Source organism: Bufo gargarizans, chromosome 6 (assembly GCF_014858855.1).
Source record: "Bufo gargarizans isolate SCDJY-AF-19 chromosome 6, ASM1485885v1, whole genome shotgun sequence".
NCBI lineage: Eukaryota > Metazoa > Chordata > Amphibia > Anura > Bufonidae > Bufo > Bufo gargarizans.
In genome coordinates, this window is record NC_058085.1 from 16,097,610 (window position 1) to 16,214,471 (window position 116,862).

General features: G+C 45.2%; 1 protein-coding gene and 1 long non-coding RNA gene across 4 annotated transcripts; both read right to left on the reverse strand.

The window, feature by feature from the left end:
* Nucleotides 1-35,408: 35,408 nt before the first annotated feature.
* On the reverse strand, nt 35,409-60,126 carry LOC122940415 (gastrula zinc finger protein XlCGF26.1-like). 2 transcript variants are annotated; one of them, XM_044297086.1, is made up of 5 exons: nt 60,070-60,126; nt 57,040-57,189; nt 56,862-56,956; nt 46,817-46,919; nt 35,409-38,415 (listed from the first exon to the last, which is right to left on the reverse strand). In XM_044297086.1, exons 1-5 carry the CDS (start codon nt 60,101-60,103, stop codon nt 36,803-36,805), a joined length of 1,995 nt encoding a protein of 664 aa, XP_044153021.1. In that variant the 5' UTR covers nt 60,104-60,126; the 3' UTR covers nt 35,409-36,802. The 2 variants fall into 2 exon arrangements, with proteins under 2 accessions (XP_044153021.1, XP_044153022.1); XM_044297087.1 differs by lacking the exon at nt 57,040-57,189 and having other exon boundaries at nt 60,070-60,121.
* Nucleotides 60,127-60,401: 275 nt separating this feature from the next.
* LOC122940506 lies at nt 60,402-98,256 on the reverse strand. 2 transcript variants are annotated; one of them, XR_006390331.1, is made up of 4 exons: nt 98,156-98,256; nt 68,528-68,707; nt 66,548-66,691; nt 60,402-60,455 (listed from the first exon to the last, which is right to left on the reverse strand). It is a non-coding gene; the product is annotated as an uncharacterized LOC122940506 (long non-coding RNA). The 2 variants fall into 2 exon arrangements; XR_006390330.1 differs by lacking the exon at nt 98,156-98,256 and adding an exon at nt 69,155-69,208.
* Nucleotides 98,257-116,862: the final 18,606 nt, after the last annotated feature.

Here is a 116,862-nt window from a genome sequence, read left to right on the forward strand (position 1 = left end):
GTATATTGTGGGGCACAGTGTAGAGGTATGCTGTAAATTGTGGGGCACAGTGTAGAGGTATACTGTACATTGTGGGGCACAGTGTAGTGGTATACTGTATATTGTGTGGCACAGTATAGAGGTATACTGTATATTGTGGGGCACAGTGTAGAGGTATACTGTATATTGTGGGGCACAGTGTAGAGGTATACTGTATATTGTGGGGCACAGTGTAGAGGTATACTGTACATTGTGGGGCACAGTATAGAGGTATACTGTATATTGTGTGGCACAGTGTAGCGGTATACTGTATATTGTGGGGCACAGTGTAGAGGTATACTGTACATTGTGGGGCACAGTGTAGTGGTATACTGTATATTGTGTGGCACAGTATAGAGGTATACTGTACATTGTGGGGCACAGTGTAGAGGTATACAGTACATTGTGGGGCACAGTGTAGAGGTATACTGTATATTGTGTGACACAGTGTAGAGGTATACTGTATATTGTGTGGCACAGTGTAGCGGTATACTGTATATTGTGGGGCACAGTGTAGAGGTATACTGTACATTGTGGGGCACAGTGTAGTGGTATACTGTATATTGTGTGGCACAGTATAGAGGTATACTGTACATTGTGGGGCACAGTGTAGAGGTATACAGTACATTGTGGGGCACAGTGTAGAGGTATACTGTATATTGTGTGACACAGTGTAGAGGTATACTGTATATTGTGGGGCACAGTGTAGAGGTATACTGTACATTGTGGGGCACAGTGTAGGCTATATGTGTATAACATAAACATATTTCACATGAAAACTTACGGTTACTTGGCTTGGCCCTTGGGGATCCCGGACACCACTTCAACACTTTGGCCGGGGGCTCGGCGGAGCTGATGTTGTGCTTTATCCTAATGAGAAAGATTTCATAATAAGGATTTGGAGAAGGGGCAGAGGGATAGCAGAGCAGGGAGAAGCTGGTGCTGCTACTAGGGGGTCATACCATGGGGGAGTAATAAAGCCCACCATAATGCCCCCCCCCCCAGTAGTAATAATTCTCCTTATAATGTGACAGTGCAAAAATACCCCCTTGTAATGCTCCCAGTTGAGCTAATGTCCCCATAGTGCCCCCATAATGTGCCAGTATAAAATACCCCTATATAGTGCCCCCAGTAAATTACCCCATAGTGCTCCTCTCCCCCCTTCCTGATAGTGCCCCCCATAATGTACCAGTATAAAATGCCCCATATATAGTGCCCCAGTAGATGCCCCTCAGTGTCCGGCCTCTGATAGGCTGCCGGCCTAGTGTCCCCCATAATGCCCCCCAATAATGTGCCAGTAAGTGTCCCCATAGATGCCCCCCATCATGTGCCAGTATCAAGTGCCTCTCCCCCCCCCACATGTCCCAGTATCATAGTGCCATCTCCCCCCATGTGCCAGTATCAGGTGCCTACCCCCCTCCCCCACATGTGCCAGTATCAGGTGCCAACCCCCCTCCCCCCATGTGCCAGTATCAAGTGCCTCCCCCCTCCCCATGTGCCAGTATCAGGTGCCTCTCTCCCCCTCCATGTGCCAGTATCAGGTGTCAACCCCCCCCTCCTCCCCCCAGGTGCCAGTATCAGGTGCCTCCCCCCCAGGTGCCAGTATCAGGTGCCAACCCCCCTCCCCCATGTGCCAGTATCAAGTGCCTCCCCCCTCCCTATGTGCCAGTATCAGGTGCCTCTCCCCCCCATGTGCCAGTATCAGGTGCCAACCCCCCTCCCCCCCAGGTGCCAGTATCAGGTGCCTCTCTCCCCCCCCCTCCCATGTGCCAGTATCAGGTGCCTCTCCCCCCCATGTGCCAGTATCAGGTGCCCCCCCCCATGTACCAGTATCAGGGGCCAACCCCCCCTCCCCCCCAGGTGCCAGGCCCCCCTCCCCCATGTGCCAGTATCAAGTGCCTCCCGCTCCCCCCCCCCCCAGGTGCCAGTATCAGGTGCCTCCCGCTCGCCCATGGCAGTAACAGTCGGGTATTAAAAAAATAATAATAAACACTTCTACTTACCTCCATGTCAGCGATGCGATGCAATGCAGCCTCTTCCTGTGCCCCGCCTTGTATTGTGTCCCACCCTTAATGTCCTTATACGGAGTCAGTGCTTGTATTTCAGAAATGAGGATTCGAACCCACAACCTTCTGCTTCAGAGGCAAAGCAGCTAACCACAAGACCATACCAGCTGCCTTGGTGCTGACTGAAAAAATATGAGACTTCTACTGTTATAGCTGGCTAAGTGTACATCTATACACATGACAGCTGCCCCCAACACACCCAGCACTGCTATATCTCTATATGACAGCTGTCCCAGCACACTCAGCTCTGCTATATCTCTATATATGACAGCTGCCCCAGCAAACCCAGCTCTGCTACATCTATACACATGACAGCTGCCCAAACACACCCAGCACTGCTATATCTCTATATGACAGCTGTCCCAGCACACGCAGCTCTGCTATATCTCTATATATGATAGCTGCTCCAGCACACCCAGCTCTGCTACATCTATATATCTCTAAGTATTGCTATACAGTAGATAGATATATAGAGATATAGCCGGGCTGAGTGTGCTGGGGCAGCTGTCATGTGTATAGATGTAGCAGAGCTGGCTGTGTTTGGGCAGCTGTCAGGTGTATAGATGTAGTAGAGCTGGGTTTGCTGGGGCAGCTGTCATATATAGAGATATAATAGAGCTGAGTGTGCTGGTGCAGCTGCCATGTGTATAGATGTAGCAGAGCTGGGTGTGTTTGGGCAGCTGTCATGTGTATAGATGTAGTAGAGCTGGGTTTGCTGGGGCAGCTGTCATATATAGAGATATAGCAGAGCTGAGTGTGCTGGGACAGCTGTCATATAGAGATATAGCAGTGCTGGGTGTGTTGGGGGCAGCTGTCATGTGTATAGATGTACACTTAGCCAGCTATAACAGTAGAAGTCTCATATTTTTTCAATCAGTTGTAATGCAGCCTTTATGGCTGTGTGGGTTAATGCTTTGCCTCTGATACACACATACATTGGAGGTTGTGGGTTCGAATCCCAGACACACCAGGAGACTTTAGCAGACAGTAAAATTAGATCACACTAGCGGCTGCTGTGAAAAGGCCCTGAACACGATATTTAACTAACTTGAAGATAAACTGTCACACACGCTGCCGGGGCGCCGGGCCCCGAAGCAGCTGCTTCCCCGGTAGTTACGCTACTGCTTTTATTGTCACCTGTCCATTGCCACTTGCGTCTGTTATTGCACCAGTGTTGGAATAGGGATTGGTTCAGAGTAGGGAAGCTGCTCTCAACCCCTGAATCATTGAGTGTAGATCCCTATATCCATTGATAGCAAAGAGTTAAACCTGGTGCGACTAGAACTATTTCCATGTACCCCTAATTTCTTTGATTAATTGATGTTTAATAAAGTCTTTTTTGTTTTTTCCCTTTTAAACAACCCCCTTCTTGTTATTTGATGGTGTAATATTAGGGGTTGTTAACCTGCATACTTTCTATTATATATATGAGCCTTGAAAACCATTTTGTGCCTAAACTACACAGCTCTGATCACTATGTAGGGGACGGTTACTGCACCGCTTTCTTCTGTTGAACTGAAGTGGATGCACGGAAAAAAGAAGCCAGTGGAGCACCAAGCGTTGAAAGGGAATGAATAAGACTAATAAAGGCTTGCAGAGCCCTTCTAGAAATAAAGAAGGCCCAATGGTGTATAGCTAATTGGAATGGTGAAAGTAAAATGTTCTTACATTTGCAAATAAAAGCAATACTCAAAGTAAGTACAATCACTATATTCTTTAGTAAAATGTATACACGCAGTCGTGTTTACTCACTTTACCGTGGGAAGGGGGGTGCAAGATAAACTCAAGACACTTGATGCCAACCCCCCCCCCCCTTGCCGAGGTCACCTGTAGAATGTTAGTTCCCCTTGTCATCCTATTGATTGATGCACAAGTTAACTTTTATTGTATTAGCTCGACGGGTTTCAGGGCATTTAAAAAACACTTCCTCAGGAGCATATTAAGATACAATAAACATACAACAAACATTACTATAACCACACATAACCACTCCCAAAGGACCAAGTTCAGCCTTTGCAAGCCTTTCAAAACCATACTGTCACGAGGGTGTCAAGACCCACGCCTGACTCCGTTATACCCGGGGTCAGGAAGTCGCATCGGTTGGCTGCGCGCTCTATGTAAGATAGGGCTGTTTCCTTATAGTAGCTTTCTGGGTTTGCTTTGCAACCCTTTTTGGCTCACTCAGGGATCCATAGCTCCTTCTCCTCAGCTGTTCCTTGTCCAGCACTCCCAACCTCCTTATATTCCCCTCTCACACTTCTCTGGTTGCCAGATATAGAGCTTCCTGCCTGGACATCTATACTGACCCACTGGAGCTGTGTTGCTGTGTTCCCTGGTTGTTGGTCCAGAACGTTTCCCTCCGGATCCCTGTTGGACCTTTGGGGTCTGCTGTGGTCGCCCACCTGGGTTTATGTGTTTGTCTGCATTGTTGTCACAACCAGACAGCTGAGAAGCTCTGACTGAAGCCTTTCAGAAACTCCTCCTTGAGTTTTCTTTGTTGTGGTGTTCAGTTCCTCATCTCGTTAGCCTCTCTCAGCTGTCATGTAGTTGGACTCATTACATCCCTTTAAATTCCTCCCCATAATGCATTACTGGGCGGCTTATACTTCTTCCTGGAGTGTGTGTGCATGCTGATCCTATTTCCCAGTCTGCTACTAAGTTAAGTGCTGTACATTTATCTGTTATTTTCTGTTTGCTGGATCCCAGGTGACCCTGACTCCCTCCGTGTCTGGTGTAGGGAGCCGGTGGTCGTGTCCCCTCACTATTGTAGGGTGTTCACGTGTTATATAGTCGAGGTACGTGGATATTCAACCATCCACCTTTGGGATTTTTGCATAGGCTGAGCAGCCAGGGAAAGTGCCAGGTCTTGTGCAGGGGTCTCCCTTTTGGTTCCTTAGCTTTGGATCCAGTGAGTCATATATGCATGTAGCATTGTCTTGTTTCCTGTACACCGTCCGTGACATTATAAGCTGCCAAAACCGTCTCAAGCATGGATCCGGTTTCACTTTTGGCTGAACGCCTCCAGGGTCTTTCATTGGAGGTAGCTGATCTCCCTAGGACCTTTTCTCAGCTTCAAGTGACCGGTTCAGCTGGCGTTCATGGAGTTTGTTCTGAGCCTAAGATCTCGCTCCCGGATACGTTCTCCGGGGGTAGTGAGAATTTTGTGCGTTTTAGAGAGGCTTGCAAACTCCATTTTCGCCTTCTTCCCCATTCCTCTGGTGATGAGGAACGGAGGGTGGGGATCATTATATCACTGCTCAGGGGTAACGCTCAGTCCTGAGCCTTTTCGCTGCCGGAGGGGGCACGGCCCCTCCGTTCAGTGGATGAATTCTTCTTATCCCTGGGTCAGATATATGATGATCCGGATCGTATTGCTCTGGCTGAGTCTAGACTACGTCTATTATGCCAGGGTAAACAGTCCGCAGAGATATACTGCTCAGAATTTCGGAGATGGGCAGCTGATACTGGTTGGAATGATGCTGCACTCCTAAGTCAATTTTGCCATGGTCTTTCAGAGGGATTGAAAGATGCATTTGCCTTTCATGAGAGGCCTATTTCCTTGAACTCTGCTATGTCTCAGGCCGTTCGTATTGACAGGCGTCTTAGAGAGAGAGGAGACATCTCTCCTTCCTGTCATACTCAGTCCCAGGACAGTGCAGCGGTCTCATTCTGTGCGCAGGGTTCTCAGTCGCTGTCAGCCCCTTCTGAGCAGGAGCCCATGCAGCTGGGGTTGATTGCTTCTGACAATAGAAGATTCAGCTCGCATGGGAGGGTTTGTTTTTGTTGTGGAGGTATAAATCATTTGGCAAATGTTTGTCCCTCTAGGAGATTCAGGCAGTTTTCTGGGAGTAATAAAGAAACAAACAGGAAAAAATATTTTAAAAATGTTCTGTCTGTTACTATTGGCAGGGTTGAGGCAGAAATTGAAGGTTTTCCATTTGCTTGTAGTTCCCGTTTCGTCCTGCCTGCTAGGGTGGCGCTAGAGAGCAAGAGCATTTTTTGTGAGATTTTTGTGGATAGTGGAGCAGCTGTCAATCTCATTGATAAACAATTTGCGATAACTCATGGTTTCCAGGTGTGCACTTTGGGAAAGGATATTCCTGTTTTTTGCTATTGATTCCGCTCCACTTTCTCAGAAATCATTAAAGGGCATAGTTCACAATATCCGTTTAATTGTGAGTGATGCTCATGTTGAGGCTGTGTCATGTTTCGTCCTTAGCGGTTTGCCTACTCCTCTAGTGTTGGGGCTACCCTGACTCACTAAACATAACCCCACCATTGATTGGCAAGCGAGGCAAAATAATGGTTGGAGTGACTTTTGCAGAGAGAATTGCCTCACGACATCTGTTTCTGAGGTTGCTACTAAGACTGTACCATCTTTTCTCTCTGAATTTTCGGATGTCTTCTCTGAGAGTGGAGTTCAGGATTTGCCCCCGCACAGGGAGTATGATTGCCCTATTAATCTCATCCCAGGCGCCAAGCTGCCTAAATCTCGTTTATACAATCTTTCCCAACCTGAGAGGATCGCTGTGCGTGCTTATATCTCTGAGAGTCTGAGAAAAGGACACATACGACCCTCGAAGTCACCTGTTGCCGCAGTTTTTTTCTTTGTTAAGAAAAAAGATGGTTCTTTAAGACCTTGTCTGGATTTCAGGGAGCTGAACATTACACATACACTTTATCCAAAACGAAAATCTAGGGTGAGAGTTTCAGCCCACTACCAGGAAGAGTACTACTAGGCTATGGTACACTAAAAGCAAAACCTCTCTAGAGGAGAGAGGCCCTGCTGGTACCCAGCCTTTCGTACTCGAGAGAACGTACCTTCACCAGGTCCCCCAGAATGTTCCTACACACCTCATCCACTGGGAGGACTTTCTACCTTGTTGAAACTAAACACTGTGCGTTCCACGTGTAGTACCTAACCACTATGCTAACTAAAAAACATTTGCACAGGTCCCTTCTGCCCAGGTCTCTGAGCACTCCATAGGCCCACTCCGCATAGGAGAGGCTGGCTAGCCTAGGCCAGCCAATGGAAGCCCCCACCCGTTTGTACACCTCTGTATTAAAGGGACACTGAAGCAGGAAGTGCTCCATACTTTCCAGTATGGAGCCGCACTCTTCCCGGGGACAACCCCTTTCATCAGAGTTCCTGTACTTCAGATTGTCCCTTACATACAGCCTCCTGTGAAAGCGGCGCCAAGTCCCAAAAATTCAAGGGGATCCTTGCAGAATTTAGCAACTGTAACCCCTTGTCTAGCTCCCGGCTTGGGCAATCCTTGAGGGCCAGGGGCTTCTGGAAGTGGGACAACAAGACCCTCTCGTCAAGGGACCTCCTTGACAGAGTCCTGATTTCCCCTACCTCCAAACCCCACCGGCGGATTACCTTCAGAATCGGGGTGACGCAAGCCGGAAGATATCCGTGAGGCGTACGCAAGTCCTTCACTTGCCCTCCTGTCTCCCATTCCTGGAAGAAAGGCCGAAACCACCCCCGGCAGGAGACTACCCAGGGAGAAGCCCTCTCCATCCAGAGGTTCTCCAGATTTACTTTAACAAATGTGTTTACAAGAAACACCACGGGGTTGACCATAGATAACCCCCCTAGTCTCCTCGTGCGGTAAGTCACCTCCCTCTTGATCAGGTTCAGTCTATTCCCCCATAAGAGCTGGAAGAACAGACTGTAAACCCAAGTCCAGAGAGGCTCTGGCAAGATACACACAGTGCCCAAATAGATAAGCAGAGGGAGCAGGAAAGCCTTGATCAGGTGCACCCTTTCCCTGAGGGTCAAAGACCAGCCCTTCCACTGGTCGACCTTCTGAGCGGCGATCTTAAGCTGGGGCCCTGGGAGGGTGTCCGGGAGATCAAAAGCTGGATCACCCCCTCCCAGCCAGAGACTCTCACACTTATCCCGGTTGATCATGGACCCGGATGCTTCCGAGTAGCGATCCACCTCAGACATCACGTATTCCGCCTCCCCTTTCGAGGACACCAAAATGGCGACATCGTCGGCGTACGCTACTGTCCCCAGAGTGGCTTCCGGCGCCGCCCGATCCATCCCGACTCCTGCCAACGGTCCACGACTGACCCTCTTAAGAAAGTGATCAATCGCGAACACATATAAAAGCGGGCTCAAAGGACAACCCTGGCGAACGCCGGACCCAACCTCAAAAGGGCAGCCAGACCAACCGTTCACAAGCGGGAAACTCTCTGCCCCCGCATACAAGATCTTTAACCAATCGACAAACCCCCCTGACAGGCCATACTTCAAAAGGACTGACCAGAGGTACTCGTGGTTCACCCGATCAAACGCTTTGCTTGACCTAAGGACAGCATGTACACCCTCCAGTGGCCTGCTCTACTCTGCTCCACTGCTTCTCGGACACTGAGTACAGCACTAAAAGTGCTGCGGCCTGGAACCGAGCAATACTTGCTGAGCCACCGAAAGGAGTTGAGGCACAAATTTCACCAGCCTGTTAAACAGTATCTTGGCCAGAATCTTTCTGTCCGTATTGAGAAGTGCTATGGGATGCCAGTTCTCAACACGGCTCAGATCTTTACCCTTTGATAGAAGGATTAGGGCTGACCTCCTCATTGACTGAGGCAGAGTGCCCGAGGATAGACACTCATTGAACACCTCAGTCAAGAGGGGACATAAAGAGTCCTTAAAGGTCTTATAAAACTCCGATGTTAAGCCATCCGGGCCTGGCGACTTCCTCAGAGCTGACCCTTCCACCGCCAGGATAACTTCCTCCTTCCTGATCACTTCCACCAAAACGTCAAAAGAGAGGTGAGCTTCTGACTCAGGGGTGATTTCAGCCAGGAAAGCCGACATCTTGTCCCGATCCAGATCCCTCTTTCCCAAGAGGCATGAGTAAAAGGATCTGACGACTTCCAGGATCCCTGATCTGGACCTGATCCCGTACTATCAACCAGTCCTGTTATTAACTTACTCTTCACTGACATCTTACAGTTTCTGTAGGGGTCGGGCGAGCGGTACCTCCTGAAGTCCCTCTCAAAAACTAAAGATGTGTGCCTATCATACTGGCACCTCTTGAGCAAAGATTTCACTCTGGAGATATCCTCGCGGCTACCTCCAGTCGAGACCAGACCTTCGAGTTTCCTCATCAGACTCTGATACAGGCGGTACCTGTCCAGAGACCTGAGGCTCAAGAGCTGGCAGAAGAACTTTGCGGCCCGGTCTTTGAACACCTCCCACCACTCTGACTTAGTGTCACAGAGATCCAGCAAAGCTACCTGACTCTGAAGAAAGTCCTCAAAGGATTGTCTCACCTCTGCTTCCTCCAGGACTCCCGCATTCAGCTTCCAGTAACCTCTTCCCATTTGGGGAGATTCTGAAATATTAAGAGAAAACATAATCAGACAGTGGTCGGAGAATTCTACCTCTATAACCCTTAAAGGGAGTCTATCACCTAAAATGACCATTATACACCCCAAACATGACGATATCCATTACATTCCCCATTTTATAATCTTACCTTTGATATTGCTGTCCGTCGCCTATTCGCTCTTAAAAACACTTTTATTCCATATGCTAATCGGGTTCTGAAGGTGCCCAGGGGCGGCGTTTATGCGGCCGGTGCCCAGGCTCCACGGCGCTGTTCAAATCAAACCCCTCCCCTTTCACCTCTCTGGCCCGCCCTCGGTTCTTCAGATACCATCCTCCAGTCAATGAGCAATCCGGCGCCTGCGCCTGCGCCCTCCATTACTCACTAGGGCAGAGGCAGCAGAGCGTTTAATGCGCATGCGCCGGCCCGTACATCCCGATATTTTGGCAGTTTACTTCCGCCGGCTAGATCGGGATGTACGGGCCGGCGCATGCGCATTAAACGCTCTGCTGCCTCTGCCCTAGTGAGTAATGGAGGGCGCAGGCGCAGGCGCCGGATTGCTCATTGACTGGAGGATGGTATCTGAAGAACCGAGGGCGGGCCAGAGGGGTGAAAGGGGAGGGGTTTGATTTGAACAGCGCCGTGGAGCCTGGGCACCGGCCGCATAAACGCCGCCCCTGGGCACCTTCAGAACCCGATTAGCATATGGAATAAAAGTGTTTTTAAGAGCGAATAGGCGACGGACAGCAATATCAAAGGTAAGATTATAAAATGGGGAATGTAATGGATATCGTCATGTTTGGGGTGTATAATGGTCATTTTAGGTGATAGACTCCCTTTAAGGGCGAGAAGGTAGCCTCCTCCTTCAAAAAAAACCTATCTATTCTAGACCTAATCTTATTACCTCTGTAGAAAGTGAAACCACCGTGGTGGTCTGGGGTGTGCCTAATGTGGACATCCACCAGACGAGCCTCACTAGCTATACTGTTTGGAGCTATACTATCATAAGTCAGCCGGTCTCTGGTGCCTCCCCTATCCTGGGACCTTATTACAGTGTTAAAGTCCCGACCAAAGACCACTTGCCGGCTCGTAAAAAGGAAAGGCTTGATCCTCATAAAGAGACATTTCCTGCCCCACCTGGACTGGGGCCCGTAGATATTGATCAGGCGCAGTTCCTGTCCCTTCATGAGAATATCCAAGATCAAACACCTCCCCATTTCTAGTTCAACCACCCGTCGGCATTCTACCGGTACGGTGAAAAGAACCGCCACTCCGCTATACGGCTCAGCTGCAAGAGACCAGAAGGAGGGCCCAGATCTCCACTCCCTCTTCGCTTTATGGACTTCTGCCAAATTTGACAGTCTGGTCTCTTGCAAAAATAAAACATCAGCTTCAACTCCGCTGAAAAAATCAAAGGCTGCGTAACGAGCCGCATCAGATTTAATGCTGGCGACATTAATGGTCGCCAGTGTCAGCTGAGTGGGTACCGCCATACTTGGTGTTTAAGCTAGATGTCCTCCTTCCTTCCCAACCTTCTTACCCCTCCCGGGGCTATCCTCTAAAGCGACACGACCTCTTTTGAGGGAGACGGTGGTGTCCATTCCATCTGTCACCACCGCTCCCTCTTGCGTACCGCCCCTGGCTTTCTCAGTTCCAGGAATCGGATTTGCCTCCTCTTCTGGGGACCTTACATCCTCACCAGAGAGGGGCACGGGGCCTCCTGAAAGCCCTCCCTCCTTCGCCCCCGTTACCCCACTTCTTACCTCCTCCTCAGATGAAGAGGAGGCGGCGGTCTCATCCAAAGTGAGATACCGGTTGGAGAGCTCTAGAGGGGAGCTGGTTTTACCTTCCCTGGCTACTTTGGTCGGGCTCTTTTTTTTTGAGTACCGTTTCCTTCTATTGATGTTAGACTCAGTCTCACTACCCTCTGCTGCACTCTCGTAGTGTGAAAACTGGGTCTCATTGACTCGTTCTAGTCTCCTGATCTCCGCCCTTAGATCCCTGTCCCCTAGGGTCTCTGAACTACGGGAGTCAGCCACTTAGGGAGGGGCAGACATCACCCCATTGTGGTGGGGTTCCTTCTGTTCCCTCTCTGCCTGGCGTCTCTCCCTCCGCCTCTGCCGGGACGGACCGCTCTTGGTCTTCACTGACCCCTTAACTTGACTGTCTCCGCCAGCACCCGCCTCAGCCAAAGAGACCTTCCAGCCCACTCCTGCATGAGCTCGGGCCGCATTGACCTCAGAGAAGAGGACAGCGACTAAATGGGTGTCCGAGCACACCACACAAGTTGCACCTAATCTCCCCACAAGTTGCGGCAAGGTGACCTGTCCCTCCACACAACGCGCACTTCTGCACTTGGCAGCTGGCGCTGAAGTGTGAAGGGCTGCCACACTTGTGATAGAGCTTAGGCTGCCCCCTGTAGAAAACCAGGATCCTATCCCGGCCGATGAAGGCAGAGGATGGAATGTGGGAAACCGTGCTTCCTAGACATTTCAACTTCACATTGAAAGTCCAGGCTCCCGAACAAATGCCAAATTCGTCCAGGTTTTTGGATGGTACACCCTGGACGTCCCCATACCTGCTTAGCCACGTCAGAATGTCAACGCAAGGAAGTGATTCGTTACGGGTTAAAACGGTCACCTTCTTTCCCCCCCGCTGGGACAGCTGAGTCTCTGCTATGACATGAAGCCTGATTCTCAGCTATGGGACCTCTTTCCTCTGTCTGGGTGCCGGGGCCTACAAATATCTGACAGTGGCCTGTTCCAGTGTTGGGTGACAAGAAGCATGATTCTCTGCTATGACATGAAGCCTGATTCTCTGCTATGGGACCTCTCTCCTCTGTCTGGGTGCCGGGGCCTAAATATCTGACAATGTCCTGTTCCAGTAGTGGGTGACGTGAAGCCTGATTCTCTGCTATGACATGAAGCCTAATTCTCTGCTATGACATGAAGCCTGATTCTCTGAAATGGGGCCTCTCTCCTCTGTCTGGGTGCCGGGGCCTAAATATCTGACAATTAGAGATGTCTACAAATGTTCGTGAATGGGCGAACCGGGCGAACCGCCATAGACTTCTATAGGCAGGCGAATTTTAAAACCCACAGGGACTCTTTCTGGCCACAATAGTGATGGAAAAGTTGATTCAATGGGACTAACACCTGGACTGTGGCATGCCGGAGGGGGATGCATGGCAAAACTCCCATGGAAAATTACATAGTTGACGCAGAGTTGGATTTTAATCCATAAAGGGCATAAATCACCTAACAATCCCATATATTTTTTTTTAACAACATGGTTTAAAACATCCAGTGTGTGTATACGATCAGGTATGATGTTGTATCGATCAGATAGTGTAAGGGTAGTGTGTGGGCCTGACACACACGGGCTTGCTAATGTGATTATATCACAAAAAAAATTGAAATATAATTTTTTTTATCTGCAAGGTATTTGAGTGAATGGTACCCTGTAACGGTATGAGTGCAGGCCTAGCCACTAGCCAGTGGCCAGTATACAGTATGTGTGGGCCTGACACACACGGGCTTGCAAATGTGATTATGTCACAGAAAAATATTAAATAGAATTTATTTTTATCTGCAAGGTATTTTCTGTCACACCCTGTATGAATGGTGTGCACTGTGCACACAGTGCTGTCTATGACTGAGCCTGCAGCCTCTCACACACGGGCAGCCAGGCAACTGCAATATATATACATATATATATATATATATATATATATAAAAATAAATAAAAAAAGCACACTGATGTTCCAGCCCTGAAAAGGGCTTTTTGGGGTGCTGTCAGGACGCTGTCCTTACAGCAGATGAGTATGTGGACACAGAACAATGCCCTAACTAACGCTTTCCCTATTGAATCAGCAGCAGCAACACTCTCCCTCCTCTCACTGTGAATGCAGCTTCCGAATGAATCTAAAATGGATGCTATCCAGGAGGTGGGAGGGTCTGGGGGGGAGGGTCTGCTGCTGATTGGCTGGAATGTGTCTGCTGACTGTGAGGTACAGGGTCAAAGTTTACTCAATGATGATGTATAGGGGGCGGACCGAACATCGCATATGTTTGCCCGCAGCGGCGAACAAGCTATGTTCGCCGGGAACTATTCACCGGCGAATAGTTCGGGACATCACTACTGACAATGGCCTGTTCCAGTGGTGGGTGACGTGAAGCCTGATTCTCTGCTATGACATGAAGCCTGATTCTCTTCTATGACATGAAGCCTGATTCTCTGCAATGGGACCCTCTCTCCTCTGTCTGGGTGCCGGGGCCTAAATATCTGACAGTGGCCTGTTCCAGTGGTGGGTGACATGAAGCCTAATTCTCTGCAATGGGACCTCTCTCCTTTGTCTGGGTGCCGAGGCCTAAATATCTGAAAATGGCCTGTTCCAGTAGTGGGTGACGTGAAGCCTGATTCTCTGCTATGACATGAAGCCTGATTCTCTGCAATGGGACCTCTCTCCTCTGTCTGGGCGCTGGGCCTAAATATCTGACAATGGCCTGTTCCCGTGGTGAGTGACGTGAAGCCTGATTCTCTGCTATGACATGAAGCCTGATTCTCTGCAATGGGACCTCTCTCCTCTGTCTGGGTGCCAGGGCCTAAATATCTGACAGTGGCCTGTTCCAGTGGTGGGTGACATGAAGCCTGATTCTCTGCTATGGGACCTCTCTCCAATTGATATTGGTTAATTTTTATTTATTTTATTTTTATTTTTATTCATTTCCCTATCCACATTTGTTTGCAGGGGATTTACCTACACTTTTGCAGCCCTCTAGCCCTTTCCTGAGCTGTTTTACAACCTTTTTAGTGCCGAAAGGTTTGGGTCCCCATTGACTTCAATGGGGTTCGGGTTCGGGGCGGAGTTCGGGTCGAATTTGGATCCCGAACCCGAACATTTACGGGAAGTTCGGCCGAACTTCTCGAACCCGAACATCCAGGTGTTCGCTCAACTAATTATGAACCCACAGAGGCAAGGGTGCGCGCAGGCCCCTGAGTCTGAGGATCCTGGTCCTGTTGAGGCTGTTGGGGAGGGGAACGACAGTTTCTCTGAATATGTCTTGGTTTTCCACAATTGTAACATTTAAAATCATTCCTCCTCTGTCTCCCTTGTCCCTGCTGACCAGACCATGGTCTCTGTTGGCCCTGGACCATGTTTATCTTTGAGGGCTTGGAACTAGACATGTCTAGCTCCAGACCTTTAGTAGCAGCAACTAGTTGGGGTAATGGTGTTACCCTCCACTCTGGTTTGCAGGCTTTCAATTTCGCCTGCAAAGCAGGTCTCAGTCCTTCCATGAAGGCAGATGTCAACAGTTTCTGTCCCATTTGTCCCGTCGTGTCCCATCCCATGTCTGTCCACACAGTCCGTAATCTGGATTCAAATGACACCACGTCCTCCTTGGTCTCCTGTACTACATCTTTCAGTCATCTTTTGTCCTTGCCCATCTCCCAAAAATTGTACAGTATTCTGTCCCTGAAACCTCAGCCTTCTCCCAGTTGCCCTATGCTAAATTTGGCTCATTCTTCATTCTATCATTAAGCAACTGGTCCTGAAGGGGGCTGTAAGAAGACTCTCCCATTTTTAAAGCCATTAAATCATTTAAGTCGGCCAATGTCACTCTGTAAGTGACCTGAATCTGCAATAACATACGGTGGTCTGACATTGGTCTTGTTAGTGGGTCAGGGATCCTACCCAGAAGCCCCATTTGGTCCTTAGGACTCCATTGTGCATATGTTACTGTATGTTGCTGGGCGTACTAGGGTTGGGAAGGTGGTCCCTGAGGAACCTGATTGTCCCCATCCCCACCACCAGCCGTACCGTCGGCCAGAGGTGGAAGCTGTGGGACAAAACCTGTTCTCAAGGTCACTGGAAACAGTCCTGCACAATGTTGTCTATGTCTTGGTGCTCCACAGACGCTACACATGTCAGTCCCAGGGTTTTAAGTGTCACATACTTGGCATGTCCAACCGGTCGGTCCCTCGACCATCATCGGATAAGCTGGTGGTGGAGCGGGAGTGTCGTACCGGTGACAGGTTTTAGAAGGTCTGAAATATTATCTGCACATTAGTAATCTGAAAGCCTCTTTTGGTTTTGGTTTCACTTTGTCTGTGTGTTGCTTGTATGTCCACACCTCCTGTTCAGGTGTGGATCATGTGACATTTACCTCACCCTATTTAGTCTGACTTTACCCATCACTCCTTGCTCTGGATAGCTTCATTTGGTTTTTGGAAGACCTGGAGTGTGGTTCTAGTTGAAGTCCTGTTCATCCATCATCCATCAGCCTCAGAGGTTAAGTGTTCTGTTTGTTGTATTTTGTATCCCCCCCCCCCCACCTTTGTTGTTTACTAGGCCTCAGCGAGACGCTGGTTCCTTCACCAGGGAAGGAGCGGGTAGTGTCTGCCCTGTCATTACCATCCGAGGGCCACCAGAGTTTTCTAGGTTACTGTGTATGGGCATCTCTACCATCGAGAGGTGCCCATATGGATAGGAGTTAGGGTATAGGAACAGGGTTTTATAGGTGGTGACCCTTTTCCTTCCCTAGCGATGATGCCTAGTGTATTTTCCCTTCCTTCTTGTTGTCTTTTGGTGTTCTCCCCTACTACATCCGTGACAGAGAGGGGCAGAGGGAAAACCATGCTCCCCCCTACTTTTTCCCTTGAGGATCGTACTTGGTATCGTAATGCAGATTACCTCTCATATGTCTGCACACCCAGTGCTGATTTTCCACATGATTTGCGACTTTACATCAAGCATTCACTATCTCCTCACATTCATGATCCTTTATCCACCCTCCATTTAACTCCTTAAACTTCTGCCATGTTCTAGAGTTTACATTTCCATACTTCATCCCAGCCTTTTCTAACACTTTCTCTGTCTTTTTCTAATCTTGTTTACCTTCCATATCCTCTACCACCTCCTTAGCCAGTTTGTAGCCCTCAGCATGGGAGTGCATGGGAGTTTCCCATTTTACTTTCCAATCCCTTAAAGGGGTTGTCCCACTTTGCTTTTTCAATCTTACTAGCAGTAAATGTCCTGATAACTTCCTGGTTTGGCTCCAGTGGAGTGAAGGCCACGCCTCCTCATGACTCACCCTGAGAGCTCAGTCCTTGCGTGCTCATTCATGTGGATGAGTCATCCACATGGAGCCTGCAGAGTATGTAAAGCCCATCCCCCTGCTGGGGAATCACTCAGTGACCACTGACCAATGCTAGTGAACTAATGGAGTAACTTGTGGCTGTCCTGCATTCTAATACACTTTTACACATCAAACCTGTGTTACAAACCCATTCTGTGCAGCAAAAACAATAAATCACTACAGCCCAAATGCATGTTAGCTAGTAGCCATATGATCTGTGCTAGATATAGATAGATATATTCACTGACTTATTACCCAGCTTTCCCGATGTCTGATATTATCACTGACTTATTACCCAGCTTTCCCGGTATCAGATATTATCACTGACTTATTACCCAGCTTTCCCGGTGTACAATATTATCACTGACTTATTACCCAGCTTTCCTGGTGTACAATATTATCACTGACTTATTACCCAGCTTTCCCGGTGTACAATAATATTACAGACTTATTACCCAGCTTTCCCGGTGTACAATAATATTACAGACTTATTACCCAGCTTTCCAGGTGTACAATATTATTGTACACCGGGAAAGCTGGGTAATAAGTCTGTAATATTATTGTACACCGGGAAAGCTGGGTAATAAGTCAGTGATAATATTGTTCACCGGGAAAGCTGGGTAATAAGTCAGTGTTAATATCTGATACCGGGAAAGCTGGGTAATAAGTCAGTGATAATATCTGATACCTGGAAAGCTGGGTAATAAGTCAGTGATAATATCTGATACCGGGAAAGCTGGGTAATAAGTCAGTGATAATATCTGATACCGGGAAAGCTGGGTAATAAGTCAGTGATAATATTGTACACCGGGAAAGCTGGGTAATAAGTCAGTGATAATATCTGATACCGGGAAAGCTGGGTAATAAGTCAGTGATAATATTGTACACCGGGAAAGCTGGGTAATAAGTCAGTGATAATATCTGATACCGGGAAAGCTGGGTAATAAGTCTTATAGACTTATTACTCAGCTTTCCCGGTGTCTGATATTATCACTGACCTATTACCCAGCTTATATGGGTGGGGGGGCATCTGTGGATGGCACTTATGGGGTGGGGGCATCTGTGGAGGGCACTTATGGGGTGGGGGCATCTGTGGAGGGCACTTATGGGGTGGGGGCATCTGTGGAGGGCACTTATGGGGTGGGGGCATCTGTGGATTGCTGCCTGGACTCCTTCTGGGCGCCGGAGCACACGGCGTCCTCGGTTGCTATGACGCTCCCTCCTGCTGCCGGAAAACAGTAATACACTGCTATGATCTATAAGATGTATCACTGTATTCCGGCGGCAGGAGGGAGCGCACGGCGTCATAGCAACCGAGGACGCCGTGTGCTCCGGCGCCCAGAAGGAGTCAGCCCGGGACTAATAGGAGATCATATCAATCACTAACCTCTGCCCTGTGATCTTCCAGGGCCCTCCTTCCTCCTCTAGCATCTGCAGGACATCAGCGTGGCAGGCAGACCGTCTCTCTCCCCGGCACTATCTCCAGCATGCAGGACACGGCTGTTTTACAAGCTGGGGAGGCATGCGTGCGCATTCTCGAGCGGCCGGCTGGGGCTTCTAGGACATTGTGTGCAGGCGCGGCACATACAAGCCCCGCAAGTATGTGGCCGTATCCAGGGGATACAGGTAGACAACAGAGGCGCAGATGAAGGCATTTTTCAGGAGAACCGTGCAAGTTAGGAAATAGAAGTTATTTAGAAGATTATTCAAGGACACTTGGGGAAACTGATTAACAGCAATTAATGAAATGGGACAACCCCTTTAACTGAATGCACTAATTGTCTCCAGATGTCTGTATTTTAATTACCTGCTTGTCCTTTCCTCATGGTGCTTCCCCAATAGACTTCCTTTCTCTAGTGTACACTATGTAGGACAGCAGAATAACAACCCCTACCTGCTTTCAGCAGTGCCTTAAGGGGTTCCAGGGATCCTGATTGCCCTGTGCTGCATTCACTGTGTTTCTAAACAAAATCCAGAGGACTACTAAGACATATATCACGATACGAAGTGCAAACCCAAAGGTGTTCTAAAAACAATATTATCCATACCCAGCGATTATAGGAATGATGTGGTTGGGGTTCTTACCTCTTAAATATGTCTCGACCTTAAGTAGACCCTTTATACTTCCCCACAGTCCCGATCCCAGGCAGAAAGGCAAAGGAGACACAGATAGATTTGTAAGAATAAGCTTCTTACCTTAGCGCAGTTTTCAGATAATCTGCGTGTCCTGGTCCTTCTCTTTAATCGGTCAGAATTGTTGGGAGGAGTCCATTGGTCGAGCCCCACGTTGATGGCGCCAAGAATTGTTGGGGCAAAACCCCTACTTCTATGACCTGCTGGGGTCCAAATCAGGTAAAGGTGCGAGTACTTGAAAGAGATAAATGACACAGACTCAAGGTTGTATCAGAATAATCTCTTAACTTTATTGAGAGGATACAGAAATACTTATACCCAGTGGCGTTGCTAGGGCTGGTGTCACCTGGTGCGGTAGAAAATGCCATATATGGGGGTTTTGGTGGTGCTACGGGGGGGGGGGGGGCATCTGTTAGTTCAGCAGACCCCCCAAGCAGTTAGAGCCTAGTCTCGCGAGGGGCACTTCCAGATTATTTTCTGTCCACCGCCACAAATCAATGGTGCTTATAGAACAGACTACACAGTGTAGCAGTATACTGTATATTGTGTGGCACAGTGTATGTTATATGTGTATAACATACACATATTTCACATGAAAACTTACATTTACTTGGCTTGGCCCTTGGTGATCTCGGACACCACTTCAACACTTTGGCCGGGGGTCGGTGGAGCTGAAGTTGTGTTTTATCCTAATGAGAAAGAATTCATAATAAGGATTTGGAGAAGGGGTAGAGGGATAGCAGAGCAGGGAGAGGCTGGTGCTGCTACTAGGGGGTCATACCATGGGGGAGTAATAAAGCCCACCATAATGCCCCCCCCAGTACAAATAATTCTCCTTTTAATGCAAAAAAAAAAACTTGTAATGCCCCAAGTTGAGCTAATGTCCCCATAGTGCCCCCATAATGTCCCAGTATAAAATACCCCTATATAGTGCCCCCAGTAAATTCCCCCATAGTGCTACTCTCCCCCCTTCCTGCTAGTGCCCCCCATAATGTACCAGTATAAAATGCCCCATATATAGTGCCCCAGTAGATGCCCTCAGTGTCCAGCCTCTGAAAGGCTGCCGGCTTAGAGGCCCCTGTAATGCCCCCCAATAATGTGCCAGTAAGTGTCCCCATAGATGCCCCCCCATCATGTGCCAGTATCAAGTGCCTCTCTCCTCCCCCCACACGTCCCAGTATCATAGTGCCATCTCTCCCCCAATGTGCCAGTATCAAGTGCCTCTCTCCCTCCCACCCCCATGTGCCAGTATCATAGTGCCAAACCCCCCCATGTGCCAGTATCAAGTGCCTCTCTCCTCCCCCCATGTCCCAGTATCATAGTGCCACCCCCCCAAAAAAGTGCCAGTATCAAGTGTCTCCCCCCATGTGCCAGTATCATAGTGCCATCTCCCCCCCATGTGCCAGTAATAAGTGCCATCTTCCTCCCTCAAAAGTGTCAGTATCAAGTGCTTCTCTCCTTCCCACCCCCCATATGCCAGTATCATAGTGCCATCTCCCCCCCCATGTGCCAGTATTAAGTGCCTCTCTCCTTCCCACCCCCCATGTGCCAGTATCATAGTGCCAACCCCCCCCATGTGCCAGTATCAAGTGCCTCTCTCCTCCCCCATGTCCCAATATAATAGTGCCATCTCCCCCCCCCAAAAAAAAGTGCCAGTATCAAGTGCCTCTCTCCTCCCCCCATGTCCCAGTATCATAGTGCCATCTCCCCCCCCCCAAAAAAAAGTGCCAGTATCAAAGGCCTCTCTCCTCCCCCCCTCCCATGTGCCAGTATCAAGTGCCCATCTCCTTCTCCCCATGTGCCAGTATCAAGTGCCAACCCCCCCATGTGCCAGTATCAAGTTCCTCTCTCCTCCCCCCATGTCCCAATATAATAGTGCCATCTCCCCCCCCAAAAAAAGTGCCAGTATCAAGTGCCTCTCTCCTCCCCCCATGTCCCAGTATCATAGTGCCATCTCCCCCCCCAAAAAAAATGCCAGTATCAAAGGCCTCTCTCCTCCCCCTCCCATGTGCCAGTATCAAGTGCCTTTCTCCTTCTCCCCCATGTGCCAGTATCAAAGTGCCCACCCCCCATGTGCCAGTATAAGGTGCCAACCCCCCTCCCCTCCCCCCCATGTGCCTGTATCAGGTGCCAACCCCCCTCCCCCCATGTGCCAGTATCAAGTGCCTACCACTCCCCCATGGCAGTAACAGTTGGGTATTAAAAAGAAACAAAAACACTTACACTTACCTCCATGTCAGCGATGCGATGCAGCCTCTTCCTGTGTCCTGCGCTGTATGTCCATATATGGAGTCAGTGCTTCTAATTTAGCCTGTATTTCAGAAAAGTTTCTGCTGGGATTTCGAACCCACGACCTTCTGTATCAGAGGCAAAGCACTTACCCACACAGCCATAAGAGCTGCATTGCCACTGACTAAAAAAAATATGTGACTTCTACTGTTATAGCTGGCTAAGTGTATATCTATACACATGACAGCTGTCCCAGCACACTCAGCCTGCTATATCTCTATATATGATAGCTGCCCCAGCACGCCCAGCTCTGCTACATCTAATACACATGACAGATGCACCAGCACATTCAGCTCTACTATATCTCTATATATGACAGCTGCCCCAGCACACCCAGCTCTGCTACATCTATATATCTCTAAGTATTGCTATACAGTAGATAGATATATAGAGATATAGCAATGCTGAGTGTGCTGGGGCAGCTGTCATGTGTATAGATGTAGCAGAGCTGGGTGTGCTTGGGCAACTGTCATGTGTATAGATGTAGCAGAGCTGGGTTTTCTGGGGCAGCTGTCATATATAGAGATATAGTAGAGCTGAATGTGCTGGTGCATCTGTCATGTGTATTAGATGTAGCAGAGCTGGGAATGCTGGGGCAGCTATCATATATAGAAATATAGCAGTGCTGAGTGTGCTGGGACAGCTGTCATATAGAGATATAGCAGTGATGGGTATGTTGGGGCAGCTGTCATGTGTATAGATGTACACTTAGCCAACTATAACAGAAGTCTCATATTTTTTCAGTCAGTGGCAATGCAGCTCTTATGGCTGTGTGGGTAAGTGCTTTGCCTTGATACAGAAGGTCGTGGGTTTGAATTCCAGACATATCTCTCGCTCTCCTGAGGATGGCAATACAGATGACTATGCTTGGGATTCGTAAATGAGAAGTGTGCAAGTTGTGACACAGGCAGGGCGCTGCCGGCCGGACCTGCGGGTGTCACCCGGTGCGGCCCGCAACCGCCTTGCCACGCCGCTGCTTATACCCAGTTTCTAGGACTCAAGCCAACACAGCTCTCGTCATTTACATAAGCATTGCGTGATTAACAATAATAACATAAAATTTTGGGTATTTGTAAATCAAGCACATTTTAATTACAGAAAAAACTTTATCTTTTCCTTGAGTTATTCATCCTTGACAAGTATCTAGAACCAGTTGTACTGCCAGAACATCAGATAAGTAACATACGTTTGTATCATGTACACATAGCTCAGCAATTCTTCATTCTGGCCTTTAATAAACCAGCTTAGTAAATGGAATACAGTATACAAAATTAAGGTGCAATCCCTCACAGCGTCTCCGTCTACCTCAGCTGGCACAGTCAGCATCATCCCTTCTACAGAATCATCCACCACCACCATATCTGTTGCTACCCCTGTACAAAGGTCTCACCAAAGTCAGATGACGAGATATGTGAGAGCACCAATTGGCCCCATCCGACAGAGCAAAGTGGATAGGCAATTAGTTGGAATGATTACTCCGGATTTCCAACCCTTTTCAATTGTAGAGGACAAAGGATTTCAAAGTTTTGTGAAAGCCCTTGATCCTTCATACAATTTGCCAAACAGAAAGACAACTATCAGCAACTTTCTGACCTCAGCTGTACAACAATATTAAAGCTGAAATGATGTTGAGAGTAGGCAACGCCTCTGCCGTGTGTCTGACAACTGACTGCTGGACATCACGCACGACAACCAGTTTTATGGCATTCACTTGTCATTATATTGATGAAAATGTTAAGCTTTTGTCCTGTCTGTTGGACTGCTCATTTACAGAGAGGCACATAGCTGACAATCTGGCAGTGGAACTTAACAAAATTTGTGAAGAGTTGGGCATCACAAAGTTGTTGTGTGTACCTCTGACAATGCCAGCAACATAAAAGCAGCTATGCGGAAAGTTGGATGGAAACATTTGCCATGCTTTGCCCACAAGTTTGAAACACATTCAGGAGACGGTGGCAAAGGTAAAAAATATTGTAGAATGCATTAACGGAAGCACTGTTGCAACTGAAAGACTGAAGGCCACAAAAAGGCAAATGAGCCTTGAGGAGTTGCGGCTCAAGCAAGATGTGGGAACAAGATGGAATTCAACTTACTACATGCTAAAAAGATTTTTGGGGATGAAAAAAGTGATTATTGCTACACTTGCTTTGGTCAACCCCAGTCTTCCAACCCTGATACTTGAGGAGTGGGATTTAATAAAAGATGCATGTGAAGTACTGAAGCCCTTTGAAGAGGTTACTATGGAAATCAGCGCAGAAAGGTGTGTATTATTCTGTTACAGTTCAAACCACGTGGCCCACAACAGGTCTGATTACGTGCATTTAGTACTTTTTGTCCTTTCTTTCTCATTACAACAGATATGTGACTGCATCAAAGGTAATTTTGATGGCAAGGGGACTGCAAAAAGTCATCCAGAGATTACGTGGTGCTATCTCCAATTATGGTCCTGTTATGGAAATGATCACCAGATTGAGGACTTTCGACAGCTGGCTGAGGCAACCCTTCTGGACCCCAGATTTAAGCAAAGGGCATTTCATGACCCAGTAGCAGCTGATAAAGCCTCCAAAACTGTCACTATGGCTGCTGCAAGAATTGGGTCTAGTACACAAGTGGATCAACCTCATACTGGCCTTACAGAGCCCTCAGCTCCTCCTCAGTTGGAGCAACAACCTTCTTTCTAGGCGGACTTCAATGAGAGAGTTGTGGATGCAGTTACCGTCTCTAACCCTACGTCGCATGCAATGGCAGAAATGAGAGGGTTTCTTGCATAGTCCCTCATTCCAAGAACAGAAGACCCTTTGGCCTGGTGGAAAACAAGGCACACAATTTATCATAGGCTAGCAATTATTATGAAGATAAGACTTAGCATAGTCGCTACCTCTGTGCCTGCAGAAAGAATATTTCCAAAAGCCGGCCAGATAATTTCTGAAAGAAGAAGCATGCCGAATCCAAATAAAGTTAGACAGCTAAGGGCTCTTTCACACTTGCATATTTCTTTTCCGGCATAGAGTTCCGTCGTCGGGGCTTATCACGCTCGACAACCAGATTATCCCAATGCATTCTGAATGGAGAGAAATCCGTTCAGGATGCATCAGGATGTCTTCAGTTCAGGACTGGAACGTTTTTGGGTCGGAGAAAATACCGCAGCATGCTGCGCTTTTTGCTCAGGCCAAAAATCCTGAACACTTGCCGCAAGGCCGGATCCGGAATTAATGCCCATTGAAAGGCATTACCGTATCCGACGTTTAGCGTTTTCTGAATGGTTACCATGGCTGTCAGGACGCTAAAGTCCTGGCAGTCATGGTAAAGTGTAGCGGGGAGCAGTATACTTACCGCCCGTGCGGCTCCCGGGGCGCTTCAGAGTGACGTCAGGGCGCCCCACGCGCATCTATAACGTGATCGCATGGATCATGTGATCCATGCGCATGGGGCGCTCTGACGTCATTCTGGAGCGCCCCGGGAGCCGCACGGGCAGTAAGTATACTGCTCCCCCGCTCCCCACTACTACTATGGCAACCAGGACTTTAATAGCGTCCTGGCTGCCATAGTAACACTGAACGCATTTTGAAAACTGATCAGTCATCAAATGCTTTCAGTTCACTTGCGGTGTTGCGGATCCGGCGGGCACTTCCGGCAACGGAAGTGCACGCCGGATCCTAACAACGCAAGTGTGAAAGAGGCCTAATTTATCGTAATACAAACATTACCTGAAGACACAGCTACATAGAGAGGCATATACTATCAAAATTTTTGGGATAGTTTGACTTCTTTTGCTCTTTGTTATATTTATTTGTATTTTATTTATCTCATTTGTTTGCTTAATAGTTTTATTTAAAGAAAGTATTGTCTAAAGACAGTTGAATATTTAAAGGGGTTGTCCCATCTCAGACACTAGTATGATCTATACGAGTGTCCACCGCAGTACAGTAATACACTAGTATGATCTATACGAGTGTCCCTCGCAGTACGGTAATACACTAGTATGATCTATAGGAGTGTCCCTCGCAGTACGATAATACACTAGTATGATCTATACGAGTGTCCACCGCAGTACGGTAATACACTAGTATGATCTATACGAGTGTCCCTCGCAGTACGGTAATACACTAGTATGATCTATAGGAGTGTCCCTCGCAGTACGGTAATACACTAGTATGATCTATACGAGTGTCCCTCGCAGTACGGTAATACACTAGTATGATCTATACGAGTGTCCCTCGCAGTACAGTAATACACTAGTATGATCTATACGAGTGTCCCTCGCAGTACGGTAATACACTAGTATGATCTATACGAGTGTCCCTCGCAGTACGGTAATACACTAGTATGATCTATACGAGTGTCCCTCGCAGTACAGCAATACACTAGTATGATCTATTCGAGTGTCCACCGCAGTACAGTAATACACTAGTATGATCTATACGAGTGTCCACCGCAGTACGGTAATACACTAGTATTATCTATACGAGTGTCCACCGCAGTACGGTAATACACTAGTATGATCTATACGAGTATCCACCGCAGTACAGCAATACACTAGTATGATCTATACGAGTGTCCACCGCAGTACAGCAATACACTAGTATGATCTATACGAGTGTCCACCGCAGTACAGCAATACACTAGTATGATCTATACGAGTGTCCACCGCAGTACAGCAATACACTAGTATGATCTATACGAGTGTCCACCGCAGTACAGTAATACACTAGTATGATCTATATGAGTGTCCCTCGCAGTACGGTAATACACTAGTATGATCTATACGAGTGTCCACCGCAGTACGGTAATACACTAGTATTATCTATACGAGTGTCCACCGCAGTACGGTAATACACTAGTATGATCTATACGAGTATCCACCGCAGTACAGTAATACACTAGTATGATCTATACAAGTGCATTACTGTATTGCGGCGGCAGCAGGAAGCACGCAATGTCATAGCAACCAATGACGCCGTGCGCTCCTGCACTAAGCAGGGTGCCAGTCTGGTATCACACGGACCATGTGTGCATGAGGCTTTCGACTCCGTGTATAATGTCCTGGTGACACAGAGTAACTGATCTGATGACTCACGATTCTTTAGCTCAAAGAATCAAATGAGTCTATAACTAAGGCTACTTTCACACTGGCGTTTTGGCTTTCCGTTTGTGAGATCCGTTCAGGGCTCGCACAAGCGGTCCAAAACGGATCAGTTTTGCCCTAATGCATTCTGAATGGAAAAGGATCAGCTCAGAATGCATCAGTTTACCTCCGTTCAGTGTCCATTCCGCTTTGGAGACGGACACTAAGACGCTGTTTGTGGCATTTTGGTGTCCATCTGATGAAACTAAGCCAAACGGATCCGTCCTGGCACACAATTTAAGTCAATGGGGACGGATCAGTTTTCTGACACAATCTGGCACAATAGAAAATGGTTCCGTCCTCCATTGACTTTTAATGGTTTTCAAGACGGATCCTTCTTGGCTATGTTAAAGATAATACAAACAAATCCGTTCTGAACGGATGCATGCGGTTGTATTATCTGAACGGATCTGTCCATTAGATTCTTAGACTCGGTGCTTGTGCTTCACAGATCTGATTGGTTGCGGGGGGGAAGGGCTGGCAGAAGCCTGGCTTCCACTCTAGAATCATGTTACACAAGACCTGCTGCTACAGTCTCTGCTGTGTAACTGAGTCTGACTGAGCTGTAGATGAATCGACTGGATTCAAAAGAACGATTGGTTCATGAACCGGACATCACTAGTTCCTTCTCCTGCAGCATGGCCTGGTGCCCGACTACTGCATGGTGGTAGAAATTACAGCACAGGACGCTCCATAGTGAAGGATTGTCAGAGGAGGAAACGCCTGTCCCCAGGTAAGTGGACCTCTTATCAGATCCACACATATAAGGCTCCACAGCCACAAATATAGGAAAAATTTGTTACCTGGAATTTTGCTTTCCTTTAGTCCGAAGGCAGCACATCATGGGTTAACTTTGTCTCATTCATTCTCTAGGACCGCCCACCTAGATTAACTTAATTAATGACCTGTGGTCGGACCATAAAAACATGTCTCTCTAACCCCACATTGTGGATAAGAGAATAGATTCAGACAGAAATACAGAAAATGCTATTTATTAAGGAGGGTAACAATGTGCTGCCTTCGGACTCAAGGAAAGCAAAATTCCAGGTAACAAATTTTTCCTTTCCCTTTTCGTCCTTGGCAGCACATCATGGGATTTGAATAGATCGCAAGGGGAGGGTATATACTGTGTAGTACTGAATTTAGTCTTCTATCTTCTAAAGACACATGTGCTTGTTCTGCCCAAGAGGCTACAGTTGCTCTCGTTGAGTGTGCCTTTATTGGAAAAGGTAATGCTTCTCCTTCTAAGGCAGGCATGTCCAAACTGCGGCCCTCCAGCTGTTGCAAAACTACAACTTCCAGCATGCCCTAATAGCTCTAAGCTATCCAGGCATGCTGGGAGTTGTAGTTTTGGAACAGCTGGAGTGCCACAGTTTGGACATGCCTGTTCTAAGGAGTCGGCTTCCATTATTGTAGTTTTGATCCATCTGGAAAGAGTATCTTTAGACGATCTTTTTCTTGGACCAGCAAATAACAGAAACAAATTTTCTACAGTCCTAAAATCCTCTGTTCTTCGGAGATAAATATCTACTGACCTGTTGATATCTAGGTAATATCTATGTAATAAGGTCTGTTCTTCATTGGTCGGTTCTGGAAAAATTACTGAAAGGAAAGTTTCCCTGTTTATGTTTGAAGAAGAAGGAACTTTAGGTAAAACAGATGGCATTGCTTTTGAGAGAATTCCATCTGGCAGGAATCTTAGGTAAGGGTATTTAAAGGACAGTGTTTGTAGTTCTAGTCTTTTTGCAGAGATGATGGCAATAAGAAATAATACTTTGCAGGAAAGCCATTTCAACTCACACTGTTCCAGAGGTTCAAAAGGCGGACCTGTCAGTTTCTTTAAAACCAGAGATAGGTACCAGACAGGAACCGGATCTTGATGCATCGCTTTTAATTTCTTCACAGCTTTGAAGAATCTAAATATTAGTGGATGATGTAGGAACTTATTTTTCGTCATTGCATTGATCGCTTTCATATGTACTTTTAACGTTTTATGTTTGAGGCCTTTCTGAAGACCCTCTTGTAGAAACTGAAGAATAGCAGAGATGTTAATTTCTGAATTGTTTGCTTCTGTCAACCAGTTTGAGATTTTTTTCCAAATTTTCTCATATTTAAAATTGGTAGACTGCTTGCGGGAACACACTAAAGTGTTGATTACAGATTCGGAGAGACCTTTTTCTATTAATCTGGCTTTCTCAGTCTCCAGGCTATAAGATAAAGTCTGTTCAGATTCTGGTGATATAATCCTTCCTGTAGTAGTAGGTCGGGGACTAGAGGAAGTTTCCAATATTCTCCTTTGGATAGCTGAAGTAGAGTGGGGAACCAGGATCTCCACGTCCAAAATGGCACTATTAGTATTGCTTGTGGTTTTTCTGCTAGGATCTTTCGAAGAACTCTTCTGAGGATGAGAGGAACTGGAGGAAAAATGTAAACAAATAGGTGCTTCCAGCTGATTGAGAAGGCGTCCACTACTGTAGGATTGTCGAACTTGTTCAGGGAGTAGAACTTTGGTAATTTCTTGTTCCATCTGGATGACATTAGATCCCAGGTCGGTCTGCCCCATCTGGATATTATCTATTGGAAATACCGTGGATTCAGCTCCCAGTCTGATGGACTGATCTTCTTTTGACTTCTTTTGATGATCTGCCCGAGTATTGCAACAACCTTTGATATGCAACGATTTTAGTTCTAACAGATGCACTTCTGCCCAGGAAAAAATCTGTTTGCATAACCTCAGAAGGGATTTGCTTCTTGTTCCACCTCGTCTGTTTAGGTAAATGACAGTACCTCATGCTCAATATCCACTACGGCGAGTGATTTACCCACCTGGTGCCTCTCACAGGTCCACCAATATGGTCATTACATCTGACCCTTTTAAGCTATTTTATGAGTGAACTGAATTGACTAGTAAATAATCTGGTCAAATTGTGTCATCATAATTGAGGGCCCTGCTGACTGCTTTGCTACCTCTTACCGATGCCAAATAACAGCATTGTACTATAATATGTCCCCTGAGGAACCCGGCAATCAATTAGGGTGAAACGCGTTGGGACTTTGGCAACTGACTGTATGCCACCAATTTAGGAGGCAGTGCTCCTGGTGCCTAGTGTGTGTATATATCTTATTTACACACTGGCATGTACAAATGTGTACGGCAATTCCGAGTGTATTAATATCACACATTTATTTTGGTGTGTGAAGGTTACATATTGATATCGCTTATCTGATGATATATAGACTCATAGATTATCACAATGTGGTTGTCTGTGAACCTTGTATGACGTAAATCCTTGCAAGCAATTGTCCACCTGCGAGACTTAGCATCCACGATTGTGGGGGGTCTATTGCTCATTATACTGTAATTCCCCTTTTTTCAGGACCCACTAGGAGGTTCCAGAACACGGGATCGTCCGAGGGCGGCTAATCCGTTCCTAGGCAGGGGTGCACCGTCCATCATTGACCCTTGCCACTGGACATCACAGCATTATCTCATGTCATCAAGGTTATATCTTTTTTTTTTTTGTTCTTTTTCTATGTGTGTCTGTGGGAGTTTGTTATTTTATGTGTAAATTAGATTAAAGGCTACGTTTTATAACAGGTTGTACCCTGTGATTTCATTAGGTAAATGACAGTGGTTAGATTGTCCGATTGGATCATCACAGATTTTCACACCAACTTTGCTTGAAAGTGACGTAAGGCCTGTAGAAACCGCTTTTAGCTCCTTGAAGTTCAATGACTGTTGCAATTCCTGGGAGGACCACTTACCTTGAATCCAATTGTCTAACAGATGTGCTCCCCATCTGAAGGCTGACGCATCTGTTGTGATTATTTTTGGAGAGGAACATATCTTGTTGTAGGTCTCTCATGTGTATCTTTGCACACGAGACCGCATCTATTACTGATGTAAGATGCACCCTGCGAATTGTGGGCAAACGCAATGAGGTTAGGGTTTTGACTTTTGACTTTCTTCAGTACCTTGATCTTTTCTTTAGGCAGATAAAGAGTCATAGTGCATGTGTCTATAAGGAATCCCAAAAACATCTTTGAAGTTGTAGGATGAATGTCAGATTTTTCCCAATTTATCAGGAATCCCAGGGACTGGAGAAGTCTGCTGGCTTTTGTAGCTGTAGTTTTAGCAGATCTCTTGATGGAGCTACTATGAGCCAGTCATCTAAGTAAGGGAATACTTGTATGTTCTGTAAACGGAGATTCACCGCTGCTATAACTGCAATCTTCGTAAATATCCTGGGCACGGAGCAGAGACTGAAAGGTAGCGTCTTGAACTTAAAATGCATTATTTTCTTGTTTTTCAAAATGGACACTCTCAGGAATCTTCTTGAGAATTGTCTTATTGGAACGTGAAGATATGCATCTTTCAGGTTTAATGAGACCATGAATTGACTCTCTTGAAGAACTGCTATTACCGACCTTATTGTTTCCATTTTGAAATGGGTCTTTTTTAAATAGTGAGTTAGATAAGGAAGATCTATAATTAGGCACCATTTTCCTCCTGGTTTTAGGACAGGAAACAACTTGGAGTATACTCCTGACCCACTTTGGCATCTTGGTACTGGTTCTAATGTGTCTTTTTGCAGGAATTCTTCCACTAACTGAAAGATGTTTGAATCTTCTTTGTTTAAAATAAACCTGTCTTTTGGTCGATGTTTGAATTCTAGAGCATTTCCTTTTTCTATAATTTCCAGAGCCCACTTGTCGGACACAATCTCCCGCCAAAATGAATAGAACTGAGAAAGGCGACCGCCTACTCTTGGAAAAGGATTTAGCAAAACTGGAGGAATGGTCAAGAATCTGGCAACTAAAATTTAATGTTGATAAGTGCAAGATAATGCACCTGGGGCATAAAAACCCAAGAGCAGAATATAAAATCAGTGATACAGTCCTAACCTCAGTATCTGAGGAAAGGTATTTAGGGGTCATTATTTCAGAAGACTTAAAGGTAGGCAGGTACTGTTCCACTATGTTGTTCAAATGCTGCCTCCTGCTAACACGCTCCATATCAGCAGATGGGACCGGTTGTTGCGGCGAGGTGACAAAGCTTTTCCACATGTCGGCCATGCCAACCCTGCCTTCTGAGGTGCTGGTGCTGACACAGCTGCGTTGGCAACCTCTTCCTCCTCCCCTGCCTTCGCCTTGTGCTTCCACTTGTCCCCCGGCGTCAGTCGGGAATGCTCTCAGAAGCGCATCTACCAGTGTGCGCCTGTAGTCGCGCATCTTCCGATCACGCTCCAGTGAGGGAATTAAGGACGGCACATTGTCTTTGTAACGAGGATCCAGCAGGGTGGCCACCCAGTAGTCAGCACACGTTAAAATGTGGGCAACTCTGCAGTCGTTGCGCAGGCACTGCAGCATGTAGTCACTCGTGTGTGCCAGGCTGCCCAGAGGTAAGGACAAGCTGTCCTCTGTGGGAGGCGTATCGTCTGCATCCTCCGTATACCCCCAGCCATGCACCAGTGATGGGCCAGAGCTGCGTTGGATGCCACCCCGCTGTGAATATGCTTCATCCCCATCCTCCTCATCCTCCAGTAGTGGGCCCTGGCTGGCCAAATTTGTACCTGGCCTCTGCTGTTGCAAAAATCCTCTTTCTGAGCCACTTCTAAAAGACTGGCCTGAAAGTGTTAGAGATGACCCCTCTCCCTCCTCCTCGTCCTGGGCCACATCCTCTTCCATCATCACCCTAAGTGTTTTCTCAAGGAAACATAGAAGTGGTATTGTAACGCTGATAATGGCATCATCGCCACTGGCCATTTTGGTGGAGTACTCGAAACAGCGCAACAAGGCACACATGGAGGCCCAGTCATTGGTGGTGAAGTGGTGCTGTTCCGCAGTGCGACTCACCCATGCGTGCTGCAGCTGAAACTCCACTATGGCCTGCTGCTGCTCGCACAGTCTCTCCAGCATGTGCAAGGTGGAGTTCCACCTGGTGGGCATGTCGCATATGAGGCAGTGAGCGGGAAGGCCAAAGTTACGCTGTAGAGCAGACAGCCGAGCGGCGGCAGGATGAGAACGCCGGAAGCGCGCACAGACAGCCTGCACTTTACGCAGCAGCTCTGGCATGTCGGGGTAGTTGTGAATGAATTTATGCACCACCAAATTCAGCAAATGCGCCAGGCAAGGGATGTGCGTAAAACCGGCTAGTCCCAGAGCTGCAACGAGATTTCGCCCATTATCGCACACCACCAGGCCGGGCTTGAGGCCCACTGGCAGCAACCACTCATCGGTCTGTTGTTCTATACCCAGCTACAACTCCTGCGCGGTGTGGGGCCTGTCCCCCAAACACATCAGTTTCAGAACGGCCTGCTGACGTTTACCCCTTGCTGTGCTGAAGTTGGTGGTGAAGGTCTGTCACTGACCGGATGAGGAGGTGGTAGAAGAGGAGGAGGAAGCCGAGTAGGAAGAGGAGGCAAAGAATGATGCCCAGCGATCCTTGGCGGCGGAAGAACGTGCGCCAAACAGCTCTCCGCCTGGGGCCTAGCCACCACTACATTTACCCAGTGTGCAGTTAGGGAGATATAGCGTCCCTGGCCGTGCTTACTGGTCCACCTATCTGTGGTTAGGTGGACCTTGCCACAGATGTCGTTGTGTAGTGCACACTTGATTTTATCCGATACTTGGTTGTGAAGGGAGGGCATGGCTCTCCTGGAGAAGTAGTGGCGGCTGGGAAGGACGTACTGTGGAACAGCAAGCGACATGAGCTGTTTGAAGCTGTCCATCTCCACCAGCCTGAATGACAGCAGTTTAGAAATGCTGGCATTCAGGGCCAGGGTTCAAGGGTGGCTAGGTGGGAATTTACGCTTTGTCTCAAAGGTTTGTGAGATAGAGAGCTGAACGCTTCCGTGTGACATGGTGGAGATGCTTGGTGACGGAGGTGGTGTTGTTGGTGGCACATCCTCTGTTTGCTGGGCAGCAGGTGCTAAAGTTCCGCCAGAGGCGGAGGAAGAGGCCGAGGCAGCATAAGAAGAGGGCGCAGGAGGGTCCTGAGCCCTTTCTTGGTTTTGAAGGTGCTGGATCCACTGTCGGCCACCCAATTGACTAGCACCTGTACTTGCTCAGGCCTTACCATCCTTAGAACGGCATTAGGCCCGACCAAATATCGCTGTAGATTCTGGCGGCTACTGGGACCTGATGTAGTAGGTTCAGAAGGACGTGTAGCTGTGGCAGAATGGCCATGTCCTCTCCCTGCACCAGATTCTCCACCAACACCATCACCATGACCATGACCGCGTCCCTTATTAGATGTTTGCCTCATAGTTAGCTTTCACTAAGCAAAGTAAAAAGTGGTTAAGTCTGTTAAAAATAATTAACCGCCAATAAAAACCCTGATGTAGGGTATTGCACTCAATATTTTTTTTTTAACTCTATATGACAGCGGTATTTGTGGCCTAAATTTCACAGTCACTTATGCAAGTCTAATCCCAAATGTGCAGTATATCAGAGTTTTTTTTAACCCCAGTAAGCAAAAAGCCGTATTTCTGGTGCACTATCATTGCATAAAATGGCTGCCGATCATGTATTGATATTGACTAGCTGAAGAAAAAAAAATCGTTTTCAGTAGTAGTTGGTTCAGGGCAGGCTTAAAAAAATTCTGCACTGCATCCACAAAACACATTTGCTGTAGATCGCTGAGTAAAGAAGCAGTTCTGAATCTTCATAAGATTTCTCCCTACACTAATCCGAGCACAGTGACTCCAGCTTAAATAGAGGCTGGGTCACATGCTGCAGTTGGCTATCACAGCCATGCCAATATTAGGCATGGCTGTGATGGCCTTTTGGGGCAAGTAGTATGATGCTTGTTGATTGGCTGCTTTGCAGCCTTTCAAAAAGCGCCATAAAAATCGGCAAACACCGAACCTGAACCCGAACTTTTACGTAAATGTTCGGGTTCGGGTCAGGGTGCCGAAAACTCTAAAGTTTGGTACCAGCCCAAACTTTACAGTTCGGGTTCGCTCAACTCTAGCCCCTACAGTCGCCGAAAAAATAAAAAAACTATGGCTTTCAGAATATGGAGACACTAAAACATTCATTTTTTTCAAAAATGCTTTATTATGTAAAACTGAAACAAACAACCAAAGAGAGTAGTCATATTTGGTATTGTCGCGTCTGTAACAACCTGCTAACTAACTAACTAACCTGTCAGCTAAACATTTTAAATAACAAAAAATAAAAATGGTGCCAAAACAACAATTTTTTTTACCTTGCCTCACAAAAAGTGTAATATAGAGCAAAAAAATCATATGTATCCTAAAATAGTACCAACAAAACTGCCACCTTATCCCCATAGTTTTCAAAACATTGGGTCTTTTTTGGGAGTTTTTACTCTAGGGGTGCATTAGGGGGTCTTCAAATGTGACATGGCAGCTTAGAGTTATCCTAGTGAAATCTGCCTTCCAAAAACCATATGGTGTTCTTTTCCTTCTGCACTCTGCCGTGTGCCCATACAGCAGTTTACGACCACATATGGGGTGTTTCTGTAAACTACAATCAGGGCAATAAATATTGAGTTTTATTTGGCTGTTAACCCCGGCTTTGTTACTAGAAAATATGGATTAAAATGGAAAATCTGCCAAAAAAGAGAACCTCTGGAATTTCATCTATATTTTACTTTTATTCGTGCGGAACATCTAATGTGTTGACAAAGTTTGTGAAATCAGTTTTTGAATACCTTTAGGGGTGGTTTCTTTTATGTAAGCCTCACAAAGTGACTTCAGAGCTGAACTGGTTCTTAAAAAGAGGGTTTTGGAAATTTTCTGAAAAATGTCAAGATTGGCTTCTAAACTTCTAAGCCTTCTAATGTCCCAAAAAAAGAAAATGTAATTTACAAAATAATCCAAACATGAATTAGACATATGGTAAATGTAAAGTAATAACTATTTTAGGGGGTATCACGATCGACTTTAAAAACAGAGAAATAGAAATTTAGAAAATTGCAAATTTTTCCAAATTTTTGGTAATTTTTTTTTTTTTTTTATAAATAAGAATGAAATATTTGGACTCAAATTCACCACTGTCATGAAGTACAATATTTGACGAGAAAACCGTCTCAGAATGGCTTGGATATGTAAAAGCGTTTTAAATTTATCACCACATAAAATGACATGTTAGATTTGCAAAAAAAAATGGCCTGGTCCTTAAAAGGTTTCTCTGGGAATTTTTTATTTTTTTTAAATAGTTACTTATTGTTTTATTATAAATATATTCCCAAATACCTTGTATTCGTTATAATGGCTTATTTTGTCTAGGGAGCAATCATCAGGAGAAATAAAATGGCAGCCGTCCTATTAGTACACACAAAACCTGTTCTAATCACACAGCAGGACAAGTTACTTCAGAACACTGAGCGAAAGAGCTGCCTCATCCTCCTCTCCTACTTGTCAGGGATTATGATCCTGAATACTACTTATAAGATTTTCAACTGAATCTCTGTAAGAATGGAGCACATGAGGAGACATGAAATACAGAGAGGACGGACAGGACAGACTGTGGTAATGGAGATTTCATACAAATGCTACTGCTTATTACCACACTTCCACCTCCTCTCCTCCACCGGCACAAATGAGCAGGCTTTAGCTCTGCCCTAGACTGTAAAACAACTGAGAAGCCTCTGCCTAGCAGTGTAAAAATGTAAGCAAAAAACAAAACATTAAATGCTCTGATGCTCATCTCAGAGGGGCTGCCTACCTAATTTCTGCAGCTTTTTTTTTACATGACACATGGGGATTTTTAATAGTATTTTTTCAGAGATTTTTTTTCTTTTTAATTCAAACTCCTTATTCTTTAAATATGCAGATTGAAACCAAAATAAGTGGTTAAAATTGGTTCCCTGTTTTGGTCATATTGATAGTTTTGTGTCATGTAAAAAGAGAAACTGTGCAGACGTTTTTTTCTATTTTATTTTTACTTGTATTTTATTATATGTTTTGATACCTTTAAAATATATTTTGGCCTATGGGACAGTTACACATCACTGTAACTGGGGCATCCAAATGTGACGAGTGATGCTTATGCAGCATAATGGCCCTGCCTGGCAAGGTAGAAACCACTATGTACACAAAACAAGCAATCACCGACAGAATATATTAAGGGGCAATGTCCAAAACCATCCATAAGAACAATAAAGGATCACTACCACCCCTCTCGCCATCCGAGGTATCATAATTACTTGTAGAAGTATTGTCAGGTGTAAGACATCAGATTATAAACCCAGACAAAACTGTAACTGTAACTGCGCCTACAGCTCATGGAACAGCCTAAATATTAGAGATCCTCCAAATAAAACATATCATCTCCTTATCAGCATACAATCATAGGAATGAACATAGTCATAGGAAACAAAATTATCAAAAATTCAATATATACAATAAAAATATTTTATAACCAAGTATTTCCCCACTGGTAAGTTCATGTGAGATGAGTGAAACACATGACTTCTACAAATACAAGGGTGGCAGGGACCCCACTTGTTGGATTTATCTACAGGTACATTTTGTATTCATTTAATACAGGAGACAATACGTGTTTGAGATCTCACAGTGGTCCCAATCATCACTCCAAGCCCTCAGCCACCTCTGGCAACCCCAAAGCAAGGTTATGTTTTATCTCCCTGTAACAAGGGGTGTCTGACGGAATAAACCCAGTTAGCGACACTGACTACCATAAAAACACATAAGGTCACTAAAGGGCTAAGTATGGAGATGGCTTCTCTCTGTGAGTTTTTTTATGTGAAACAAGAGCTGATTTTTGCTTAAAACATTTCCCACATTCTGAACATGGATATGGCTTCTCTCCTGTGTGAATTCTCTGATGTATAACAAGAGCTGAATTATTGTTAAAACATTTGCCACATTCTAAACATGAAAATGGCTTCACCCCTGTGTGAATTCTTTGATGTACAACAAGAACTGATTTCTGATTAAAACATTCACCACATTCTGAACATGAAAATGGCTTCTCTCCTGTGTGAATTCTCTGATGTCTAACAATCTGAGATTTAAATCTAAAACATTTTCCACATTCTGAACATGAAAATGACTTCTCCCCTATGTAATTTCTCTGATGTAAAACAAGACTAGATTTTTTGTGAAAACATTTACCACATTCTGAACATGAATATGGCTTCTCTCCTGTGTGAATTTTCTGATGTGTAACAAGAGCTGTTTTCTGGTTAAAACCTTTCCCACATTCTGAACATGAAAATGGCTTCTCTCCTGTGTGAATTCTCTGATGTCTATTAAGAACTGATTTCTGATTAAAACATTTGCCACATTCTGAACATGAAAATGACTTCTCCCCTGTGTGAATTCTCTGATGTCTATCAAGAATTGATTTCTGATTAAAACATTTCCCACATTCCGAACATGAAAATGACTTCTCCCCTGTGTGATTTCTCTGATGTAAAACAAGATTAGATTTTTGGTAAAAACATTTACCACATTCTGAACATGAAAATGGCTTCTCTCCTGTGTGAATTCTCTTATGTACAACAAGAGCTGAATTATTGTTAAAACATTTCCCACATTCTGAACATGAAAATGGCTTCTCTCCTGTGTGAATTCTCTGATGTCTATTAAGAACTGATTTCTGATTAAAACATTTCCCACATTCTGAACATGAAAATGACTTCTCCCCTGTGTGAATTCTCTGATGTCTATCAAGATCTGATTTCTGATTAAAACATTTCCCACATTCCGAACATGAAAATGACTTCTCCCCTGTGTGAATTCTCTGATGTCTATCAAGAATTGATTTCTGATGAAAACATTTCCCACATTCTGAACATGAAAATCGCTTCTCTCCTTTGTGAATACTCTTATGGTAATCAAGAGCTGATTTGTAGTGAAAACATTTCCCACATTCTGAACATGAAAATGGCTTCTCTCCTGTGTGAATTTTCTGATGTATAACAAGAGCTGAATTATTGTTAAAACATTCACTGCATTCTGAACATGAAAATGGCTTCTCTCCTGTGTGAATTCTCTGATGTCTAACAATATCCGATTTAAATCTAAAACATTTTCCACATTCTGAACATGAAAATGGCTTCCCTCTTACGCGAGCTGTTTGATGTTTAGCACCTCTTCTGTGAATTTTATTTTGTGTTACAGTCTGTGATGAATCAGAAGATCGGACCTGTTTAAAAGGATCAAATAATAAATTTTTGCTGTGATTGGATGAGGGTATATCTTGGATATTGGCATGCTCTTCAAATGTATCTCGTGTGATACCACAATCATCTACTTCGAAATCTGAAGATACCAGATTTTTCTCTACGTTCCTGGTACAGTCATCTGCCAAGAAAAAAGACATTTTATTATTTATGAAAAATATACCAAAATATTCTATTAAAATTGTATTATATTTCAGTATAAAAAAAATCCACAGAAAGGTATGGCACAAAATACAAGAATTAACTGACAAACAGTAATGGCCAAAAAAAATCACAAACTAATAGTAGACCAAGGGGCATAACTAGGCCGGGTTGGCCCCCACCTTTAGCAACTTCCCTGCAACCTCCACCCAATCAGTCATTTTAAATACATATAAATAAAACATTTCCTAGCGCTGGACAAGAGGCGTTGACTGCTCCCTTAGTTCCCCACACCATAATTAGCTCCCCTAAGAGTCCCTTTCACAGTAGAATTCCCGTTTTGTGCCCTCAGGAGAATGCCCCCTTGATGTATCCAAACAGTAGTTATGCCCCCTTAGTGCCCCAACACAGTAGTTATGCCCCCTTACAATAATGCTTCCCCTTAGTGGACCCACTCAGTTGTTATGCCCGCTTAGTGCCCCCACACAGTAGTTATGCCCCCTTAGTGGCTCCACACAGTAGTTATGGAATGGAAAGTAGGAAGCACAGTCCTGTCACTCTCAAGTAAACAAACTGGATGGCACGCTCCATAAAATCTTCCTTTTATTTGTGGATTAATATTAAGTGCCTGCGATTCATATATAAACACCATCCGATGATAATGAAAATTCTATCACTACAGATGAACTATTTCTAGAAATCAATTTCAGGTGTAATTCTGATGAATCAATCAGAAGAGTCAATTAGGGAATGTTTAATAATATGTGATCCAGTATTACTTGGTATTTAATGTAAAAGATTTATTATACTGCACACTGACACCATTTATACTGATACAAAAGGGCGATGGACGGTCCCACAAGATACCAACGGCCAATGATTGGTCATAAAATCTGTCAGATAATCTCTTAGTGTAAATGCACATTTAGATATAAACAGCAGATCTTGATGATTTGCTTGCCCAAATGCATTCAGCATGGCAGAACTTTCCTCAGACAATCATTAACCCCTTACTCACCAGCCTGTTTGGGCCTTACTGACCAAGCGTTTTTTTGTCCTTTTTCCATCGCCGCGTTCCAAGAGCTATAACTTTTTTATTTTTCTTTCTATGGAATTGTTTGAGGGCTTAATTTTTGAGGGACGACTTGTATTTTTTATTGGTATTATTCTGGAGTAAATGGCTCTTTATTCATCGCTTGCTATTACTAAGGTTACTAAAATTAATTGTTTTTTCAGTGGCAACTAAGAGAGTAAACTTGCAATTCTGTCTTTTTCTTTTACAGCATTCAGCGTAGGGAATAATGTATGTGATATTTATGTAGTCTGGGTCGTTATGGACACGGCAATTCCAAACATATGGTTGAGATTTTTTTTTTGCAACTTTTTTTTATTGAAAAGCGTTTTTTCAACAGAAAAAATATCTTTATTTCTTTTTGGGGGGGGGGGGGGTTATTTACTTTTTTTTTACCACTTAATAGTCCTACAAGGGGACTATAACAAACAGCTTTTTGATTGATTTTAAAATGCAATGCATTATCCCTATAGTGCATTGCATTTTAAGGTCAGTGCTTTTCTGACATTGACCAGCAGACTGCTGGAAATTTCTCAAGGCTGGTCTGAGGCTTACACGAGACCCCAGCCAGCCTTCACACACATTGGCACCCCACAATCGCATTTATGGGGTGCCAATAGGAAACAGAGGGAGTCCGCTCCCTCTGTCAGCACGTTACATGCGGCAGGCGCCATTGCTCGTGGCATGTAAAGTGTTAAACAGCCCAGATCGGCACTCCTGCCAGTCCGGGCTGTTATAGCAGGGCCACGGCTCTCATGTGAGAGCCAGGCCGCCACTCCCTGCACATGTGCAGCGCTTTTTTACGACAGCTCAGCCTAAGGCCCCTTAGTGAACACTGTAAAAGGCGTATGGGTGGTCATTATGGGGTTAATTACCCTATTGATAGCATGTCAGGTTGGTGAATTTATCTATGCATGTGTGAGAAATACAGATTAATACAGATTTTTAAGAATTTTAAGTAAAATAATGTAAGCCATGTATTGTATTGGTATCCTGTCCTCAGCAACTTCCTGGTAATTAGAGCCTATACTTGTCCTCTCAAAGCCAGTGTGAGCGAGTACTGTCTATCCGGGCAACGGCCCATTAGCATATCAAAGGTACTGTAGTTGTCAATTGTCTAAAGAATGGCTGACAAATAGTTAAGGCTGCGTGCAGCCTGTAATTGTGGGTGGAGCGACCTACCCTATTTAAACCCTCTGGTATAAGCAGGAGGGCGCCCGTTCTTTGCCTCAGCAGCATCAGCGCCGGACGTCACTTCCGGTCGCGTCTTCCGTCGTTTCGTCATCCCGGTTCGTGCAGCCAGCCGCGTCGCCTCCTGTATTACCGCTCTGCGGCCCGGCCGGACGCGCCTGCCACCGGCACCTCGTGTTCCCCGTTTCAAGCCGGCCTGAAGCTCCGTAGGGTCCAGGACAAGCAGCGCAGCAGCTGCCCGTTAACCCCCGCACTGCCCGCCACCGCGACTGCACATTGCGACGCCTCCCCCGCCTCCAGGTACCGGTCCCACAATTTGGGGCGGCGTGCCTCACTGAGAGAGAGGGGGCAGCCGGGGACGACTGGCACAGCTGCATATCGGGCCATGGTTCATTCAAGTCAGGGGGCATTCTCACTTAGTCAATGTTAGCAGCGGCACCATGGCATCCATACCGTCTTCCTGCCATGTGCCCAGTGCGGGGGTCCCGAGCGCCAGGACTAGCAGCGCAGCAGCCCTGCCTCCGGGGGGCACCGTTCTCCTATGAACGAGTTGCCAGCTGACTGCCTGGTTGTTGGCCTGCTGCCCGTTAACCCCCGCACTGCTGGGGAAAAAAAAAAAAGGGGAACCTTTGATTCAATACCGTGCTCATTTCTGGCTGTTGGCCTGCTGCCTGTTAACCCCCGCAATGCTGGTAAAAAAAAAAAAAAAAAGAAGGGGAATCGTGATTTACTGCCAGGCTGGGCGCCTGCCAACCACGCCATTACGTTGACCGATCTTCACCCCCTGGGTGAGTGAGGGCAGTCGTTCCTTGAGGTCGGGGGTCTGGTACCTGGGCCTCGCGTCCGGTGCGGCTGCCCTTAGGTCACCCAGGGGTCCCGTTTTTCCCTGAATCGCTCAGGGTAACGTCATTCGTGGTACCACCCAAGTATCACGTGTTTCCCGATCTGCACAGTTGTCATGTCGTCCCTGCAACCACCAGGTGTCATTTGTCCCCTGAATCGCTCAGGTGTAATGTCGTTCCTGATTCACTCAGGTATAATGTACTCCCTGAATCGCTCAGGTGCAAGTAATCCCTGTTTCGCTCAAATGAAATGAGGTCCCAAAACCGCTCTATTGCAATGTTTCCCTGTACCACCCAGGTGTCATGTCTTCCCTGAATCGCTCAGGCACAATGTCTTACCAAAGTACTCAGGTGTGAGGGTCTCCCCTGAAACGCTCAGGTGGAAATGACTTCCTGATTCTTACTGGTAGATGTCTTCCCTGAATCGCTCAGTTGTAATGTCTCCCTGATTCGCTCAGGTGTAATGTCTCCCTGAATCGCTCAGGTGTAATGTCTCCCTGAATCGCTCAGGTGTAATGTCTCCCTGAATCGCTCAGGGGTAATGTCTCCCTGAATCGCTCAGGTGTAATGTCTCCCTGAATCGCTCAGGTGTAATGTCTCCCTGAATCGCTCAGGTGTAATGTCTCCCTGAATCGCTCAGGTGTAATGTCTCCCTGAATCGCTCAGGTGCAATGTCTCCCTGAATCGCTCAGGTGTAATGTCTCCCTGAATCGCTCAGGTGTAATGTCTCCCTGAATCGCTCAGGTGTAATGTCTCCCTGAATCGCTCAGGTGCAATGTCTCCCTGAATCGCTCAGGTGCAATGTCTCCCTGAATCGCTCAGGTGCAATGTCTCCCTGAATCGCTCAGGTGCAATGTCTCCCTGAATCACTCAGGTGTAATGTCTCCCTGAATCGCTCAGGTGTAATGTCTTCTCTGGTTGGCTCAGGTGTAATGTCTTCTCTGGTTCGCTCTGGTGTAATGTCTTCTCTGGTTCGCTCAGGTGTAATGTCTTCTCTGGTTTACTCAGGTGGTATCTGCCCTGATTCGCTCTGGCGTTAATGTCTTCCCTGAATCGCTCAGATATCATGTTTTCCCTCAAGTCATTCAGGTGCGGTGTCTGCCCGGCTTCGTGTTGGTGTTGCGTGTTCACTGGGTCACTCGGGGGTCATGTGTCCCTTGTTCATTCGGGGGACATGTGTTCCCTGTTCGCTCGGGTATCATGGATCCCCTTGGTTGGCCGGGCGTCTTGTGTTTCCTGTGCGTTCAGGGGTCATGTGTTCCCTGTTCATTCGGGGGGCATGTGTTCCCCGTGTTGGTCAGGTGTCATGTGCAGTATAAACCCGGGTGTCATGTGTTCCCTGAGTCCCTCGGGCACGGTTCCGGTCCAGGTTCGTATGGGTCAGGGTCACGCACCCGTTCGCTGCATGAGGGACTAGCTGTTCGCATCCCTCGCCGGGTATCGGTCCGAACACAGCTTATTTCTTCACATAAACAGGGCCTTGGCCACCAGAGCTGCAAGCAAGCCACTATCGTTGCGCCAAAATTTCCTCCTTGGCCAGGTAAGATCCAGCCACGAGGCTGCTGTTACACCCTGTCACTGCGTTAAGTATTCGTCTTCGTGAGCTCCCGTTCATAGGTCTTCATCTCACTGCAGAAGTCAGTAGCGTGGTTCTCTTCCCTGATTCGCTCAGGCGTCATGTTTTTTCTCCAATACGCAGGTGTCATGTTCCCAAAAATCGCATGTGTCATGTCTTTTCTGAATCGCTCAGGGTTATGTTTTCTCCAAATTGCAGGTGTCATTTACCCAAGAATCGCATGTGTCATGTCTTCCCTGAATCGCTCAGGGTTATGTTTTCTCCAATTCACAGGTGTCATGTTCCCAAATTGCATGTGTCATGTCTTCCCTAAGTGACTCAGGGGCCAGGTTCCCTGGATTGCTCTGGTGTTATGCCTTCCCTTACTCACTTAGGGGTAATGTTCCCTGGATCGCTCGGGTCTTGTGTGTTCCCTGGATTTCTGTTTTCCGCAGGTTTGTTGCATGCGGCGCGACTTCGGGCTCCTATTCTGGCTGTCCAGGGTTACCCAGCAGTTGGCCATGGCGCCCAGGCTGCATCCCGGTTCTCCGTCGCCTCTTTCCAGTGCCACCAGATCGCACCTCTCTCCGGGTCTCGTACTAACGCAAGCTTATTTTCAGGTAAGCAGGGCCTCAGGCCACCGGAATTTCGATCCATCCTCAATTGTGTCGCAGGGCTCCTCCACGCCCGGTCACTCCACGGGGCCGGGTTTCAGGTAAGTTCCAGCCGAGTAGCGGCGTGACGCTTCTCCGCAGCTCAGAGCCTTCCTTCGTTCTTCACGAGCCGCCATTCCTAGGTCTTCAGTATCGCCGGAGTCGGCAGTCGGCAGCGCTGTCCGTTGATTCGGTTAGGTTGCGATCATTTCTATACCATGTTCATTCCTGTTTCCTTCTGATTCTCAGGTTCATGTATTTCCCGGATTAGCTCAAAAATTCACGTATTTACCCATTCACCCAGGTCTAATTCCCCGGAGTCGCGCGGGTTTACGTGTTTCCTGGATCGCTCGGGTTCATGCATTTCCCTGAAACACTCAGGTTCATGTATTTACCTGAATCACTCGGGTTTATGTTTCCAAAATCGCCCGGGTTCATGTTTCTGGATCGCTCAGGTTCATGTAGGTGCCCAAATCACTCAGGGTTCATGATTTCCCTGAATCGCTCAGGTTTTGTATTTTCCTGTCTCTTTCAGGTTGCCGGTATTTCCAGGTTGTGTGTATTTTCTTGATTCACTCAGGTTACGTATTCCCTGAATCGCTCAGGTCTTTCTTCCCACAGGTTGTTCGCATGTGCCTGAATCACTCAGCTCTTTTTCCACAGGTTGTTCGCATTTGCCTGAATCGCTCAGGTCTTTTTTCCGCAGGTTGTTCGCATTTGCCCGATTCGCTCAGGTCTTTTTCCCACAGGTTGTTCGCATTTGCCTGAATCGCTCAGGTCTTTTTCCCACAGGTTGTTCGCATTTGCCTGAATCGCTCAGGTCTTTTCCCACTGGGGGTACACATTTGCCTGAATCACTCTGGATCCGTTATATTTGCCTGAAATGCTCGGGGTTTTTCCAGCAGTATCCAGTGGTTCCTGTTTACCCGGTTCGGGTTCCGCATGTTTGAATCCCTGATTGCATAGGATCCGGGTGCATCACGGGGGTTTGGACATGGTCACCCATTATCTTGACAGTTGTTATTACATCAGGTATTGTACTCTGCTCCCACTCAAGCGGCATTCTCCTGTTCTTTGCTACGTCATGGTTTGCTCAGTCTCACCTGGGCAGTCTGCACCCTGATTCCTGATCATCAAGGGACCTCAGGGCGTCCCCTTGGGCTGGGCTAGTTGCTCCAGCTTTTCACCAGGCTTGAGGCCCCCGTGGCGGCCGCCAAGCTGGCTAAGATCCAGGCCGCCATTTCTTCCGCGACTTCTTCCAGGGTCCTGTCCAAGTGGGAGCTCCAGTCCCTGTTAGGGTTCCTCAACTGTGCATTTACGATCATGCCCAGGGCAGGTCTGTCACTTCCCGGCTCCTCAGTCTCCAAAAAAAAAAAAAAAAAAAAACACCCATCCTCGGGGGGAGGTGGACGAGGCCATCAGGCCTCAAAGCCACCCTCAGGGTTAGCGCGGCGGTCCAGGTGCGTAGGCAACCCGTGTCAGGCGAGCTTTTCCGCAGATTGTCCGTAGCCCTAGACGGTCTCCCTTTTGGGCACTCAGCAAGCATCATCACCAAAGCAGCCATGTACCTAGGGTCCTATGGGTTCTTAGACCCGGGGAGTTCACGTGCGGCACGGTCAACCGTGCAACCCTGCTCAGGCGACATCTTTCCTGGCATTCGGTCCACCTTATACTGTCCATCCCAGCCACCAAGTCCAATCAGGCTGGTCCTCCCACCGAGGTAGAGTTCTTCCCTATGGCCAACTGTTGGTGTCCCGTCAAGGCGCTCCAAGAGCTCCTGGCCTCACTCTAGTCTCCCGCGTTAGACGACCCGTTGCTCCCGATCAACGGTAGGCCCCCCTTCATTGGCCCAGTTTGTCTCCGATATCCGCCCCCTGGCGGCTGGGTTGGGGTTCAACCCTAGCACGGCATCCGAGCACTCCCCCCACGTAGGGGCCGCTTCCGCAGCATCCAGTCATCAGGTATCGGCCACGTCATCCGCAAAGTGGGTCGTTAGCGGTCGTCCTGCTACGCTAGGTACATTCCCAATCCGCGAATTGAGATTGTCAGAGCCTTTCGTTCTTTGGGCTTCATGGGTTCCATGATGCTCCAATAACACATTGCACCCTACTCCGGGCCGGTTCTCTTTGCCCACTTATCTAGGCCTTACCTCGTCACTGGCACCGGGCACACTCCAGCCAGTTGGTTCAGGGCAGTACATAGGCATGCCTACTCTGTTCCTCGATTAGCTCCTACCACAAATAGTTAAGGCTGCGTGCAGCCTGTAATTGTGGGTGGAGCGACCTACCCTTTTTAAACCCTCTGGTATAAGCAGGAGGGCGCCCGTTCTTTGCCCCTCCCTCCCATCCCTTTTTCATTCACTCCTCCTAGGTGGCCCACTTATCTAGGCCTTACCTCGTCACTGGCACCGGGCACACTCCAGCCAGTTGGTTCAGGGCAGTACATAGGCATGCCTACTCTGTTCCTCGATTAGCTCCTACCACAATTGTCCAGTAGGTGGTACATGGCTAGTGGGGCAGAAAAAGGCTGGAAAATCCCAACATTTCAGCTGCTTCTATCAGTCTTCAAGAGTTCACAGAAAATTTATAGAAAACCATAAGGAACAACCAAAAGGATGTGTCCAAGCCATATTCTAGACAATGCTAGGACTGGCTGTTATGCAAGGAAGGAAGGAAGAAGCAAAGAAGCAGAATAGAGAGGGAGAAGAGAAAACTGCCACAGAAGAGGAAACCTGGAGGGGCCAGAGAGAAGAGAGGGACTGGAGAGACATGAGAAGACCTCTGTATAGTAACTACACTGTACTGTAGAGGGATAGGAATTTGTAGTTTAGTTACAAAATGGTCTTGGGAGTAACTTTATTATTAGTAGTAATTATTAGTTATTGTTATTGTGTACAAGTCTCTCCGTATGTGATATTTATTTTTGTTCCTTTATACTTTTATATATACTCATCAATAATAATATTGTAATATCATTATTCCCACATTGCACAATATATCTATTTCTTTTGTATTTGTATCAGTAGACTCTTAGAGACCTCTCTGCTTTACTTAGTGGTCACTGCTCACCTGGGCGGTTATCTGTAGGAATGTCCTCTGTACTCTGCTCATCACCCCTCACATATGTCTCTGTAGGATTAATATTGTTCAGATCTTCACCCGGATTCACAAACTGTGAAATAAATATTTCGTCAGACGGTTGGAAAAGTCGTGTAGAAGGTTTTATATGACCTGAAAAGACGACCAAAAATGACCGGACAGCAGGAGTTATTTGACCCAAATATCTGCAGATCTCCTGTATAAATCCAATCTGATTGCTTCGCTATTCCAACCAGTTTGCAATGCAGGGAGAGTAGCCCTTATATTCCATCCCTAACATTACATTGTGTGTATATAACATTACATTGTTTGTGCACGTGTTGTCCTTGCTGGCCGTCCCAGGGCTGTGAAGACGGTAAGCCAAAGTTCTTTCGGTCCATGGCTTGTTTACTTCCTAGGAATGTGCATAATCATCTGCTCTGCTGCAGCCAATGACTGGATTCAGGGATAACATGTCCACAAGATACACATCACCACTGAAGCCAGTCATTGGCTGCAGTAAAGCAGGTGACCATGCCTGTGCCGGTGAGGGAGCAAACAACATTTACTGGAAGATGGACACACAGGACCAGGCACATATAACCAGAGCTGAGGGTAGCAGGTACATATAATTCTTTCCATAGTAGAGGCTGCGGACACATGTGAAAAGTTACTTATTCCTGAACAAACCCTTTAATGCTGTCTTCCTGTTCTGTCTACCAGTTTTGGGATGACTGCAGGCATGAAGATACTGAACCTAGTATAAGGGGCAGCGGGGAACACAGGAGAAGTGAGAACTGATGATCTATCACCACTAGAACACCCTGCTACCACAGTTTATAGTAAAAGGACAGGAGAGAAGAGAACTGATTATGATTATATTATATGATTATTATTACTATTATTAGTATCTTATAAAAGCCACTGTACTTTTTATTAACAAACGCTGCACGGCTAGATTTATCGCATGCATCATTCAGGGAGCACAAAGCAGCCACAATGTTCCTGCAGTTGTCTCTGACCACCTTGCCCAGTTGGAGTTAGGTGAGGAGACAGCCAGCGCGGTTGTTTGCTGCTTGAAGCTCTTTAGAAAGTATTTGGCTATGTGGCTACTATCACCCAGGGAGATTAGCTCTAAAACGGCATGGCAATGCTTCACATGATAGGAAGAAGGGGGAGTGGGAGCGATGTTCTGCCCTGCTTCTGTTTGGGATAGGAGGATAGCCATGGAGGAAGCCGATAAGTGCCTGGTGTCAGAACAAACGTGGAGGTGTCAATAGGACCTGGCCTTCTTGCTACAGTACTGCCTCGCTGCAAAAAACATTGATCTAATGGGCTGTGAAAGGCATGAACTGTTCCAGTCCATAACCGTTGCTCCAGGTGTCCATTGTGTGCACCTTGCTGCACAGCTAGAATAGCAAGGAGTGGCCTACATTCACCGCCACTTGATAGTACAAAGCATGGATGCCCTTTTTAAAAAAAAAATGCCAGCTACTTTAGATACCTTCTAGTGAGGCTGAGCACATGCCATTATCCCCCTAAAGGCAACAGAATCCACAAAGTGGTACCACAGAGACTGCACCATCAGCAACTTGTGTAAGCAGAGTTGTTTCTTGGCCAGACATTACATTATCGATGGCTGATTGTGGGACAGAATAGGAGGAGGCAGAGTCTGAGCAGGAGAAGCAGTAACTGATGATGACTTGGACACAGTACTGCACGTGGATGTCGCCTGGCTGCCACAAAGGAGACCGGGAGAAGTAGGAATCTCTTGTGGTAGCTGGTAGACACCTCTGTATAATAGGAGTAGCAGCACATAGGGGTATACTGGCCTTATATGTGGTGGTGCACGCGGTGTTAGACGCCAGTCCGTAGCATCCCTCCAAGCAGGCATCCATAAATCAACGAAACCGCAGCACTTTCTCGTCTCTTTAAATATCCTTTATTCCATCAAATTCATGCAACGTTTCGACCTGAACGGTCTTTTTCAAGCAACTGACAATAAATCATTACCAGGCTTAAATACCCTCCTTATAGGAGGAGCTACCACATATGTCATAACAAATCACGGCAATGTAAAAATAGTATAGGGTAAAGCAACCTTTCAAATCAACAAATCAGCACTTACTTTGGAACACCCGGTGGAGGGCTGGTGGGATACTGGGCCATCAAATCCCAAGACGTTAGGCTGATGAGTCAGCGTCCCCTTTACTCCTGTGAGCTTGCGCAGGCGTGCCGGTACTGAATAGGCGCCCAAAAACTTTAGTATGAAGGCGTCCCTTAGTTCCTAGTGCGCCGGCACGTCAGAGCAGAACTTGCGCATGCATATGCGCGTTCAATGTGCGCAGACACACCAGGTCAGAGCTCACGCAGGCACACCTGCTTACTACTAGTCCGTGGTCCTATTGCGCAAGCACTCAAGAAGGGGCTCACGCAGGCGCACAAGTTCACAGCTGGCTAGTGCGATATTAGGCATCTAGGTGGTTCAGCTATATCATAGGACGGGCACTAAATAAGAGGACATATAGTGCTTTATAATGATATATAACTGGGGGCGTTATCAAATCGACAATTATCGGTCTCAACACTCTTAATTAACTTGTCAAATAGCAGAGGTAGAAATCAACAAAGTGAAAATTTTAATGACACCTTAATATATCCCTTGCCGACAGTCCCACTAGTTAATGGAAAAATCTCCGGTGATTGTGTATGCGCAAATCACCAAAGCAGAGAGATAGCCCGTTAAACATGTACACAGACAGTGGCAGAGTCACACTACTAAGTGTGCGACTACCTTATAGTCCAAAACCATTCAACGCTTATGGTCACAATAGGAAGGGGGCCGCCCCGGGGGGGCACCCTCTGGTTCCATGCGACCTCCATTGCGTATGGTAAATGCCAACTCCATCCTGCCTGTAGGAGGAGGCGATTTGCCATGTACATCTAAACAAGAAGGGGAGGGAAGAGACCCATCCCTGGGTCCCTCACTCCCTCAAGGGATTACCATTCACACGAGCCGAAGCCCCTTAGCTATAGTGATATCGCACAATGATAGAAAAAAAATATATTTAATGGCCAATAAAGTAAATAGACTGTCTCGGGGGATTTGGTGTATGTACACTTGTTGATACCTATGTTCTGCATAAACAATGTACAAAATGGTAATTGTTCTAATAGCACTCAATTTATTATCATTGTGGTCCAATGGTTCCAATAACACTCAACTTATTGTAATTATAGTCCAATTATGTGGTCATGTTATAGCTACCAACGCCCAACCAGTCGATTGTAAGAGAGAATTCTGCCACTGTGACCCTGCCCACCAAACGTCCACTCGGGGTCCAATCTGTTAAAAAAAAAACATACATTAGTCTCTATAATCATAACTAAAGCGGTTAGGCACAATACTTCAAATTACATTGTGTAATACTCGGTATGAAGAACACAATATTCCGTCTGGATCAGTAGAGCGTGCCAATCCTGAAGTCCCTATGCAAACCGTTCGGTTCGAGCGTTTGGAGTTCAAAAATCCATTTTAACTCAAGTCTCTTAAGTTTCTTTTCCCTATCTGCTCCCCTTCTCTGGGGGGGGGGGTGGGTATACCATCTATGATATGGAAGCGAAGTTGTGCAACATTATACTTGAACTTCAGAAAGTGTTCCGGTACTGGTGGCTCAAATGTTTGTGGGTCCTCATTCTTTTTCCCAGAGAGCAATTTATGTATCTGGTAGCGGTGCTGGTTTAGTCTATTTCTCATTTCCTGTGTTGTTTCACCCACATAGAGTAGCCCACATGGACACTGCAGAATATATATGAAGTAATCCGACTTACAAGTATAGAGTTGACACTGACCTTAAATTTGCTATAATGAGGAAGTTCAAACTGTTAGTTGACGATGCCTATGCTACCAATTTGATTGACGAAAAACGACATGAATATCTACTGACAGAACACCCAGTAACACCCATAGTATATACTCTACCGAAAATTCATAAGGACCTCATGGATCCCCCTGGGCGTCCTATAGTGTCTGGGATAGGGTCTGTTTTTTCTTCACCAGCGACCTTCCTTGACAAATTTCTGAGGAATTATGCTACATCTGCTAAATCATATGTCCAGGACACGACCGACTTTCTACAGAGATTACAACAGATTGATTACAGTGAAGGGGATTACCTTGTCTCGTTTGATGTGGTAAGCTTATACACAAGCATAGATCACACTAAGGGACTAGAAGCTGTTGAGTGGGCCCTGACCAGGGATGGAATGGAGGAAGAGAAGTCACACTTCATATTATCATTATTGGAGATAGTCCTGGCCTGTAATTATTTTCTATTTGAAGACTCCTATTACATTCAAAGACGCGGGACCGCTATGGGGTCCAATGTGGCCCTAACATATGCAAACGTCTTCATGAGCAGATTTGAAGAACTGACAATATACCCATCCGGCCACTATACACATGTGGTGGGCTGGATGAGGTATATAGATGACATTTTCTTCCTATGGAAGGGCACACTGGAAGAATTGATAGACTTCATGAAGTACATCAACTCTATCCATGAGGAACTACAGTTTACCCTAGTATTTTCACAGACACAGTTACAATTTCTGGACACGACTATCTACAGTGCTGGGGGCCAGTTAAAGACTGGCCTGTTTTCTAAACCCACACATAGGAATAATATGCTTTTATTTCAGAGTGACCATCCTTCATGAAGGAGTCATTACCGTATAGCCAACTCCTGAGGGTGAAACGTATGATCATAGATGATGACAGATTAGAGCATCGCTTAGATAAAATGTGCCAAAGTTTTACGAGAGAGGGTATCCCAGAAGCTTGGTTAATAGACATAAAGAGAGGGTACAAAAATGTCAGAGAAAATATCTATTAGGCCCAAAACGTGTAACAGTTAAGAAAAAAGAGGATACCGTTCGTCTCTACACATACCACTCAGAGTAGACATATTGCACAAGTTCTCAAATCCAACTGGCACATATTAAAAGAAATGTTCCCGGGAATAGCAGAATTTCAAATCAGCGCGACTTTTGTCCTACAGGAGATCACGGACTCTTGGGGACAGACTAATAAGGGCTGACACTAAATGTTACGAGGGTCCTAAGATCAAAAAGAAAGGCTGCTACCCATGCTTGAGCTGCTGTAACTGTAATGATATGCTTAAGGGAGATAGTTTCACACACCCTAGAACTGGGAAAAGGTACCCTATTAAAAGATACTATACTTGTAAGTCGGATTACTTCATATATATTCTGCAGTGCCCATGTGGGCTACTCTATGTGGGTAAAACAACACATGAAATGAGAAATAGACTAAACCGCTACCAGATACGTAAATTGCTCTCCGGGAAAAAGAATGAGGACCCACAAAAAATTAAGCCACCATTACCGAAACACTTTCTGAAGTTCAAGCATAATGTTGCACAACTTTGCTTCCATATCATAGACGGTATACCCCCCCCCCCTCCCCCAGAGAAGGGGAGGAGATAGGGAAAAGAAACTTAAGAGACGAGTTAAAATGGATTTTTAAACTTCAAAAGCTCGCTCGAACCGAACGGTTTGAATAGGGACTTCAGGATTGGCACGCTCTACTGATCCAGACAGAATATTGTGTTCTTCATACCGAGTATTACACAATGTCATTTGAAATATTGTGCCTAACCGCTTTGGTTATGATTATAGAGACTAATATGTCTTTTTTTAACAGATTGGACCCCGAGTGGACGTCTGGTGGGCAGGGTCATAGTGGCAGAATTCTCTCTTACAATCGACTGGTTGGGCGTTGGTAGCTATAACATGACCACATAATTGGACTACTGTCCGTGTACATGTTTAACAGCCTATCTCTCTGCTTTGGTGATTTGCGCATACACAATCACCTGAGTTTTCTCCATTAACTAGTGGGACTGTCGGCAAGGGATATATTAAGGTGTCATTAAAATGTTCACTTTGTTGATGTCTACCTCTGCTATTTGACAAGTTAATTAAGAGTATCGAGACAGATAATTGTCGATTTGATAACGCCCCCAGTTATATATCATTATAAAGCACTATATGTCCTCTTATTTAGTGCCCGTCCTATGATATAGCTGAACCACCTAGATGCCTAATATTGCACTAGCCAGCTGTGAACTTGTGCGCCTGCGTGGGCCCCTTTTTGAGCGCTTGCGCAATAGGACCACAGACTAGCAGTAAGCAGGTGCGCCTGCATGAGCTCTGACCTGGTGCATCTGCGCACATTGAAAGCGCATATGTGAGTTCCGCTCTGATGCGCCGGCGCACTGTGAACTAAGGGACGCCTTTATACAAAAAAGTTTTGGCGCGTATTCAGTACCGGCACGCCTGCGCAAGCTCACAGGAGTTAAGGGGACGCCGACTCATCGGCGTGACGCCTTGGGATTTGATGGCCCAGTATCCCACCAGCCCTCCACCGGGTGTTCCAAAGTAAGTGCTGATTTGTTGATTTGAAAGGTTGCCTTACCCTATACTATGTTTACATTGCCGTGATTTGTTATGACATATGTGGTAGGTCCTCCTATAAGGAGAGTATTTAAGCCTGGTAATGATTTATTGTCAGTTACTTGAAAAACTGTTCAGGTCGAAACGTTGCATGAATTTGATGGAATAAAGGATATTTAAAGAGACGAGAGAGTGCTGCAGTTTCGTTGATTTATGGATGCCTGGTAGACACCTCGGTCACTCCCATGGCTTATTTTAGTCTGGCAGATCTTGCTTTTGTTTTCCAGCACCGTGGAGAAAATCTGCTAGGCAGGAGAAACTTGCACACTCAACGCAGAGCTAGCTGCAACCGAGCTCGTTTTAGGTCTGGCACGTTTTGAGACTGCGACCACAGTATCATCAGCATCAACAGTTCCCAAGCTGATAATACTAGAAGCAGATCTGGCCCTGGTAGGTTTTGGGAGGTTCTAACTGTATGTTGCCTTCACTCTGTATTGCTGCCCCTGCCACCATCCTCTTCCTCTGATGTTACCTTCTTCTCAGCTCCGTGATCTAGCTCCCAGATCCTGTCCAACACACAATCATTGTAATAGTCCTCAACCTTCCACCATGAAAACTGTGATATATCATTACGGGCTTCCTAGCCCCCTCCAGATTACCTGCTTTATACTTGCCTTGAGTTCCACTGCTGCTACCGCTGCCCCTACCACCACCAGTGCAGCTACAGGTGCCACTACTCTTACCACAACAAACACAGCTATACACGGGGTGCCCCTCCTCCCCCGAATCTCCTGTTCATGGTAGTCTAAACGCTGAGCCATCCAGTCCACAATTCCAAACTCTGTGTCCTCAATAATATTAGGAGCCAGGGAGAACTGTGGCCAACTACTACTACTACTCCTGGCAGGTACTGATACTGCTGGTACTACATACATTCTGATTCTGGGAGGACGAGGCATGGGTCTTTCGTTTTGCACTCTTCCATTTCTCAGACATTTTATTATGAGGCCTATGATTAAAAAGTCAGGGGTTTGGAACACACAGATTATTTAACAGTAGAAGCAAAATGGCAAGTGTGTTTTTTGTTATTTAAAGACAGTGGCACAATTACATGTCTCACCACTTCTACAAACACACTCCACACTAGTATTGACAATTTACTTTGAGAAGAATGCAGTGAAATGTCTTAGAGCTATGCGTTTAATATCAGTGGCAAAACAATGAAAACTGTGTACTACAATGAAACACACAGTCTGATGTACTAATATATCCACTAACACAATATAGCAATGCAGCGTTTGTTGTAAAATGTCTATGTGTTTAATAATATGGATATAAAATTGGTGTTGTTGCTGTAACATGATTGGGCTATAATGCAATGTGTTTAACCCTTTGAGGACCTTGTGATTTTTAGTTTTTCTGCTTTCATTTTTCACTCCCTGCCTTCCTGGGCCATAACTTTTTTATTTTTCCGTTCACATAGCTTGGGCTTGTTATTTTGTAGGAAAAGTTGCGCTTTCCAATTCCAACATTTAATATTGCACACAATGTAGTGGGAGCTGAATTTTTTTCCAAATGGGCTAAAAAAACTAAAAAAAAAACAACAACAAAAAAACTCCTGGCTTCACTGTAGAATCTAATAGATAAACCCATGCACTCTACCAACTGAGCCACCACTCCTTCATATCAAAAAGACGAAATAAACTTGGTTCACCGATTCTAAGGCTGGGTGGGCTCAGGCTGTCTGAATGATAGCCCGCCCTGCCCTCCTGTTCAGAAAAGCATCAGAAGTGAGCATACATGGCTGAAGAGCAGATGTGATGTCACGAAAAGCCGAGGTGGGGGCCCAGCCTTGGAGGCAGGAAATCAGAAAATGAAGAGCAGAGCAGGCTGCCAGACAAGCTGAACAAGTGAGGTGGGACAACCACTTTAAGCCCAGTTTGAGAATCCCCTGACTCCTTTCATACTTTCCCTAGAGAAATTCCCTCTCTTTAGTGTTCCTATCACACTGCGTTAGTGACTTGTGTCTATAATCGTTCTTTGTCAGACTCTGCCCCCTCCCCACTTCCTCCCAGTGTCATGTTATCCACAGTCCTCTACCTTCTTCATGGTTTTCTCTGCTAATACCGACATTAAACGCACTGGGCACTGTTTTCAAGTGATTCATCTGAAACAAATCGCATAAGATTTGTTTTTGTATGGCAGACCAATTACGTATTAATTTCAGGGACTCATTGTCTAAAGTTCAGACAATGAGTCCCTAAAATGAATACCTTCAGAGTAAAGATGAGCAAATTGATTCTAAACTAATCGGATTCAGTAAGATCTGAGGCTGAGAAAGGGACATAGACAGGGACATTTGCGAAGAAAGAGGCAGGGACAGTGGCAGGGAGAGCGAAAGCTGGGTGAACACCTCTGTGGACCCCTCTGGGTTTAGCTTGGCGGCCATTAAAGCCAAATAAAGAACTAAATATATAACATTCTCTACTTAAAAATTAGACTGCTGTATGTGGTCAAAATGGCGCCTGTACTATTTGTAATATATAGCACAGGCATCAATTTGTGCTGCAAATATACAGCGCTCTAGATTTTTAAAATTCAAGCTCAATTTCTGTAACTTACCTCTAAGTCACTTATATGTTTGACCAAATATAGCCGTCAAATTTTTAAGTTGAGAATTTTGTATGGCCCCCAAACGATGTTACAAATATCCAAATGGCCCTCGGCAGTAAAAAGGTTCCCCACCCCTGCTGTAAGGGGTGCAGTCGCTACTGGGCCTAGGACCCTGAGGGGGCCCAAAGACCCTTGTGCCACATAAGATGACACCGGTACTATACAAAGTTCATGCAGGTCAAGTTACCTCTCTGGCTGGAGGGAAAGGGTAAGGTCAAGAATTTGGCATGGGGCAGGGATGCAGTTTAAATTTTTCGCCTCAGGCAGCACGATGCCTATATGCTTCCCTGTCCCTGGCCACAAAGCACTGAGGGAAGGGGGCCCAAGCTGAACTCTTGCACCAGGGCACATGAGCCTTTAGCTACACCCCTGTATATAATATATTATACTCTATGCAAGTAAGAAGGATGACTTGTATCTACATCTGCTAGAATAGAATCCGTGGTATGATCTTGGGACTGCCATTCGGGAGACACCAGGAGACTGCACCCTAGACTACAAAACCTTTGAAGATAATGATGCATTTATCTCCTGATGTTCATGTTCAAGCTTACAATTCAGGCACAACTTTGGTTGACCATTTGTAGTATTGCATGGTCCCGGCCTAAGACCTCTCAGAAAACTGTTGTGCCACTCTTGTGCAACCACAAAAGAACTGCAGCAGTTGACAGAGAAGGCCATCTTAAAAGTCTGTCCAGGCAGAAAATAGTGAGAAGATCCAGACAACATGTAATGTCTATGGTCAGCTGTAATCCTGCCATCTCCATTTTTCTTATTATACAAGTATAAAACATAATACTGGTGGATAAAACAGGACTAAAGACAAGATCTTCACAGCCTTCTACAGATCATAGGTGACATTTCATGAGAAACTATATCCATCTACCTGATCATCCTGTGGGACATTGTGACATTCTTCTGACCCATCCTGTAGAAGAAGAGGACTGGGACATCTCTCCGGTGTTCTTATCTCTTCCTTAACTGTAGGAAACACATCCAGTGACTGAATTAATTCCTTACGCACAGATAATGAGGGGACGCGTGTATTTAGTCATGTCTATTACCTGGTGATGTGAGGGGCCGGTGATCCTCCATCATGAGGCCCTTATATTTATCTACCTGATCATCTAGTGGGACATAGTGATGTTCTTCTGAATTATCCCGTGGAAGAAGAGGACTGGGAAATCTCTCAGGGTTTGCTCTCTCTTTCTTAACTGTAGGTGTTGCAGAATCAGGATTAGATCGGATTGTCAGCCATGCTGTCTTAGGTATACATCTTGGGGCACATTTATTAAGACCTGTGTTTTAGGCGCAGGATTTAACAAAGACCGGCGAAGTTAAAATAAGTGAATAAAGCTCAAAATCCTTCTAATAGCTTTTATTTCCATACACACAAATGTACTGGGAACACTACACATTCTATTTCAAATCAAAACATGAAGAAAAATGTATAAAATGTGTGTTGTTCCTCTAAAAGAATTGAAGAAAAGTGAATATTAGAATGTTTAAAAAAAATAGCAGTGTTTGTATTCTTCTTTACAAACTCAAACATTCACTATATAAACTGATGTTTGAAGATTTTGCTTTCCTTTGAATCACTAATATTTAGTTGTATAACCGCTGTTTCTGAGAACTCCTGTACATCTGTGTTGCATAGAGTCAACCAACTTCTTTTACCTGGTATTCCAGCCCAGGATGATTGGACTACATTCCACAGTTCTTCTCCATTTCTTGGTTTTGCCTCAAAAGCTGCATTTTTTTATGTCACCCCACAAGCTTTCTATTGGATTAAGATCCGGAGATTGGGCTGGCCACTCCATAACGTCAATCTTGTTGGTCTGGAACCAAGATGTTGCACTTTTACTGGTGTGTTTGGGGTCATTGTCTTGTTGGAACACCCATTTCAAGGGCATTTTGTTCAAGTATTCAAACTGATCCATGATCCCTGGTATGCGATAAATAGGCCCAATACCATAGTATGAGAAACATCCCCATATCATGATGCTTGCACCACTATGCTTCACTGTCTCCACAGTGTACTGTGGCTTAAATTAAGTGTTTGGGGATCGTCTAAAAAACTGTCTCTGCCACCAGACCCAAAAAGAACAATCTTACTTTTATCAGTCCACAACATGTCTCTTTAAGCCAGTCAATGTGCTCTTTGGCAAATTGTAACCTCTTCAGCACATGTCTTTTTTCCAACAGTGGGACTTTGCGGGGTCTTCTTGCAGATAGCTTGGCTTCACATAGGCGTCTCCTAATTGTAACAGTACTCACAGGTAACTTTACACCTTCTTTGATCTTCCTGGAGCTGATTGTTGGCTTGCCATTTGGGCTATTCTTCTATCCATTCGAATGGTAGTTTTTCGCTTTCTTCTACGTCTTTCAGGTTTTGGTTTCCATTTTAAAGCATTTGCAATCATTTCAGCTGAGCAGCCTATCATTTTCTGCACTTCATTATATGTTTTCCCCTCTCCAATCAACTTTTTAATCAAGGTGCACTGTTCTTCTGAACAATATCTGGAACGACCCATTTTCCTCAGAATTTCAGAGAGAAATGCACTGTAACCAGCATACACTACATTTGCTGCCTTCCTTCCTCAAATAAGGGCAATAATTCCAACCTGTTTTTCAAAGAATGAATGACCTCACTCATTGAACTCCACACTGCTATTATTTTGAACATGACCCTTTCAATTAGTGATTCAATTACAGAGAATCAGCAGCATGCATGTCATGACTGTTGGGTCTGTTGGATTTCTATTACTCTACTACACCTGCTTATTTATTATTGCCATGTAGAAATATAAATTTCTACCAAAAACAGTGATTGATCAGGTTAGTGGTGTCTGACTGCTATTATTTTGAACACAACTGTATATGTAAGACAGCTTCCAAGCTATCTTACATTCTCTACACCTGAAAAATTTGTAGAAAATGGTAAATGAGACAGGCCTGCCGGCCCGTTCCCTTCCCCGCCCACTCCACGTCGACAATTGTAGACCTGCCCCCCCCCCCCCCCCCCATTGCACCGACATCTGCTTAGGCTTTTTTACTGAATAGTAAAGCACCCCCTTGTGTCAAAAAGGAGGTTAGCTAAAGAGTTAATCACCATTTTGAAGTGAATACTGAGTACTTTTAGTACTGACTACTTTTGCTGAGAAAATAGAGGCCTTTAAGTAATCGATTAAAGATGTTCTGATGGAATAGTTACCTTTAGAAGGTAGATAATATTTGCACTAGAAGTGGAAGCCTTGGCCAAGATAAATGTATTTGTCTATTAAAACTAACCATTTGCATTTTTATGATCAGGATCGATCCTCGGTGTTGGACCGGTGATAAATGAAAAGAGCCGATCTTGGCTTTATGGACCATGGGGCTCTTTGGAAAGAAAAATGGAGATTGGTACTTGAATTGGAGAGGTTTAATGGAAGATTAATGGCCCCAGGAACTAATTATTTATGTAAGAAGAGATTGTGATAAGGAACTTTTATCCAATTAGCAGTTGTTGTCGGTGTAACTTGTGTAGATCTATGGTTACATATGATAATGATGGAATGATGGAATCTGTGTGTAAAACACTGAAGTCTACGTAGAGCGACACACTGCAGAAAACTGGAATTAAAATATTAATGATTCCTTTGTTCTCTGAGGTATAAAGGACTGTGTCCAGGACTTATAACAGGGCACTACCTTTTGCTGTAATTTACTTCCATTTACCTCTTGTGCCATAATCTGCCTACATTTTACATTGACTTCAATGATGTCTTGCCACTGTTCAGATTTCCATCAGAGATTTTAAGCCAAAACCAGGTGAGACTCTAAACACAGAACAGGTACAGATTTTCCTCTATACCTTATGTCTGTGGAGGCTCAAATCCTGGTTTTGGTTCCCAATCACTGATGGAAATCACTGACAAAACACTGATCTGTGAATGAGGCCTAAATGAAAGAATATTATGAGAAAGAAGTTGCTTCAAGAAGTTTTGTGTTGTTGTGGCCAATTTCCAACAGTAGGAAACACATCCAGTGACTGAATTTATGCCTTACATACAGATAATGAGAGGACATGTGTATTTAGTCATGTCTATTACCTGGTGCTGTGAGGGGCTGGTTATCCTCCATCATGACGTCCTTGTACAGATCTTTGTGTCCTTCTAAATACTCCCACTCCTCCATGGAGAAATAGACGGTGATATCCTGACACCTTATAGGAACCTGACAACACAATGATACAGTCATCACCCAGATCCCTTCATAGCGTTCCTGTATAATGTCCCAGCATTCCCAGCAGTGTCACCTCTCCAGTCAGCAGCTCAATCATCTTGTTGGTGAGTTCTAGGATCTTCTCTCTATTGATTTCCTCATACATCAGGGGGTGAGGTGGAGGCCCAATGATTGGGCTCAGGGTTCTTCCCCATCCTTCAGACACAGGGTCCTGACAGCTCTCACTAGAGGTCTTCTTCACTACTGTGTAGTCCTGGTTATGGAGAGACATAGTAATAAATATCACTCCATACATCTCCAGAGTCCCTCACCTCTCCAGTCATGTTCATCTGTTAGTAACATAGATAAATTGATTAGTGATGAGCGAGCATGCTCGGCTGAATATATCTGTTTGGCTCGAGCATCGCTATGCTCAGCACATGGTGGTACTCGGCCAAATACCGCATGTGCTCAAGCACAATGCTCGAGTCTCCTCCCTGCACATTTTGTGGGTTTTAAGCAGCCAATAAAAGGTATAGGTAACTACTGCCCTCACTGTAATGCCAGTAGCCATGTTGTCTGCTGGCATTACAGTGATTGGCTGGCCATGTTCAGCTCAGACGTAGACAAGGAGAGCAAAGCGTAAGAAGGGAAAGACAGAGTAGGGAGCGAATTTCACAGTTTTTATTCTGAGAAAGATTTTCCAAGACCCAAAAGTCCTTTTAAGGACTACTGTGTGTGTGTGTGTGTGTGTGTTTTTTTTAGAGCAGCAATCTATTTACCTGCAGTCTCGGGGACAGATAGTGCAGGGAGAGAAATTTGCTGTTTTTACTACCAAAAGCGTTTCAAAGACCCCAAATTCCTTTTAAAGGATTACTGTGTGTGTGTTTGACAGCAGCAAGATATTTTTATTTTATACCTATTAGTGACATATACTGCACATGATCCGCAGACTGTGTCATTAATAATCTGTGCCACATCTAGGGTCCATAGTGTGAGGCTTTGTGTAAAACTGAACTACATCTGCAATCAGTGTCTGTATTGCAAATTCCAATAATCTGGGCCTAATATAGTGTCCATATTCTGTGGGCTTCTGTGACATATACTGTCCTGCATCCCAAAACTGTGTCTGTATTGCAAATTGCAATAATCTGGGCCTAATATAGTGTCTATAATCTGTGGTGTTCTGTAATCAATACTGTACTTCATCAGAAAACTGTCTGTATTGCAAATTACATTAATCTGAGCCTAATATAGTGTCCATATTGTGTAGTGTTCTGTAACCAATACTGTACTACATCAGAAAACAGTGTCTGTATTGCAAATTCCCATAATCCGGGCCTAATATAGTGTCCATACTCTGTGGGTTTCTGTGACTTATACTGTCCTGCATCCAAAAACTGTGTCTTTAGCGGACAGTAAAACAATCTAGTGACAAAACCATTAATATGAAGAAGGCGAGCGTGATGCTGATGGTGCACGCAGCGGCCATGGCCCTGGGCGCAATGAAACTGTGCCTGCTGCCAGTGCACCAAAGAAACAACAACAACAAAAAAACAACATCCACCGTACCCAGCTTCATGTCCAACTTAGCTGGGTGGCGCAGGACAACACTGTCCAAGTCGGACACCAGTGCAAACAGTTGGTAGGTTGGATTGCTGAAGATAATGCTTCCAGTCGGTTAAGCACCACCCTCTCTTCCACCAAGTCCAGTCTCTGTAGCCAAGAGTCTGGTCAACCAAATCCTCACTCTGATCATCCTTCCTCCCACCATGAAGAGGCTTGCCAAACGAGTGATCCCACATTCGGGGGATCACTCATTTGAGCTCTTTTCAGTGCCCCTATTACATTTGGCCCTCACGCCCAGCACACTTGAACAGGGACCTGAGATATTGTGCCCCGATTCCCAACCTTATAGCCTTCACAGTCTCAAGAAGATGACGGTGGTGAACTGCAATTATTCGTTCACGAGGTGGATGATGACGAGACACAGTTGTCAATCACTGAGGTTGTGGTTAGGTCAAGTCAGGAGAAGGAGCAGAGTGAGGAGGTGAAAGAGGAGGTGGTGGACGATGAGGTCTCTGACCCAACATGGGAAGGTGAAAAGCTGAGTTAGGACAGCAGTACAGAGGGGGAGGGATCCGCAGCACTGCAACAGGATGGAAGGGGCAGTGGGGATGCAAAAGGGAGAAGTCGGCCCACACCAAACAGGCCCGCAACCAGTACACCGAGCAACCCCATGCATAAATCTACCTTGCCAAGGGGTAGGGGTTCCGCGGTATGGCGCTTTTTTGAGGAAACTGCAGACGATAAAAGAGTGGTAGTTTACAACCTGTGCTGTACCAAAATGAGCCGGGGCGTGAACACTAGCAACCTCACCACCACTAGCATGATCCGGCACATGGCATCCAAGCACCCTAATAAGTGAGCCAAACACCTGGGTCCACAATCTGGGTCTGCGGGTCACACCTTTGCCTCCTCTTCCCCTGTGTTATGCACTGCTGGCCATTCTCCTGTCAAAGGCACAGGCCTGGATGCCCCTCGCCCTGCACCTGGACCTTTGCATGAACCATCAGCAATAACATCCACTTCCCTGTCCCAGCACAGCGTTCAAACCATAACACAGGCAATTGAACGCAAGCGCAAATACCCACCCACAGGCCATAGCACTGAATGCACAACTTTCAAAATTACTGGCCTTTGAAATGTTGCCATTTAGGCTTGTGGACACGGAGGTCTTGCACAGCCTGAGGTCGGCGGCCGCCCCCCGGTATGCAGTCCTCAGCCGCCACTATTTTTCACAGTCTGCCGTGCCTGCCTTACACAAGCATGTGTCCCAGAACATCACCCGTGCCCCGACCAACACACTTACTGGGAAGGTCCACTTTACCACGGACACATAGAAAAGTGCTGGTGGCCAGGGACGCTACAATTCTCTGACCGCACACTGAGTGAATGTTGTGGAGGCTGGGAGTGAGTCGTAAACTGAAATGGTACAGGTACTACCCACGCCCAGGATTGCGGGCCGTACGTCCATCAGGGTCTATGCCAGCAGCTATGTTACTGGCTCCAATCCCCACTTCTACTCCTCTTCCTACACCTCCTCCTCCACTTCCACCTCCAGTACCAGTCAGCCATCAGTCGGTAGCTGGAAGCAGTGTAGCACTGCTGTGGGGAAGTTTCAACAGGCTGTGCTGAATCTGATCTGCTTAGGGGACAAACAGCACACCACCTCAGGACTGTGGCAGGGTATAAGGGACCAGACTGAGCTGTGGCTACTGCCACTCAACCTACAACCAGGCATTGTTGTGTCTGACAATGGCCATAACTTGGTGGCGGCTTTGGAGCTTGGCAACCTGACACACATCCCATGCCTAGCCCACGTCTTAAACTTAGTGGTTCAGCAGTTTATCAAAACCTACCCTAATTTGCCAGAGCTACTAGTGAAGGCATGTGTGCCTATTTCCGCAAGTTGTCCACAGCTTCAGTTGGTCTGTCAATGCTGCAGCAGCGCTTTCAGCTCACTGACTGTTGTGCGACATGAGCACGAGCTGGAACTCTACGTTCTACATGTTGGCCAGGCTTTGCGAGCAGCAGAGGGCAGTTGGGGAATACCAGCTGCAACATTGTCGTCGCCTTTCGAGTCAACTGCCACTATTCACAAGCGAGGAGTGGGCATTGATGTCAGACCTCTGTGAGGTTTTAAAAGACTTTGATGAATCCACACAGATGATTAGTGGCGATAACGCCATTATCAATGTAACCATCCCATTGCTGTGTCTACTCAAACAATTGCTGCTCACAATTAAGGACGACGCTCTGAATGTGGCAGACAAGGAAATGGGGGAGAACATTACACAGGGTGATAGCCAGACTACCCACAGTTCGTCTTCTGAGGGGAAATTGGACCATGAAGAGGAGGATGAGGAGATGGAGAGTCATCCTGATGTCGACATCGACGTCTTGCCTGTTGGTACTCCGGCACACATGGCTGACTTCATGTTAGGCTGCCTTTCCCGCGAACCTCGCGTTATACGCATTTTAGATAATACGGATTACTGGGTGTTCACCCTTCTCGACCCCCGCTACAAAGAGAACTTCTCATCTCTCATTCCTGTGGTGAAGAGAATGAGTAAAACAGTGCAATGCCAGAAGGTACTTGTTGAGAGATTGCTCCAAAATTTTCCATCTGACAACGCTGCCGGCAGAGTCCGTACTTCCATAGGCAACCGAGGAAGGGAGACAAGGGGAACACACAGCAGTTCCAACAAAGGCAGCGCAACACTCTCCAAAGCATGGGACACTTTCATGACACCCCGCCAGCAACCTCACCCTAAAGCGCGGCCTAGTGGTACAAGGAGGGAAAAGTTTTGGAAGATAGTGAAGGAATACATAGCAGACCGTGTCAGCGTCCTAAATGATCCCTCAGTGCCTTACAACTACTGGGTGTCCAAGCTGGACACGTGGAATGAACTTGCGCTCTATGCCTTGGAGGTGCTGGCCTGCCCTGCCGCCAGCATTTTGTCTGAGCGTGTATTTAGTGCTGCTGGTGGCATTATACCAGATAAGCGTATCTGCTTGTCCACTGGCAATGCTGACAGGTTGACTCAGATAAAAATGAACAAGGCCTGGATTGCCCCTGACTTCTCAACTACACCAGAGGAGAGCTGAGTTGATGATGAATAGTGTTGATCGCGAACATTCTAATCGCAAATTTTTATCGCGAATATTGGCACTTCGAGAATTTTCGAATATCTAGAATATAGTGCTATATCTTCGTAATTGCGAATATTCTAGATTTATTTTCATCAGTACCCATGATCCCTCACTGATTCTTGCTTGTGACCAATGAGAAGGCTGCAATATCTTTGACTTTAGGAGTAGTGTTGATTGCAAATTTTCGTATCACAAATTTTTATTGTGAATTTTCCGATTGGCGATTTTCGCAATCAAGAAAATAATGACTGGAGATCACGAATTCTCGAATTTGCAAATATATGATGAATATTTGCCCAAATATTTGCGAAATATCGCGAAGTCGAATATTGCCCCTGCCGCTCATCACTAATGATGAACATAAATGCAATTTCAATGTATCGTTTATAATGTACTCAATGTACTGTAGTGTATTCCCATGCACCTTTTCCACCACAAAAAAAAGTGTATATGGTTGAATCTTGTTTTCTCCTTCTCCTCTTCCAGATTGTATATATTCCCTCCACTCAAATTTTTTTAGAGGGTCAGCTCAACTGCAGGCCCTCAACTCAAATTTTTTTAGAGCGTCAGCTGTACAGCATGCACTTGCATATAATGTTTTAGAGCGTCAGCTGAACAGCATGCACTCGCATATAATGTTTTAGAGCGTCAGCTGAACAGCATGCACTTGCATATAATGTTTTAGAGCATCAGCTCACCGGCGGGCACTCACATATAATGCTCTAGAGCGTCAGCTCACCGGCAGGCACTCGCATATAATGTTTGAGAGCTGAACAGAATGCACTCGCATATAATGTTTTAGAGCTTTAGCTCACCTGAAGGAACATGCATATAATGTTTTAGAGTGTCAGCTGAACAGCATACACTCGCATATAATGTTTTAGAGGGTCAGCTCAGCAGCAGGCTCTCGCCCCTCATGTTTTGGATGGTCAGATCAGCAAGCCCTTGCTCCATATGTTTTGGAGGGTCACCAGCAGGCCACCAATCATAATTTTCCAAGGGTGTATATGATGTCCACCTTTATGTTTAACAAAGGTTGTTTTTGAGTGCTGGTTCCCTGTAATTTTTGGCAGCCCTTTCACTGCATAGGCTTTATGAGTGTAGGAGTCCCACTACATGAACAATTGTACCACAATGTGAATTTGCCCCTCCATTATGTGATTTACAGGCTGTTTCGGAGTGCCTCTTGCTTATAATTTTTTGCAGAACTTGCACTTTATATACAATTGGATATACAGGAAATAATGTTTCCTAACAACTTTTCCTGTGAAATAAATTTCTTCATTTATTTTTATTTTTTTGGGGGGGGTTTGTGCGTAATTTTGTCAGTCTGTAAAAGTGGCGTACAACTCGGACAACATGGTTCCCAGCAGCAACCTGGGAGTCCAAGATGCATCCAGACATCGTCCCCATAGTGTCCCCGATCCATTATGGTGGCGTTTCTGTCACTTTCTGACCTTTTCCAATGGACCAGGCACCCTACCCTCTTCAGAGCAGGGGGTGCCTGGTTGTCTCCCATTGTCATCCATTATACTCGGGTGCTCGCTCGAGCACACGAACATAGCTATGTGTTTGGCCTGAACACCCGAATACTTTGGTGCTCGATCATCACTAAAGATGATGTAATGTGACATCATCAGAATCTCTCACCTCTCCAATAAGACGGAAGAGGATCTCTAGGGTGATATTTATTATACTCTCCGCCATCTTGTCCCTGTCCATTCTTGTCGGGTCAATCAGGGCAAGGCTCTTATATAGAAGATATCTACTGAGCGGATCCTATATTGTAGGAACCTGAATGGAAAGAAAATGACACAATGTAAAATCCTACCAAATCTCATATAAAATACAATAACTGGAGATAAGAGGAGACATGGGAGGAGATAATAAAGTGTAGATGTTGTGTTCTCTCTTTTTATAGTGATCGAAACATGTGTGAGGTCAAGGCAGTTTCATGATATGTCATAAAATACAATATATAGAAAATACAAAACATAAGTTGATCAACAAGTCATAAAACTGAGAATAAAAAAAAAATATAGAATAAAATTAAGATAGACCTGCAGAGCGAACTAACACCCTGGAATGAAGACCACATTAGCCCTAGTTTTATGACTTGTTGAATAACTCTGATGTTTTGTATTTTCTATATATTGGATTTTATAATCTAGATCATTTGTATGTTTAATTTGTTGGTATATAGAACAACTGTAAAAAACGCAGGGTGTGCATTGTGAATGACTAGAATACTACAAAAACAGCCTGACACGGTCCGGCCCAGGTTCTGATATCAGTGCAGCTCCAGATAAGGAGTGATTGGTCCCTCATTTTTATACTATCGCAACCACTGAGGAACATAATGTATGGTTTCGAAATGAGTCTTTTGTAACTGTGGTATTAATCCATTGAGTGCAATTGCGGCACCAACCCATTGAGAGGAATAAACTTATCCTTCATACCATTCCAGACAAAAACAGCAGAAAATGGCATTCCCATATCCCTACTAATATATTTCAAATAGCCTAGTTTCCTAGACTAATAGACTCCCGTTTCAGGTCAATTTAAAACGTAACATTTATTTTATTTATTAGGAATAATAAAGAAAACGGGAGAACAAGGAAAATGTTTAAAATTCCAAGGTGCGGCAGGACTCTAGTGGCAGAGATAAGGGTTACTTCACCCATATATTCTGCCTCCTAACATTCGTCCATCCTTCCTTTTACTTATCATTTAGCGGTATACAATGTTCACCTAGATGGATCCGTGCTAGAGGATCACCTATTCTGTCGCATTAGATCACATGCTTCCTATAACTCTATTTCTTTGGCGCGACTCTCTGCCACTTATGGTCAGGGTGCAGATGAGTCTGCAGTCACTCTTTGCCTTGACACTTGGTCCTGCCTGCACCTGATCTAAAAACTAAGACGAGAGCTCCCCCAACATGTTTCACCACTGAATGTGGCTTCTTCAGGGGAATGGAGCTACTATCAACAAGAATGCTTTCTAACTGAGCTCTTTTAATCACTATGGGTGGGTCATTAGATGTTTGCAGCCAATCGCCGCTAAGCATTTTGTATGACGATCCAGCAAACCAGGTATTTGGCGTGTTTCCTTTCCTTGATTTCGTTTTGTAATGTATCAATATTTTTCTTTATTTTTGTTCAAGATCAGGAAACTCTGGATGTTGGCCAAATTCCTGTATTTCTCTTATTTCCCTCTCTAGTTGTTGGTCCACCTTAATAAAGAGCTCCATTTCGTACTCTGCTAGATATTTTATTAATCTCAGGGAACACTCTGTTAAGAGATCTTCCCAGCCCTTAGTGAACTGGGTATCTTCTAGGTGTGTATTTGGTCTCAGGTGAATACGTAATCCTCTGTAAACCAAACCTTGTTGTATGTATGTCACCAGACTCGCTATCTCCCACCACCGCTTAAAAATCCTCTGAAAAAAGCGTATAATAGAGCCAATAGAGTTAAGAGAGAAGATCTTCTTAAAGAAACTCCCCCCCAAAAAAGTGATATCATCAGATGTATAGGTACCTATGATGGGTACAACAGGGAAATATATGGAATACTAAGGAAACACTGGCATATAATAAAATCAGACAGAGATTTAAATATGGTACTTACCCCGAATCCATCAGCAACATATAGAAGGGGCACCAACCTCAAAGATCAGCTGGTGCATAGCCATCTAATGGAGAAGGGGGCAAATCCCGGGAAAACGGTTGAAAGATACCGAGGATCATCGCCATGTGGAGAGTGCTCCTTTTGCAGGTATGTCCCCCGTATAAAAAAAGCACATAAATCCTACGGATAAAAAGGAGTACGAAATAAAACAACTTATCACATGTAAAACGCAGGGAGTGGTGTACCTGGGATCTTGCCCATGCCCTAAACTATATGTGGTAAAACTGTGCAGGAATTAAGACGCCGCATCTCAGGGCATATTAGTACAATAGAAACAGGAAAAGACACAGGAAAAGACACGTTTCCACAATAACAAGAGCTCCGTTTTACGTTTCTGGGGCATAGAGAAAATATCCCTAGGACCAAGAGGGGGTAATCTGGACAAAAAATTGTTACAGAGTGAGGCTCGCTGGATTCATAGACTGGACACAATGAGTCCACAAGTCCACAGGGCCTGAATGAAGGCTTTTCCTTCACAGCGTTTATTTAATAACTGGGCGATACCCCCCAAGATATAAATCAGTATTACCATAATGAGAAAAGAGAAAAAAGAAAAATATAACTTACCTGGAAGAAGAAGGACAGTAAACCTCAATCCATCTAACCTCACAAAAACTGACTAAAAATATAAAGGAAAAAATATAAAAATATAAGAAATAAAAAAGAGAATAACAGGGAATCGTCATATATATAACAAACACAAATTATCATATGTGAATTGACTTGTGAGATGACAATGGGTCCTCGAGTATGTACCGATGGACCTATGGAAAAATTCCAAGTATAAGCGTAAGCGCTGTACTGAGGGACTCATGAAATGAAAACTAAATATAGGCGCAAGCATCGTACGGCCAGACCTATGGACAGGAATGGCAAAGTCTAAGCGTATCGATCTACCTAACATGAACAAGGCGATGACCTATAAAAATAAAGTACAAATGCAAGCGCCGTACCGTCACACTTAGAATAAAAACCTTAAAGTACTTACACATGCGCATAAAGTTAACAGCAAATGAACGAGATGACTACATGAGAAAAATCCAAGTCCAGGCGCATGCAGTATTGCTACACCTTTGTCTAGGATTTCAAAGTCCCCTCGCATGCGCAATATTTGTTCACGAGTGTAAGACGTGATAATAAGACGGAAATACGGTGACGAAATAAACTCTAAGTACAAGCGTAAGCATAGCATCGCTATATTCTTGAATAAAAACCTCTAAGTCTTTAAGCATGCGCATAGACCTATTTGCAAATGAACGCGATGACATGAGAAAATCTATGTCTAAGCGCATGCGCGGTACTAGTATATATTCGCGATTAAAAACTTAAAGTCCCCACGCATGCGCAATATGTATCTGTGAACGCAAGACGCGATGATATGACGAAAATGCACGATTTTAATGTGGATTGGTTTGCTGGATCGTCATACAAAATGCTTAGCGGCGATTGGCTGCAAACATCTAATGACCCACCAACAGTTAGAAAGCATTCTTGTTAATAGTAGCTCCATTCCCCTGAAGAAGTCACATTCAGTGGTGAAACATGTTGGGGGAGCTCTCGTCTTAGTTTTTAGATCAGGTTCAGGCAGGACCAAGTGTCATGGCAAAGAGTGACTGCAGACTCATCTGCGCCCTGACCATAAGGTGCAGAGAGTCGCGCCAAAGAAATAGAGTTATAGGAAGCATGTGATCTAATGCGACAGAATAGGTGATCCTCTAGCACGGATCCATCTAGGTGAACAATGTATACCGCTAAATGATAAGTAAAAGGAAGGATGGACGAATGTTAGGAGGCAGAATATATGGGTGAAGTAACCCTTATCTCTGCCACTAGAGTCCTGCCACACCTTGGAATTTTAAACATTTTCCTTGTTCTCCCGCTTTCTTTATTATTCCTAATAAATAAAATAAATGTTACGTTTTAAATTGTCCTAGTCTATTAGTCTAGGAAACTAGGCTATTTGAAATATATTATTATTTGAATATCCCGGGTCCAAAGGGTCTCTGAAATATCATATCCCTACTACACACGTGCAAGTAAGTGTACCGGCACATGAGAGAACTATAGGATCCAGCAGCGCATAGAGATCATAGGTGAGCGGAGGTGAGTTCATCAATATCAAAATCGGGAAGGCGGGGACACCTGGCAAATTTGCATCATTTAATTTACAGAACATGCCCACAACTTTAAGATCTTTTTATTGTGAAGCAAACAACAAATTGGACAAAATAACTGAAAAAGTCAATGTGCATAACTATTCACCCCCCTAAAGCCAGTACTTTGTAGAGCCACCTTTGGCGGCAATCACAGATCCAAGTCGCTTTGGATAAGTCTCTATGAGCTTGCCACATCTGACCACTGGGATTTTTGCCCATTCCTCCTTGCAAAACTTCTCCATCTCCTTCACGTTGGATGTTTGCGCTTGTGAACAGCAATCTTTAAGTCTGACCACAGATTTTCTATTGGATTGAGATCTGGACTTTGACTAGGCCATTCCAACATATTTACATGTTTCCCCTTAAACCACTCGAGTGTTGCTTTAGCAGTGTGTTTGGGGCCATTGTCCATCTCTACTGGTAGGGGTGTCCCTCGTCACATAATGGAGATAGTTCAGTCCTCAGATTTGCAGGATTAGAGATTGTTCAGAATTTACCGAGAGGGGGCGATAGAGGACGGGAATTACTGAGAAAAGAAAGTAGATGGATTTTGCGCTCTAATGCCATGGGTCCGCTGGGATTAAATTCAAAACTTGACATGAGTGTCTTTTTGTAAAATCTTAATATTTCATATATGTTGTTTTTAATATTTCACATATGTCTTACTTTGTAACAGTTATGTCTAATCCCTGTTGTTGACGCAGCCTATATTCGCAATACTATGCGATAGTCTACGCCTACATCATTCGCCTTAGTTTGCGTGCTTAACGCAAAAAGATGACGTCTTTTGCGTCAAAGGGTTGACAGTATTCGCCAGATGAAGCGGTGATACGCGAAACAGCCGTCGCCATGTTTCTGTGATTGCACTGTTTGCTTGTCATCTCCCTCTCTGCACCCAGTAAAATAAATTTTGTATCGAATAGTGAGTGCCGCTTATTCATTTCATTTGGAATCATTTTGTGTCTTACAAGCTGTGCACCACCAGATTGCAAGTCATTGTACCCAATGCCTCCTTTATGCGATTAAAGTGGTGAAGCGAAAATTTTAAGCCGCAGTGCCACCTCAACCTATGTCTCATTTCAATATATGTATATCACGCACAGAGCGGTACAGGTTCTGCTCAAAAATATCCCTGTATTTAGCACCATCCATTTCTTCCTCAACTCTGACCAGTTTCCCAGTCCCCCAGCATGATGCTGCCACCACCAGGTCTCACTGTGGGGATGGTGTTCTTTGGGTGATGTGATGTGTTGGTTTTGCGCCAGACATAGCGTTTTCTTTGATGGCCGAAAAGTTCAGTTTTAGTCTCATCAGACCAGAGCACCTTCCTCCATACATTGTGACAGATGTTAGGAGATCAGGGAAACTAGCTGCTTCTTTGATTACTCCCGATTCAGTGTTGCTGATCTTGACCACTCCCCCTGTTTCAGGTTAATGATCTTACACCTCTCCTATTTAGGCCTCTTTCACACTTGCGTTGTCCGGATCCGGCGTGTACTCCACTTGCCGGAATTACACGCCGGATCCGGAAAAACGCAAGTGTACTGAAAGCATTTGAAGACGGATCCGTCTTCAAAATGCTTTCAGTGTTACTATGGCACCCAGGACGCTATTAAAGTCCTGGTTGCCATAGTAGTAGTGGGGAGCGGGGGAGCGGTATACTTACAGTCCGTGCGGCTCCCGGGGCGCTCCAGAATGACGTCAGAGCGCCCCATGCGCATGGATCATGTGATCCATGCGATCACGTCATCCATGCGCCTGGGGCGCCCTGACGTCACTCTGGAGCGCCCCGGGAGCCGCACGGATGGTAAGTATGCTGCTCCCCGCTCCCCACTACACTTTACCATGGCTGCCGGGACTTTAGCGTCCCGGCAGCCATGGTAACCATTGAGAAAAAGCTAAACGTCGCATCCGGCAATGCGCCGAAACGACGTTTAGCTTAAGGCCGGATCCGGATCAATGCCTTTCAATGGGCATTCATTCCGGATCCGGCCTTGCGGCAAGTGTTCCGGATTTTTGGCCGGAGCAAAAAGCGCAGCATGCTGCGCTATTTGCTGCGGCCAAAAAACGTTCCGTTCCGGAACGGAAGACATCCTGATGCATCCTGAAGGACGGACTGTCCATTCAGAATGCATTAGGATAATCCTGATCAGTATTCTTCCGGCATAGAGCCCCGACGACGGAACTCTATGCCGGAAGACTATAACGCAGGTGTGAAAGGGCCCTTAGTCTGACCGCACCCTCCTAACTATGCGCTGGATAGCTTCATTTGGTTTTTGGAAGAGCTGGTGTGTGGTTCTCTTTGGGTTCCTGTTCATCCATCAACTACAGAAGTTAAGTGTTCCGCTTGTTTGTGTTTTGTCGTCTCCTGTTGATTTGTAGTTACTAGGCCTCAGCGAGACGCTGCCTCTGCCTGTCACGGCCCCTCCTGTGACAGAGGTGAGAAGATCAGATAGACTTGCTGCACGTCAGTCTATCTGACAGTTCTCTCTGTTTTACTCTTTGTATTTTGACGTTTAGGATCTCACCTCTCCACGGGTTCTGCTTGTTATCTGTGATGAGGCTCTATTTAGGTCTGCCTCACACTGCTGACCATGCGGTTGATATTTTCTCCTTGGAGTTGCTAGAGCTTGTTTGTCTTGGATCTCCTGCTTCTCCATACATCTCTAAGCTAAGTACTAGTTGCCTTTTCTGTTTGTAGTTCTCTGGTATGTTTTGGTTCCAGGCCTCAGGGAGACACGGGTTTCTTCATCTGGGAAGGAACCAGCTGTCTCCACTCCTGCTACCTATCCTAGGGCTTGGCAGTTTTAGCAGGGCTTTAGGTATCCGGCGTATGAGGATTTCCACCATCAGGATCTGCACATACTAGCAGGGGTTAGGGAAAGGCCTAGAAGGTCACCATCCCTATTCCTTAGCTTTTGATGCCTAGACTGTTGTCTATTTCTTTTTGTGTATCGGATGTTTTCCCCTTCCGAATTACCCGTGACATTATCAACCGCCAAAAAGAACGTTATCCTTTGTGTTTTTCAGTGCAGCTATGTATACTGTTTCTGCACTGGTCGATCGCATGCAGGGGTTGTCCTTGGAGGTAGCTGACCTCCGTACGGCCGTTGCACAATTTCAGAGACCACAGGCCGTGGGTTCCGGCAGCGGGAATCAAGCCTGCCATGAACCTAAGGTCGCTCTCCCGGATAGGTTTTCCAGGGAAAGTGACAACTTTGTTCGGTTCAGGGAGTCGTGCAAATTATATTTTAGACTACGTCCTAACTCTTCTGTGGATGAGAGTCAAAGAGTGGGGATTATTATTTCATTACTTAAAGGTGACGCTCAGTCTTGGGATTTCTCCTTGCCGACCGGATCACAATCCCTCCGGTCAGTAGATGAATTTTTCAGAACTCTGGGACTTATCTACGATGAGCCAGATCAGGTTTCCCTGGCCAAATCTAAGTTGCATGGTTTGCGGCAGGGAGAGCGTTCTGCTGAGTCCTATTGCGGTGAATTTAGAAGGTGGGCAACTGATACGGAGTGGAATGACCCAGCTCTCCATAGTCAATTCTGTCAATGACTGTCTGAGAACCTGAAGAACGCCTTGGCATTTCACGAAAATCCTGAATCTTTGGAAGCGGCCATGTCTTTGGCTGTACGTATTTATAGACACCTTAGGGAGAGATCTAAAGTTCCTCTCACCCAGGACATACTATCATATTGGTAAGCGGCCTCTTCTGACACTGGGTAAAGAGACACTCAAGCTCATGTCTGGTGATGAGCCAATGCAATTGGGGCAGGTCACACCTAGACCAGGTGATAAAAACTTTAGGGTTAAGAAAAGACTTACTTTGCTTTTTCTGTGGTAAAGGAGGACATTTTGTTAATGTATGTTCTTATGTTAAACATCAAGGTGAAAAGAAAAAAAATTAACTAATGTGTTTAGTCCTCTTCTTTTTCTTCTCCTACTTTTGTCATTTACCAGTAGTACCCGATTTCTCCTGCCTGCCAAGGTGGTGCTAGACTCCAAAACTGTGGAAATGGAAGTATTTATTGACAGTGGGGAAGGGGTTAACCTAGTGGATGGCCAGTTTGTCTACTAGTGCATTAGACAAAAATATTTCTGTGTTTGCGATTGATTCCGCCCCTCTCTCTCAAAAGTGTCTGTCTCAAATGGTGCAGGACTTTCACCTAAAGGTGGGAAATTATCATATTGAATACATTTCATGTTTAGAACTGGAGGGTCTGCCTGCTCCTCTGGTGCTAGGTTTACCATGGTTAACCAAACATAACCCTACCATCGATTGCCAAGCGAGACAGATTCTTGATTGGAGTGATTAATGCATTGACAACTGTCTCAGCACGTCACTTTCTGTTGTAACTACTAAAATGTTACCTTTTTTCCTTTCGGATTATTCTGTTTTCTCTGAGGGGGGAGACCAGGAGTTGCCTCCTCATCGGAAGTATGATTGCCCCGTCAACCTTATTCCTGAAGCTGCGTTCGGCCACTCAGAAGCACGGACACAGCCCGGACCCGGCTGACATGAATTGTAGTAAAAAAACTGAAGAAATTTAGCTTCTGAAAAAATGTGTCACTTTATTCCGTTAAAATCTCCACATACAGAAAAAAACTCCACATACAGAAAAAAAATTCACTTTATTCCAACGTTAAAATCTCCACATACAGGGAAAAAACATACAGGTTCTACGCGTTTCGCGTAGAACCTGTATTTTTTTTCCCTGTATGTGGAGATTTTAACGTTGGAATAAAGTGAATTTTTTTTTCAGAAGCTCAATTTATTCTCGGAGCTAGATTGCCAAAGTCTCGGTTGTATAATCTTTCTGAACCCGAGTAGCCATGAGAGAGTATATAACCAAGAGTTTGGCTAAAGGTCGTATAAGACCATCCAAGTCACCAGGGGCTGCAGGCTAATTCTTTGTTAATATAAAGGATGGAACTCTTAGGCCATGTTTGGACTTCCGTGAGCTTAATCGCATCACTATCCGTGATCCCTATCCCCTTCCATTGATCCCAGATTTATTTAATCAGATTGTCGGCACCAAGGTTTTCTCTAAGTTGGATTTGAGGAGGGCATATAATCAGAGTCAAGGAAGTCATAAGAGTCAAGGAAGGGGACAAATGGAAAATGGCCTTTAATACTCCTTAGGGTCATTTTGAGAATCTGGTCATGCCTTTTGGTTTGACCAATGCCCCTGCTGTTTTTCAACACTTCATCAATGACATCTTTCATCATCTGGTGGTCAGGTTTGTGGTGGTTTATCTGGATAATATTAAAAAATTTTCCCCTGATATGGAGATGCATAAGGATAACATGAGACAGGTCTTACAGATCCTAAGAGAGAATAAATTGTATGCTAAAATGGAGAAGTGTGTATTTGCGGTCCCTGAAGTGCAATTCCTGGGGTACCTACTCTCATCTTCAGGTTTTCCTATGGATCCAGAAAAAGTTTGTGCTGTGTTGGACTGGGATCAACCTGAAGATCTGAAGGCACTCATGCGATTTTTGGGGTTTATCAACTACTACCGTAAATTTATCATGAATTACTCAACTGTTGTTAAACCTTTAACTGATATGACTAAGAAAGGCACAGATTTCTCAGTCTGGTCTGAAGATGCATTAAAATGGTTTTTCAGCGATTAAGGAATGTTTTGCTTCTGCTCCTATTCTGGGGCAACCTGATATGTCACAACTATTTATTGTCGAAGTTGATGCATCAGAGGTAGGGGTTGCAGCAGTCTTGTCGCAGGGTCCTTCTCCTAGCAAATGGTCCCCTTGTGCTTTTTTCTCTTCTGCTGAAATAAATTATGATGTAGGTAATAGAGAGTTGCTGGCCGTTAAATTGGCTTTTAAGGAATGGCATTATTGATTGGAAGGAGCGATTCATCCCATTACTGTAATTACTGATCACAAAAATCTGGCTTACCTGAAGTCAGCTAAACGTCTGAACCCATGAAAGGCCAGATGGTCGCTGTTTTTCACCAGGTTTAACTTTATGGTCACCTACCACCCTGGGGTTAAGAACGTCAGGGCAGATGTTCTGTCACACAGTTTTCCTGAATTAGTTATATCCGCCCTATATCCTGACCTTGAGGCAAAGGTATTGTTTGTTCCTTCCAAATGACGTCACAAGATATTCGAGGAACATCACTGTACCGTACTTGCTGAGCACCCTGGGAGTAGATCCACTGTTGACTTAATCTCTCATAGATTTTGGTGGCCGGGGTTGCGTAGGTGTGTTGAGGACTATGTGTCAGCCTGTTGTACCTGTGCATGAGCTAAGGTGACACATACTCGGCCTTATCAGATATCTGCTTCCGTCGCCCATCCTGTTCAGACCTTTGACTCATTTATCTATGGATTTTATCACGGATTTACTGAATTATTCAGGAAAGACCGTGATTCTGACGGTTGTTGATCGTTTTATAAAATGACACATTTTATAGCATTACCAAGTCTACCCAATGCTAAAACTCTTGCACAGGTGTTTGTCGACAACATTGTGAAACTACATGACATTCCCTCAGATGTGGTGTCTGATAGAGGGACTCAGTTTGCTTCCAGATTCTGGAAAGCGTTCTTTACTCGTCTGGGGGTACAACTGTCCTTCTCTTCGGCTTTTCATCCTCAGTCGAACGGACAGACTGAGCGCACTAATCAGAATCTGGGGACTTACTTGAGATGTTTTGTTTCGGAGAACCAGGAGGAGTGATTTTTGGTCGTTATCTGAGTTTGCCATAAATAACCGTAGACAGAAATCCACTGATAAGTTGACGTTTCTTGGGGCATATGGATTCCATCCACAGTTTGGCATATTTTCTGGTGCTCAAACTTCCGGCATTCCTGAGGAGGAAGGATTTTCCTCTTTCTTGTCTTCTATTTGCCATAAAATTCTAAATAACCTGAAAAAGATGGGAAACAGGTATAAGCGTATGGCTGTCAGGAGACGTTTGAGTGTTCCGGACCTTAGAGTGGGTGATTCTGTGTGGCTGTCCACAAGAAACATTAAGCTTAAAAAGGTACCTTCTTGGAAGTTGGGCCCAAGATTTATTGGTCCATATAAGATCACTGCCATTGTTAACCCTGTAGCCTTCCGTCTTGAACTTCCTCAGGCTTTGAAAATCCAAAACGTATTTTATAAATCATTGTTGAAGAAATCTGTCGAACCTGTTGAGCCATCCTTCTTGCCTCCCGCTCCTGTCATGGTGGATGGTAATTTAAAATTTCAAATCAGCAGGATTGTGGACTCCCGGGTTATCCATAGATCCCTACAGTATCTCGGCCACTGAAACGGGTATGCACCAGAGAAGAGGATGTGGGTTCCAGCGGCCGATGTTAATGCTAGTCGCCTGGTGAGAGCATTTCACAAAACTCATCCTGATAAGGTCGGTCCTCGGGGCCCAGAGGTCACCCGTAAAAGGGGGGGCGGGGTACTGTCACGGTCCCGCATGTGACAGTGTCTGGAGATCAGAGAGACTGGCTGAGCAGGGAGGAATCTAACTGCCGCTTTGATTACCCCTTAATCAGTTTTGCTGGTCTTGACCACTAACCTTGTTTCAGGTGCAGCATAATGATCTTACACCTCTCCTATTTAGTCTGACCGCACCCTCCTAACCGTGCGCTGGATAACTTAATTTGGTTGTTGGAAGAGCTGGTGTGTGGTCCTCTTTAAATTCCTGTTCATCCATCAACTACAGAAGTTAAATGTTCCGCTTGTTCTTGTTTTGTCGCCTCTCCTTGGTTTGTTGTTACTAGGGCTTAGGGAGACGCTGTTTCCCTCATCTGGGAAGGAACGGGTTGTCTCTGCCCTGTCAATATCTTTAGGGCTTTCTAGGGCCACCAGGGTTTTCAGGTTCCTGTGTATGGGCATTTGTACCTTGAAGGGGTGCCCATACGGATAGGAGTTAGGGCCAGGATCAGAGTCCTATAGGAGGTGACCCTTTTCCTTCCCTAGCGGTGAGGCCTAGTGCCTTTCCCACTCCCTCCTGTTGTCGTATTGGTGTTTCATTCCTTACCGCATCTATGGCAGTGCCTTTTTGTTTTTAGCTGAAAGTAATGGCTTTTTTCTGGCCACTCTGCCATAAAGCCCAACTCTATGGAGCTTCTGCTTATTGTCATCCTATGTACAGATACTCCAGTCTCTGCTGTGAAACTCTGCAGCTCCTCCAGGGTTATCTTAGGTCTATCTGCTGCCTCTCTTAATAATGCCCTCCTTGCCCGGTCCAGGAGTTTTGGTGGGCGGCCGTCTCTTGGCAGGATTGCTGTTGTGCCATGTTCTTTTCATTCGGTTATGAAAGATTTGATGGTGCTCCTGCGGATCATCAAAGATTTGGATATTTTTTATAACCTAACTCTGACTTGTACTTCTCAACAACATTGTCCCTTACATGTTTGGAGAGTTCCTTGGTCTTCATGGCAGTGTTTGGTCAGTGATGCCTCTTGCTTAGATGTTGTAGCCTCTGGTGTGTATATGTAATGACAGATCATGTGACACTTAAATTGCACACAGGTGGACACCATCTCACAAATTCTGTGACTTCTGAAGGTAATTGCTTGCACCAGAGATTTTTATAGTCTTCCTAACAAAGGGGGTGAATACATACGCACATGGCAATTTTCTGTTTTCTATTTCTGAACAATAGTTTTAGTTATATATTTTTCTCATTTTACTTCACCAACTTAGACTATTGTGTTCTTATCCATCACATAAAATTCATGTTAACAAAACATTGAACTGTAATGTAACAAAATACAAAAAAAAGTCAAGGGGGTGAATACTTTTGCAAGGCACTGTATATTATACACTGATATAAAAGGCTACTCACACACAGCAACACCAACCCCAAGATGAAGGCAGCAGCTAAAACGCGCGTCAGGGAGGACACACACCCTACAGATGTCTGTCATATCGGTTGGTGATTTTACTATTATTTATTTCAGTCACTTTACTTGTGAATTTCCTTTCGCCATTCTATGATTTCTGTCTCGTCATCGCCTCACACTGGAGACCTGCGCATTTCTTCTCCATTATTATTAATTCTCTATTTATTAATATCTTTTTTGAGGCTGTTATATCATATTTATCATCTACAAGCAGAATTACCCGGTTTCACACCGCCATCCCATAACAGTGTCATCTACAGAGACTCCCATAACAGTGTAACCCACAGCGCCCCCCATAAAAGTGACAGCCGCAGCCCCCCCATAACAGTGACACCCACAGGGCCCCCCCATTAACAGTGACACCCACAGGGCCCCCCCATTAACAGTGACATCCACAGCGCCCCCCCATTAACAGTTACATCCACAGGACCACCCCATTAACAGTGACATCCACAGGGCCCCCCATTAACAGTGACACCCACATGGCCCCCCCATTAACAGTGACACCCACAGGGCCCCCCATTAACAGTGTCATCCACAGTCCCCCCCATACCAGTGTCATCCACAGTCCCCCCCCATAACAATGTCATGCACAGTGGTAAATGAATTTGGCCACTGATCTCACACTGCCAACATACAGAGGGTGATGCCCCACATCATATACATTTCAGTTCAGCCTGGTCCAAATTCATTTAACCCTTTAAAAACACCAGTTACCTATTGAAGTCAGTGACCGTGTCTGTCTGTCCACTTTGCTGCCAGTTCTTGTGCCCAGAACCTGTTTGCACTATATAAGTGCATAAAATAAAAATAAATAAATAAACTCCCCTGCATATGGTGCAGGCACCACCGTCTGTATGTCACCAGTGTGAGATCAGTGCCCAAATTAATTTCAGTCTTTAAATCACACTTTTCTGCCCGTTATTTGTATTTTCCTGTCGCTTTCATCTGATTCCCCCTCGTGATTCTCACTGCAACTTTTGACTAAGAAACCAACTTCAGCCTTGTGTCCAGTATTTATTTATCCTTGGGGGGGTGTAATCATCTTCTTATTGTTCAATAGTTTTTTTATTGTATTTTTCAAACATAACAAATAGCTCATAAACAAGGTGATCTGAAAGTGATCTTATTGCATCCACAGGTATTGAAATCACATTAGGTAGATACACACAGCTTACATCAAGATGATTTAATATTACCCATTCCATAATCATCAGTGGAACAAACAGAATTAGTAGGGTAAACCGACTGATGGTAATAAAAGGTTTACATACTTGTGTCCTAGATTAAGTCACAAAGCAGCATTATCTGAAAGGTAATCAGCAATAAGATTGGAGAAGGAAAGAAAGCATTATGAATAACTAAAATAAAATAAATCTGAATAACCAACATAAAGTGGTAGAGAGAAACCATATCAAATCGTTGCACCTTATATCTAGCTGTATATGTCACTTACAGCGTTTAATATTAACTCACTTTGAGTCTCGACACCCCCTTTTTTCATCTCATGACCGAGCTGATACAGTCGGATACAAGCTGGTCCAAGGCGCCCACTCCTCCTCGTACTTTTCTGGTGCAAAATCTTTTTGGGCAATAATTCGTTCATATGACCTTGCTGTTTCTATGGCTCTTAATACATCCTGGTAAGTGGGGATATTTGAGCTTTTCCAGTTTTTGGTAATTGCTAATTTAGTGGCTAGGAACATATGAATTGCGATTGTTCTATGGCAATGAGGAATCCGCGTAAGGTCAATAAGTAGTAGGGCTAGAGCCGGATCTGGGGCCAGACGGCGTCCAACTACACCTGTCAAAGCCTTGAAAACACTGGACCACAAGTCATTAAGTTTGGGGCAATCCCATAAATTATGGAGGAGTGAACCCTTCCCTCCGCAACCTCTCCAGCACACTTGTGCCAAACCTGGGAACATTTGGCTAAGTCTCATAGGAGTGTAATACCATGTGAGCATCATCTTTATAAAGGATTCCAAATGCGAGGTGCATTTTAAGTGTCTTGCTGCGATTCTGCTAGCTGTGGACCATTGGGCAGGAGAGAGAGTAATTTTTAGTTCCTTTTTCCATGACAAGAGGGGAGCCAACTTTGCAAAGGAGTCCTTATTACCTAGGTATGAATAAATTGGCCATAAACCTGTCCATTTAGAGTTCGTTAGGGACCATTGTTTCAGAAGCACTTGGTTCACTTTGCTTACAAGTGTGGGATTGTCGTTCAGCAAGTGTCTAATTCTGAAGTACTTGTGGTATATCGTATAGTTGTCGAAGATCCGCATAGGACCTTAGAGAAGAATGCGATAGTAAATCCCCACATTCTCAATCCCCTTTTCTTTCCACGTTCTCAAGTCTAGGTCTGGCATGAGTGCAAAAAAAAGGGGGTTAGTCAGCACCTCCCAGTGCGCAGGTGCATGCTGCCATGGCAAAGACCTAGAGGGAAAAAAGACAATGCAGCAGCACCCTGCAAATCGGATAAAGCACAATAATGCCAAAATTTATAGTGCTAATGCTACGCTTATTTATAAAGTGAGATGCTTGGCCATTGCATTTTGTACTCCACTTAGTCATACACTCCTGATTAGCCTGTCTGCCCCATACGCTAATTTAAATTAGTTTCAGTATATATTTCAGTATCTAATTCCCTCTGTAGGCACAGGAAAAACTACGGTAAATTTTCAGAGTACAGTCTCTGAGGGGAGGGGGTGACTTTTTCCCCTAGATATTGCACCTCTGAGGCCTGCCAGTCCAACGGGAATATAATGAGAGGCGGTGTTTCCTATCGCCTATATGTACTCCTTCTATATCCCCAGCCTGATGGATTGCTTGTGCCAAGGGTTCAAGTGATAGGATAAATATTAGGGGAGATAGGGGACACCCCTGTCTCGTGCCATTCGTTAATGTAAATGGATCAGACAGGACCTCAGTGACCAGTATACGAGCCGTCGGGCTACAGTAAAGAGCCTTGATTGCTGCAATCATTTGTGACAGAAATCCCAGCTGATGGAGTACCGAGAAGACAAACGTCCAGTTCACCCGGTCGAATGCCTTCTCGGCATCCAGTGTGATGAACACCGCAGGCGTCGTTACTCTGTTGATATTATCAATTAGGTTTATCACCCTTCTAGAATTGTCTGATCTGCCTCCTCTGTACAAAACCAACTTGATCTGGAGCCACTAGTGATGGTAGGATTTTAGCTAGCCTAATAGCCAAGAGTTTGACACAAATCTTTAGGTCGGTATTTAGAAGGGAGATCGGTCAGAAATTCTGGGGGACCGACTGATCCTTGTCACGGATGATGTTGCAGATAGCCGGAAGTTACGGATAAACATCCGACTGGCTTGATCCCAAACTAAGGAGCATAAAGGTGACCCCCTCTAAAACCCTAAGAGCTCGCCCTGACTGCTAAGCACATACAAGGTTCTCAGAGGTAGACGATTGCATGCCCTCGTATCTAGACTGTGTGACACCTGAAAACCCTACAATAGTGAGGGGACACGACCACCGGCTCCCTGCACTTAATACGGAGGGAGACAGGGTCACCTAGAATCAAGCCAGCAAGGAAACACAATACATCAAAGGACTTATCTGAACAAGCAGCAACAGAAGTCTCCAGCAGTGAACACTTCAATCCAGGAAGTAGTATAAACCACAAAGTGAGGCAGTATGGGAGGGAATATAAAGGAAAGAGGATTAGCCTAAATAGGTGACACCTGGGAGAAGGAAATGAGGTGACAAAGTGAAACCAAAACAAAGAACATCATGCAAGAGGTAAAAAAGGACGTCTGTCAGACCTTCTCACAGAAGTGGCGGTGACAGTACCCCTCCCTCTACGGGTGGACTCCGGACACTCAGAACCCACCTTCTCAGGATGAGACCTATGGAAAGCCTTGATGAGACGAGTGGCCTTAATGTCTGCCACTGGAACCCACATCCTCTCCTCAGGACCATAACCCTCCCAATGAACAAGGTATTGGAGAGAACCGCGGATAATGCGAGAATCCACAATCCTAGAGACCTGGAATTCAAGATTACCATCAACAAAAATCAGAGGAGGAGGCAAAGAGGAGGGTACAGTGGGTTGGACATAAGGTTTTAATAGGGACCTATGAAAAACATTATGGATCTTCCAAGTCTGAGGAAGATCAAGACGGAAGGCAAAGGGATTGATGACAGACAAGATCTTGTAAGGCCCAATAAACTTAGGACCCAACTTCCAGGAGGGAACCTTCAGTTTGATATTCTTTGTAGACAACCACACCAGATCACCCACATTCAGGTCCGGACCAGGCACACGTCTCTTATCCGCCACACGCTTATATCTCTCACTCATCCTCTTCAGATTACCCTGAATCTTTTGCCAAATAAATGACAAAGACGAGGAAAATTTCTCCTCATCAGGTAAACCAGAAGACCCCTCTCCAGAGAATGTCCCAAACTGTGGATGAACTTCAATTACTAGACTTTCCCTTTAAGTGCAAGGATGTGGTGTTTTATACAATAAATCAAAATTACTAGTGTCCCTAGGACTGTGTTACACCTATTAATCCTGCACCTACCTAATTGCCTAAGACTTAACTTTTATTAATCTGCTCCTAATATTAATGAGATAACTAACAAAATCTTTAAAATTTCCAGTACATTTCATCCATTTCACATCTGTTTGGTTTCCCTGTTAGGAGTCACCTAACCAGGTTCACTAGTCCAGAGTAGAAAACACTAGTGCCTTTCTGGCTGCGCGCTGCCAGTATTTGTGATGGCCCTGTGTTTAGATTGATCCTGTGCTGCTTGGCTGTGACAATGTGCTGTATTAGTTTAGTGCTCTCATTAAGAGAAACAAAATAAGAGTATTGCAGGTTTGATACCTTTTTATGGCTAACCAAAATAGAAGTAATGATGTTACATAGCGAGCTTTCGAGACCTCACCAGTCTCTTCCTCAGGCGTACTACAAGAATATATGAAGAAACAGCAATATATATACAATAAGAACAGAGGCATGGGGGGAATGAATGGACATTTGAAAAAAAAAAAAAACAGAACAACATATTAAAGATCTTGAGAATGAGTCCTTAATTATCTTACAGATAAGGGGTGTGAAAGTTTTATGGTCTCTAAATTGATGTTATCTCAGAGACCTGGTGCCCCGACTATGTCTATAGAAGACTCTTTAGATCTTGTAGTGTGTCATAAATCCCGGGGACAAATTCAGTCCAGTATTCAAAGTGTCAAGCAGTGTTATAAATTTGTATTCCCAAATTCTTCTAGCTTTTTAGGATTTGAAGTTACCTTTTAATATGAGAACTTTCATGTGTTCTACATTGTGTCCTGGGCTACAGAAATGCTTAGCCACAGGAAAGTGTAGCTTCTTCTCTTTAATTGTGTGGCGGTGGGACCTCATCCTTGCATTGAGTCTCTGTCCTGTTTCTCCAACGTAGAGGCCTCTAACAGGACATTTAGTGCAGAGAATCAGATAAACAACATTAGATGTAGAACATGTGAATGTCCCAGGGATCCTATATTCCTGCTGTGTGTTGGGGATCCAGATCTTATCAGTTGTCATTATATGGGAACAGGTTTTGCATCTTCTTATATTACAGGGATGGGTTCCTTTTTCTGTGGTAAATGGCCTTGAACTTGATCTGATCAGAATGTTCCTAAGATTTGGAGGTTGTCGGTAAGCTAGTAAGGGGGGGGGGGGGGTCTGGGAAGATTGTTTTTAGTCGGTCATCCTTACGTAGGACATGATGTAATTTTTTGGCAGTTTTCCTCAGTACCTCTAGTTGTGGATTGTAGGTCACAACCAGAGGTAGTGTCCAGAAAGCTGACTTCTGTGTGGGAATAGTTGACGGTCAGGTTTATGGTGGGATGGAATTTGTTGAATTGTTCATGAGATTTTATCAGATCATGTTCAGAGTCGGTCCAGATTATTAGGATGACATCAATGAAATGGAAGTAGGCCAAGGGTTTTTTGAGACAGGATACCAAAAAGTCATTTTCCAGTTTTGCCATGAACAGATTTGCATATTGTGGTGCCATTTTACTGCCCATGGCGGTCCCAGTGCACTGTAAATATATCTCCTTGTCAAAAGAGAAATAGTTATGGGTGAGGATGAATTTGGTCAGTTGTAGTACAGACTCTGAGATGATCCCATTCGCCTCCAAGTATACTCGGCAAGCAGTTAATCCATCATCGTGTGGGATATTCGAATACAAGGATTCCACATCCATGGTTGCAAAGATTGTGCCTTTAGGGAGGGGACCTATGGTTGACAGTTTGTTCAATAAGTCAGTGGTGTCCTGTAGATAACTTTTTGTGTTCCTCACTAATGGTTTAAGGATGCCCTCTATCCAACCTGAGATTTTTTCAGTGAGGGTTCCCACACCTGAAATGATTGGCCTCCCTGGATTCCCTGTTTTGTGTATTTTGGGAAGCATGTAGAATACTCCAATCCTGGGATTCTCAGGTACCAAGTCTAAAAGTTGCGTGGATCCTGCAGGAAGACCTCTGATAACCTTTTTCAACTCTTTCAAATATTTCTGAGTTGGGTCTCCCTCCATTTTGATATAGTATTGTGTGTCTGTGAGTTGTCGGTGTGCTTCTTCTATATAGTCCAAAGTGTTCAAAAGGACTATAGCACCACCTTTATCTGCAGGTTTTATGGTGATTCCTTTGTTGTTTTTTAAGGTTTGAATCGCCCTCCTTTCCTGTATGTTGATGTTGAATGTTTCTTTCATATGTTTGTCCTGTATTGTAGACTGTACTACATTTCTAAAGGAGTCAATGTACTGGTCCAAAATGGTATTGCGGCCAGGGGGAGGGGTCCAGTCAGACAGTTTTTTGTCCACCAGTGCCAATTGTGTTTGGCTGTTTGAGAATTCTCTCTCCTGTTTGTCATGGAAGAACTCTTTTAGTCTTAATCTCCTAAAATATTCCTCCATGTCACTACAGAGTTCTGTTTTGTCAAGACTTTTGGTAGGGCAGAATGAGAGTCCTCTGGAGAGCACCTTGAGTTCCACATTATTCGGTTTGTATGATGACAGATTGATGACACAGCTGACTTTACCAGGTTCCTGATCGATGTTCTGATCCATCCCGATAGCTTTGGATTGTACTCGATTGGTGTGGGAATACCGCCCCGCTCTAAGTCGAAGTCTGTGGAGTTTCTTTTTCTTGTTGTCTATCAAGTATAGTTGCAGTGTTCTGTAGTATTTTTGCATTCGCAGGACCAAATTCTCGGTAAGTTTGCCCTTTAGCATTTGTATTTCCATTTGAATCTTTTTTTGGGAGCTGTAGAAGACATGAATAAGGTGGTTCCGCAGCCTTTCAGAAGTCCTGTAGCATAAACGTTGTGCATAAGGAGTGTTGTAGGTGTGCAGCATAGGATTCTTTAGGCAAAGTCCTTTGGGGATTAAATATTCCTTCTTGCATGTGGATAAAAAGAAAATGTCGCTGTCCAGGTGTGCCAGTTGCTTCAGAACATTCTTTAATTCCATCTGTGTACGGTACATTATGGTATCCTCCGTTTGGTTGAAAGAAAAAGGAAAAAGCCTGGTACCGTGTTAGCCAATAGAAAAATAGTTTAGTGCTCTCATTAAGAGAAACAAAATAAGAGTATTGCAGGTTTGATACCTTTTTATGGCTAACAAAAATAGAAGTAATGATGTTACATAGCGAGCTTTCGAGACCTCACCAGTCTCTTCATCAGGCGTACCACCTGGAACCCTGAAACGCCACCTATCCTTGCCCTAATAGTGGATCCGTATCACGCCCATGGGTGAATCTCACATCAATGACGTCACAAACAAAGGTCTCATAAGCCAGCCGGGAGGAGACACACTCACACTCTGCCCTAACCCCTGAAGACGCCGGTACATGGCGAAACATGTCTGGGGCAGTGTGAAGCTCTAGTTTTAATACAGCACATTGTCACAGCCAAGCAGCACAGAGTCAATATAAACACAGTGCTGTCACAAATACTGGCAGCGCACAGCCAGAAAGGCACTAGTGTTTTCTACCCTGGACTAGTGAACCTGGTTAGGTGACTCCTAACAGGGAAACCAAACAGATGTGAAATGGCTACAATGTACAGGAAATTTTTAAGATTTAGTTAGTTATCTCATTAATATTAGGAGCAGATTAATAAAAGTTAAGTCTTAGGCAATTAGGTAGGTGCAGGATTAATAGGTGTAACACAGTCCTAGGGACACTAGTAATTTTGAAACTGTGGATGAAACCCATATGCACCAAAAAATTGTGACTTATCAGAGGACTCCTGGTGACGGTTATTTAAAGCAAACTCAGCAAGGGAAAAAAAAGAATACCAATCCTCCTGATTCTCCGCCACAAAACAGCGCAGATATGTCTCCAGATTCTGACTGACGCGTTCGGTCTGACCATTCGACTGCTGATGAAAAGCAGACGAAAATGACAACTCCAAGCGAGAACAGAAGGCCTTCCAGAATCTGGAAACAAATTGTGTGCCCCTATCAGAAACAATGTATGAAGGAATGCCATGCAATTTAACAATGTGATCAACAAACACCTGCGCCAACGTCTTAGCATTGGATAACCCAGGAAAGGGAATGAAATGCGCCATTTTGCTAAAACGGTCGACTACCACCAGAATTACAGTCTTCCCCGAGGAACGAGGCAGGTCCGTAATGAAGTCCATGGACAGATGCGTCCAAGGACGGGAAGGAATGGGTAACGGGAGGAGAGAACCCGATGGCCGTGAATGAGGGACCTTGGCACGAGCGCAGGTCTTGCAGGCTGCCACAAAACCCTCAACCGTCTTACGAAGAGACAGCCACCAGAATCTCTGAGCAATGAGATCCACTGTGGCTCTACTCCTCAGGTTCCCAGCAAGGACAGAATCATGGTGCTCCTTAAAAACCTTGTGTCGTAAAGCGAGTGGCACAAACAACCTCCCAGGAGGACAAAGACCAGGAGCCTCTGCCTGGGCTGCCTCAACCTCTGCCTCCAAATCAGGATGAAGAGCAGAGACGACCAACCCTTCAGCCAAAATGGGACCCGGGTCTTCAAAGTTCCCCCTCCCAGAAAACAACGCGACAGGGCATCCGCCTTCAAATTTTTAACCCCAGGGCGGAACGTGACAACAAAATTAAACCTAGGAAAGAATAAAGACCATCTAGCCTGTCTCGGGTTCAGACGCTTGGCTGATTCCAAGTAGGTCAGATTCTTATGGTCAGTAAACACGGTAATAGGGTGTCTGGCTCCCTCTAGCCAATGGCGCCATTCCTCAAAAGCTAATTTGAAGGCCAACAACTCCCTATCTCCCACATCGTAATTTCTCTCTGCGGAGGAGAGTTTCCTTGGCAGGAGAGAGACCCTGAGATAAGACCGCACCCACACCCACCTCAGAAGCGTCCACCTCAACAATAAAAGGTAGAGAGACATCAGGTTGTACCAAAATGAGAGCGGAAGAAAAACTCTCTTTGATACTAGAAAAGGCCTTAAGCGCATCTACCGACCAGGAGGAAAAATCTACCCCCTTTTTTGTCATATCAGTCAGTGGCTTAACAACAGAGGAATAATTCAAAATGAACTTTCTGTAATAATTGGCAAAACCCAAAAACGCATTAGCGCCACCTGATTCTCAGGAAGCTCCCAATCAAGCACAGCGTGGACCTTCTCAGGGTCCATGCGAAAACCAGAAGCGGAGAGAAGAAAACCAAGAAATTGAATCTCTGGAACCGCAAACACACATTTTTCCAGTTTAGCATACAATTTATTCTCCCGCAGAATGAGCAAGACCTGACGTAGGTGGTCCCTATGAGTTTTGAAATCAGGAGAAAAAAATCTAAATGTCATCTAGATACACCAGTACAAATTTCCCCATTAAATGATAAAAAATGCTGTTCACAAAATGTTGGAAGTCGGCCGGAGCATTCATCAAACCAAAAAGGCCTAACCAAATTCTCAAAATGACCCTCAGGGGTATTGAAGGCCGTCTTCCATTCGTCCCCTTCCCTGACCCTGATTAGGTTGTATGCCCCTCTTAAATCCGACTTAGAAAAAACTTTAGCCCCGACAATCTGGTAAAACAGGTCCGGGATCAGAGGAAGCGGATATGGGTCATAAATTGTGATACAGTTCAGCTCCCTGAAATTCAGACAAGGTCTTAAAGAACCATATTTTTTCTTAACAAAAAAAAAAAAATGCGGCAACAGGTGACTTCGAGGGTCGGATGTGTCGCTTTCTCAGGCTCTCAGAGATATAAGTACACATAGCAACTCTTTCAGGTTGGAAGAGATTGTATAAACGTGATTTTGACAGCTTGGCGCCTGGGATGAGATTAATAGGGCAATCGTACTCCCGGTGAGGGGGCAGCTCCTGGACACCATTCTCGGAAAACACATCCGAAAATTCTGAGAGAAAAGATGGCACAGTCTTGGTAGAAACCTCTGAAAGAGATGTCGTGAGGCAATTCACTCTGCAAAAGTCACTCCAACCATTTATTTGCCTTGCTTGCCAATCAATGGTGGGGTTATGTTTAGTGAGCCAGGGTAGCCTCAACACTAGAGGAGTAGGTAATCGGCTTAGGACGAAACATGACATATCCTCAACATGAGCATCACCCACAGTCAAACGGATATTGTGAACTATGCCCTTTAACGATTTTTGAGAAAGTGTAGCGGAATCAATAGCAAAAACAGGTATATCCTTTTCCAAAGTGCATACCTGGAAACCATGTGTTATAGCAAATTGATTATCAATGAGATTGACAGCTGCTCCACTATCTACAAAAATCTCACAAACAATGTTCTTGCTATCTAGCGCCACCATGGCAGGTGGGAGAAAACGGGAACTACAAGGAAACGGCAAACCTTCAATTTCCGCATGAACCTTGCCAATAGTAGCAAATGGAACGTTTTTTGAGGGGGTTTTTTCTTTTTGTTTCTTTATTACCCTGAGAAAACTCCCTAAATCTCCTAGAGGGGCAAACATTAGCCAAATGATTTATACCCCCACAACAGAAACAAACCGTCCTCTGAGAGCTGAATCCTCTACTATCAGAGGCAAGCAAACCCAGCTGCATGGCCTCCTGTTTAGAGGGGATTGAGAGAGACTGAGGCCCCTGCGCACTGAATGAGACCGCCCCACTGTCCTTGGACTGAATATGACAGGAAGGAGTGTTCTCTCCTCTCTCTCTAAGATGCCTGTTAATACAAACAGCTAGAGACATGGCAGACTCCAATGAGGCAGGTCTCTCATGAAAAGCAAATGCATCTTTCAAACCCTCCGAAAGACCATGGCAAAATTGACTTCGGAGTGCAGCATAGTTCCAACCAGTATCAGCTGCCCATCTCCGAAATTGAGAACGATATATCTCTGCGGACTGTTTACCCTGGCATAAAAGACGCAGTTTAGATTCAGCCAGAGCAATACGATCCGGGTCATCATATATCTGCCCCAGGGCTACAAAAAGTTAATCCACCGATCGGAGGGGCCGTGCCCCCACCGGCAGCGGAAAGGCCCAAGACTGAGCGGTATCCCTTAGCAGCAAGATGATGATCCCAACCCTCTGCTCCTCATCACCAGAGGAATGGGGAAGTAGGCGAAAATGGAGTTTGCAAGCCTCTCTAAAGCGAACAAAATTCTCACTACCCCTGGAGAACGTATCCGGAAGCGAGATCTTAGGCTCCGAACAAACTCCATGAACGCAAGCATAACCGGTCACCTGAAACTGAGACACAGTTTTACGGAGATCTGCTACCTCCAGTGAAAGACCTTGCATGCAGTCAATCAAGGCTGAAACCGGATCCATGCTTAAGACGGTAATGGTAGTTTATAATGTCACGGATGATGTTGCAGATAGCTGGGAGTTATGGATAAACATCCGACTGGCTTAATCCCAAACTAAGGAGCATAAAGGTGACCCCTATAAAACCCTAAGAGCTCGCCCTGACTGCTAAGCACATACAAGGGTCTCAGAGGTAGACGATTGCATGCCCTCGTACCTAGACTGTGTGACACCTGAAAACCCTATGAGGCGAAACGACCACCGGCTCCCTGCATTTAATACAGAGGGAGTCAGGGTCACCTAGAATCAAGCCAGCAAGGAAACACAATACATCAAAGGACTTATCTGAACAAGCAGCAGCAGAAGTCTCCAGCAGTGAACACTTCAATCCAGGAAGTAGTATAAACCGCAAAGTGAGGCAGTATGGGAGGGAATATAAAGGAAAGAGGATTAGTCTAAATAGGTGACACCTGGGAGAAGGAAATGAGATGACAAAGTGAAACCAAAACAAAGAACATCATGCAAGAGGTAGAAAAGGACGTCTGTCAGACCTTCTCACAGAAGTGGCGGTGACAATGCTTCCCTGGTTTTAGTAAGGTTACAATAACTGCCTCTAACATTTCTCTTGGCATTGAGCCTTCAGCCATTACTCGGGACAGGGACGCATGATGATGAGGATCTTGGAATATGTTCTGTAGTAGGAATTGGAGAGGCCATCTGGGCCCGGACTTTTATGATGAGGTAGATGCTTAATTACGTCAGAGATCTCTTCTGGGGTTATGGGGGTACTAAGGGATTCCCGTTGCTGGTCGGACATGGAAGGTAGGGAGAGGGAGTGCAGGAATTGCTCTCTCTCATGCTCAGGTGGTGGAGTGACGTTTTGTCCCTCTGCCAAATTATAGAGTTGAGAGTAGTAGGACATGAATCTATTTGCAATAGATTTGGGTTTGTATATTTTATGGGTCTTAGAGGGATCCCAGAGATACGCAATGCACAATTTGTTAGCTCTGGTTTTGATTATTTTTGCCAATAAACTACCCGCCTTATTAGCTTGAGAATAGTACTTATATTTGTGTATCTTGCTCTCTCTGAGCTGCATTCTAAGGTTCTTTAGAGTCTCGGATAATCTAATTGACGGGGGTGCTTTATTCAGTGCTTCAGTCTCATTGATTTTTGTCATTATGTCCGATAGGTGTTTTTCTCTGAGTTTTTTGTCTCTATGCCCGATTTTAATTAATATGCCTCTATTGAAGGCCTTGTGAGCGGCCCACACTATTGAGCGGTCAGCCACTGATGCGGCATTCGTTTGGAAGTATTCCTCTAGCGCAGTGATGGCTAACCTTGGCACTCCAGCTGTGGTGAAACTACAACTCCCAGCATGCTCTATTTATTTCTATAGAGTTCTGAGAGCAGCCAAGCAAGGGGGGCATCTTGGGAGTTGTAGTTTTACCACAGCTGGAGTGCCAAGGTTAACCATCACTGCTCTAGCGCATTAGAAATTTCTGTTTGATACTTAAGGTTAGCAAGCACATACTCATTCATCCTCCAAATTGGGTTTGGGGGCTGTTGGAACTGTTCGGAAATGTCTACAAAGATAGGCGCATGATCTGACCAAGTTATCGTCCCTATGCTAGACTCAGTAGTAGCTGAGAGGGTGACCCTGAATACCCCTACCAGAATAAGGTCTATGCGTGAGTAAGAGTGGTGAGAGGGAGAGAAATAGGAGTAGTCTCTTTCTGTTGCGTGATATATACGCCAAATTTTAAAAAGAGAGTATTTCATTAAAGAGTTTGCTAGGGACCAGGGCTGTGGAGTCGGTAGATAAATGCTCCGACTCTGACTCCTCAGTTTTTGGTACTTCCGACTCCCCGACTCCTCTGTATTTAATATGCGAATGTATTTTATACATTCCTTGAAGGAAAGAAAGGCAACATACATGTCATTACCGCAGAACTACTGGCTAGGAAGTTGCTGCCTTCTCCTTTGTGTGCTGATCTGCTGATGATAGGGCAGTGGGAGGATCTAGGAAGAGGCAGGGGAAGGGGCATTTATTTTAAAACATGATTTCCCTAGTAGAATCCCATAGTCATTTTTAAAGTTTAAGCTAACAATCTGAGTTTACAAGTTTTTATAGCCTTAGTTGAATGACAGCAGTTTTTCAAATGGTTTACAGCTTCAGTCTTGAACTATTGACCATCCATTCCCTTCACTTATACAAGTGTCCAGTCCTGCAAAAAACATATTTACTTAATCAGTTATCAGTGAGAGGCTAGGTTAACCATGGGCGTTGCATTCCCTGTAACAGCGGAACACAACACAATGGAAAGTATAAGTATTGCTGCTCCTTAACTGTGCGTTGCGTGCCATATAGTGAATCATATGAAAAGCATGCTTCTTCACGTGTTCGTTTTGCGGTAACGTGACGCAATGCATGCAATGGTCTTTTTTCTTACAGTAGAGAAGTACCGTATTTTTCGCCCTATAAGATGCACTTTTTCCCCCCAAAAGTGGGGGGGAAATAGCAGTGCGTCTTATGGGGTGAATGCTGCAACTGTCCGGTGAATAGGCTGAGAGGGAGGAGGGGCTGGGGGCCGGCATCTGTTTCTGTAATGGCAGCGGGGCCCGTTGCAGTCACTGGATTCTACTACACCGGGCCCCGCTCACGGGCGGGCGCTCGTAGCGTAGCTCACTACATCACGCACCTGCTCCGCCCACTTTATGAATGAAGCAGGCGGTGCGTGACGTTGTGAGCTACGCTGCGAGCGCCAGCCCGCCCTCCCGACTGCCAAAAAGTTAGTGGGGGATCTGTGGATGACACTGTTATGAGGGATCTGTGGATGACACATAAGATAAGATGCTATATATGTGTCATCCACAGATGCCCCCACAATGATCCCACATAACAGTGCCATCCACAGATGCCCCCGTAACAGTGCCATCCACAGTAGCCCCCGTACAGTTCAAAACCCACCAAAAGCACACCTTTTGGTTCAAAATATTTTTTTCTTATTTTCCTCCTCAAAAACCTAGGTGCGTCTTATGGGCAGGTGCGTCTTATAGGGTGAAAAATACGGTAATTAAATTATAACTTTTTGTGAATTGGGACATTTAAACTTGCTTTTTTTAATTTTTATTCCAATTTAAATTTAGTAGGAGTCGGTTCATTTTTTGCCGACTCCGACTCCAGATACCCAAAATTGCCTCAGACTCCGACTCCACAGCCCTGTCGGGAACCATGTTAAAGTCCCTGCAAATAAGGACTCTACCTTTCAGTATTGTTTGTACCTTCCCAAGCAATCTATTAAAAAAATGTTCGGGTCTTACATTAGGAGCATACAATCCTACTATTGTATATAGCGTATTGTGACAAAACCAACCTCGCCACTGGGTGGTGGAGAGGCCTGGCTACCAGCCTCTTGCCCCAGGATTATGGGCCCTCTCATCAGCCAGGCTTCCTTTGTTCACAAAGGACTTTTACTAACTTTAACCCCTGGTCTAATTCGTGCCATGTTGGGATGTTAAATGTCTATGTGTATAGTAAAGGGTGGGACATTGTATACGTTGAGAAGTGAGGTCTGTTCCATTGTCTCTCTGTGTGTATTGGCGATTGCCCTCTGTTCTGAGAGATAATTGCATTACAACTCTGTTGTCTCCCGGACAGAGGACATTGTGTATTCTCCTGCCTGTGATGATTACATTAACCGAGTGTGAGGTAATTGTATCACAGGCAGAGGGGAGGATTTTGTGTGGGAGTGTCTGAGTGTATTGTACGTGGTTATTGGTTGTTTTTACAAAACCCTGTGGGTGGTAACCTTGTTGGAAAATGTGTAAAAGTCAATGCTTGTGTGTTTAAATAAAGAGTTCCTGTTTTACATTCAACATAGAGCCTCGTCTCATGTGTGTGGGGATTGCTATACGCTGAAGATTTGCTATACTCCCTTGGCTATACTATTAGCTCTTGTAAGAGCTGTTCCTGCTCTCTGGATTTCGGAGAGGTTCACCCACTGGAGCCTGGAGCCTTGTCGTGGTCCAGGGTTGGTAGGAGATGGCGAGACCTCAACCAAGCTTCGGCGGTTCGTGGGGTCTGCAGCGCTTACAGTGTCAAGTGGAGTGCTTGGAGTCCTCGGGAAGCACTAGGAGCATCTATCGACTGAGGTACCCGGTCGGGGTGCCAGGAGATCCGTTGCACGTATTATTTAAGTAACATACATGTATAATATACCTTCTGCCTGGGTCATGTGTAGAAGAAACAGCAGTGTGCGCAACAGAATTCCTAATGGCTAAGAGGACACCCCGCTTTTTCTTATTACTATGAGCCTATAGTATGACAGGGAAACCACAATGTCTTATTCTTCCAGCATCATTGGCAACGATATGTGTCTCCTGGGCAGAGAAAATATCACACTTGAGGGAAAGGGCTTCTTTCCACATCAGGCTGCGCTTATATGGGCTGTTTAGTCCCCTAAAATTCATAGAGCTTAATTTCAGCACCATGACGGAAATAATGCTGCTATAGTTGCTATGCGCTCATCTGCTGTGGAAGGGGTTACATCATTTTTAGTAAGTGATGGCTTACATATCTAGGATAACAGTGCAATCACGATACTGACTAGCCAAGAAACCAGTCAGGGTAAAAAACATGCATAAATGTGAGGCATACTCAGATGTCCCATGTGATCCTCTTCTTGTAGTGCCATTTATTTTTATCCAGTCAAGTTTTTAGTGATTTTTAAAAAAGTATGAACTTTTATGTTTTGGTTGTTCCAATCCCCTGCTCCAGTCCACGTCTCTGAGATCTACTGGATATGTATTCTATAAAACATCCCCTCCTCCAATCCACGTCTCTGAGATCTCCTGGATATGTCTTCTATATAACGTCCCCTGCTCCAGTCCACGTCTCTGAGATCTCCTGGATATGTCTTCTATATAATGCCCCCTCCTCCAGTCCACGTCTCTGAGATCTCCTGGTTATATTTTCTATATAACACCCTCTGCTCCAGTCCACGTCTCTGAGATCTCCTGGATATGTCTTCTATATAACGCCCCCTGCTCCAGTCCACGTCTCTGAGATCTCCTGGAAATGTCTTCTATATAACGCCCCTCCTCCAGTCCACGTCTCTGAGATCTCCTGGATATGTCTTCTATATAACGCCCCCTGCTCCAGTCCACGTCTCTGAGATCTCCTGGATATGTCTTCTATATAACGCCCCCGGCTCCAGTCCACGTCTCTGAGATCTCCAGGATATGTCTTCTATATAACGCCCCCTCCTCCAGTCCAGGTCTCTGAGATCTCCTGGATATGTCTTCTATATAACACCCCCTACTCCAGTCCACATCTCTGAGATCTCCAGGATGTGTCTTCTATATAACGCCCCCTGCTCCAGTCCACGTCTCTGAGATCTCCTGGATATGTCTTCTATATAACGCCCCTCCTCCAGTCCCCGTCTACGAGATCTCCCGGATATGTCTTCTATATAACGCCCCCTCCTCCAGTCCACGTCTCTGAGATCTCCTGGATATGTCTTCTATATAACGCCCCCTGCTCCAGTCCACGTCTCTGAGATCTCCTGGATATGTCTTCTATATAATGCCCCCTCCTCCAGTCCACGTCTCTGAGATCTCCTGGATATGTCTTCTATATAACGCCCCCTCCTCCAGTCCACGTCTCTGAGATCTCCTGGATATGTCTTCTATATAACACCCCTCCTCCAGTCCACGTCTCTGAGATCTCCTGGATATGTCTTCTATATAACACCCCCTGCTCCAGTCCACGTCTCTGAGATCTCCTGGATATGTCTTCTATATAACGCCCCCTCCTCCAGTCCACGTCTCTGAGATCTCCTGGATATGTCTTCTATATAACGCCCCCTCCTCCAGTCCACGTCTCTGAGATCTCCTGGATATGTCTTCTATACAATACCCTCTGCTCCAGTCCACGTCTCTGAGATCTCCTGGATATGTCTTCTATATAACGCCCCCTCCTCCAGTCCACGTCTCTGAGATCTCCTGGATATGTCTTCTATATAACGCCCCCTCCTCCAGTCCACGTCTCTGAGATCTCCTGGATATGTCTTCTATATAACGTCCCCTGCTCCAGTCCACGTCTCAGATCTCCTGGATATGTCTTCTATATAACGCCCCCTCCTCCAGTCCACGTCTCTGATATCTCCTGGATATGTCTTCAATATAACGCCCCCTGCTCCAGTCCACGTCTCTGAGATCTCCTGGATATGTCTTCTATATAATGCCCCCTCCTCCAGTCTTCAATACTGGTTTGGGCTCAATAACTGAAGGAAATAACTGACCAAATAACTGAAGTGCGAACTTGGCCATAAAGGGAACCTGTCAGCGGGATTTTGTGTTTAAAGCTGAGGACATGGGTTGCTAGATGGCCGCTAGCACATCCGCAATACCCAGTCCCCATAGCTCTGTGTGCTTTTATTGTGGGGGAAAAAAACTGATTTGATACAGATGCAAATTAACCTGAGATGAGTCCTGTCCCTGACTCATCTCACATACACGACTCATCTCAGGTTAATTTGCATATGTATCAAATAGTTTTTTTTTTTACACAATAAAAGCACACAGAGCTATGGGGACTGGGTATTGCCGATGTAGAGGCCATCTAGCAACCCATGTCCTCAGCTCTATACACAAAATCCCGCTGACAGGTTCCTTTTAAGGGCGGATGGAGCTGTGTATCTTTGTGGCTGTGAAGCCTTATATGTGTGGATGTGATGAGTGTTCCACTTACCTGGGGGCAGGCGTGTCCTCCTCTGACAACCCTTCACTATGGAGCCTCCTGGGCTGTAATTTCTACCACCAGGCAGTAGTCGGGCTCCAGGCTGTGCTGACCATGTGATCAGGTGTGGGAGGAGTCAGGCTGTGCAGCAGGAGAAGGTGCAGGACCTGTGATGATGTCAGGACCATGTGACCATGTGTGGGAGGAGTCTGGCTGTGCTGCAGGAGAAGGTACAGGACCTGTGATGATGTCATGGCCATGTGATCAGGTGTGGGAGGAGTCAGGCTGTGCTGCAGGAGAAGGTACAGGACCTGTGATGATGTCATGACCATGTGATCAGGTGTGGGAGGAGTCATGGAGATCATATGACCAGGTTTATCTTCTCTGTGTGTGAGACTCTGCTGTGCTGTGTGGAATTCCAGTCTGTATGTAGCAGAGCTGTAAGCCTGTAATGTTTGTATAGATGAGCTGTATCCGTGTAATGTCTGTGTAGTTGAACTGTATGTGCATACAACCAAGCTGTTTATGTGTAATATGCCTCTAAAGACTTCTATCAGTGTGTGCAGCAGAGCTGTGTATGTGTAATGTTCAGTTACTACAGCTGAGTCTTTGTCATGTCCATGTAGCAGAGCTGTGTATGTGTGATGTTCAGTTACTACAGCGGAGTCTCTGTCATGTCCATGTAGCAGGGCCGGCGATGTAATCTGCTGGTATCGGGGCTCTGTGCTCAGGAGAGGTTTAGGGGTAACTCTGTCCCTTTTCTCCATATCAGTTATTAGAAATGATGTCAGCGATACCTTATGTCGGGGCAGATGTAGGATTTCCGCTGTGGGGGAAAAGGAGGAATAACCTTCTCTTCTGTGATTCCTAGTGTTAGCACATAAATGGCCGCGCTGTGTCTTATCGCTGGGGATTGTCTCTGTAGTTGATCTGAGCTTGTCTGCTGCTCCAATGGGGGAACATGGGCCCCGTTCTCCTGACTGGCAGGGCCCCCAGCGGATGGACCCCACAATCAGTGGACAGGAGATAAGTTCCCTTGTTTCAGTCTTGTATCATTGGCTGAATTTCAAAGATGAGTTTTTAGTCTTTGGAGATTAGAAAAAACGTATCCGGCGATGCTGGAAAACCGCGGAAATGTCAGACAGATTGTGATCGGAGGCAGGACCGGCTCGGGGGGGGGTAAAGCAGTGATTAGTGTGACGGGGGATGGGGAGAAGGCGGGAAGGTTGTCCTCAGTGACAGCGGTAAAGCAGGTTATGTGGGAAGAGCAGCGAGTAGTAACGTAGAGAGGCTGAGAGGACGGCGGCTCTGAGCTTCATCTAACGCTGCCGATGGTTTAGAGATAAGAGGCATAGTCCTCAGCTGAGATGAGGGGGGTCAGACGGGGTACGGGGGGGCAGAGGGAGGTAAAGGTATGAAATAATTATTTGGGGTTGTGGGACAGAGACAACGTAATAGAAGTGAAGAAGTCCTGCTGTGAGGAGGTGAGAGCGGACATGAAGCTGCTTCTCTGGAGGCCATGAAGTCTTCTTTGGGTGGGATTTCTTCCGGCTTCATTCTGGACTTTGGAAGCCTCAGCTTTTCTGTTTGGTTTGTGTCGGGGCTGGGGATGGATTTGTTGGGTTCTGCTCTGTGGGAGACGCAGGGGTGAGAGCTTGTGGAGTTCTAGAAGACAGCAGCTGCATCATGAAGAGAAGATAGGACCTGCACTGATGACCTGGCCACCTACTTCAGAGACAAGATCGGTTACATCCGGCAGGAAATAATTTCCAGTCCCCAACCAATTTCGATCCTCCTCCCTCCCACACTTCCATGTGCTCTCTACTATATATATTTAACCGCCTCCGGACCGCCTAACGCAGGATCGCGTTCCGGAGGTGGCTGTCTCAGGCAGAGTCACGCATCTATGCGTCATCTCGCGAGACGCGAGATTACGCTCACAGCCGGCATGCGCATCGCGGGCCGGCAAAAGTTAGAGGAGTATTTCGTCACCAGCCTGCCAGCCAATGATCGTGGCTGGCAGGCTGATGATTTTCAAAAAACCGAATCAGAAGCCAGTTAACACTTTATATTTATAAATATAAGGTGTTAAATAGCTTCCCTGCTCCTCTACTGGTCCTTTTTGTCGGTTGGTTCCAGCAGAGGAGCACAGAACACTGTAAGTACACCAAACACCACACATAGCTCCAGATCACCCCCCATCACCCCAATTAACCCCTTGATCGCCCCTGTCAATCACCTAGTGAAAGTGAAAAAAGTGACCAGTGCAAACTGTCACTTTTTTTTCCCACTGGTATTGACTGTTAGGTTTTAGGATAGTTTAGGCCCCTTGGTTAGGTAGTTAGCAATCGGTTAGCGCCCAGCCCATCGCAACGCAGTCGCTGATTCGCTGATTAGCGTATCGCTAATCAGCATTTGTACTTTTATAGTATCTGTAAGTGATCAGAACTGATCACAGTCAGATCTATAATAGTATTAGTGTCACCTTAGTTCGCCCTCCACCCAAAACGCAGTGTTTGCCCGATCAGGCCTGATCAGTCGCCCACACGTGCGTTCACCCACGCCTGCCCCGCCGCAGTGACAAAAAAAATCTTATTTTTTTGATCACTGCACAATCACTTCACAAGCGCTGCGGCGATAAAAAAAATCAGTTTTGATATTTTTTATCAATCGCAGCGGCTTCCGATACTTCGCTAGCCTCCCATTTGTAAGACAGGCTTGCTTTTTTTCTTGGGTAGTCTCAGGGAATACCCCCTAAATTTAGTTGCCCAAATGTCAAACAGGGGGTATTCTTCTGAAGAGGCCTACAGGCTTCTGACCCAGTCGGATGAGGAATGGGAACCCTCATCTGACTATTTCAGCGGGTCAGAATATGAACCTGTAGAAAGCAGTGGCAGTCTGACCCAAAGTTCGGACGAGGAGGCTGAGGTCCCTGATAGCACCAGGCGTACCTGGCCCCGTGTTGCTACACCACAAGTTGCGCAGGATCCGCTTCAAGCGCAGCAGAGTGGGGCTGTCGGATTACATGGTGAGGCATACACCAGCAGCGCAGCCCACCCTGGACCTAGTACCAGCACTGCCATACAACATGGTGAAGTGGCGAGCACCAGAAGGGCAGTTGAAGCTGGTACGGTGGCACGTGCAGTAGTTACCCCGTCGCAGCCACCACAAAGACGTGCCCGTAGAGCCCCTAGAATCCCTGAGGTGCTGGCAAACCCTGATTGGCAGTCCCCAACTTCAGCCGCACCATTAGTTCCCCCTTTCACCGCCCAGTCTGGAGTTCAGTTTGAGACAGCTCAAATAGGTTCGGCACTGCGATTTTTTGAACTGTTCTTGACTGCGGAGCTCTTGGACTTAGTTGTGGCAGAAACAAACCGGTATGCCACTCAATTTATAGCTGCCAACCCGGGAAGCTTTTATGTCCAGCCTTTCCGGTGGAAACCAGTCCAAGTTTCTGAATTAAAACATTTTCTGGGCCTTCTCCTCAACATGGGTCTAACCAAAAAGTATAAATTGCGGTCATATTGGTCCACAAACCCAATTCATCACATGCCCATGTTCTCTGCTGCCATGTCCAGGGCACGATTTGAGGCCATCCTGCGTTTCCTGCACTTTAGCGACAACAGCACCTCTCGTCCAAGAGACCACCCAGCTTTTGACCGGCTCCACAAAATTCGGCCCCTCATAAACCACTTCAACACCAAATTTGCAGATTTGTATACCCCAGAGCAAAACATCTGCGTAGACGAATCCCTTATACATTTTACCGGGCGCCACATGTGTGACACTTTTTTGCAGCCTAGGTAGGCTTCCAAAGAGCACCTTTAGGATTTCACAGGGAATTTTTGACACATTTTAATTTCAAACTACTTCTCACGCATTAGGGCCCCTAAAATGCCAGGGCAGTATAACTACCCCACAAGTGACCCCATTTTGGAAAGAAGACACCCCAAGGTATTCCGTGAGGGGCATGGCGAGTTCCTAGAATTTTTTGTCACAATTTAGCGGAAAATGATGATTTTATTTTTATTTTTTCTTACAAAGTCTCATATTCTACTTACTTGTGCCAAAAAATAAAAACTTCCATGAACTCACTATGCCCATCACAAAATACCTTGGGGTGTCTTCTTTCCAAAATGGGGTCACTTGTGGGGTAGTTGCCCTGGCATTTTAGGGGCCCTAATGTGTGAGAAGTAGTTTGAAATCAAAATGTGTAAAAAATGCCCTGTGAAATCCTAAAGGTGCTCTTTGGAATGTGTGCCCCTTTGCCCACCTAGGCTGCAAAAAAGTGTCACACATGTGGTATCGCCGTACTCAGGAGAAGTTGGGCAATGTGTTTTGAGGTGTCATTTTACATATACCCATGCTGGGTGAGAAATATCTCGGCAAAAGAAAACTTTTTCCATTTTTTTTATACAAAGTTGGCATTTGACCGAGATATTTATCTACTGTCTGGGCATTGTAGAACCTCAGGAAACATGACAGGTGCTCAGAAAGTCAGAGCTGCTTCAAAAAGCAGAAATTCACATTTTTGTACCATAGTTTGCAAACGCTATAACTTTTACCCAAACCATATTTTTTTTTTTATCAAAGACATGTAGAACAATAAATTTAGAGAAAAATGTTATATATAGATGTCGTTTTAAAAAAAAAAATTACAACTGAAAGTTGTTTTGCAAAAATTTCGGTAAATTTCGATTAATAACAAAAAAGTAAAAATGTCAGCAGCAATGAAATACCACCAAATGAAATCTCTATTAGTGAGAAGAAAAGGAGGTAAAAAATATTTAGGTGGTAAGTTGCATGACCGAGCAATAAACCGTAAAAGTAGTGTAGTGCAGAAGTGTAAAAAGTGGTCTGGTCATTAAGGGTGTTTAAGCTAGGGGAGCTGAGGTGGTTAAAGCGGTTGTCCGAGTAATGAAAAAATAAATATATAGAAATATATAGCACTGAAAATCTGATGGGTAGCAATATATAACTAAGCTAAGCAAGTTTTATGCAAAAAAAAATAATATGTATATATATTTCCTCATTTCCCTGGTTCTTTTCTGGCTTTTGGTTACATGCAATAAAAACAATCTCTGCCCCTCCCCCTGCTCTGCTAAGGGAGTGGCTACAAGAGCTGCCCTAAGTGACATGTCTGCCTGCTGGGAGACATCAGCAGCATGTTGTATGTGTAGGACTACAAGTCCCAGCTGTATAATGACACTGCTAATACACACAGGATCTTCCCCCTACCTTCTTGTGCAATGCTCTAGTCTGTCAGTTCCAGTGCCCAGCATTGTCTCCTCACTGCCTGCAGCTACCCAGTCTGTGCAGCTGAAGGGGTTAAGAATCCTAGGGGAGAGCAGACAGCCCGGCAGTGAAGGGGGGCGTGGCCAGCACAGTGACGTCTTGTTTACAGGCTTCTAAACAAACTTTATCAGAGCAGGGAGAGAAGCTGACATCACAGGTCATGTGACCCCCAGTCAAATCTGATAAACCAGGTACTGCAGATAAAGTGAGTTAATTGGAAAGCTGTTATATTTGCCTGGTTAGGAACATAGAAAGAACAAACAAATAACTCAGACAACCCCTTTAAAGTGCCTTGTGAGCCAGGCCCAAATCCTGGGATTGGACTGAGACAGACTATGGGGACCATACCAAATAAGTCCGGGGAGCAGAAGAGGAAACCTTCCAGACAAATAGTGAGAGAGAGACTAGGAAACAGTTTCTTGCAGCCTTATCAGTTAACCCCTTGTTATGTACCGGCTGTGGGATTTATGTGAGAAACTGTTTTTGTCCGTGAATCTGAGCCAGTTAAACAAAAGATAAATAGTACAGTTGTTGCCCAATTGTTACTAAAGAAGAAACCCAGTTAAGGGGCCGCCTCTCAGTTACAGGATGTTTCATGTTCCTAGAGAAGTTAACAAGGTGACAATTTTGAAAACCCCAGATAGAAGGGAGGCTGTTGAAAGGATTCAAGTGCCCAAAGGAGCATAAAGCCTAGGGGTATTTTTGGGCCTGATGTCATACTGTCGCCCCTGGATTAGACATGCCTCCATGTTAATGCAGCCTCTGTGTGATTGTCTGTTATCTGACCCATTTCATCTGACAGAAGAGGCAGTGAATAATTTTCACACAATGAAGCTGTGCATAACCTCGGCCCCAGCCCTGAGTATTCCAAAATATGATAAGGAATTTAACTTGTTCTGTTCTGAAATTCAGGGTCACAGTCAGCCAGGTTAGATCCTGTTCCCGCGGCGCCCCCTCCTGTGTCAGGGCAGTCGCGGCAGTGCAGGCAATAAAATTAATGAGCAGCTGTGAAGACATGGCAGTTTCTGTGTATAGATAGCACCCACACGCACCCTCTTCCCCATAATTTCCTCTTAAGCAATCAGTTTGAGTTTCAGGAAGTGCATGGGGAGGGGGGGGGGTGGAAACATCCAATTGTGCAAACACACAGGACATACTCACACAAGTGCAACCAAAACATATTTCTATGGCTAGACAACTTAGACTCCAATGTGCACTCCTCATTTCTTTCAAAAGATGTACTACTCTGAATCCTGCTAATTTGTTACCAATCACAGATTCAGAAATGGGGGAGGGTAGCACAGGTAGCCCTTTGTCTGATTTAGCTAAAAATGCTCCTCATGATTGTATACAGTTGATGTAACAAGAAACTTCTGGATTTTCTCATGAAAAACCTCTTGATATCCCTGATTTTTAGTGTTTTGTAGATGGAAGCGGGAATATGGGAGAGGATGGCCAGTTCCACACTGGATATGCAGTGGTCACACAGCATGAGGTAGCCGTTGCTGAACCACTCCCTCCACACATGTCTGCGCAGGAGGCAGAGCTGAAGGCAGTCACTGAAAATTGGCTGAAGGGAAGAAGGTGAACATCTATACAGATTTTAGGTATGGTTTTGGTATACGCAGAAGTATACAAAATAACGTAAGCAAACCGCATATGGAAAATAGAGCGAAATTCTGGAACATTGAATCCAGACCACTCTTTGGATTTTTCTGGGCGACCTATATAAAGCCAGCCCAAAATTGGGAGATCAGCTGCCACTGAGGAAGGGGTAAGAGGTCCCCGAAACGCGTCTGGCGTAACCAACTGATAGCTCCCACTTTGATCGAGGCCTCTTTACAGATGATATAAAGTCTGTGAAAACTTTTGAAAGATTGGAGCGCTCCAGTGAAAATAATTCTTCTATACAGAAACCTACGACCACAGGTCCCGCGATACCTCGCTACAGCCACGAGCTAGAGGTACGTCATAGACCACGTGACGTGTTGACGTTCTGAGATGCAAACAGTCCGGACACTAGTTCTCACGATACCTCGCTACAAACCAAGTTAGAGGCACGCCACAGACCACGCAATCCATTGGCGTCGGCTTGAATAACGCAGGACTACACATACAACAGCGGAACAAAAGTTAGGTATGCTGTATTAGTACAAACTTTGAACTGCTATCTGGGTCAAGGTAAGATCCAGCCTTTTACCTTTAGTGCACATAGCACTTTATTTACCAACTTAATCGGGTTTGGACAGACTGTACAAAAAGCTATCTTGGGAACCCATATTCCTATGAAGCCCTCTTCAAATTGCGGATATTATTGACAACTGCACAATCAAGCGGTAATCATAAATGTATACTTCTTGAGAGGAAGGATATTTACGTTGGTTTTTTCTTTCATATAAAAGAAACCCTATACAAAGGAACTTTTATTGGATTCACTTGATAAAAAGAACCTAATATCATCATTGCACTATCCCCATGAAGTATCATATATTATTGTTGCCGTTTCCAGTTTGTTTTAAACTATAGACTCTATTTTTATATTCAAGTTTTATAATCATGTATTGAGTTTTTGTGGATTAAATTGTGTGATCACTTTACATTGTACATTCTACATTTTTTATTCATTTTATCCATATTATACCACACATACAGAGTGCCAGTCCAACTTATTTATTTATTTTCAATACTCTCCTGTACGGGTGATACAGTTATCTGGCCTAGAGCACCTGGTCCCTGTCGCATAGGAGTGAGCTATTCCTATTACTTCTCTTTCCATGATTTTGGCATTGCACATGACTATGGACCCATATGGCGGGCTAGAGACTTTCTAACCTCTGCAGGTCAGACCATTAAAAACAAAGACTCAGTGTTTGAACTAATGAACTCACTACTGCTTCCACAGGAAGTAGCCATTGTCAAAGTTAAGGCACATACCAGACAACAAACCCGTGAGGTTAGGGGCAACAAAAGGGCAGATGAGGCTGCAAAAGAGGCAGCAGTGAAGCCTTGGAAACCCGAGGTAATCCCTGTCGGCGTCCTGAAGCCTCACCACATGTCTGATGACGCGTTGATTAAACTGTCTTCACAGGCAACTGAAGGAGAAAAGACCTGGACTCAGAGAGGAGCAGTGCTGAATGGGCAGGGATTCTGGGAAGTGTCAGGAAAAATATGCCTACCCAGAGCCCTCTATCCTATGATGGCTCAGGAGGCCCACGGGCCCACTCACCTATCGAAAGGTGCCATGGTAAGTGTGGTTAATGCAGGGTGGATTGCTCCAGGGTTTTCTCTGTGCACTGAATAACCCCGGTCAAGTGGTGAAGACTCTAAGCAAGCACACCCCCAGGCCACTTTACCCGTTTCAGAGACTGCAGATAGACTATATAAAACTACCAAAGGTAGGAGTGTATGAATTAGTTCTCGTGTGTGATCTCTTTTCAGGTTGGCCGGAAGCCTTCCCAATAGCCAAAGCAAATGCCAAGAATACGGCAAAGTGAAGTCAGTGAACTGATTTGCAGGTATGGTGTTTCTGAAGTTATGGAGTCAGATAGAGGTTCTCATTTAGCAGTTGAAGTGATGAGGGAAGTTTTTCAAGCATTAGGGGTGATCCAAGCTTTCCGAGTGCTTGCCTCTGGCTCTATATTCAGTAAGGACTATCCCAAACAAGACGACAGGGTTGTCCCCATTTGAGATCCTGTTTGGAAGTGCCTCCAGGTTAGGGTTGTACTTTCCCCCGCAGCTGCAGATGAATAATCACAGTCTGACCAGTTACATACGTGCCCTCACAAAAAGACTAGAATGCACCATAAACAGGCATTTGCTTCACTTCCAGATCCTGACTCACAGCTTTCAGCCCGGAGACTGGGTGGTGATAAAGAGGCATGTGAGAAAGCACTAGATCCAAGATTCGATGGTCCCTTTCAAGTACTGTTGACCACCCACACCACTGTAAAGGTTGTAGGAAAACTCAACTGGATAAATGCTTCTCACCGCAAGTCTTGGAACCACAGGTTGAAGGTCCTTCTGCTGACAGTGGCTCTGACCTTGAGCGTGTCGGCAGTGTTTCGTCCACTGAATGATTAATATGACAATGCTTTGATACGGCACCATTAGGTGCTGTATGAAGGAATGAATGAAAAGTGATAGACTGTTGGATCTGTACTCACAGTCCTGCGAGTTCAGCCAGTATGCCCTATTTCACTGTGCCCCTCAGTTTTTCTGAATTGACTGAACTGGCCAACTCTACTATCTTTTTCTCAGGAATGAAGCAGGTTAAATCTAAAACTAGAGACAGGGAAGCACCCTTACCCATTGCAGGATGGGCTGAGCCCCCCGGCTCATGGTAAACAGATCATGGCCACCGGTTGATTATAGCTCTTCCCCCTGGAACGAGAACATGTGGTGCAATGTCTCATGCTTTCCACGTTGGACACACTGTTATTGTTTGCAACTACAGTCAAAAGGTATGTCTTTTAGTCCTCATGACAAATTCGGCTGCAGTGACTCTAATTCAAACAGCCTGGTGCAGTGTGATCCTGTAAAGGGTAAGAATCTGGCCTGCAACAACCGTATCTTAATTGATTTAATTGCTGGAATAACCTCTAACTCCTCAGAGGGTCAGGAAAAGGGACCAAAACTGGCAGAAGGTGTCCTACTGGCCAAATTGATAACTCAGTTGTTTGATAGTACGGTGGTTACAGTCCCAGAAGATGTATTCCTGGTCTGTGGGCATAAGGCCTACCAGTGGTTGCCCAGAAATGTCACTGGTTTATTTATGTACAATCGCCCGGCTTACTCCTGCCACCTCTATAATACCCCATTCCGACATAGATATGTTTATTAATAGTTTGTAAGAAGGGGAAACAAAATCGAGATTATTGAGAGTATCTGTGGTACTGTTCCCCCTGAAGGGAATCCTTAGGGCAGGATAAGGTTAGCTTGTTCTGAAGTACCTTTGGGCAGTAACAGTTCACAGATTTCTCAAAATGGGGGAATTGTGAGAGATAGAACGCCATCTTGTACAGGTCCTTCAAAAAAAAATAGCATATTGTGATAAAGCTTACAAGAAGTGACGCACAGGATTGGCGCAAACAATGAAGAAGGTGCTCTCAGTAAAAAAGGAATCACCCTTCCTTTTAAAAGAATAAGAATATATAAGTAAAATACTGGGCACTCTTCAAATATATGTACCTCACAATTTAATAAATGACATAGCATGGGCAGACAATTCATAAAACACACTTATTATTACATATATAAAAAACTGTATAAAATCTGGGTGGGTTGTGAAAAAAAAAAGAGCCTTAATATATAATAGCCTCCAAACTATGTAAGTGGGAAAGACTTAATGTGGATGTCCGTTCAGCTTTAGTTGGAATGCAGTCTATATTGCAGGTATATAGAACCCACAGTAGAAGTATCCTCCAAGCAAAAAGACGATAGTACAGCTGGTGAATTACAGTGATTAACTCATGCGGCGTCCCGCTGTTACTCACTGTTAGATTGCAGTGCAAGGTTCCGCCTGTTATACCGATGCCTTTAGGGATTGTATTTCAGATCGGTGTTTAATTCGATCCTTTCCCCTCCTGTCTTTCAAGCTCCGCTCAGTATATATGAGCTCCGGCGCTTGTTGTATTTGCCGGTTCCCTTTGCAGCGCTGGATTGTAAGTTCAGATGAGCGTCATGCGCCCCTTTAGTACATCTGTATCAAAGCGCCTCAGGTCTCCGGTTTAGACAGAAATGGCTTGGGGTATAAGAAATCCTTTTAGTTGGCAAAAGCGATGTCCATAGGGGGATTCTTTGCCCCAAACGCGTTTCGGGGTCCTTTGTCACCCCTTCCTCAGTGGTAATGTGGCCCCCTTCTGACTTCCTTTTTATAGTTGTTAGTGATTGGATTAATGGCATCTGCTGTGTGATTTGGGCTTGTTACACAAAACCTGATGTGGATTTCAAACTGCCCTTTTTTTTTTTTTTCCGGATGTTCCCTCTTTATTCACCATGTTAGATTTTTTGTTTGTACAGGGAATCTTATCCACTCGTTTCTTGCAAAGTTATAGTGTTCAATGACAGTTATGGTGTAACTATATTCCATTTCAATGCATTTACTTTGTGACAATTCATTTTGTTACATATACTTATAGATGTATCTTTTTTGTCATGTTACATCTGCACTCCTATACAAACCGCAACTCCTTCCTGCAACAATCATGCGGTTTTGTTAGAGTTAACTGCTGAAGCAGGGGCTACATCTCTCCATAAGTGTTTTTTTCACCCCAAATTTCTTCTAATTTACCTTCTTTTATTAAATTACATACACATACAATCAAAAAATACTGAAAGGTATATATACTATAAGAGAGATGTGTATAGTATAGTATAATAATATATATATCAAAAGCATTCAATAAAACTGTTACCAATCCATTATAAAAACCATTATAAAAATACACAATAAAATTGAGGTTTTTAATAAATAAAAAAAAAAAAAAAAAAATATATATATTATTTTCAACAAGTAATTGTCATGGCTGTTTAACCACTTCAGCCCCGCTAGCTGAAACCCCCTTCATGACCAGGCCACTTTTTACACTTCGGCACTACACTACTTTCACCGTTTATCGCTCGGTCATGCAACTTACCACCCAAATGAATTTTACCTCCTTTTCTTCTCACTAATAGAGCTTTCATTTGGTGGTATTTCATTGCTGCTGACATTTTTACTTTTTTTGTTATTTATCAAAATGTAACGATTTTTTTGCAAAAAAATGACATTTTTCACTTTCAGCTGTAAAATTTTGCAAAAAAAAAAGACATCCATATATAAATTTTTCACCAAATTTATTGTTCTACATGTCTTTGATAAAAAAAAAATGTTTGGGCAAAAAAACAATGGTTTGGGTAAAAGTTATAGCGTTTACAAACTATGGTACAAAAATGTGAGCACCTGTCATGTTTCCTGAGGTTCTACCATGCCCAAACAGTAGAAAAACCCCACAAGTGACCCCATTTCGGAAAGAAGACACCCTAAGGTATTCGCTGATGGGCATAGTGAGTTCATAGAACTTTTTATTTTTTGTCACAAGTTAGCGGAAAATGATGATTTTTTATTTATTTATTTTTTTCCTTACAAAGTCTCATATTCCACTAACTTGCGACAAAAAATTAAAGGAACTCGCAATGCCCCTCACGGAATACCTTGGGGTGTCTTCTTTCCAAAATGGGGTCACTTGTGGGGTAGTTATACTGCCCTGGCTTTTTAGGGGCCCAAATGTGTGAGAAGTACTTTGCAATCAAAATCTGTAAAAAATGACCGGTGAAATCCGAAAGGTGCACTTTGGAATGTGGGTCCCTTTGCCCACCTAGGCTGCAAAAAAGTGTCACACATCTGGTATCGCCGTACTCAGGAGAAGTTGGGCAATGTGTTTTGGGGTGTCATTTTACATATACCCATGCTGGGTGAGAGAAATATCTTGGTCAAATGCCAACTTTGTATAAAAAAATGGGAAAAGTTGTCTTTTGACAAGATATTTCTCTCACCCAGCATGGGTATATGTAAAATGACACCCCAAAACACATTGCCCAACTTCTCCTGAGTCCGGCGATACCAGATGTGTGACACTTTTTTGCAGCCAAGGTGGGCAAAGGGGCACATATTCCAAAGTGCACCTTTCGGATTTCACCGGTCATTTTTTACAGATTTTGATTGCAAAGTACTTCTCACACATTTGGGCCCCTAAAAAGCCAGGGCAGTATAACTACCCCACAAGTGACCCCATTTTGGAAAGAAGACACCCCAAGGTATTCCGTGAGGGGCATGGCGAGTTCCTAGAATTTTTTATTTTTTGTCACAAGTTAGCGGAAAATGATGATTTTTTTTTTTTTGATTTTTTTTATTTATTTTTTTCATACAAAGTCTCATATTCCACTAACTTGCGACAAAAAATAAAAAATTCTAGGAACTCGCCATGCCCCTCACGGAATACCTTGGGGTGTCTTCTTTCCAAAATGGGGTCACTTGTCGGGTAGTTATACTGCCCTGGCAATTTAGGGGCCCAAATGTGTGAGAAGAACTTTGCAATCAAAATCTGTATAAAATGACCGGTGAAATCCGAAAGGTGCACTTTGAAATATGTGCCCCTTTGCCCACCTTGGCTGCAAAAAAGTGTCACACATCTGGTATCGCCGGACTCAGGAGAAGTTGGGCAATGTGTTTTGGGGTGTCATTTTACATATACCCATGCTGGGTGAGAGAAATATCTTGTCAAAAGACAACTTTTCCCATTTTTTTATACAAAGTTGGCATTTGACCAAGATATTTCTCTCACCCAGCATGGGTATATGTAAAATGACACCCCAAAACACATTGCCCAACTTCTCCTGAGTACGGCGATACCAGATGTGTGACACTTTTTTGCAGCCAAGGTGGGCAAAGGGGCCCAAATTCCAAAGTGCACCTTTCGGATTTTGCAGGGCATTTTTTACACATTTTGATTGCAAGGTACTTCTCACACATTTGGGCCCCTAAATTGCCAGGGCAGTATAACTACGCCACAAGTGACCCCATTTTGGAAAGAAGACACCCCAAGGTATCCCGTGAGGGGCATGGCGAGTTCCTAGAATTTTTTATTTTTTGTCACAAGTTAGCGGAAAATGATGATTTTTTTTTTTTTCTCTTTTTTCCTTACAAAGTCTCATATTCCACTAACTTACGACAAGAAATAAAAAATTCTAGGAACTCGCCATGCCCCTCACGGAATACCTTGGGGTGTCTTCTTTCCAAAATGGGGTCACTTGTGGGGTAGTTATACTGCCCTGGCAATTTAGGGGCCCATATGTGTGAGAAGTACTTTGCAATCAAAATCTGTAAAAAATGGCCTGCGAAATCCGAAAGGTGCACTTTGGAATATGCGCCCCTTTGCCCACCTAGGCTGCAAAAAAGTGTCACACATCTGGTATCGCCGTACTCAGGAGAAGTTGGGGAATGTGTTTTGGGTTGTCATTTTACATATAACCATGCTGGGTGAGAGAAATATCTTGGCAAAATACAACTTTTCCAATTTTTTTATACAAAGTTGGCATTTGACCAAGATATTTCTCTCACCCAGCATGGGTATATGTAAAATGACACCCCAAAACACATTCCCCAGCTTCTCCTGAGTACGGCGATACCAGATGTGTGACACTTTTGCGCATCTAGGCTGCAAAAGTGCCCAAATTCCTTTTAGGAGGGCATTTTTAGACATTTGGATCCCAGACTTCTTCTCACGCTTTAGGGCCCCTAAAAAGCCAGGGCAGTATAAATACCCCACATGTGACCCCACTTTGGAAAGAAGACACCCCAAGGTATTCAATGAGGGGCATAGTGAGTTCATAGAAATGTATTTTTTTGGCATAAGTTAGCGGAAATTGATTTTTTTTTAGTTTTTTCTCACAAAGTCTCACTTTCTGCTAACTTAGGACAAAAATTAAAATCTTTCATGGACTCAATATGCCCCTCAGCAAATACCTCGGGGTGTCTTCTTTCCAAAATGGGGTCAGTTGTGGGGTGTTTGTACTGCCCTGGCATTTGAGGGTCTCCGCAATCATTACATGTATGGCCAGCATTAGGAGTTTCTGCTATTCTCCTTATATTGAGCATACAGGTAATGAGATTATTTTTTCCGTTCAGCCTCTGGGCTGAAAGAAAAAAATGAACGGCACAGATTTCTTCATTCGCATCGATCAATGTGGATGAAAAAATCTCTGCCAAAAAAAAAGGAGGGGAATGGCGTCTGCCAGGACATAGGAGCTCCGCCCAACATCCATACCCACTTAGCTCGTATGCCCTGGCAAACCAGATTTCTCCATTCACATCAATCGATGTGGATGAATAAATCATTGCCGGGATTTTTTTTTTTATATATATATATATATATATACAAAGTGCTTGCCAAAGCATAGGAACGCCGCCTCCTCCTCAGCTCGTATGCCTCGGCAAACGTATCTGTCACTGCAGAGGAGAAAATCCCGTCTTGCAGCGCCGCATACACCGACTTGCGTGTAATCTGACAGCAGCGCAATGCTTCTGTCAGAATGCACATCGGTGCTGCAGCTAGTTCATCGGTTGGTCCACCTGGAAGGTAAAAAAAGAAAAAAAAAAAAAAAAAGAAAAAACCAGGCCGCAACGCAATAATTTTATTAACTTTGGAACAGAATGCATAAACTTTAACTTTTTGAACTAAACATTAACATTTTGCTTACTGGTGTTTTTTTTTTTTTTTTTTTTTTTTTTTTTACCTTTATAGAACAAACCTCTCCTCCCCCATGGGTCAATGTGCAAAGCGCAAATCGCCCAAAGATGTGGCGAAGTGCGTTATGCACTTTGTCCCATGTGAAAGGAGACGTTTGCAGCAGCTGTGTGAGTGAATGGGCCCTAATAGCCCTGTGTGCCTATCCTGGTGAGATGTGATCCCTATGCTAGGTGTACCTGTGTGTGGTACTTTCGGAAACAATCCCCTAAGCATAGGGCAGGGTGGTCAGGACAGTCAGGACAGAAATACCGGGTGTCACGCCTTATTCCACTCCTGCTACAGACACGACATCTTTTTCGGGGTGACGGTTGGGTTGAGGTACCAGCAACGACATTGGGGAAATGTCGCTCGTGTAGACGGCTAACTACACTGGTGGATGGGGCCACGGAACCTTCTGGATACAGGAGGTTCTCAATGATCTCTTCCTGAAATTTGAGGAAGGATCCAGTTCTCCCAGCCTTACTGTAGAGAACAAAACTATTATACAGCGCCAATTGAATCAAATATACAGACACCTTCTTATACCAGCGTCTGGTTCTGCGGGAAACTAAATACGGAGACAACATCTGGTCATTGAAGTCCACCCCTCCCATGTGGAGGTTATAGTCGTGGACTGAGAGGGGCTTTTCAATGACACGGGTTGCTCGCTCAATTTGTATTGTCGTGTCTGCGTGAATGGAGGAGAGCATGTAAACGTCACGCTTGTCTCTCCATTTCACCGCGAGCAGTTCTTCATTACACAGTGCGGCCCTCTGCCCCCTTGCAAGACGGGTGCTAACGAGCCGTTGGGGGAAGCCCGCGCGACTAGTTCGCGCGGTACCACAGGCGCCAATCCGTTCTAGAAACAAATGCCTAAAGAGGGCCACACTTGTGTAAAAATTGTCCACATAAAGATGGTACCCCTTGCCGAATAAGGGTGACACCAAGTCCCAAACTATCTTCCCACTGCTCCCCAGGTAGTCAGGGTAACCGACCGGCTCCAGGGTCTGATCTTTACCCTCATAGATACGAAATTTGTGGGTATAGCCTGTGGCCCTTTCACAGAGCTTATACAATTTGACCCCATACCGGGCGCGCTTGCTTGGGATGTATTGTTTGAAGCCAAGGCGCCCGGTAAAATGTATTAGGGACTCGTCTACGCAGATGTTTTGCTCAGGGGTATACAAATCTGCAAATTTCTGGTTGAAATGGTCTATGAGGGGCCGAATTTTGTGGAGCCGGTCAAAAGCAGGGTGGCCTCTGGGACGGGAGGCGGTGTTGTCACTAAAGTGCAAGAAACGCAGGATGGTCTCAAATCGTGTCCTGGACATTGCACCAGAGAACATGGGCATGTGATGAATTGGGTTCGTGGACCAATATGACCGCAATTCATGCTTTTTTGTCAGGCCCATGTTGAGGAGGAGGCCCAGAAAAGTTTTAAATTCGGAAACTTGGACTGGTTTCCACCGGAAAGGCTGGGCATAAAAGCTTCCCGGGTTAGCGGTTATAAATTGTGTGGCATACCGGTTTGTCTCTGCCACGACTATGTCTAAGAGCTCCGCAGTCAAGAACAGCTCAAAAAATCCCAGGGCCGAACCGATCTGAGCTGTCTCAACCCGAACTCCAGACAGGGCGGTGAAAGGGGGAACTACAGGTGCGGCTGAAGTTGGGGGCTGCCAATCAGGGTTTGCCAGCACCTCTGGGATTCTAGGGGCTCTACGGGCACGTCTTTGCGGTGGCTGCGACGGGGTCACTACTGCTCGTGCCACCGTACCAGCTTCAACTGCCCTTCTGGTGCTCGCTACTTCACCAGGTTGTACGGCAGTGCTGGTACTAGGTCCAGGATGGGCTGGTCTGCTGGTGTATGCCTCACCACGTAATCCGGCAGCACCAGCCCCACTCTGATGCTCTTGAAGCGGATCCTGCGCAACCTGCGGTCTAGCAACACGGGGCCGGGTACGCCTGGTTCTATCAGGGACCTCAGCCTCCTCGTCCGAACTTTGGGTCAGAGAGCCGCTGCTTTCTACAGGTTCGTATTCTGACCCGCTGGATTCATCAGATGAGGGTTCCCACTCCTCATCCGACTGGGTCAGAAGCCTGTAGGCCTCTTCAGAGGAATACCCCCTGTTTGACATGTGGGCAACTAAATTTAGGGGTATTCCCTGAGACTACCCAGGTAAAAAAAGCAAGCCTGTCTTACAAAGGGGAGGCTAGCGAAGTACCGGAGGCCGCTGCGGTTGATAAAAAATATCAAAAGTGATTTTTTTATCGCCGCAGTGCGTGTAAAGTGGATGTGCAGCGATCAAAAAAAAATTTATTTTTGTCACTGCGGTGGGGCGGGTGTGGGCGAACGCACGTGTGGGCGACCGATCAGGCCTGATCGGGCAAACACTGCGTTTTGGGTGGAGGGCGAACCTAAAGTGACACTAATACAGTTATAGATCTGACCGTGATCAGTTTTGATCACTTCCAGATACTATAAAAGTACAAATGCTGATTAGCGATACGCTAATCAGCGAATAACGGACTGCGGTGCGGTGGGCTGGGCGCTAACTGATCCCTAACTACCTAACCAAGGGACCTAAACTATACCTAAAACCTAACGGTCAATACCAGTGAAAAAAAAAGTGACAGTTTGCACTGATCACTTTTTTTCCTTTCACTAGTGATTGACAGGGGCTAGAAGGGGTGATCAAAGGGTTAATAGGGGTTCAGGGGGGTGATCTGGGGCTAAGTATGTACTGTTGGTGTACTCACTGTGAAGCCTGCTCCTCTGCTGGATCCAACCGACGAAAAGAACCAGCAGAGGAGCAGGCAGCCATATAACAGATCATATTTACAAATATGATCTGCTATCTGGCACTGCGATTGGTTTTTTTGAAAATCAGCAACCTGCCAGCCAATGATCGCTGGCTGGCAGGTCCTGACGAAATACTCCTCTATGAAATGCCGGCCCGCGATGCGCATGTGCGGGCCGGCTGCGGCGAAATCTCGCGTCTCGCGAGATGACGCGCCGATGCGTCCAGGAGGAGAAAAGCAACCACCTTCCGGACGCATCGGCGCGTTAGGCGGTCCGGAGGTGGTTAAGGGTAACAAGAGTATACACAGTAAAAAGAGCTACTGACCGGACCCCAAACTAGGGAAGAGAAAGGGTGACCC

Excerpts from the sequence above, each read along its gene's own strand:
- LOC122940415 (XM_044297086.1), bottom strand. The coding sequence starts at position 60,103 with ATGATGGAGGATAACCAGCCCCTCACAGCACCAG. Across the intron at positions 57,190-60,069 it reads CCAGCCCCTCACAGCACCAG|TTAAGAAAGAGAGAGCAAAC; the intron begins GTAATAGACATG and ends CAACACCTACAG. Across the intron at positions 56,957-57,039 it reads CCGGCCCCTCACATCACCAG|TTAAGGAAGAGATAAGAACA; the intron begins GTAATAGACATG and ends TGTTTCCTACAG.